At 46.5% G+C, this 114,214-nt stretch overlaps 1 protein-coding gene, 25 non-coding genes and 4 pseudogenes across 26 annotated transcripts; 28 read left to right on the top strand and 2 right to left on the bottom strand.

Annotated features, from left to right (window-relative positions):
* The first annotated feature begins 771 nt into the window (after positions 1–771).
* Positions 772–843, top strand: trnat-cgu (transfer RNA threonine (anticodon CGU)). The gene has a single exon. It is a non-coding gene; the product is annotated as a tRNA-Thr (tRNA).
* Positions 844–37,476: 36,633 nt separating this feature from the next.
* LOC138219206 (5S ribosomal RNA) lies at positions 37,477–37,585 on the top strand (annotated as a pseudogene).
* A 6,767-nt stretch (positions 37,586–44,352) lies between these two features.
* On the top strand, positions 44,353–44,471 carry LOC138244580 (5S ribosomal RNA). Its single transcript, XR_011193195.1, has one exon. It is a non-coding gene; the product is annotated as a 5S ribosomal RNA (ribosomal RNA).
* A 600-nt stretch (positions 44,472–45,071) lies between these two features.
* On the bottom strand, positions 45,072–45,236 carry LOC138243573 (U1 spliceosomal RNA). Its single transcript, XR_011192228.1, has one exon. It is a non-coding gene; the product is annotated as a U1 spliceosomal RNA (small nuclear RNA).
* A 1,482-nt stretch (positions 45,237–46,718) lies between these two features.
* LOC138219060 (5S ribosomal RNA) lies at positions 46,719–46,832 on the top strand (annotated as a pseudogene).
* Positions 46,833–47,369: 537 nt separating this feature from the next.
* On the top strand, positions 47,370–47,483 carry LOC138219086 (5S ribosomal RNA; annotated as a pseudogene).
* A 537-nt stretch (positions 47,484–48,020) lies between these two features.
* LOC138245117 (5S ribosomal RNA) lies at positions 48,021–48,139 on the top strand. Its single transcript, XR_011193731.1, has one exon. It is a non-coding gene; the product is annotated as a 5S ribosomal RNA (ribosomal RNA).
* A 537-nt stretch (positions 48,140–48,676) lies between these two features.
* On the top strand, positions 48,677–48,795 carry LOC138245116 (5S ribosomal RNA). Its single transcript, XR_011193730.1, has one exon. It is a non-coding gene; the product is annotated as a 5S ribosomal RNA (ribosomal RNA).
* Positions 48,796–49,332: 537 nt separating this feature from the next.
* On the top strand, positions 49,333–49,451 carry LOC138217204 (5S ribosomal RNA). The gene has a single exon (XR_011180916.1). It is a non-coding gene; the product is annotated as a 5S ribosomal RNA (ribosomal RNA).
* Positions 49,452–49,988: 537 nt separating this feature from the next.
* On the top strand, positions 49,989–50,107 carry LOC138244873 (5S ribosomal RNA). Its single transcript, XR_011193488.1, has one exon. It is a non-coding gene; the product is annotated as a 5S ribosomal RNA (ribosomal RNA).
* A 537-nt stretch (positions 50,108–50,644) lies between these two features.
* LOC138216285 (5S ribosomal RNA) lies at positions 50,645–50,763 on the top strand. Its single transcript, XR_011179996.1, has one exon. It is a non-coding gene; the product is annotated as a 5S ribosomal RNA (ribosomal RNA).
* Positions 50,764–51,300: 537 nt separating this feature from the next.
* LOC138216274 (5S ribosomal RNA) lies at positions 51,301–51,419 on the top strand. The gene has a single exon (XR_011179985.1). It is a non-coding gene; the product is annotated as a 5S ribosomal RNA (ribosomal RNA).
* Positions 51,420–51,956: 537 nt separating this feature from the next.
* LOC138245115 (5S ribosomal RNA) lies at positions 51,957–52,075 on the top strand. Its single transcript, XR_011193729.1, has one exon. It is a non-coding gene; the product is annotated as a 5S ribosomal RNA (ribosomal RNA).
* Positions 52,076–52,612: 537 nt separating this feature from the next.
* On the top strand, positions 52,613–52,731 carry LOC138216262 (5S ribosomal RNA). Its single transcript, XR_011179974.1, has one exon. It is a non-coding gene; the product is annotated as a 5S ribosomal RNA (ribosomal RNA).
* A 537-nt stretch (positions 52,732–53,268) lies between these two features.
* LOC138217203 (5S ribosomal RNA) lies at positions 53,269–53,387 on the top strand. The gene has a single exon (XR_011180915.1). It is a non-coding gene; the product is annotated as a 5S ribosomal RNA (ribosomal RNA).
* A 537-nt stretch (positions 53,388–53,924) lies between these two features.
* Positions 53,925–54,043, top strand: LOC138216945 (5S ribosomal RNA). The gene has a single exon (XR_011180658.1). It is a non-coding gene; the product is annotated as a 5S ribosomal RNA (ribosomal RNA).
* Positions 54,044–54,580: 537 nt separating this feature from the next.
* LOC138216251 (5S ribosomal RNA) lies at positions 54,581–54,699 on the top strand. Its single transcript, XR_011179963.1, has one exon. It is a non-coding gene; the product is annotated as a 5S ribosomal RNA (ribosomal RNA).
* Positions 54,700–55,236: 537 nt separating this feature from the next.
* Positions 55,237–55,355, top strand: LOC138218424 (5S ribosomal RNA; annotated as a pseudogene).
* Positions 55,356–55,892: 537 nt separating this feature from the next.
* Positions 55,893–56,011, top strand: LOC138217202 (5S ribosomal RNA). Its single transcript, XR_011180914.1, has one exon. It is a non-coding gene; the product is annotated as a 5S ribosomal RNA (ribosomal RNA).
* A 537-nt stretch (positions 56,012–56,548) lies between these two features.
* Positions 56,549–56,667, top strand: LOC138244872 (5S ribosomal RNA). The gene has a single exon (XR_011193487.1). It is a non-coding gene; the product is annotated as a 5S ribosomal RNA (ribosomal RNA).
* A 537-nt stretch (positions 56,668–57,204) lies between these two features.
* LOC138244858 (5S ribosomal RNA) lies at positions 57,205–57,323 on the top strand. The gene has a single exon (XR_011193473.1). It is a non-coding gene; the product is annotated as a 5S ribosomal RNA (ribosomal RNA).
* A 537-nt stretch (positions 57,324–57,860) lies between these two features.
* On the top strand, positions 57,861–57,979 carry LOC138216789 (5S ribosomal RNA). The gene has a single exon (XR_011180501.1). It is a non-coding gene; the product is annotated as a 5S ribosomal RNA (ribosomal RNA).
* A 537-nt stretch (positions 57,980–58,516) lies between these two features.
* On the top strand, positions 58,517–58,635 carry LOC138216788 (5S ribosomal RNA). The gene has a single exon (XR_011180500.1). It is a non-coding gene; the product is annotated as a 5S ribosomal RNA (ribosomal RNA).
* A 19,700-nt stretch (positions 58,636–78,335) lies between these two features.
* On the top strand, positions 78,336–78,408 carry trnaf-gaa (transfer RNA phenylalanine (anticodon GAA)). The gene has a single exon. It is a non-coding gene; the product is annotated as a tRNA-Phe (tRNA).
* An 863-nt stretch (positions 78,409–79,271) lies between these two features.
* trnae-uuc (transfer RNA glutamic acid (anticodon UUC)) lies at positions 79,272–79,343 on the top strand. The gene has a single exon. It is a non-coding gene; the product is annotated as a tRNA-Glu (tRNA).
* A 447-nt stretch (positions 79,344–79,790) lies between these two features.
* On the top strand, positions 79,791–79,863 carry trnav-cac (transfer RNA valine (anticodon CAC)). Its single transcript has one exon. It is a non-coding gene; the product is annotated as a tRNA-Val (tRNA).
* A 1,727-nt stretch (positions 79,864–81,590) lies between these two features.
* trnaf-gaa (transfer RNA phenylalanine (anticodon GAA)) lies at positions 81,591–81,663 on the top strand. The gene has a single exon. It is a non-coding gene; the product is annotated as a tRNA-Phe (tRNA).
* A 6,882-nt stretch (positions 81,664–88,545) lies between these two features.
* LOC138243728 (U7 small nuclear RNA) lies at positions 88,546–88,603 on the top strand. The gene has a single exon (XR_011192346.1). It is a non-coding gene; the product is annotated as a U7 small nuclear RNA (small nuclear RNA).
* Positions 88,604–93,787: 5,184 nt separating this feature from the next.
* Positions 93,788–95,977, bottom strand: LOC138242807 (zinc finger protein 180-like). The gene is made up of 2 exons (XM_069198361.1): positions 95,750–95,977; positions 93,788–95,622 (listed from the first exon to the last, which is right to left on the bottom strand). The coding sequence occupies exon 2, from the start codon at positions 95,612–95,614 to the stop codon at positions 94,643–94,645; it is 972 nt and encodes a 323-aa protein (XP_069054462.1). The 5' UTR covers positions 95,615–95,622; positions 95,750–95,977; the 3' UTR covers positions 93,788–94,642.
* A 5,994-nt stretch (positions 95,978–101,971) lies between these two features.
* trnan-guu (transfer RNA asparagine (anticodon GUU)) lies at positions 101,972–102,045 on the top strand. Its single transcript has one exon. It is a non-coding gene; the product is annotated as a tRNA-Asn (tRNA).
* The last annotated feature ends 12,169 nt before the right edge of the window (positions 102,046–114,214 follow it).

Below are 114,214 nucleotides of genomic sequence, written 5' to 3'. Positions count from 1 at the left end.
GGACATTTTGAGCCGTAGAAACATTTTATCATTCTGTACTTTCCTGTGCGGTCAGGCCAGTTCCACTTTAACTGCGCCCGACAACGGAGGTCGTTTTGAAAACAACGAGAGTAAAGGGACACTGCACGTCTGCAGAACATCACGTCCGAGTTTAAGGACAGCAAGAGACTGGAAGCTAGGGAGATTCGGGTCTGTGTTTTTATTATAGGTTCAAGAAAATCTGAATACCTTTTCAAGAAGTATTTCAGAATCCCAGTCAAATCCAGTACAAATGCCGCATAGATCTGCATTGTACAATTAGTATACTGTTTGTCCATTGAATCAAACATGCCTTATGAAGCATTTCTAAAACAGGAGAGATCGGGAGAGAATGCGTCTTCCTGTAAAAATAAAATGACTTCAAGGGCACTATAAGCAACATTTATGAGGTGCTCTACAGGAAAAACTATAGCCAGAGATGCCAAAGAGGTCGAGATTTCACCACATAAGAGAAAGCATCTCAGAAAATGAAGTTGCGGTCGTTTCCACGCGTTATAAAACCACTAGGTCAAACAACAAGAGCTGAAGAGCCGCTGTTGAGAGTAACACGGCCGAGCGCTCTAAGGAGCTGGCTTAAACCTCCAGTCTCTTCAGGAGCATCTGTTGGAGTCGCACTGCTACAGCGCATCTCCTTGTTAAGTATCCCTTTTATTGTTGTTGCTGCCTCCAGGCGATGTAAACCAGGTTCAGAAAAAAATAATTTGAACAACATTATTCTCCTGTTTATTTGAAGGCGCGGTGGCCAAGTGGTAAGGCGTCGTTTTCGTAAACCGAAGATCGTGGGTTCAATCCCCACCCGCACCTGTTTCGTTTGTCTCCGCTTACCTTTAGTTTCAAAGTCTTCAAAAAAAATGTAGGAGTCTCAATAGTAAGAGAGCATAACTGTCGCCAGTGATTAGTATTCATGCTTATCCTGCCTTGTTTTTTAGTCGACAAAGCTTGTCTCTCTTCACACCCATCTTCCAAATGATCGCCTCAGCATTGGGAAGGAACCTACGCTTGGTACAGTCCCCGACTCCATGGTCTGATCACAAACAGATCGGGTGAGCTGTCAGTCCAGGTTGGAAGTAACGTTCGAAAGCACTAAAAATCTGACTTAGGAACGAGAAGACCATGTTTTTTTATACGAGTAAACGATAAAATAATATACTGCCTGCAAGACTATGTCAAGTTCAAGTTCAAATTCAAGTTAAAAGTTCAAGTTCAAGTTTATAGTCATTATACTCATACGCAGGTATATGGAATAACGAAATGGTATTTAGCTAGCTCTCGGACATAAGTAGTACAAAGAAAAAAACACAACAACAATACAATTGTATAACAAAAGAAAGAGACAACAGCCGATGTGCAAAAAACAACAACAGGCAGTGTGCAAAACAACAAAAAGGTAACAGGTTATGTGCAAAAACATGCATCAAAAGAATGAAATAAAGGGATAGAAATGATGGGGAGTGAGCTTTTGACATGTATGGTAGAGGTAGATTTTCAATGTGTGTTTGGGTTTTTGGTAAGAAAGAAGGCACTGTGAGGTTCAGATCCTAGGTGAGAGGTGAGGAGAGAGTGAGAGAGGCTGGGAGTTTAATAGTTTGATAGTGCGGGGGTAAAAACTGTTTCTGAGTCTGGTAGTCCGGACCCGAATGCTCCGGTACCGTTTTCCATGTCATGCTTAACGCCACAAATTGTGTTCGTCCATTCGTATCAATTGTTCTAAAGTTACGGAAAATCGCATACGACTGGTGCAATCAGCACACATTTTTTCAGGATAGTCAAGCAGTTTAAAACAGCAAATTCCCAGTTTCGTGTCTTTTAAGCTTTGTTTCGCTCTCCAAATAGAGGCATCTCTAATCCCACTCCCGAAAATTAGGCGTTTTACCCTGTCTTTTTTACCTGCCTTTACACTGTTTCAGTCTTCTTGTGTTCGCTTGACAATCACAGTACGAGGAAAACGGAGAAACTGCTTCGCAAGAACATAACGGACAGAAAAAAGCTTTGTAAACACGTGAATGTGATTAGTAGCAGTAAGGTACCTGTATGTATTCAAATGTTTAAGGCTGATTTATAAAAGCAGCAGAAGAAAGGTGCAGCACAATGCAATTTGTGAGAATACGCGGGTTTTTATGCTGCTTGGACTTCTTTCAAGCCTATGAAGTGACCCCCGTTTTATTTTCATTTTCAAACTTCAGAACCGAATAACAAAGAGGTTTCATGTGTGACAGCATTCCGTTGCAAATACCGTTTCCACGATGTATTCAGCGACGGGAACGAAATATTTTAGTGCTGGCTCAAATGCGAAGAATTTCAGAAAAACCTGGAAAAGCAACGCTTGCAGTAAATGACAAATTTAAAGCGTGTAGTCAGCATGAACAGAACAACGCAATGCTCTGTAAAAACGATCTGAAGCCGCAATTACTCTTTTATCTCGGGCAGTTCATTCCGGTACGATGTTTCTGCAGAATAAATGAAATGCCGAACTCCAAATATGTTGTTGCCATTATTGTTACTCCTGCTTCTGTAGTTTTAAGCTTTAATCAGTGGTATGTAATGTTGTAAAGGGGCTGGACTACTTTGTTCAGTCCAAATTACATTATCTGAATTTATGCTTTTTTAATATAAGCATTAACAACACAATGCGTGTTCAAAAACCCTTACTTATTAACTTAAGAAGCGGCAGTGTTTTGACATAGTGTGGTATTCGAATAGTAAATGCTGAAGTGTTTAATACTTGCTTGTGAGCCTTAGATAAATTGCCTGCTGCAATTTCAGCAAGCGGAGTTCTGCTCAGCTGCCTGTAGTATACATTGCTGATTCCTTTTGTGAGGGCACGGGCAATCTTTCAACGATAAGGCTGGCGTGCCTGTCGAAATTTTGTTTCCCTTTCACTGTGTTGTATTTGCCCTACTCCTACAACATCAATTGTGATGTCATCATTGCCCATTGGTTTGTGTCTTGTTGTCATTATGTATTTTACATTACAGGAACTGTAATGTAAAAGGTACTGAAGGTAGGAACTGAAAGTACAGACTGCTTTAATCATTAGAATTCTCTTTCCTGATGTATTGGTATTTGAAGGCTATTGACAGCAAGGATTTATCTTCCTGAACTTGCTATATAAGATATGGGTCCATGGTTATCTTAGTTTAGATGTACCTTTAAGAAGTGGTAATTTTCTCCATTGTTCAGCCTTTAGACATACTTTGAAAGTTTTAGGCACAGACATAATCTTTCTTAATCCCCTTTTATCCTGAGGTGATGTCCCAGACGAGCTTGCCCCCTGGGAATATTCACTGTGTTCTTCAGGCTTTTTTCTGATTCTACACAGATTTTGTCTCCCTCTAACATGTCACCACTGTCTGTGCTGCCTGTGCATATTAGCATATCTTTTAATGAACTTCTGAGCTCTGTGTCGCCTTCCAAACTACATCCCTCACATTGACTTGAAATATTGACTATAGATTGTGTACTGTCATCTGGTTTGGAATCCCTACCAATACTCACCCCCTTCTGCGCACTAAGCACTTGGGTTCTTACTTTTTATCTATCTTCATGCCAAATCACTGATAACCATTTCCTGTTGCTGGAGCAATCCTCTCCAAGGACTCTGTTTGACAGTGTTGACCACATATTGTCATGCCACCTAATTTCTTTTTTCTATCTTAGAAAACTTCAGAAATTCTTTGATCACATTCCCTACTCCTCCAACCCTTGACCACACTTCTGGCCTCCTACACCTCTGTCCTTCTTTAACATATGGCATTGCCAACAATCTGTAAAATAGGAAACACAGCTGAATGAAGTGGAAACATAAGTGAAATTCAACTCCCACTGGATGTTAATAGTGTAGGAGTGCGACAGATGTACAAGTCCATTAAATGTTTTTATTTCTGTGCTTAATTTTACGGGCCCTATATTTTGATATAGCATCAATCACAAAACAGCATTCTGTCACTGTCACAACCACCGGGGATCAACTCACAAAAGAACTAACCAGTACCAGCAGCGGGTTAATAATAACATGTGTTAATCCATCAGCACACGCTCTGCAGCACTTTTTTAACCATCCAAACCCGCTTCCCGCTGCTCGGTATTGAGTCTTCTCTTTGAGAGCTCTACCTTGCGTTTACTCTGAATCTCGCTTACTGGTTACTGAACTCCCTTTTGCCTCTCGACCTTGGACCTCACCTGACGTTCTGGATTGTTTGACTGTCTCAATAACTACTGGCTCCTGCATCTGCACAGGATCTGCATACCTTTTCACTGAGGATTCCTGATAGTCACCACGTAAACAAAACTAGAAAAGAACTATGTGTTTCTTAAACTTACCCCCAAATTTAAAAAAAGTCAACATATCTGGGTTGTGTGTGCAAGATTTTTAAAAACTGCAAAGTTTGTGTAGGTATGATTGTAAAAAATCAAATCATAACTGAAGAAGGCTCCATGGTCTAAACATTGTGTTTTCTTTCTTCTTTTTTCAGCATGGAATAAACCTATTACGTGTTCCTTGGAGATTACCATTTGCCAATAAGATATGATCACTGTATTGACCATATACAATTTCTTGCATTAGGAATTCCTATTTTGCATACCTCAGCTTGCTCTCCATGAACACACAGACAGGGAGTGAAGCTGGGGGTCAGAGCGCAGGGTCAGCCATTTATACGGCACCCCTGGAGCAGTTGGGGTTAAGGGCCTTGTTCAGAAGCCCAACGGAGTAGGACTCCTCTGCCGACCGTGGGATGTAAACCAGCAACCTTCCAGGCACAGTTGCAGATCCTTAGCCACAGAGCCACCGCTCCACCTAATGTGCCAATTCTTTAAAAAGTCCAAAAAAATGCAAATTTATTTTTAAAAATAGCTGTTGTAAATAACATCAGTGGCTATTGAAGAGTACATACAAAACAGAGACAAGTTAATAAACTTGGAATGACTACTTACAGCTCTGGAAAGACCGAAGATAGTGTTTCCGGTTGTTAAGGATCAAGTAATAGATTTATTCCATGCTGAAAAAAAGAGAGAAAACGTTTCAGCCGTGGAGCCTTCTTCAGGTGTGAGAGAGACAAGGCAGTAGGCAAAGGTAAAATAGTGGGAGAACAAAGGCTGGGAGGGAGGAGTGGTGAGAGGGAGGAGCAGGGGACAGAATGAGAGGCCGAATAAGAGATGTGAAGTCAGAATAGGTGTTGAGAGGTGTGAAATGAAACTACCAATGAATGGAGAAAATTTAGTAGAACAGTCTGTCGTTTAGAGAAGGGGGAGGTGTGATCCTAGCTGCAGGATAAGTTTGGTTTCGGTAGTCTTTCTAATGTATGAGTTTAGAAAACCATTTTTGAGAAAACAGATGGAGAGATTGTAGTGGTCGTGGCCATCAGAGGTGAAATGAGAAACAATGGGCTTGGAGAGATCTTTAATCTTCACAGCCCTGACATGTTCTCTGAAGCGGTCTCCAAGTCTCCTTCATGTTTCTCCAATGTAGAGAGAAACTGGGTATTTACTACAAGAGATACAGTAAATAAGGTTGCTGGAGGTACAAGATGCCATCTGGGTGATCCAGAATTGTCCTGAGGGGCCTTGAATGAGTGTGGTGTTGGATGTGTACTTGCATGTGATACAGTGAGCTCTGTTGCAAGGGAAAGTAGCTGGTGTGGATGGTTGCTGAGGGTGGTCAAGGGAGCTGTGAACAAGAAGGTTGCGCAGATTAGGTGATCAGCGATATGAGATGATGGGGCGGTCAGAAAAGAGGGCCCCAATGGAGGGATCATCGTGTAGGATGGAAAAGTTGTCGTTTACAGTCCTGGGGATAGGAAGTGTGTTAGGGTGGTACCAAAGGAATGCAGTTGTTACTGCAGGAGTTCCTGATTCGGTTGATGGTCCGAGGGGTGTTTTTGGCTCGGACAAGGGCCCCGTCAATAACATTGCTGGGGTATCCTCTGTTGATCAAAAGGGAGTACATTTTGAGGGCTTGGTTCTCAAAGTCAATGTCGTCCCTGCATAGTCATTGTAGCCGAAGGAACTGTGAAAAAGGGAGAGAGTTTTTAGTATGTTTGGGGTGAAATTAGTTATACAAGAGATAGCTGTGTGAATCCATGGGTTTGCAATAAACTGAAGTGGAGAGTCTGGGGTAGTTGATGTCTAGATCGGAAGAGTAGTGGAATATATGTTAACCGTATATTTGAGGGACGGGTGGAAGTTGGTGAAATGGTGCAGGAAGCACTTAAGCTGATCGTCGGAGCATATGGCGGCACCGACGCAGTCATCAATATATCGCTTGTAGAGGTCAGGGACATAGCCAGTGTAGGAAGCGAATAAGCATTCTTCTACCCAGCCAACAAAGAGATTGGCATAGCTGGGTCCCATTCTGGTGCCCATGGCAACTCCACTCACCTGTTGTTAAAAAAGATTGAAGGAGAATGCGTTCAGTATGAGAACCAATGTTTCTGGTTATTGTCCTTTAATTGATCTGCCACCAAAACATTAATCCTCAACAGTCAAACAAGTCCATGTGATGAAAACCCTTATGCTCTTTAATGTTTTTTTATGGATTGTGCATCTGTACTAATTCCCCCCCCCCCACTCATCAGCTTTTGGATGACAGATTCTGACCACTGTATAAGATCAGAAGCAGTTGAAGAAAAGGGCTCTTTTCTGCTTATTTAACACACTCCTAATGCAAACACATTATGAGTACAATGGAAAGGTTGCACCCAATGGGATCAAGCAATGTAAAACATATGTTCAGGGGACAGGAAAGTTGTTTTAAGTTGTTTTATTGTTTTAGAGATGAATGGTATTCATGAAACAAATAATATTGCAAAAAACTTTGCCAAAAGTCACAACCCATTTAACATTCATCAGACATTCATCAGACAGGTTGAATCAGTTGGATATCTCTTAGATTCAAAATGCACTCAACGGCTGTATAATGCAAGCTCAAGAGTCAAAAGAACAGTAGTGAACTACAATCTTACAATAATAAACAGCCATTTGATCTTGTGAATGATCTATCATACACCCTTGAAATGATGTTACAGATTTGGAAGTTTGTCCAGCTTGTAACTCCTTTCTAACTCCATGAGACACACAGACAGGGAGAGAAGCTGGGGGTCAGAGCGCAGGGTCAGCCACTGTGCTCTTGTGCCAAACAGGTCATACAAAGACTGCCATTCCTTATATCTTTCCCTGAACCTCTGCGTCACTTCCTCACCTTCCAAAAGCAAAATATCGAGCTTCCACACACCCTTCCCCACAGTAACAGCTGTTGGAATAGATAGTTAGGCCTGTGGTCTTGCAAGTAAAATCACGTATCAAAACAAAATGTGTGAGGCTTGGGTCCCATGAGACTAGTGCCATGTGAAACCTGCCCTCCCCTGACTATGAAGTTTGAAGCCATCTTTCAGTTTAAAATCTTTACATAATGTTTGCAATAATATTGATGATTTATCAAATTGGACCCGTCTCTAGCCCCTCATTCTGCCTTCTCTTTCTAAAAGAGAATTCAAATCCCATCCCAATCAATTTACTCAGTTCCTGAATTAGGACATATCTGTCATGTGAGCAACTCAGACAATATATATTTAAGAGTTTAAATTAGACATTCATGAAACCCAGATACACCACCAGTGCTCTCCCTGGTTTCATTACAAGGTGTTGACGTACCTCTATCATCTTATTTTTAATTAGAACAGCTATACCATCAGATTTATTTTCTTTGGACCCACTCCAGATTGATGGGCCCAATGTCCACAGTTCTTCCGTATCCTTATAGCAGTTTTTAAAGGGTAACCCCCACTCCTGTAACAACACAATATCAGCATTTACCTTCCTCACAAATGATAGTATAGTCCTTGCCCTTAACTTAGAGCGAATGCTTCTCACATTTATTGACACAATATTAAGAGCCATACTTAAAGTAGGACCAGGGGAGACTAAAAGCTCTGGCTACAATCATTCAGTAGGTGACACCTACTATACAGCCCCCCCCCCCCCCCCCCTTTTGCTTTAATTGTCTCCTCCTCTACCACCCCCACAATCCATAGGATATTTCACCACCTGCCCTCCTTGAGTCTTTGGTTCTAAAGCTTGGTCAGTAAGATCACATATATTGGAGACATCTAAACCCATGGGAGAACCTACCTGAGGACTTGGAAAATGATCTTCCCTCACTCTTCTGCTCTGAGTTCAATCATTTTCTAAATCCATTGTCTCTTTTAGACTGCACCCTCTGTTCTGTACATTTCATTTGAGCACTTTCAGTCTCCACAGGTGGCAGGCTATTGGAAGAGCATTGGTCTTCCCAGTTTTGTTCTATTTGCAAAGGAATTTGGACAGTCTTTAAACACATGACCTTCACACTCACAGAGATTACATTTCCTCACGCTTGTACATTCAGTATATACATGTCCAATTTCCTTGCACTTACCACACACCACCTTTGTACAGGCATCCACAAAGTGACCCATCTCCCCACATCTCCTGCACGGTTTTGGCTGCCCTTGGTAGAACACAAGGCCTGTATTTTCACCTAATCCAATCAAAGAAGGAATGTGTTTAAATCCACCATAACCATTTTTTGTCTTCATGCAATGAAACAGGTACTCTCCATGCACAGTTCCAGATGCCATCATCATCCAAGACTTTCTGAAGCTCACCTTTCACTAAACAATACTTAGACAACCATGTCACAACATCTTCCTTCATCACCATCTCATTAAACATGCAAACAATCACAGTCCTATTAATTAATAATAATTGCTTACACTTATATAGCGCTTTCTGGACACTCCACTCAAAGCGCTTTACAGGTAATGGGGACTCCCCTCCACCACCACCAATGTGCAGCATCCACCTGGATGATGCGTTGGCAGCCATAGTGCACCAGAACGCTCACCACACATCAGCTATCAGTGGGGAGGAGAGCAGAGTAATGTAGCCAATTCATAGAGGGGGATTATTAGGAGGCCATGATTGGTAAGGGCCAATGGGAAATTTGGTCAGGATGCCGGGGTTATACCCCTACTCTTTTCAAGAAACGCCGTGGGATTTTTAATGACCACAGAGAGTCAGGACCTCGGTTTTACATCTCATCCGAAGGACGGCGCTTGTTTACAGTATAGTGTCCCCGTCACTATACTGGGGCATTAGGACCCACACAGACCACAGGGTGAGCGCCCCCTGCTGGCCCCACTAACACCTCTTCCAGCAGCAACCTTGGTTTTTCCCAGGAGGTCTCCCATCCAGGTACTGACCAGGCTCACACCACATTAGAAAGATCCATCAGCTTCTGCCATTCAAACATTCTAATCAGGCCCACATCTTTTTTTCTCCTCTATTTTCATCCAAAATTGTTCCAGTAACTTTGCCGATTGAAACTAATGTCAAAACCAATTCCCTTCAGCAAAGTGATTAAGCATTTGACATCTAATGCCTTAATCCTTTCTGTAACACCTTCCTTGAGAAGTCCAACCGTGAAATATCACCCGAGTGAGCCGAAACCTCACCACCCTTATACACCAAACGTGCGCAAAAGTAACGGCGCATGCCGACTCTACAGGCCGCCATGGCCGTTACAAATGTGTCAAAAGCAAACTAAACCTAAACCGAAACCTCTTCTGTGCACCAAAGCCCCCGAAACCCTATTCCCTTAATCTTACACTTATACAAAAACTCCACTCCCGACTTCTGGGTTTAACCCTTTACATCTCCAACACTGGTTAGAGACTCAGTGTGTCCCAGGCTCAGCAGTTATATAGGACAGGACTCAGCGAGCTGCAGGTGAAACTCGTTGTTCTGCGCTCCCCGTGCGGAATGCGTATCTCCTCCCTCCAGACTCATCAAACTCCCTTTACTGTCTTCATACAGTACATCCCTCTTAAATCCTAGAAACACAGAAACTCTGGGGCGTTTCTGTGAGTCAGTACTGGGTTTCTCTGTTCGAGGTTACAAGCAGAAACAATAAAAGCGCTGAAAGCAGGAAGTTATTTCTGCTCGTAGGCATAAACATATACAAATAAATTTTCTGATTCCTAAAACCTAATAAAATCCATGTAAGTCTCCTTTTCGTCCCCAATGCACATAACTGAATATAAACCAGTCACGTTCAGCTACTTTTCTGATGTATATGAATACACTAGTTCTGGCGCAGCTGTTACAACAAAGATACTTAAGAACTTTTTTTTCATACGAGCTCTTGCCGTTTTTAAATTGAATATTTTTTTCATTTAAGTAAATCACACGAAACACCAGCAACACTCATCGTAAGCATCTGACCAATCACTTTCCTGAATTTTAAACCCATTTAGTATTTATTTTAACTTGTTTTATTTTTTTTTAATTTTACACACCTGTTTTAAGTATTCATGCCATTTTTAGCATATTGTAGTTTTACAGATTTTTTTCAAACATTTTATTTTTTAAATCATATCAACCCATTGTAACTTCCCATTGATAATTCCTGAGCTATATAACTGTGTATTATTTCTTTTTACCTTGTTTTAATTTTTTCATTATTTAATAGAGCTTTTTAATATATTGTGAGCATTTTAGTGTCATTTTAAAATAGGACTATCAATGCTCCTGACTTTTAAAACTGTATTTATTCTGACATTATTCTCTCCACCTGCAGATGAGGGATTTATTTGATTTTAAATTTGTTGATTCTAGGGGAAAATGTACATTCATTTCCTTGTATGTATCACCAGTGGGAAACTTTTTTTGGATGAATTGTATTTTTGGATGAATTGCAATTATTACTTCAAGGCCTTCAGACTGATATAGAAATGACGAGAGATTTAAATGACACATTTGACAAATCAGACAGGAACAGCATAACATCTAAAATGGCAGAACCCTCTAAAGTACTGAAAAATTTCAGGCACATTCATAATAAATAAAATTAATTTAATTTGAAGCATAAAATTTGCTTTTATTTTTTACCTCACCTCACCTAATGTTATTGCATTAACGAGGCTGAAGTTGGCTTCTTCGCGTTTTTCGTTCCATCTTAAATGCTGCTGTTGTGATGTTATGCCGCCTTTCGCCTGTAGATGGCTCTCTACAGTCATTTTTAAAAATACTTATCCGGATGTATTACTGAACATATCCTCAGTAAAGGGGAATATGTAAGTAGAGACTGTCCAAATTGCATTTTTGTATGAAACACATTTCAGAAACACAACTCACAATAAAACAATCTGGCATGTTATACAACGAGTAAAAAAGACAAAGGCAAAACAGAAGTTCACTGGCACTTTCTGGATATTTTCCACGACCTTGGCTTCTGATCATAAAAAGTCTCAAACTCTTGCATTTTGCAAGAAATTTTAATATAGCAGTTTTAAATGGGACATTTAGAACATGGCATATGAGAATATATGGTTAACTGAGGATGAGCAGGGCGTGATCGCACTTTCTGCTTATTGCTGTGAACCTACCTCCTGGTTATAAAAATGTCTAAAAATTCTGACACAGATGTGTGAGAGACAATGGAAAAGACTATCAAAATCCTGAACTTCAGGACATTTTACTGTACCATTTTAAAAATATGACCCTCTGAACATGGCATGTGAGAAAATGGCATGTGAGAATGCATTGGGAAAAGGTGAATGCAATTTCTGCTGATTACAAAATCGTCTCACAATTCTGACACTGAGGTGTGAGACACAATGTAACAGGCACTCATAATTGTGAAGTACAAGAGATTTTACTGTTACGTTTTTTTTAATAATGACCCTCTGAACACAGCATGTGGGGATTTATAGTCAACAAAATAGCAGAGATTCTGCCAATTTGCTTTGTCACTCCTTCCTCGTTACCAATACATCTTAATATACCGACACTAAGGTAAATATCGGAGTCAACCGATACTGATCAGGTTCTGCTGCTGCTGAGCCCTCACCCTTCACCATAAGGTCCAATTCCCCAAGCCTGCTGACCACATATGTCCATCCCTTCTCGTCAAAACTCGTATTTTCACAGGGTAACCTTCAGAAATCGCAGTACAGAATGAAAAAAAAACTCGATCTCAGCCGCTGTTGGTGATTAAATAAATGTCCGGAAATTTTACGGAGTGTATCACTTTCATAGAGACCGAGAAGTCTCCACGACCAGTCTTGTACCGCAATGAAATACAGAGCCCGTAGGGGGCAGTAGGCTCGCAAATATAGCTCACTGTGTATATAATGAAGAAGCAGAGATTAGTTCCTCATCTGCATGTTGCAGAGCCTTATGCTACTCGTACCAGCAACTGGGGTTTGATCCCTGCACGGGCGATTAGTTGAAAGACCATTTAGCCAGCTGGCTTTTTTTTATCTCACTAAATTGAGATCTTGAAACCAAAATATTTAGAAATATGGAGCACAACCATTGTTCCCCAAGAAGGAAAGCTGTTTTGTACTGACGTCACTCCTTTTTATTTAACCCAGATTGTGAAGACAACTCCCTCCTATCAACGAAAAATGTTACTCAAAAGTTGGAAAGCACACTCTGAACCCATCTGTATATTTGATTCCCGCGATCCATTCAAAGCTGCTTAGTGTTTCGCAAGCAAATCATTTCAGGGAAGAAACTCAGTTTAGTGAACTACTTTTGTATTTTCACTCATTGAATTTGATATTTGTACTCTCTTTGCATTCTCAGCAATAATATTTCAAAATTACAGTTCGGATTTATTGGAAAACTTCACAAGCATTATTAGGTTAGGACTTTAAAATTGTATTTTAATATCTTGGTATATTTACATTCATTTTGATATAGATATAACCATAAATGTTGTTAAGCATATTGTACTTTTGTCGTACTTTTTAAAACATTTTAGCTGAGGATGCACGGCGACTATTATACCTTGTATAGTTTTTTTCTCGAGTTCTACCATGGATATTTTATACGATCCATTCTTTTCATGCTCTTTTGAATTTTCCTTCACTTATAGAAAAAGTTCAATGTTGTTCTTGTCGCTGTGCTCCACATCTATTGACTTGTAAATAGCACCGCCCTATCGCCTGTCTAATGGTGCCATTTTGAAAAAATCATAAAAAATAAAGAAAGGGGCCACAGCCACAGCAAGGTTGTCTAAGGTTAGGGGCCCTGCCTGGTGTGTAAAACACTTGGTTTCAGCAGTGTGGCTGTTGTACTTGAAATGCTATTGAGCCACGAAGAAGACCCACCTATCCCAGTGTATTACCTGTAGTGTTATCTTCAGAAAATCATTTAAAAAATAAAGAAAGGTTCCACAGCCCAAAACAAAGCTGGGAAAAGTCAGAGGACCTGCTTAGTGTGCAAAACACTTACTTGCAGCATTGTGGGTGCTGTGGTTTAAATGCTATTGGTTTGTGAACAGAATACCCCTATCCCAGTGCATTGTGCCACATTAAATAAAAGCACGAGAAAAAGTGATTCAGAACACAAAGCTGTGTCAGTGTTCTGTGTAAAAAGTCAGTTTGAACATCATGGGAGCTGTTTTTAATAAGCTGCTGAGTAAAGAATATTTTAATCTTCCTGCTGTCAGTAGTATTGTGAATATAGTTGACCCTTACCTGAATGAAAACAGGGCGTAAAGGAAGGGTTTCAGAAATCAAACAAAGCTTTATTCCCGTGCTTACAGTCTGGGTAATTGGAGACCGCGCTGTTCTGCTTCCTATGGTCATATACGGGTTTTTCGCATGAAGCCGTATTGAACAGTATTTCTCGCTTTGTGAACGTGTGCACACAGCGGTCCCCCGGGTTCCAGTTCGTGCGTAATTACGCATCGATGAAAAACCGGAGGTTTAAAAAAAGATAATTAGCTCACTGATAGTTTGATGTAAAGGCTGTAGAAATATCCACAAGTCGTGGTCTTTAAAATGCATTTGGTTTGACGGTGTTCTGTGCTTCCATTGCAAAGATATGGACAAAACAATATTCGAGCGTGGTAAAAAAAATGTTATAAAAACGACAAAGTGAATGCTATTCAGGGGCCAATGCTATTCGATGTGAATTGAATGCTATTCAACTCGCCAATGCTATTCAGGGGTGGAAAAGGGTGGAGCCGTGTGTGTCTCGGTAACTCGCCATGATCGTATAGTGGTCAGTATTTTGCGTTGTGGCAACAACCTCGTTTTGAATCCGGGTCACTGCAGAATAGGGGCATCTGCTTTTACTACATGCACGAATGAAGGCAAAAAAAGCCAATCGATGTGAACAAACTGCGCTTTACAGAGGAGTACTGCCTGACTGGATCGTTGATGAACAACAGAAGCCACTCCGACCTCTTCTCTATTTTCTTCAATGACTTACAAAGGATCTTCTTCACATTCACCCATGCAGGGGAAGCCAATTACACCAAAGCAAACAGGAAAGTGCATTTCAAGCAGAGACCAGGAGGGACCTGTTTACACCGAGAGTGGTCATAGTATGGAACAATGCGCCCAGCCCTGTTGCTGGAGTCAATTCTTGATGAGATCTTGGGCTCACTAAGAGGCCCCCGCTGGATGCTAATCTTTCTGTTGTTCTTGCAGGTGTTGCGCTGCTTTTGAGCCAACAGTTCGTCTTGGTCTGTCAGCACAGCCCCAATTGCAAATGATTGGCTCCAGGTACAGAAGGAACGTGCGTTTGGTGCATGAAGGCACCGGAAACACATTGGGAACAAATGACCGGTGGCTCAAGACATCTGTGAAGTGCAGGAGCGTGCAAGAAGAGGCTGTTTTCACCCGGTCTCGAACCTGGGACCTTTCGGATGTTAGGCGCACGTGATAACCACTACACTACGGAAACCTGTAAGGGTTGCTGCTGGTGTATCGATTGCGTTTCGGGCTGAGAAAGGGACGTGTCATTTTAGGCAGGGGGCGATGGAGAGAGGAACAAAGGGAGCGATGAAACAAAATGCCGAAACCCGGGATCGATCCAGGGACCTTTAGAACATACTCTCACGAATCGTTAGAATACGTGCGTTTGATCATCGATTGCGTAACAACCACATCCGTTCGACTTGAGCCATCAAGCTCATAGTTTTCAAATCTTGAAAGCGGTCAGTGAGCACATCATAGTCTGCAGTACGCCCCGTAACTTGCGTACTTCAACAGAAAGAAGAGCAGACAGCTCCATAAATATGCGAGGCGCAGAGCGTGCAAGGCGAGCCGCACACGTTTCGGTGGCTGAGAGAGGGCAACTTTTGCTTCTGCATTTCCCAAGTTAGGACGCATGACAACAAGCGATCGCAGTGCTCATTTACGACATAGTGGTGATGAGTTTTCAGTACGTGTTCTTTTGAACGAGCAATGAGGTTGCCGCCTCAGACAGCTGACTGCACGCTCTCATTGTGCCACGTGATGAGTATTCACCAGGCTCGTTCAGTCATTAGTCACATTCCATCGTTTGCCATAAGCAGACGCTGCAAGGTGATGTGGATATCAGTTCCCAGTCTTGTGTACGAGGACAAAAAGAGCACACAAGGGCTCATCTGGGAGTTGAACCTGGGACCTCCCGCACCCTAAGCAAGAATCATACCCCTAAACCAATGAGCCATGGCAGCACTTTCCATTTCAATCTGTCAGCGAGCTTGAGGACAGGGGAGAGGCGTCATTCGCTTGTCCAGTCAGACCTTCATCAATAAGTCAAGAAAGCCGCAATTACACGACTGCCTTGCAGACGAAGGGCAGTGAACTGTGCCCGGTAAGAGGGGAACAAGTGGCACTAGGTGACGCCGAGGCATAACCCCCATGAGGGGGGTTAGCTTGCATGGTACAGTGCTCGCTTTGCATGCAAGAGGTAGCTGGATCAATTCCCGCATCCTCCAGGTGTGTGCTTAGAGCTTGATGTGCCGAAAGGTGTCCTTTAGCCTGTGGTCACGCCTTGTGTGGAGAGCGTCGTGCAGCTGTCAGGCGTTTCGCAGCCACGCCCCCTTTTCATCTTCTCTCTGCCTTAAGCGTCTCCGCCACTCTCTCTTGACATTTCATGTCAGCATGTCAGAAGTCCGAGTGACGTTTTTAATGGCTGAGTGAGGGCACGATGCTGAAGCAGAGAGGCCACTTCAGCCAGAGAGACTTGTGCTAGGTGAGATCTGAAAGACGGACTCGCAACAGAAACAGACCAAAAAAGTATCGGTGAGATCAAAAGGCAAATGCAACATCCAGCAGAGGGCGTATAAAGATTAGGGAACGGGCGACTGAAATCCATGTGAGGCAAACTTTCCGGTGTATGTACTGCAGCTGGGCTTGTTGGCGTAAATGGTAGTGCGTCAGTCTCATCATCTGAAGGTCCTGAGTTTGATCCTCACACGGGGCAGGGCTGCTTCCTCTCTTGCTCTTTTCAAACACTTGCGGCAACTGTTCGCTCATAACCACGTCTGGAATGTGTGACCTTTCCAAGGGGAAAAGCAACGCCACATCCCTTTTCTAAAGAACATTCACATTCAGAAATAAGTCAAGAAATTTGCCATTACTTTCGCTCGCACTGCTGTCAGCCTGCCCATGTTGCCAAAGAAAGATTCACTCAGCGTCAACATGACAGAACAGCCATCACTTCAAAACAATGTTCCACACTCCATAAGCAAAAACTTCAGTGTTTGCAGTCACCCGATATGCCGATAGGCAAAGGAGCGCAAAACACGAAGCGTCAAAAGACAAGATGAGTTGATGGAAAGAGCGTTGAATTGATGAGCACAAAAGTTCAGCTCGTACAATAGGCAACGAAGGTCCGGGCATCGTCATCACACTTGAAAGGACTGCCTTGCAGACTAAGGGCAGTGGGAGGTTGTTGTTGTGAGATGGAGGCATTGGGATGGTGGGCCGAGATCTATTCTTCTTAAGGAATTCTTCATCATGAAAGATCGGTCCACAGGTTATCTAAAGAACTCAGGGAATCATGCGCTACTGAAGGGAGTGAAGTGTTCTAACACATGACATGCCCCCTTGATCTCGCATGCACAATTCTGCTGCAACATGCACAGCTACTGTCCACACCAGGCAGTGGGGCTTCAGCAGAATTTGCTACGCCAACTGCAATTACATATCCAGCTGCACACATATAGATGGCCCCTCTGTCCTTTTCAGGATTTCAAAAAAAAAGCATAGCGTGGTTTTCCTGCCACCTGATTGACCTCATCTCCCTCAGAATGTGCCCCGCCACATTCATTGCTGAAGCAGGACGGAGGCTAACGGACATGTCAGAACAGTGAGGTTCAACAATCTCTCCAAAATATTGTGGTTGTAGTGGAAGAAATATGGTTTAAATTGTACCTTGGTATTTCAAACTCTCTCTAGAATGTTATCCATTTCTATTTTATTTTGACAGGAACTGTTAAAAGGCTAATGACACTATATGAAAAGAGAGGAAAGAAAACACAACGTTTCAGCTGTTGAGCCTTCTTCAGGTGTGAGGGCTCCACGGCTGAAATGTTGTGTTTTCTTTCTTCTCTTTTAAGCATGGAATAGAGCTATTACTTGTTCCTTTGAAGCCTACACATGCTGACGCAGCTCCCCACCTGAACTGGTAATGTACTAGATGCCTGGTAGTTTGTGGTACTTTGTTATTGTCTTATATTTGCTCAAACTGGATATTTGTGATTGCATATTTTTGTGTATTTTCATATGTCAATATTTAATTCACTGACATTCCTGTATGCTTGTAAGGAAGGCAGATTGGATTTGACACAGGACGCCTGCTCATATATGTTGATCTTTGTTGGGCTGGAAAAACAATGATAAAAAGTGAATGAGATCTCTCCAACATTTCCCTTCTCTTGGCCATGGTTACACTGCCCTTTCTTTCCGTCTTTTGTCCTTCTACGAAGATTCCAGGGCTCTTTTTCCACCATAATATCAGAAGCCAAAAATAACCATCTAATGTGTAAACAGCATTTGTAATGTTGGTAGCTGGAAGAGGTTAAGTATGTTTGCAAGACCTAGTTGATTACACCACAGACTTACTTTGTTGCTGTCCGGTTTTCTTTTCTATTTTAAAGGCTGTGCTGGACTGTACCACTATCATAGTAGATTTTTTTCAGGACACATCACAGTTCCATGGTAGGATTTATCAATAGTAGAATTCCATAGGACATTATTTATCAACATCTAACATTACCCAGTGTGAGACTCTGCCAGTAAACCTCAGAGCATTGAGTTCTCCACTGGTGAAGATGGCTTTCTGAAGTCATGAAATCCACTGCTGGGATGCCTGAGAGACAGTGATTGAATCCTGGCTGGAATTAGACTCTCTGTTAGTGTTGATCTGTGGGAATTATGTGGTAAAAAGGGAAGACTCCTTTACTTTAGTCACTTTGAAAGTTCAAATGTACAGATCTTCAGAAACCCCAGTCTGAAGGATGAAGCAGGTTCTGCTCAAGGAGTTGCCTACGTTTTGCTCCATTCAATCCAAGCAGATAGTCCAACATTTGCCTTCTCTTGGCCATGATTACACTGCCCTTTCTTTCATCTTTGTCCTTCTACAAAGATTCCAGGACTCTTAATCCACCATAATATCAGAAGCCAAAATTAACCTTCTAACATGTACAAATCATTTGCAATGAAAGGAGGTGGAAGGGTTTAGAATGTTTGTAAGACTTGGTTGATTACCACACATAGACATACTTTGTTTTCAATTTTTTTTCTCTTTGAAAGGCTATAGGAGGGGCGGGATGGACTGTACCACTATCATAGAAGATGTTTTTCTTCTAAGGACACTTCTGTAGCGGCAAGGCTTATTTAAAATACGGGAATTAAGTTTGCTGCTCCCTTGCCAGTCCCTCTCTCCCTCATCTCAGTGGAGCTGGATACAGAGAGGCCATTCCATCTAGTTCACATTTAAGGTGTTTTTCTAGCTGATAGAGTTTCCTGATAAGGAACAGCTCCCAAGGCTGAGATTCACCAGGCACCCTAATAAATGGTCATCTCTGGCGCCTTACTGTCTGGGAGATTCTATGGGGCTCATCCCAAGGTTTACAACCCTAAGGTCAAAGTGCATTGTTACTCATCCTCCACCTCAATCAGGCAATCAGGAACTGGTAGGGCAGGGTAACCCAACGTGGGTCTTGAATGCCCGTGGAACTTAAAACCAATGAACTACCGTAGTTCCTCCAGATAAAACACAACGCCCAGAAGAGGCCCCTCCAGGACGTTCTCAGACTCAGCTCGGACAATCACGTGATGGCCAGTGTGTCCGAGTGCCGGGACTTTACTTTGTTCTAAGAGTCGAGAACGGAGGTTGCCCGCACATAACAAAAGGATCGGCCCGAGGTTAGCCCAGCAGCAAGCCTCATGAACCGCCGGTACTCCACCGCCAAAGCTCGGCTGATCAATGAGTGAACTATGGCCAGAACAGTCGACAGCTGAATCTCAGGATTCAGAACTGGTCTTCTTCCCATCTAAAGAGTGTGACTTGCTTGGACCCTCAGTCACTTTCCATATGCACAAGCTCTGCTAGTTTCAACCAACATTAACTAGCCGGTCTTCAAAGAGCATCAGCAGCGCATCTCAGCAGGAATTTCTCCCTCTTCTCCTTCTCGCCAGCCGCACTGGCCACTGCCTGGCACCGAGCCAGAGAGTGCCGATTGGACACAGTAACAGCCTGCCACTGCTTCTTTGTGTCCGCGGGAGATCTGAATCCACATAGATTGGATGAGTATTAAACATTCTGCATTACAGCTCGAGAATTCAATTGTTACCTCAACCACCATTGATATCAATCTAATACCTATGAGTGATGTACTTGCTTTTGAGTATCTAGTGTAGAAGTTGTAATCCCAGTTCATTTACGAAACAGTCTAAAAGAATGGTATACTGAATGTATGTCCCTCTTGGTTTGGAACTCTTCGTGATTTAATATATACCTTTTGTATTCTGCTAACCCACACTCTTAAGATCTGTTATGTTTATATGCACATTTTACGTATTAATAAGTGTATTAGTATCTGTGTGTGTGCGTTGCTGAGTTATCCCGCAAGGTCGGTTTTCTAATAGCCATCAAAGAATCATTTTGTGACTTACTACTACAATTAATAATTGTCCCAGTAAATACACAAAACCCTACACATTCATGGAAACCAATATTTACCTGCTAATCCAGAATGCAGCAGAGAACAGTTGGACAGAAGGTTAGTATTTGTCGATACTGCATCACAGAGGTCAGTCTCTTCCCCCTTGTTATGTAGGCTGACTTGTTCACAATGAACTGTCCTCCAGCGACAGTCAGCTGCAATCACTGAGTCAGACATGGTGTTGATGCACTTTTGCTGATTTGGTTACCATGCTTTCCTTTTAAACAAAAGATCCTGAGTTCAAATCCCAGCAGTGCCTTTCTTCCTGTCTTGTCTTACAAAATGTATCACTATGGATGATTACGTGCAGCTTGATTTTGTTTAATGCAAGTTTTCATTTTCTTTCTGGAACAACTTTCTTTTCATGAAATTCATACAGCTTGTGTATGATGAAATACAAATCTTGCCTTGTATATTGCAGGCTTGCAAATGGAGAAAAGGGACACACATGAGTCTCTGTTAATTGAAAGGTTAGTGGTTTGAGCCCTCCCAGAAATACACTTCTCATTATTGCAATGTAAACCTCATCTCTACTTATTTGGATTTCTTAGCAAAACCTTAACCCACTTGAAATTTGCAGGAAATGTGAATGTTATTGTTAAACAATGAAGTACATAAGTCAATATCACTGGGAATGGCCAATAATGACCAACATTCAAGGACATCATATTCAGCCATGGACTTTGATCTTCAAACGGCTGGCAGAAGAATTCATGTATGCTCTTGTTGCACCCTTAGTTAGAATATTTAAAATTACGACACAGATTTGTTGGAGAACTTGACAAGCAAAAAAGACAGTTGGACAGCATGATTATGTTAGGACTGTACATTTGTTTTTTTTAATACTTTTGTATATTTATCTTAATTTTAATATACATGCAACCATAAATGCTGTTCTGTGTAAATTAATTTTGTTGTATTTGATCATATTTTAGCTGAGGGCACAAGGGGGTCTATTATACCTTGCGAAACTTCCAAGACAACTATAACAGAGGCTCATATTTTAAGAAAATTGCTTTAAAAGAAAACCAAAATGTGTATGATATCATCCCTCAATATTGACGTTCAAATGAAGGATTTAAAGAAGCAACAGCGATAGGAGAGCACATTGATTTTGGACCAATGCTTGCATCTGAACAATCCTTCCTCCTGGAAAGAAGAAAAAACAGGTATGTTTTGAGTCTCATGATGCTCTTCTGGATAAAAAAAACAGTGCAAATTTGTTTTGGATGTATTTTGGATAACATTATAACAGTCATCGAAGAGAAATTTGATCAGTTGAATGCAGTTGAAACTTTCAACATTTTATATGATGACAGGACATACATTTAGGACTCAGTACCGATAACACTGCTGCTATTGATGGAGTAGAAATAAGTGATGTATTGGCAGTTTTATCTGAGGCAAGAAGTACTAGAACACCTCCTATAAAAATGTTAGGATTCAGAGCAAGAAATATTTTTCCACTTCACCCAATGGTATTGCATTAACGAGGCTGAAGATGGGTTCTTATTCGCCAGCTTCTTCTTCTGCCTTAAATGCTGCTGCTGTGATGTTATGCCGCCTTTCGCCTGTAGATGGCTCTCTACAGTAATTTTTAAAAGTACTAATCGGGATGGATTACTATACTTATTCTCAGTAAAGGGGAATATGTAAGTTGTGACTATCCAAATAGCATTTTTGTGTGAAACACATTTCAGAAAATTGTAAACCAATTTTCAAAACTCACAATAACACAAACACAATAAGTAAAAAAAACAAAGGCAAAACATAAGTTCACAGGCACTTTCTGCATATTTACCACAACCTTGCCTTCTGATCATAAAAAGTCTTAAAATCTTGCATTTTACAAGAAATTTTAATATAAATGGGACATTTAGAACATGGCATATGATAATATATAGTTAACCGAGGATGAGCAAAGGGTGATGGCACTTTCTGTTTATTGCTATAAACCTACCCCCTGGTTATAAAAACATCTCAAAATTCTGACACTGAGGTGTGAGACACAATGTAACAGGCTCTCTTAATCCTGAAGTACAAGAAATTGTACTGTACCATTTTTTTAAATATGACCCTGTGAACATGGCATGTCTCTCCTTCCTCATTACCAAAACATCTCAATATTCCAACACTATGTATATTTGTAATTACAACACTTCACTGTTGCATTTCTGAGTTTTGACATTGTGAACATGGCATGTTAAAGTATATAGAATATCTAGATCAGAACAGGCTAAATGCAATTCATAGTGATTTATCATTTTCTATTTTTTCAGTGATTATGACACTTCGGTATGAGGTAAAATATGCTTCAATGACAGAATAAATAATCATGGAAAAAATACCCACAGTGGACATTCATAGTTGTGATTATAGGAATGTTAAATATCAGGTGAGTAGCTGCGTCAGCATGCGTATGTCACGAACAGTTCTTTCCGGGCCCTATGCGGACGACGCAATCCAGAATAGTGAAGACACAAGGGGAAAAATATCATGCAGGAGTCGGTCAGGAGACAGGGGGGCGTGTCCATGCAGTGCTAGTGTCCGGGGGGAGTGAATCCAGGGCGAACAATCCAAGGGTAAATCCAGAGGAGGAATCCAAGACGAGAGGTTTAGTCCAAGACCAGGGGATCCATCCGTAGTTAAAACCAGAACCGGGACCGGGTCGGGACCGGCGGGGCAGGGAATCAGGACCAGGAAACTAAAACCATAACGGAGCCAGACGCAGCAGGACCCCGGGCTCTCACGACACGGAAATCAATGAGAAGCCAGGAGTGAGGTCAGCGTCTGGCTTTTAAGGGGGAACGGGAATAGGGAACAGGTGCAGACAATGGGAAGGAACGAGGAAGGGCTGGAGCTCCCTTAAGAGGAGGGGTTAGCGATCGTGACAGTACGCCCCTCCTTTCCAGGGCGGCTCCGAAGCCCTAAACAAAACAAAAATAAAAAGGATGGAGTCCAGGTACCAATACGCCGTCCGCGGGGCCCGGGTGTTGGCTTCTCATTCTGTCACGAACAGTTCTTTCCGGGCCCTATGCGGACGACGCAATCCAGAATAGTGAAGACACAAGGGGAAAAATATCATGCAGGAGTCGGTCGGGAGACAGGGGGGCGTGTCCATGCAGTGCTAGTGTCCGGGGGGAGTGAATCCAGGGCGAACAATCCAAGGGTAAATCCAGAGGAGGAATCCAAGACGAGAGGTTTAGTCCAAGACCAGGGGATCCATCCGTAGTTAAAACCAGAACCGGGTCGGGACCGGCGGGGCAGGGAATCAGGACCAGGAAACTAAAACCATAACGGAGCCAGATGCAGCAGGACCCCGGGCTCTCACGACACGGAAATCAATGAGAAGCCAGGAGTGAGGTCAGCGTCTGGCTTTTAAGGGGGAACGGGAATAGGGAACAGGTGCAGACAATGGGAAGGAACGAGGAAGGGCTGGAGCTCCCTTAAGAGGAGGGGTTAGCGATCGTGACAGGAGCCTGATTGACAAGCCAGGCAGGAGTCAGATCTACAATTTTCTGATCCGCATGATTCTGAACACTTGATTCAGGACCCTTTATAGCTTTCTCTGTTTAAGCTAAAAATAAAAAGGTTCAGTGCGTAACAAAGAATCACCAATAAATTGAATGTGGAAGTTAAGTCCTGTTCTATCTTTCCTGCTTTAGAGAGCAAACTTACCCAGATCTGCAATATTTTAAAATATTTAACATTGTTGAATTGGAAATAACTAAATTAAATTATCGATTTCCAGTTATATACTTGAACGAGACAGAAAAAATAACAATTATGACCTACATATTAACACATTGATCAGAATAATTGAAAAGTTTTGATTCTGAATCCCTGCAGTTAATGTTAATTAGAAAAAACAACAGTGCTGAAACCTGAGCATAAATTCAGCTGCTCTCCAGGTTTGTTCCACATGGTTTTTCGTTGAAATTGAGCTCAGAGCTGGAGATGATCTCTAGATAGAACCGTGTTAACTAGTCCACAGCTGTGTGCTCCTTTCGAAACTTTGTTGCAATTGACCCAATGTGTGGTTCTATAGCTCTCAGGTGCAGTTCACTTACACAGAGGACATTTATTACTGAGGAGCCAACACGAGTCAAGCAGGAGATGAACCTACAATCTTCTGATATGCGTTATCCATTGCGTTACTGCCCTTCCTCTCACATTGCTGAACTGCACCAGAGTGAGCTCAGCGCAGTAGTACCATCCATAGTATATGGGGTGGTGTGGTGGGTAGGGATCTGTGCCTGTGGCTGGAAAGTTGCCAGTTCGTGTCTCGTGGCCAGCAGAGAAATCCTCTTAATGTTAGATGCAAGACAATCAGATGTCAGGAGAATCTTAAAGCTACTGACGCAGGAGTAGCAGTAACCGCAATGAGGTGGGTAAAGTTTGGCATTTCTCATTTTCTTCTACACAGCCACCGTGTCAGAATGCACTGCTCGGGATATGAAGGGAATTAAGGCTTCAGATTGTTTTTACTGAGCTCTGCATTGTTTTATTCATGCTGCCTACATGCTTTGAATTGCTGACATTGTCTTTTTAATACAAATCATCACACTGCTCTACATAGACCTGTCTTCGGGATCCTTACGATTGCTGAGAAACAAAGCTTCTGCATTCCGAGGATACTGATTCTTTCACCGTAAATCCCCAATTCTTCAACAAGAATCAGTGAAAACCAAACATTTATACACACTTGTATCCTAGCATGAAAGCAATATGATGGAAGCATTTGAGAATCTCCTTCACAGCACAGATGAGAATTTCGATTTCTTCCCCATTGCAGAGCATGTATGGGCACTCCCTCAGTACCCTAGTTTGTAAAACCCCGACTTAAAGGTCGAAGCACTTTTTAATATTCTGGAGTCTCTCATTTGATAGCCAGAAATAAACAAATTTATGTCAGAACTTGAAAAGCTTTCTAAAATTGTTCGGTGCTTCTTATTAAAAGAAATGACAAGAGCAGTCTAAACAGCTCCAGGCTATTAACTGCTTAATATAGTGATCAGCAGTGTGATAACCAGTTTATAAGGCTGAAAATGATCCTGGAAGCACAGCAAACTTCTAACTGCTGCTACTGTTTTGGGTTTTACAACCCAAAACATGTCCTCTGTGTAAGTGAACTGCACCTGAGAACTATTGAACCACACATTGAGTCAATTGCAACAAAGTTTCGAAAGGAGCACACAGCTGCAGACTAGTTAACACGGTTCTATCTAGAGATCATCTCCAGCTCTGAGCTCAATTGCAACGAAAAACCATGTGGAACAAACCTGGAGAGCAGCTGAATTTATGCTCAGGTTTCAGCACTTGTTTTTCTAATTAACACTAACTGCAGGGGTTCAGAATCAAAGCTTTTCAATTATTCTGGTCAGTATGTTAATCTGTAGGATATGAAGTATGTGGTTATATGTAATATCATAATCATTTTTTGTCTGTCCAAGTATATAACTGGATATTGTCGATAATTTAGTTATTTCCAATTAATTATTCCATATATTTTAAAATATTGCAGATCTGGGTAAGTTTGCTCACAAAAGCAAGAAACTTAGAACGGGACTTATACGAAGAGACTTTGTTTATGTTTTTTTTCTTATTCTACATTGACCCGATGGTGTGCTTAAGTCTTCCATAAAACGTCCATAGAAGAGAAGGGTTTTGCTGCATCAACTTCTGGGTTATGGGCCCAGCACGCGTCAGATGCGCCACTCTGCTGTGTGATGAGAGTGTCAACACAACTATTCTTTCTATGCCTTCTAAAAGTATACCTGAGATGAAAAGTTGCAATGGTAAAAGATGTCATATTAAGCACTTGGTGTTCTTTAGTACAGATCTTCACACTGTGCTCTACATAGACATGCCTTCAAGATCGCTGAGAAACAGAGCTCCTGCTTTCCGACACTACTGATTCTTTAATCTTAAATCACCAATTCTTCAACAAGAATCAGCTCATCGAAACCCAAACACATATTCACATTGGTGTCCTAGTCTAATAACATTATGATGTAAGCATTAAAGAATCTGTGTGGTCTCGTGCTATTTTTCTTACCGTAAGAACCATAAAATTGTTTCCCAACTTGTCGGGATCGCAGAGAGTAAATTCAGATTAATCCATTGGGATTGTACTGGATTTGATTGAGATTTTGAAATGTTCCTTGCAAAGTTATTCAATTTTGCTTGAACTTTTAATAAAAAGGTGATCTGAAATGTCTTAGCTTAAAATCTCTAATGTTGCTGTCACTAAACTTGGACGTGATGTCCCAAAGTTGTGCAGTGTGATTTTATTCTTCAAGAATTCTCACTGTGTGGGCCTTTACTGTGACATGAGATTTATTTTACATTATCTACATGGATTATGTATGAGTACATATGATTATGATTAAATATAGTGAAATATAAACATATCAAATGCAGATGAACATTACAGCAAGAAATCATGTTAAAATCTCATAGTAAACCAAGGTTTGAGTTTTACAACTTCAAGCACATAAATTTCATTACAAAAAAGAGCAGGGTGAAGACATTAAACACAAAACAGACACATTAAAATACAGAATCAGGTATTTAAATTGCCACCTGGGCAGAAATGTTACTGGGTGTTAACAGGTGAGAACAGTCCTGTGACTCATCATTCATTCTGACAATGGAGCAGCAGGAGGTGAAACTCTGGACAGAAACTGCAGACAATGGAGCAGCAGGAGGTGAGACTGCAGACAAGGTGAGAAAGAGAGTGAATGAGACAGGAGCAGGTAAAGGTTTATTCCATAGTGAAAAGAAAAGAGACACAATGTTTTGGCTTTGGTGCCTCCTTCATGTATGAGGGGCAGCTGATAAATCAAACAAAAGAACAAAAGACGGTAGTGGAGAGGAGACGAGCAGGAGAGAAAGAGCATCAGCACTCAGGTGGTGTGAAGTCAATGAGACAGCTGGAGAGCTGTTCTCACACTGACAATACCAGCTAACAGCTCTGACCTCTCAGTCACTCTGCTCCTCTGGACAACTGAGACAATGACAGTTTACAACTCCTCTGTCTGTCAGAATGCTGCTGGTTTGTCAGAGAGCTGCAAAATGTTAAATTTGGATAAAAAATGCTTCATTCAAATCAGTCTTTTAGGGACCTTTTTTTCTTATTCCATCAACATTGCAGTCTTTTTTTCTGAAAAAAAAATGAAACAAAGGATTACTATAAATTATAATAAAACCAACCTTTACTATGAATAGAGATATAAAACTATCTATTGTAATCAGAAATATAATTTGTCTAATTAATTAAATCCCATAAAGCCCATAAAACTAATGGATGCACAGAACATGTAGTATGGTGTACTTAGGTTATCAGAAGGCTTTTGACCTACTTTCCATTTCACATTTTCTGTTTAAAAAATATTTTCAATACCTGATCTCTTGGATGTCTTGGAGATATCCAACCAATTGGCAACAGGAATTGTCCACATTACCGTCTATTAGCAGACATTGTTTAGATACTGTATGAATCCATTACATTCAAAGTTTGATCTCTTTATTTCAATACACGTTTAAGTACTGTTATTTATTTCAATACAGGCGAAGGATCTGGAAATATATGAAAATACAACATATATATTTGTATGTGTACATATATGTGTATATTTTACGCACATATATTTGTAAACAATGCTACATTATTTTTCATTGTATATTCAACAAGATCCAACATACTGAAAGTCCTTCACGTGAAGTGCATAGCAACAATCACTATGAAGTGCGTCATGTGGCAGGATGTAGGAGTGATCGCCAGTTCCTGCTTCAGGTGTGAATTAAAACCCTTGCAATAATATAGACCCGTAGGGGCGTAGGAGTTTTAGTGTTTGTCATTTCAGTATCAGCACAGCAATCTCTCTGTATTTGTGATCAACTTTGGTTAAATATGGCAATTTTACTGTTCAATCTGGAAACTGAACTTCGCTCTTTCATGGAGGTTTTGCTCAAATCGATCGTGTATGAAGTTTCACATGTGTTCCGAAACAGGATGTCTGACTCTGAGGATGAGATTGAAAACAAACTCCGCAGCGTCTCCCAGACTCTGGCGAGACGGTCTGTGTTTAAAATCACACAGTGTATGGAAGAAAGTGTCGGGAGTGAAATGGCGCAGCTGAAGAAGGAAAACGAGAGCCTGAAGGTGAGATTGCAGCTGTGGGAGAAGGAGTCGGGAGCAGGAGGAGATCAGGGAGGGACAGATCGTGTTGGACACCCGCTTCCCTGTGAAGTCACTGCAGAAATAAAAGAAGAATTGAACACGAAACTGGAGCTGTCTGGTCAGTGTGGTGACTTGTATGTAGTCAGAGTGTCTGTGTTTAAAACCAGTATCTTTAACTTTCTCACTGGTGAGAATATAGTGGAGAGATACAGAGTGAAGTCGGAAAGTCTTGTGTGATGTAGCAACGGGATTCTTTACTGGAAACTGAACTGTTGGCCGGTTATAAAAATAACTCGTTCATATTCAGCATTTGTTTCTCTAAATCAGTGTGTAATCCGACGTTATTATGATATATATATATATCACGGTATATAATACTGTATTTGTATTATAATATAATTCTTTCACCGAATCAGTGTACAATCCGACGTCATTCGGGAAAATACAAATGTTGTATTTGTATTATAATTATTGTGTTATATCTTTAGATTTTATATTAATATAGATAGGTTTAAACATTCCAGTCCACCAGGGTCTGTCTGTACTAACTCCTTTGGACTATTATGTCAGTCACTTTGTCTGTATTGACCCTTCTCACTCTCAGTGTAGTTTTCATATACTGCAATGTCCAGTCAGTGTGTCTGTATTAACCCCCCCCCCCTCTCTCTCTCTCTCTCTCTCTCTCTCTCTCTCTCTCTCTCTCTCTCTCTCTCTCTCTCTCTCTCTCTCTCTCTCTCTCTCTCTCTCTCTCTCTCTCTCTCTCTCTCTCTCTGTGCAGTGTTCATGTACTGGAGTGTCCAGTCAGTGTGTCTGTATGAACCCCCCTCTCTCTCAGTGCAGTGTTCATGTACTGGAGTGTCCAGTCAGTGTGTCTGTATGAACCCCTCTCTCTCTCAGTGCAGTGTTCATGTACTGGAGTGACCAGTCAGTGTGTGTGTACAAACCCCTCTCTCTCTCAGTACAGTACTGAACTGTTGTTTTCTAATTATGGTGCTGAAAACATCTTTATTTCAGAAACGGGGCTTAGAACACATAATTTAGACTGACTCCATATCATTCAATGACTCAGATAAAAAAAAATGATGAGCTACTGTATTTACATAATCATTACGGAAAAACGTTCGTATCTTACTTGTTTCGTTTTTTTTTAATTTTTGGAACATCTTCCTTATTTTTAACATTCTTGGCCAAACGTGTTTCCAGTGATTTAGGATTTACATACGCAAATAAAATCTGGAAATAACCGTGAAATTGTAAACAGGATAAAAATGGTCGATCAGTCGATGGCTGTATGCATTCTTATGTTTTCCAGCGGTCAGGGGTTTGAGGTGCAGGAGCAAGTGAATATTGGATTGTCTCTGGTGAGGTGCAGTGTATTGGGGTGTTTGAAGTTTGGGGATTCTTCTGTGTTGATTGATCTTGGAGGAGAAGGAGTGTTGTGGATTTGGAAGGAATTAAAAGTACAAACTCTGTTCCCTGGGTTTTTCTCATGGTGTTTTTGTGCTGAATGTCTGGCCAGTGTTGTCTGCTCTTACTGTTGAGTACCAGCACTGCAAGGTCCACTGTTCTCTTCCTGACCTCTTTGGATTAAGCACAAAGCAGAAGGTGTATGAGTCTTCTAGAGATACAGTCATTTCCTCTCAGTTGAATTCACTGCTCTACCCAGTACAGTGGTACAGTAGAGCCGGAGCCTATCCCAGCATGCAAGTGGCACAGTGTGGGATACACCATGGACGGGATACCAGTTTATCACAGAAAATTGGTGACACCAGCTGTTACGAATAGGGGGTTTTGAAATTAGAGGAACAACCTGAAATGGCCCAGAGGGTGAATCAACAATTAAACGAAATGACTATAACCCCTATATAACTGAGCAATAATAAGATTGAGAAGCACTTGTGTTCTTTGTGCTGACACAGAAAGAGGCAGAAGTAAGACACTGGGCTAACAAATATTTATTAACAGTGACAATACACACACTAATCTACACACACAATAAACATACAGCATGCAAGTTACCCAATCTATAAAGAAGGTGTTGCTAAGTATTCAGCTCTTAAATAACTCCTACAAAGACCTAAAGAAGAGATCAACTGCCTTGCTGCCTGTAAATGTTTGTAAATGTTACCTGCAGTTAAATCTCTCTTCAAAGCTTAACCCTGATGTTACCAGATTAATGGCAATTTATCTGCTTATTCTCAGAATCCACCCACTAATCAGGAGAAGGTGTTTCTAACCAATTCACCTCAATGTTATTTTACTAAATTTGATATTTGTGGGTTATTTTAGAATCTATGCTCTCTGCTTTCTAAAGAATCAGGTTCAGATCATTTGTGTGTTTGGGTCTTTGCTTTTGTTGGGGGTCTTGCCTTTTTATTGTCGTGTCCAGACTGGGTCCGACCTGTATCCTGCAGTTGCAAGGAGCAACATAAGCAATCTCACCATCTCACCCTGCCACTCAAACAGATCTGACTATCAGATGGCCAGTTTTTCAATGAGCATCTCAATCTAGATCTCAATCTGTTTAATCAAACTCCTTATTGCCCTTTCTGAAACCTCACTGTACCCGAACACTGTACCTAATTCTGCTGCCTCCTCCTACTGTGTAGCTTTTTTTCCCTCTGTAAAGAGCTTTGAAAAGCCCCTTTTAAAGGTGCTATATAGAATAAAGTTTTTTATTTATTATTATGATTCAATCCGCTGTTGTTAATAAGTGTCACTCACTCGTGTTAGCGTTATCTTCAGTAAAGTGTATTCAGAACAACCCTTTTCCCCTCTTATCATATCAAGTAATGAATTAGTGGAAAATCATCCCCGATCTCATTTTCTCCCACTGGTTATCTCTGTGCCTTTTTGCCTTTTTTCCCCTCTTTGGTTTTTTTTTTCTGAATCACCATCTTACCTCTTTCTGATCCACCTGGGAGCCTCTCTGTAATTAAACAGTTCTGTATCAGACTGTCTCCCTCTGAATTCACTTTCTAAACCATTCACTGCTTCTAGAGTTCAACCATAAACAGCACACTGGGGACTGTGCTTGGGCTTTGACCAATCAACATGCTGTTTTCACATTTAAACCTTGACGTGGTTATTAAGAATTTGCTGGTCGATGCTGATTGTTGCTGTCAATAGAGGTGTATGATACCAACAAATGTAATGCGTGCTTAGAAAAGTTGTTAATTCTGAGTGTTACTTTTCTGTGTACTTGTTTGCAGTGTTAATTTAGTTTCCAGTTTTTGATTTAGTCATAGTCTTAGTCAAGTCAAGTGTCTGTCATAGTCACCTTCTAGTCATCCATTTTTAATTTAGGAACAAGTAATAGGTTTATTTCATGCTGAACAAAAGAAGAAAGAAAACACAACATTTCGGCTGTGGAGCCTTCTTCAGGTGTGGGACTTAGAGCTTAGAGTGTAGACTTAGAGTGTCTGTATTAATCCTTCTCTCTGGTTGCAGTGTTAATGTGCTGTATTATCCAGTCGCAGTGCCTGTGTTAAGCCCTCTCTCAATGCAGTGTTAATGTGTCTGTATTCACCCTTCTCTGTCAGTGCAGACTTTATGTCCTGTAGTGTCCAGTCAGTGTCTGTATTAACCCCTCTCTCCGTGCAGTGGTAATATGATCTAAGTTTCAGTTTGTCCATGTCTGTATAAGCCCCCTGTCTCAGTCTAGTGTTAATGTACTGTAGTGTCCAGTCAATCAATGTGTCTGTATTCACCTCTCTCTCTCAGTACAGTGTTAATGTCCTGTAGTGTCCAGTCAGTGTCAGTATTAACCCCCCTCTCTCAGTGCAGTGTTAAAGTACTGTAGTGTCCAGGCAGTATGTATCTATTAACCCCTCTCTAAGAGCAATGTTAATGTGCTGTAGTGTCCAGTCAGTATGTATCTATTAACCCCTCTTTCTCAGTGCAGTGTTAATGTACTGTTATGTCCAGTCAGTGTGTCTGTATTAATCCCTCTCTCAGTGCAGTGTTAATGTGCTGTAGTGTCCAGTCAGTGTGTCTGTATTAACCCCTCTCTCTCTCTCAGTGCACTGTTAATGTAAATGTAATGTAATTGTGATATTATTACAGTAGACTTACTTTTTACATGGTAGTTATGTTTCTGACAGAGCTAAATCAGAACACGCCCTTATACCCACTTATTCCACTATGTTAAAACAACCCAAATTGATTGTGAGTGTACTAGTATACATGTGTGTAGTTTAAGGCTTTTAAGATCACATGGCCTCAGCTTTCACTACTGAAGAAAGAGACAAGATGTAAAAAGGGTTAATAACTTAAGTCAGTTCTGCCTGAAAATTAGACTTCTAAGCAACAGGGGTTTATGGCAGGAAAGGGGGTTAACTGATAAGGATTCCAGATGCGAGCAAGGAACCCCCTGGGGGCATAATCTTAAACTGACCATTTGGCCAGGGTCTCTTAACTGGCCAAATACCATGACCCCCCCCCCCCCCCCTTACCATAACACCGATTGACGTCCGAAGCAGCAAGGAAGGACTATATAACCTAAAAGTTTGTACCGGCACATGGAACAATACTTCGGTTTTGTTGTTTCTTGCGGGAAACAAGACTTCGGCTTTATTGTTCCTTGCATGCAATAAACTAATCTGTTTTACTTCATCTCGGGATCCAGAACCTTATTCTTTCTGTTACAACACTACTATGCTGATGATACTCAAACATACATCCATACCAAACCTGACGCTGATGTGGCTGTCTCTATTCTATTAATTTGCATCCCCGATATAAAAACTTGGGTGACTCAAAATTTCCTTCCTTTAACTGTGACAAGACTGAAGTCATGCTTATTGGCACCACCCATCAACTTTGTACAACCAATGTGTAACCCTATCTGTAGATGGTCTTGTACTTGAGCTTCAGTCTAAATTGAAAAACTTGGGGATGATATTTGACGTTCGACCCACATGTGCAGCATGTTGTCAGAACATCTTTCATTCACCTCATAAATATTGCTCGACTATGCCCTGTGTTATCACTAACTTTGACTGAAAATTTTTGTCTTCTCCCAAATTGACTACTGTAACGCTCTACTCTCTGGGGTTTCTAAATCCACATTGAACAAACTGCAGTATGTCTAAAATTCAGCAGCCAGAATCCTGACCAGGTCTAGTACAAATGATCACATTACTCCTATCCCGGAGTCCTTGCACTGACTTCCTGTCAAGTTTCATATCGGCTTAAAAATCCTCCTGCTCACCTATAAGACTCTCCATGTCTTGTCTTGGCTTGGCTTGACACCTCCATGCTGGTCTGATATTATCACCCTACTCCCTACCTTGCAATCTTCGCTCTTCTAATTCTGTTCTCCTATCTGTCCCCCAAGGCTGTCTACATTGTATGGGTGACAGGGCCTTCTAATTTTATGCCCCAAGCTCTGGAACTCTCTCCCCAAGGATATCAGAGAGTCACCTTCTCTAAACTCCAAATCCAGACTCAAAAACATTTTCTTCAGAAGAGCCTTTATTTAACTGTTCTGTACCCCTCTGTTCCTACTTTACTTAGTACCACTGTCTACTGTCTCCTCTAACTGTGTATTCTCGTCATGCTAAGTTTGTGTATTTTTTGTTGTTGGCATTCTGTAAAATGCTTTGAGAAGCCACCTCTAAAGGTATAAAACTATAAAATAAAGTTTATTCTTATAAAGGTCTTGTCTTGTGTTTACAGATTCAGAGGCCAGTGCTCTTATTGAAGCTGGGGAAAGGGCTCCTCTTGAACTGCAGCACAGTGTGGAGATGCACAGGCTGATGCAGGAAACAGAGGTCACTGCCGCAGAAGGGAAAGAGGCACTGGACTCTGTGCCCATGATGAAGACAGAGCCTGAGAGTGAGACACCTGGGCTCTTAGTATGTGATGATTTTACAGAGAATATTAATAATCTGGACACAATCAATATTACACAAGGCTGTAATGAACTGGGCTGCATCTCTATACAAGAGCACAGTGAAAAACTGGATGTTTTAAATCTTACAGAGCAGGACATGGAGCCCAAGTTGATTGACCCTGCAGAGCAGCAGACTGATGTACCTGGTGAAGAGAACAGTACTGAGTCACAGCACACTGAGAAGAGTCAGTACAGGGAGGAGCAACAGCAGCTCCTACAGGGCTTGATAATAATTAGGCCTTGTTCTGTTCAAGTGGAGAGACTGTCATTGCAGAGTCTCAAACAATCATATGATCCCTTAGTATCTGATGACTTTACACACAGGTTTAATAATCTGGTTACTGAGAAAATCGTTGAAAGTTTTAATGAACTGGAGAGTATGTCTGTTCTTGGGCAAAGAGAGGATCAACTGAATGAACTGGACGGTTTTAGCCTCAGAGAGCTGGAGAAGGAGCCCCAGATGATTCACAGTGCTGTGCAGCACACTGAGGGACATAATGATGAAAACAAATCTCAGTTTCATCACACAGAGCAAGGCCATTCCATGGAGCATTTGCAGAATAAGAGACCCCAGCACGATCAGGGGATGAAGAAGAATCACTCAAGGCCTTGCTCAGATGGAGTGGACAAACTGCCATTATGGCACAGGGAGAAGCAGCGTTTCTGTCAGTCTAGCATTTCAAAACCCTATCAGCACCTTCACACAGGAGAGAGACCGTTCAGCTGTAGTCAGTGTGGGAAGAGTTTTAGTCAGTCAAGCCACTTAAAAACCCACCAGCGCATTCACACAGGAGAGAGACCTTTCAGCTGTAGTCAGTGTGGGAAGAGTTTTAGTCACTCGCACCTCTTAAAACGACATCAGCACATTCACACAGGAGAGAGACCATTCAGCTGCAGTGAGTGTGGGAAGAGTTTTAGTCAGTCAAGTAACTTAATTACCCACCAGCGCATTCACACAGGAGAGAGACCGTTCAGCTGCAGTCAGTGTGGGAAGAGTTTTAGTAAGTCAAGTCACTTAAAAACCCACCAGCGCATTCACACAGGAGAGAGACCGTTCAGCTGCAATCAGTGTGGGAAGAGTTTTAGTAAGTCAAGTCACTTAAAAACCCACCAGCGCATTCACACAGGAGAGAGACCGTTCAGCTGCAATCAGTGTGGGAAGAGTTTTAGTCAGTCAAGTAGCTTAAAAACCCACCAGCGCATTCACACAGGAGAGAGACCGTTCAGCTGCAATCAGTGTGGGAAGAGTTTTAGTCTGAAAAGCCACTTACAGTCACACCAGCGCATTCACACAGGAGAGAGACCTTTCAGCTGTAGTCAATGTGGGAAGAGTTTTAGTCACTCAAGTAGCTTAATAGTCCACCAGCGCATTCACACAGGACAGAGACCGTTGTAGCTTGAGTTTGCTGCTCCTTTGCCAGTCTCTCTCTCCCTCGTCTCAAGTGGTGCTGGACACAGAGAGGCCATTCCATTTGGTTCACATTTAAGGTGTTTTTCTAGCTGATAGAGTGTTCTGATAAGGAACAATTCCCAAAGCTGAGACACATCAACCACCCTAATTAATGGTCATCTCTGGTGCCTCATTGTCTGGGAGATTCCAAGGGAGAGTCTCATCCCAAGTGGTTTACACCCAAGGATGAGTGCATGGTTACTCATCCTCACACTGGGCACCAATAAATGTAGGCATCCTCTCACGAGGCACCAATAAATGTAGGGGTTTGTGCATTTACTGGGCCAATTGTTAATTGTTGCAGTAAGTCACAAAATGATTCTCGAATGCCCATGGAGCTTTCAACCAATGAGCGACCATAGTACCTCCAGGTAAAACTCCAGCTCCTCCTGGACATCCTCAGACTCAGCTCAGACAGTCACGTAAACGCCAATGTGTCCGAGTGTCAGGACTTTTCCTTGTTCTAAGAGTCAAGAACGGAGGTTGCCCGCCCATAACCAAAGGATCCACCCGAGGTTAGCCCAGCAGCAAGCCTCGTGAACCCACCGCGAACGCTCACCTGATCAACGAGTGAACTACGGTCGGAGCTGTGGACAGCTGAATATCAGTATTCAGGACTAGCGCTACATCAGGAACGAACCGGTCTTCTTCCTGTCTAAAGAGTGCGACTTGCTCGGATCTGTAGTCACTTTTCTGTGTGCAATCTCTCCTTTGTTTCAGCCAACACTAACTAGCCGGTCTTCAGAGAGCATCAGCAGCGCACAGCAGCAGAAATCTCTCTTCTTCTTCTTCTCTCAAGTCGAACCAGCACTGCCTGGCACCGGCTGAGCCAGAGAGGGCCAGAGAGCACCGATTGGACGCAGCAACAGCCTGCTACTGCTTCTTTGCGTCTGCGGGAGATCTGAACCCCCACAGAGCAGACGAGTATTCAACATTCTGCATTACAGCTCGAGAATTCAATTGTTACCTCAACCTGAGTTGATATCAATTTAATTCCTATGAGTCATGTACTTGCTTTTGAGTATCTAATGTACAAGTTGTAACAAAGTTCATTTACAAAACGGTCTAAATGAATGATATATGGAATGTATGTCCATCTTGGTTTGTAACTCTTTGTGATTGAATACATACCTTTTGTATTCTGCTAACCCTCACTATAAGATCTATGCACATTTTATGTAATAATAAATGTACTCTCGTGTATTAGTATCCATGTGTATGTGCGTTGCTGAGTTATCCTGCTGGGTCGGTCTTCTAATAACCATCAAAGAATCATTTTGTGACTTACTGCTACAATTAATAATTGTCCTGGTAAATGCACAAGACACCTACATTTATTGGTGCCTCGTGAGAGGATGCCTTTTAAGTTCCTCCAGTCAGGACAGTAGGCTCTACTGTACACAGAGAGGGGTGGGGGTGTGGATTAAGCCGATACCCTGGCTTCTCTCCAGACACAGCTGTGTGAGCTCCTCAAGTCAGGACAGGAGGCTCTGCTGTACACAGAGGGGGGTGGTAGGAGGGAACAAGCTGATACCCTGGCTTCTTTCCAGACGCAGCTGGATGGGCTCCTCTATTCAGGACAGGAGGCTCTACTGTACACAGAGAAGTACCGGGGTGTGGATCAAGCTGGTACTTTGGCATCTCTTCAGACACAGCTGGATGAGGTCCTCCAGTCAGGACAGGAGGTTCTACTGTAAACAGAGAGGGGCGGGAGAAGGGAACAAGCTGATACCTGTTTGTCCTTATCCAGTGCAGGACAAGCCAACACAAGGGAGCACATTTGTGAACATCCAGCCACGCATTGATTTCGAAAGAAGCTCCTTTCCAAAGAATTGCAAATGAACGATCCCGCTCAGGGGACACGGAACCCCCGCCAAACAGCTTCAAGTAGCGTGTCAGGTGCCATTGCTTTAGCTTATGGCCACACCACCCTGAACATGTCTGATCTTAGAAGCTAAGCAGGGTCAGGTCTGATTAGTACTTGGATGGGAGACCACCTGGGAATACCAGGTGCTGTAAGCTCTTGCTCTCTCAGCCAGCAGAGGTCGCCATTGGTGCCGTAGGCTTTGGGAGGAAACCCTGAAGTATGGACATTTAACACTTACAAGAAAAGTGATCTATAGCCTCATTTTTGAGATGTTTTGTGTGTGACTCATACATATAAAAAAAAAGTTTGTAAAACGAATATCGAAGCTGCCTCTAAATCTGCAAATGAAGATCAGTCAATAAACCACTTGTTTATGTATAACTATACATATATTCACTTATTACTGATTTCATTAATTGAGCACGGATGCAATAGAGGTACAGCCATTCACTGTTTGACATGTCTGTACTGGTACAGAACCTATCAATCAGAAAACGGGTGAAACTGTCTTTAGAATTAGCATACAGTACCGAGGCCCCCCATGACCAAATAAAGGCTAATCTCGATAATCATCCTAAATAATGCAAACTACAGCAAAAAGACTCACTTTGAAAAGGGAATGAATGTCCGGAAGGAGTAGTGTAACCAGCTTGAATTGCTTCTCTGGACCTATAAGTAAAAGAAACAGAGAACTAGTAGCGTCATCGATTCCTTTCAAACTGGGACCCTTTAGCAAGCACATGATTCGTGGTGTCGTAAATCTTCTGTATCTGATGTTGGACCAAGCACATCAGGGGAGAGTGCGAACGCAGTCCCCCACAACCACAAGCATCTTGAGATACTGTCCTATGCCCTCTATTTCCCACAGATTTTCTGCTTTCGTGCAAACACGTCAGGAGGAAGTTTGTCAGGAGAGATGCCGTATATAACGAAAGCAGCGGTCAGGGAAAATTGGGGCGAGAGAACTTGCAACCAGTGTTCAAACTGGGCCCAGAAGGTCTTAGCAAAAAAGCAGGACCACAGGAGATGGGTCACAGTCTCCTCCTCACCGCAGCCCACCCAAACGCAGCGAGGGCTGGGGGTGAGGCCCTACGGTACAAGAAAGTTCGCACCGGTAAGCACTGGTGGATGACATTTCAGGCTACGTCTCTGTGAATGTTGCACAGAAACTTAGAGAAGTGTTTCCACACCTTCCTTGTTTGGGCTGATGTTAAAATGCTCACATGGGTCTGCCTATTCTTCTGGGGTGCAATGAAATCTTCCAGTTTTTGGACGCTGACATCTCGGAGGGGAATATGGCCAATTGGGTGAGATCTTACAAAACTTTTAACTGTCCCATAAATTGCAGGGCATGTGTCAGAGAGTGTGACATCCAGCTTGGGTCTGACACCCCACACTCTGAACACCTCCCTACCTACCCAGAGCCTGGCAAAATAAGTCCAGGTACTCTCCAGGCGCTGTTGCAAAGCCTCTCAGCACAGAGGCCAGGAAAATGCACAGCAGCTTCATAGCAATATCTGGGACTGACTTCCCCCCTGAGAGTAGCGGCCTGTACATTATTTCTCTTCTGAGTCTTTCCTGCTTCCCACCCCATAGAAATTGAAACATCAATCTCCTCAGCACCGCCGCAACACGGTGTGGGATTGGGAAGGTAGAAGCCAGAAAATTCAAGACAGGCAAGAGCTCGGTTTTGATGACCAGCACCTTCCCTGTCATGGTGAGGTCTCGGTCCTTCCATTGCATCAGTTTTTTGTTTAAGATTGGCAATTTGTTCTGCCAATTTACTGTTCCCATCTCTTCTCCAAAATACACCTTAATTCTGTTCTCTTGCAGGCTGAGATCATGTCCTTCTTTTGGCTCCCTCCAGTTCTGATAAAAAATCTCACTCTTAGATTTGTTAATTTTTGCAGAGGAAGCCAAAGAGAAACGATCACAGCACTGCAGAGCTCTGCTAATTGAGGCATTGTCAGAGAGGATCAGGGTGACGTCATCCATGTATAGAGATGTGTTTACCTCTCCTCCCCCACTTCCAGGCACTGGTATCCCATTAATGGCCTGATCCTGGCGCAAGGCACAGGCTAAGGGCTCCATAGCCAAAACGAATAACAAGGGGGATAATGGGCAGCCCTGCCTCACCCCTGAACAGACTTCAAAGGGGCGTGATCTATTGCCATTAACCATTACTCTGCTGTTGCTAACTGTGTACAGCAGGTTAATCCACTTTCTCATGATGGGGCCAAACTTCATGTGCTCAAGTACCGATATTAAGTACTGCCGGTTTAGGCGGTCAAAGGCCTTTTCTAGGTCTACACCTAAAATGCACAGAGGGAGGGAGCGATCCTCTGAGTACAGACAGACATCCCTCAACAAGACCAGGTTGTCGCTCATCAGGCGTCCTGCTATCCCACAAGTCTGTTCTTTCCCTACCAGTGAGGCCACTACATTTTGTAGGCGCAGGAAAAGGGCTTTGGACAGGATCTTAGTGTCCACGCCTAACAGGCTGAGGGGTCTCCAGTTCTTTATGTCATTCTTTGCTCCTTTCTTAAACAAGAGAGAGATAGTGCCTTCTCTTAAGGAGTCAGGCAGCAATTCTGTCTTATAGCTTTCCTCGAATAGGAGCAGTAGCGGATCCTGAAGCAGATCCCAAAAGGTGCAATAAAATTCTTAAGGGAGCCCGTCAGCACCCGGAGTTTTTCCCTTCTGTAAGCTCTCCATAGCCTGTCTCAGCTCTTCTACTGTCAAAACCCTCTCAAGTACTTCCCTATCTTCTTCACTCAAAACGTTTTCTAGCTTTGAGGTAAAAAAATGAATTTCTTCATCCTTTACCTCTGTAGTGCTGTACAGTCTTGAGTAGAAGGCCTCGGTGCAGGAGAGGATAGCACTCGGCTCTGTTCTCTCTCGTCCCTCCTCATCAACTACACTTTCCATGACAGACTTGGAGCCTACCACTTTCCTGAAAAAGAAGCGAGTACACTTCTCATTTTCTTCCAAGAACTGCACTCTGCTTCTTAACAGCACTCCTCGACTACTTTCTTCGGCTATGCTCCGGATGTCCTTTTTTAAAAGGGTGATATCCTCAAGCACATCGAAGCCACTGTGCAGCATCGTGTAGAGACGCTGCAGCTGCCTGTTTCCTGGCTAGCACTCCTCTCCGTCTGGCAGCAGGCTTCCTTCCCTCAGCCATGAAAAAGGCCCTTGTCTTCACCTTCACCTCCTCCCACCACTCTCCTACTGACCCATACAGAAACTGCAAGGACAGCCACTTTGATGGTTTCTCCTTGTAGCGGGATACTACCCCCTCGTTCTCTAGCAGCTTTGTGTTGAGTTTCCAGAGGCCTGGGCCAAAGACAGTCCCGCCCTGGAGTTCCACTCTACACCCTAAAGCCTGATGATCTGAGAAGAAGACAGGCTGAAGAGTGACCCCAACAACTTTCACTCTCTCCGAGACAAAGCAATAGTCAATTCTGGAACTGATATTCCTCCCTGACCATGTATATCCTGCTGTTGTGGGATATATAGATCTATATGTGTCAGAGAGTTTAAAGTCTAGAACTAAGTTTTGCAGGGCCAGTGAGCTGGAATCCAATTTTATCGGAAAGCTAGACTGCCTATCTGTGTGCTCTAAGATACAATTAAAATCCCCTCCCACTATCACGTCTGTGCTACATAACAATAGGGGAGAGAGTGCCTTGAGTAGCTCCACCCTTCCTCCCACGTCAGTAGGACAATACACATTGATTAGATGCAGGTTAATGGTCCCCCATTCAACATCCACACACAGCAACCTGCCATCTATGACCCTCTGAATACTTTTCAATTTGAATGCCCATCCTTTGAAAAGAATGGCCATGCCAGAGGCTCTGTTGTTATTGTCCCCTGTCCAAACAGAAGGCCCTTTATCCCACCTATCTTCAAAGCTTTTGAACCTCTCTTGATAGGCTAATGCACACTCCTGCAACATGAACACATCCCCCTCTCTCTGCTGGAGGTAATCAAAGACAGACTGGCATTTAACTCTGTCATTGATACCTCTGGTGTTAAGAGAAATTATGTTTAGAGCCATATTACATAAGAAGGTGGAACCAGTCTTTACAAAACACATTTCTCTTCTGTCTCACCTGTTACCTTCTCTTTTTCTTTTTCTTCTTACCAATTTCCTGCCAGCCATCCTCTGAATGAGCCTTCATCAGGGCGGCAGCAGTAGAAGCGTTCACGGAGTCCATTTCAAGGAAGGGGGTAGAGGGAGGGGTGGAGGGGTTCCAGCTGTCCCCATCGCCATGCTCTCCTTCCTCCTCGCTCGGGGAGAAAACAGAGTCATTTTTCCTTTTCCTCAAGTCCAGCTCCTGGGAGCACTGAGGGGAAAGGGGTGCAGCCGATGCACCAGTCTCCTCTTCCCCCTCACCCACCAGCTGTTGCAGATCCTCCGTGATGGACTGGATGGAGGAGAGGAGGGCATCTGTAGCACTTGCAGAGTCTGAGAATAGCAGCTCTGCTGAATCCTGGGTATCCTCGCTGGACCCGCTCCACCGGGGGGCCCCACACTGGCCCTCGTTCTGAGGAGCAGGAGTGGGGGAGGGGTCCTCGCTGTTCTCGGGGGTTTTCAAACCCTCGTTCTTGTCTGGTGCAGTCTGCGGTTGTAGGGGCGTAGTGCTTTTCTCTTCCACCGGCCCTGGAGCCACAGCAGGACTGATCCTGGCTGGAGGCTGAAAGCCTTTGTCCAACAAGGGTTCTTTGTTTGACTTGTTGTTTGCTTTGGCTTTTCGGGCCGGTTTGGCTGAAACAAGCACTGCCTCATCCTTTCTCATTTTGAGTTTATTGGCGTAGGCGTGAGGGCAGTTCTTAAAAACGTGTCCTTCCGAGCCACATAAATTGCACTTTGGCAGCATTGAACTGTCAGAGGCTAAATGTCCCTGTTTGCCACAGGTCTTGCAGCATTTCACAGTGCAGGACGATGCCAGGAGTCCCACAGCACCACAGCGCCGACACACCTTTGGTTGTCCCACATAAAAAACATAGCCATTGCAGGCGCCCAGCCGGATTGTAGAGGGCAGGTGCCTTAAGCCTCCATTTACATTGTCCGGTAGCAAGCGAACCTCGAATTTCCTTGCTCCTGTTTTTATACCGTCAACATCTCTAACCTCAGTTCCATGGTGGACGGTGCAGTACTGGTTAAGCCAGGTGTGAATGTCCTCCGTCTTTGCCAGTTCCGAGAACATAATAACATGCACCGTTTTCCTCTCTCTCTGTGTCAGAGGCTGCAAGTTGATCTTCTCAAGGGCAGGAACTTTCCCTCTTTTTACCTCAAACACATCCACACATTGTTCAAACAGAGAATAGGTAGCAAAAACAATCTCAAATGCTTTCTGACCTGGGAGAGCGAAGATGAAATCCAAGTGCCGAGGTTCCTTCTGCAACACTTTTCTGCTGAACTGCATACGGTCCATGAAGAGGTCATCCAAAAGCTCAAAACGCACAGCATTCTTGCGGGATCCAAAGGTTGCCATTTCGAAAACTGAAAAACAAACACTGCTTCCACAAAACAAGAAAACAATCCAACTACTCCACCTACAGGCTGATCAAGGTACCACCCCTGCCAGGTAAGTATGAGCTGTACAAGCCCCTGCAAGCGGCCCGCACCCACAGCACAAAGCGCGCAGCCTACGCCTGCTCCTCCCCCCGCACACCACCGCCTCCTGCTGGGCCCACTCTTTCGCACACTCACACGCCACACTAACACTCAAAAGGGTGGGCAAAATGAGAAAACGAGCGCGCCGTTTCCTACACATCTGCAGACCTCCTTGAATGTCTGGCGCTGGGCATGCCCCGCTCTCCTCCACCTTATCTTATCACGTGTGACCACCGACAATGGCCACAATGCCGGGGAATGGCACCTGTAAAGTGTTAATTGGGGCACAGGAACAGCCCGTCTCGTCTCGGGGGCCGGCTTCAAAGACAATACAGCAAACACAGCGGGGCGGGGGAATTCAGGTACATTCAGCTCCGGCGGGAATGAGTCATTTGTTGGTCTTTTCAAGTGCTGGGAGCCGAGTAATCCTTCGCTTGTATCGTTTCTCCCCGGTGACTAGATCACTAGATCTGACTGGGACCAGTAGGGAGCGCTCACCCTGCGGTCTGTGTGGCTTTCTTATGCCCCAGCATCCTGATGGCGACACTCTGCTGCACAAACAGGCGCCGTCCTTCGGGGGAGGCATAAAACCGAGGTTCTGACCCTCCTTGGCCATTAAGAAATCCGAGGGCGTCTCTCAAAAAGAGACTCCGGGGGTGTCTCTCTGGTGTTAGTGTTCCCCTTTACCAATCAGTCGGGGTCTCCTCCTAATCCCCGTCTCATATGTAACAATCAATGACGAGGCCCCCCTGTCCCGCGATATTGTATTTGTCTCCTGGCCGCTGGCTGGCGCCGTGAGATTTAGTACTCGCGCAAGAGACCGGGGGCAGAGCGCGAACGCGGTTCCCCGCCCCCCACAAAGTGTGCGCTCCAGGTTCCCTCTCGGGGCTCTGCAACACAGCGGAAAGGCAGCGAGAAGGAGCCTCTTGCTCTGACGCCGCAAGGCCACAAGAGGGCGGAGGCGCCGCGCGCCCGGCCGATGTGTTGGACTGGTGCGCTTTATGTGCTGAAATAAACATGCGACAGCCCAGAAATGTTTTCAGAGTGCTGTGCACTGGAGGTTTTTGTCTTGTGAAGACTTGCCTTGTGCTCCTCCGTGCAGTTTGTTTGTTCTCCTCCAGTACGGGACAAGCCAACACAAGGGAGCACATTCGCCAACATCCAGGTACATAATGCGATTTGGAAAGAGGCTCCTTTCCAAAGAGTTGCACACGAACGATCCTTCAGTCCCGCTCGGGGGGCACAGAGCCCCAGCCACACACAGCTTCAAGTAGCGAGTTAGGCGCCAAGGCTTTTGCTTGCGGCCACACCACCCTGAATGTGCCCAATCTCTTCTGATCTTGGAAGCTAAGCAGGGTTGGGCCTGAATAGTACTTGGATGGGAGACTTCCTGGGAATACCAGGTGCTGCAAGCTTTTGCTCTCTCGGCCAGCAGGGGTCGCCGTTGGTGCCGTAGGATTTGGGAAGAAAACCTGGAGGATGGAAAGGTGATCTATAGCCTCATCTCTAGAGATGTTTTGTTGCTATGGCATGTGTGTGACCCATATAAAAAAAAAACCCGTTTGTAAAACGAATATCGAAGCTGCCTCTAAATCTGCAAATGAAGAAGAGTCGATAAACCACTTGTTTATCGTATAACTATACATATATTCATTTATTACTGATTTCATTCATTGAGCACAGATACAATAGAGGTACAGCAATTCACTGTTTGACATGTCTGCACTGGTACAGAACCTAGCAATCAGAAAAGGGGTGAAACTGTCTTTAGAATTAGCATACAGTACCGAGGCCCCCATGACCAAATAAATTGGCCTTAATAATGCAGACTACAGCAAAACGACTGACTTTGAAAAGGGAATGAATGTCCGGAAGGAGTAGTGTAACCAGCTTGAAATGCTTCTCCGGACCTCTAACTAAAAGAAACTGGGAACCAGCAGTGGCTTTCGAACTGGGATCCTATCGCAGCACGTGGTGTCATAACTCTTCCGTATCCGATATTGGACCAAGCACATCAGGGGAGAGCGCGAACGCAGTCCCCCACTACCAGAAATTATGCAGTCGAGATTCCCACATTTGGGGAATTCACAGGGGTCAGCACAGCCGGAGTGCAATGGCCGAGCCTCGCCCTGGGTGAATCGATTTTTTAAGAACTTTATTTTCTTTTCACAAAAAAATACAGGACATCACAAATTAGAAAGCTTTACATTAATATACATACTTAAAACAGTATATATGATCACATCTCATTACATTTTGACACGGTACCAGTTACATAGCAACAATTTCTTTTTTTCTGGTGTAAATCACATTCTTTACTTAAACATGATAATGTTTTTCACAGTTTCTTGAGATATTGACCTATGCTCTCTATTTCCCACAGATTTTCTGCTTCCTCCCTCCTTTCTCTCCACAGATCTCTGAGGTAATAGTTCTCTTGGGTGATGAACAGGGCCAGGCTACCTGCTGCCTTGACTGGGACCTCGATGCCTTTGAACAGCCCCATGTTCCTCACTCTCCACAGGGCGTCTTTCCCACTGTTCACCACGGCCCAGATCCTGTCAAACAAGTCAGGAGGAAGTTTGACAGGAGAGATGCCGTTGTAGCGGCAATGCTTGTTAATAAGACAGAATTAAGCGGTGGTATGCTGTCCTAAATGAGGCCCCATCTCACCTTCCATCTCTGTGGTGCAGCCACAGAGAAAGTATTCATGCAGGCTGATTTAAGATGTTTTCTTTTGATAAGGGACAGCTCCCAGATGGGGATGCACTTAGCTAAGCCTGGCTATCATGATCAATGGTCATCCATTGGCGCCTATCTGTCTAGGGAGTGCCAAATGGACATCTGGACTGCATTCCAAAGTGTTAAGAGTAAGTGACTCATATCTCACGCAGGGCGTGGTAATACCACGTGGGTCTCGAATGCCCGCCAAACTCTCAACCAATCAGCACACACCTGTGTCTTGGTCAAAAAGTGAGCGCAAGCTCAGATCGGGGCTCTCCTTGGCCATTGTCGCACATCCTCAGAGACAATCATGTGACAACTGCTGTTGTCTGCAAAGGGACTTGAACTTTGTTATAAGCGCAAGGCCGAGGATCCCGTACGTACTCAGAATTCAGAAAGCTTTTAAGCGCAGGAGGCGCCCTATCCCCGCTCGCTCGCTCACTCCCCTGTTCACACGTGCAGTGCGGCTTGTCCGTCTGTTTATTTGTCAGCTTTGGCGAGACACGGGTGCTTGTGTATTAGCGTGAGCGTTTTTTATTCTGATCAGGAACAGTTTTACAAGTCCGCAAAGGAACGAGGAAAGGTTTATCGCCAGCTGAAAAGAGACACAGCGCTTCGGCTGTGGAGACTTGTTCGGCTGGCGTTCGGAGAGTCGCGTTTTTCAGAATTGTATTGAGATCGTTTTCCACAGAGCTCAGATGTCAAAGCACAGCAGCAGCTCTCCACAGCGATCCTCTATAGCGCCCTTTCTCCCGCAGCTCCGTCCTCATTGGAAGGAAGCAAGAGTGAAAGGCTGAAGTGAAATAGAGCGGGGACGAAGGCAGTGAAGAGAGAGAACGTGGGAAGAAGAGAAAAACGCAAGGGAAAAAAAGCAGCGTCGTAAAAGAGGTGACGGAGCTGTCCTCTCAATAAGAAGGGTGCCAGCGAGCCTTGCTCTCGCTTACGGCCACACCCCCTTGAGCACGCCTGATCTCGTCTGATCTCGGAAGCTAAACAGGGATGGGCCTGGTTAGTACTTGGAGACCGCCTGGGAATACCAGGTGCTGCAAGCTTTTAAGCGCAGGAGGCGCCCTATCCCCGCTCGCTCGCTCATTCCCCTGTTCACACGTGCAGTGCGGCTTGTCCGTCTGTTTATTTGTCAGCTTTGGCGAGAGACGGGTGCTTGTGTATTAGCGTGAGCGTTTTTTATTCTGATCAGGAACAGTTTTACAAGTCCGCAAAGGATCGAGGAAAGGTTTGTCGCCAGCTGAAAAGAGACACAGCACTTCGGCTGTGGAGACTTGTTCGGCTGGCGTTCGGAGAGTCGCGTTTTTCAGAATTGTATTGAGATCGTTTTCCACAGAGCTCAGATGTCAAAGCACAGCAGCAGCTCTCCACAGCGATCCTCTATAGCGCCCTTTCTCCCGCAGCTCCGTCCTCATTGGAAGGAAGCAAGAGTGAAAGGCTGAAGTGAAATAGAGCGGGGACGAAGGCAATGAAGAGAGAGAACGTGGGAAGAAGAGAAAAACGCAAGGGAAAAAAAGCAGCGTCGTAAAAGAGGTGACGGAGCTGTCCTCTCAATAAGAAGGGTGCCAGCGAGCCTCGCTCTCGCTTACGGCCACACCCCCTTGAGCACGCCTGATCTCGTCTGATCTCGGAAGCTAAACAGGGATGGGCCTGGTTAGTACTTGGAGACCGCCTGGGAATACCAGGTGCTGTAACCTTTTAAGCGCAGGAGGCGCCCTATCCCCGCTCGCTCGCTCAGTCCCCTGTTCACACGTGCAGTGCGGCTTGTCCGTCTGTTTATTTGTCAGCTTTGGCGAGACACGGGTGCTTGTGTATTAGCGTGAGCGTTTTTTATTCTGATCAGGAAGAGTTTTACGAGTCCGCAAAGGATCGAGGAAAGGTTTATCGCCAGCTGAAAAGAGACACAGCGCTTCGGCTGTGGAGACTTGTTCGGCTGGCGTTCGGAGAGTCGCGTTTTTCAGAATTGTATTGAGATCGTTTTCCACAGAGCTCAGATGTCAAAGCACAGCAGCAGCTCTCCACAGCGATCCTCTATAGCGCCCTTTCTCCCGCAGCTCCGTCCTCATTGGAAGGAAGCAAGAGTGAAAGGCTGAAGTGAAATAGAGCGAGGACGAAGGCAGTGAAGAGAGAGAACGTGGGAAGAAGAGAAAAACGCAAGGGAAAAAAAGCAGCGTCGTAAAAGAGGTGACGGAGCTGTCCTCTCAATAAGAAGGGTGCCAGCGAGCCTTGCTCTCGCTTATGGCCACACCCCCTTGAGCACGCCTGATCTCGTCTGATCTCGGAAGCTAAACAGGGATGGGCCTGGTTAGTACTTGGATGGGAGACCGCCTGGGAATACCAGGTGCTGTAAGCTTTTAAGTGCAGGAGGCGCCCTATCCCCGCTCGCTCGCTCATTCCCCTGTTCACACGTGCAGTGCGGCTTGTCCGTCTGTTTATTTGTCAGCTTTGGCGAGACACGGGTGCTTGTGTATTAGCGTGAGCGTCTTTTATTCTGATCAGGAACAGTTTTACAAGTCCGCAAAGGATCGAGGAAAGGTTTATCGCCAGCTGAAAAGAGACACAGCGCTTCGGCTGTGGAGACTTGTTCGGCTGGTGTTCGGAGAGTCGCGTTTTTCAGAATTGTATTGAGATCGTTTTCCACAGAGCTCAGATGTCAAAGCACAGCAGCAGCTCTCCACAGCGATCCTCTATAGCGCCCTTTCTCCCGCAGCTCCGTCCTCATTGGAAGGAAGCAAGAGTGAAAGGCTGAAGTGAAATAGAGCGGGGACGAAGGCAGTGAAGAGAGAGAACGTGGGAAGAAGAGAAAAACGCAAGGGAAAAAAAGCAGCGTCGTAAAAGAGGTGATGGAGCTGTCCTCTCAATAAGAAGGGTGCCAGCGAGCCTTGTTCTCGCTTATGGCCACACCCCCTTGAGCACGCCTGATCTCGTCTGATCTCGGAAGCTAAACAGGGATGGGCCTGGTTAGTACTTGGATGGGAGACCGCCTGGGAATACCAGGTGCTGTAAGCTTCTAAGCGCAGGAGGCGCCCTATCCCCGCTCCCTCGCTCATTCCCCTGTTCACACGTGCAGTGCGGCTTGTCCGTCTGTTTATTTGTCAGCTTTGGCGAGACACGGGTGCTTGTGTATTAGCGTGAGCGTTTTTTATTCTGATCAGGAACAGTTTTACAAGTCCGCAAAGGATCGAGGAAAGGTTTATCGCCAGCTGAAAAGAGACACAGAGCTTCGGCTGTGGAGACTTGTTCGGCTGGCGTTCGGAGAGTCGCGTTTTTCAGAATTGTATTGAGATCGTTTTCCACAGAGCTCAGATGTCAAAGCACAGCAGCAGCTCTCCACAGCGATCCTCTATAGCGCCCTTTCTCCCGCTGCTCCGTCCTCATTGGAAGGAAGCAAGAGTGAAAGGCTGAAGTGAAATAGAGCGGGGACGAAGGCAGTGAAGAGAGAGAACGTGGGAAGAAGAGAAAAACGCAAGGGAAAAAAAGCAGCGTCGTAAAAGAGGTGACGGAGCTGTCCTCTCAATAAGAAGGGTGCCAGCGAGCCTTGCTCTTGCTTACGGCCACACCCCCTTGAGCACGCCTGATCTCGTCTGATCTCGGAAGCTAAACAGGGATGGGCCTGGTTAGTACTTGGGTGGGAGACCGCCTGGGAATACCAGGTGCTGTAACCTTTTAAGCGCAGGAGGCGCCCTATCCCCGCTCGCTCGCTCATTCCCCTGTTCACACGTGCAGTGCGACTTGTCCGTCTGTTTATTTGTCAGCTTTGGCGAGACACGGGTGCTTGTGTATTAGCGTGAGTGTTTTTAATTCTGATCAGGAACAGTTTTACAAGTCCGCAAAGGATCGAGGAAAGGTTTATCGCCAGCTGAAAAGAGACACAGCGCTTCGGCTGTGGAGACTTGTTCGGCTGGCGTTCGGAGAGTCGCGTTTTTCAGAATTGTATTGAGATCGTTTTCCACAGAGCTCAGATGTCAAAGCACAGCAGCAGCTCTCCACAGCGATCCTCTATAGCGCCCTTTCTCCCGCAGCTCCGTCCTCATTGGAAGGAAGCAAAAGTGAAAGGCTGAAGTGAAATAGAGCGGGGACGAAGGCAGTGAAGAGAGAGAACGTGGGAAGAAGAGAAAAACGCAAGGGAAAAAAAGCAGCGTCATAAAAGAGGTGACGGAGCTGTCCTCTCAATAAGAAGGGTGCCAGCGAGCCTTGCTCTCGCTTACGGCCACACCCCCTTCAGCACACCTGATCTCATCTGATCTCGGAAGCTAAACAGGGATGGGCCTGGTTAGTACTTGGATGGGAGACCGCCTGGGAATACCAGGTGCTGTAAGCTTTTAAGAGCAGGAGGCGCCCTATCCCCGCTCCCTCGCTCATTCCCCTGTTCACACGTGCAGTGCGGCTTGTCCGTCTGTTTATTTGTCAGCTTTGGCGAGACACGGGTGCTTGTGTATTAGCGTGAGCGTTTTTTATTCTGATCAGGAACAGTTTTACAAGTCCGCAAAGGATCGAGGAAAGGTTTATCGCCAGCTGAAAAGAGACACAGCGCTTCGGCTGTGGAGACTTGTTCGGCTGGCGTTCGGAGAGTCGCGTTTTTCAGAATTGTATTGAGATCGTTTTCCACAGAGCTCAGATGTCAAAGCATAGCAGCAGCTCTCCACAGCGATCCTCTATAGCGCCCTTTCTCCCGCAGCTCCGTCCTCATTGGAAGGAAGCAAGAGTGAAAGGCTGAAGTGAAATAGAGCGAGGACGAAGGCAGTGAAGAGAGAGAACGTGGGAAGAAGAGAAAAACGCAAGGGAAAAAAAGCAGCGTCGTAAAAGAGGTGACGGAGCTGTCCTCTCAATAAGAAGGGTGCCAGCGAGCCTTGCTCTCGCTTACGGCCACACCCCCTTGAGCACGCCTGATCTCATCTGATCTCGGAAGCTAAACAGGGATGGGCCTGGTTAGTACTTGGATGGGAGACCGCCTGGGAATACCAGGTGCTGTAAGCTTTTAAGCGCAGGAGGCGCCCTATCCCCGCTCCCTCGCTCATTCCCCTGTTCACAGGTGCAGTGCGGCTTGTCCGTCTGTTTTTTTGTCAGCTTTGGCGAGACACGGGTGCTTGTGTATTAGCGTGAGCGTTTTTTATTCTGATCAGGAACAGTTTTACAAGTCCGCAAAGGATCGAGGAAAGGTTTATCGCCAGCCGAAAAGAGACACAGCGCTTCGTCTGCGGAGACTTGTTCGGCTGGCGTTCGGAGAGTCGCGTTTTTCAGAATTGTATTGAGATCGTTTTCCACAGAGCTCAGATGTCAAAGCACAGCAGCAGCTCTCCACAGCGAACCTCTATAGCGCCCTTTCTCCCGCTGCTCCGTCCTCATTGGAAGGAAGCAAGAGTGAAAGGCTGAAGTGAAATAGAGCGGGGACGAAGGCAGTGAAGAGAGAGAACGTGGGAAGAAGAGAAAAACGCAAGGGAAAAAAAGCAGCGTCGTAAAAGAGGTGACGGAGCTGTCCTCTCAATAAGAAGGGTGCCAGCGAGCCTTGCTCTCGCTTACGGCCACACCCCCTTGAGCACGCCTGATCTCATCTGATCTCGGAAGCTAAACAGGGATGGGCCTGGTTAGTACTTGGATGGGAGACCGCCTGGGAATACCAGGTGCTGTAAGCTTTTAAGTGCAGGAGGCGCCCTATCCCCGCTCGCTCGCTCATTCCCCTGTTCACACGTGCAGTGCGGCTTGTCCGTCTGTTTATTTGTCAGCTTTGGCGAGACACGGGTGCTTGTGTATTAGCGTGAGCGTCTTTTATTCTGATCAGGAACAGTTTTACAAGTCCGCAAAGGATCGAGGAAAGGTTTATCGCCAGCTGAAAAGAGACACAGCGCTTCGGCTGTGGAGACTTGTTCGGCTGGTGTTCGGAGAGTCGCGTTTTTCAGAATTGTATTGAGATCGTTTTCCACAGAGCTCAGATGTCAAAGCACAGCAGCAGCTCTCCACAGCGATCCTCTATAGCGCCCTTTCTCCCGCAGCTCCGTCCTCATTGGAAGGAAGCAAGAGTGAAAGGCTGAAGTGAAATAGAGCGGGGACGAAGGCAGTGAAGAGAGAGAACGTGGGAAGAAGAGAAAAACGCAAGGGAAAAAAAGCAGCGTCGTAAAAGAGGTGACGGAGCTGTCCTCTCAATAAGAAGGGTGCCAGCGAGCCTTGTTCTCGCTTATGGCCACACCCCCTTGAGCACGCCTGATCTCGTCTGATCTCGGAAGCTAAACAGGGATGGGCCTGGTTAGTACTTGGATGGGAGACCGCCTGGGAATACCAGGTGCTGTAAGCTTTTAAGCGCAGGAGGCGCCCTATCCCCGCTCGCTCGCTCATTCCCCTGTTCACACGTGCAGTGCGGCTTGTCCGTCTGTTTATTTGTCAGCTTTGGCGAGACACGGGTGCTTGTGTATTAGCGTGAGCGTTTTTTATTCTGATCAGGAACAGTTTTACAAGTCCGCAAAGGATCGAGGAAAGGTTTATCGCCAGCTGAAAAGAGACACAGCGGTTCGGCTGTGGAGACTTGTTCGGCTGGCGTTCGGAGAGTCACGTTTTTCAGAATTGTATTGAGATCGTTTTCCACAGAGCTCAGATGTCAAAGCACAGCAGCAGCTCTCCACAGCGATCCTCTATAGCGCCCTTTCTCCTGCAGCTCCGTCCTCATTGGAAGGAAGCAAGAGTGAAAGGCTGAAGTGAAATAGAGCGGGGACGAAGGCAGTGAAGAGAGAGAACGTGGGAAGAAGAGAAAAACGCAAGGGAAAAAAAGCAGCGTCGTAAAAGAGGTGACGGAGCTGTCCTCTCAATAAGAAGGGTGCCAGCGAGCCTTGCTCTCGCTTACGGCCACACCCCCTTGAGCACGCCTGATCTCATCTGATCTCGGAAGCTAAACAGGGATGGGCCTGGTTAGTACTTGGATGGGAGACCGCCTGGGAATACCAGGTGCTGTAAGCTTCTAAGCGCAGGAGGCGCCCTATCCCCGCTCCCTCGCTCATTCCCCTGTTCACACGTGCAGTGCGGCTTGTCCGTCTGTTTATTTGTCAGCTTTGGCGAGACACGGGTGCTTGTGTATTAGCGTGAGCGTTTTTTATTCTGATCAGGAACAGTTTTACAAGTCCGCAAAGGATCGAGGAAAGGTTTATCGCCAGCTGAAAAGAGACACAGAGCTTCGGCTGTGGAGACTTGTTCGGCTGGCGTTCGGAGAGTCGCGTTTTTCAGAATTGTATTGAGATCGTTTTCCACAGAGCTCAGATGTCAAAGCACAGCAGCAGCTCTCCACAGCGATCCTCTATAGCGCCCTTTCTCCCGCTGCTCCGTCCTCATTGGAAGGAAGCAAGAGTGAAAGGCTGAAGTGAAATAGAGCGGGGACGAAGGCAGTGAAGAGAGAGAACGTGGGAAGAAGAGAAAAACGCAAGGGAAAAAAAGCAGCGTCGTAAAAGAGGTGACGGAGCTGTCCTCTCAATAAGAAGGGTGCCAGCGAGCCTTGCTCTTGCTTACGGCCACACCCCCTTGAGCACGCCTGATCTCGTCTGATCTCGGAAGCTAAACAGGGATGGGCCTGGTTAGTACTTGGGTGGGAGACCGCCTGGGAATACCAGGTGCTGTAACCTTTTAAGCGCAGGAGGCGCCCTATCCCCGCTCGCTCGCTCATTCCCCTGTTCACACGTGCAGTGCGGCTTGTCCGTCTGTTTATTTGTCAGCTTTGGCGAGACACGGGTGCTTGTGTATTAGCGTGAGTGTTTTTAATTCTGATCAGGAACAGTTTTACAAGTCCGCAAAGGATCGAGGAAAGGTTTATCGCCAGCTGAAAAGAGACACAGCGCTTCGGCTGTGGAGACTTGTTCGGCTGGCGTTCGGAGAGTCGCGTTTTTCAGAATTGTATTGAGATCGTTTTCCACAGAGCTCAGATGTCAAAGCACAGCAGCAGCTCTCCACAGCGATCCTCTGTAGCGCCCTTTCTCCCGCAGCTCCGTCCTCATTGGAAGGAAGCAAAAGTGAAAGGCTGAAGTGAAATAGAGCGGGGACAAAGGCAGTGAAGAGAGAGAACGTGGGAAGAAGAGAAAAACGCAAGGGAAAAAAAGCAGCGTCATAAAAGAGGTGACGGAGCTGTCCTCTCAATAAGAAGGGTGCCAGCGAGCCTTGCTCTCGCTTACGGCCACACCCCCTTCAGCACACCTGATCTCATCTGATCTCGGAAGCTAAACAGGGATGGGCCTGGTTAGTACTTGGATGGGAGACCGCCTCGGAATACCAGGTGCTGTAAGCTTTTAAGAGCAGGAGGCGCCCTATCCCCGCTCCCTCGCTCATTCCCCTGTTCACACGTGCAGTGCGGCTTGTCCGTCTGTTTATTTGTCAGCTTTGGCGAGACACGGGTGCTTGTGTATTAGCGTGAGCGTTTTTTATTCTGATCAGGAACAGTTTTACAAGTCCGCAAAGGATCGAGGAAAGGTTTATCGCCAGCTGAAAAGAGACACAGCGCTTCGGCTGTGGAGACTTGTTCGGCTGGCGTTCGGAGAGTCGCGTTTTTCAGAATTGTATTGAGATCGTTTTCCACAGAGCTCAGATGTCAAAGCATAGCAGCAGCTCTCCACAGCGATCCTCTATAGCGCCCTTTCTCCCGCAGCTCCGTCCTCATTGGAAGGAAGCAAGAGTGAAAGGCTGAAGTGAAATAGAGCGAGGACGAAGGCAGTGAAGAGAGAGAACGTGGGAAGAAGAGAAAAACGCAAGGGAAAAAAAGCAGCGTCGTAAAAGAGGTGACGGAGCTGTCCTCTCAATAAGAAGGGTGCCAGCGAGCCTTGCTCTCGCTTACGGCCACACCCCCTTGAGCACGCCTGATCTCATCTGATCTCGGAAGCTAAACAGGGATGGGCCTGGTTAGTACTTGGATGGGAGACCGCCTGGGAATACCAGGTGCTGTAAGCTTTTAAGCGCAGGAGGCGCCCTATCCCCGCTCCCTCGCTCATTCCCCTGTTCACAGGTGCAGTGCGGCTTGTCCGTCTGTTTTTTTGTCAGCTTTGGCGAGACACGGGTGCTTGTGTATTAGCGTGAGCGTTTTTTATTCTGATCAGGAACAGTTTTACAAGTCCGCAAAGGATCGAGGAAAGGTTTATCGCCAGCCGAAAAGAGACACAGCGCTTCGTCTGCGGAGACTTGTTCGGCTGGCGTTCGGAGAGTCGCGTTTTTCAGAATTGTATTGAGATCGTTTTCCACAGAGCTCAGATGTCAAAGCACAGCAGCAGCTCTCCACAGCGAACCTCTATAGCGCCCTTTCTCCCGCTGCTCCGTCCTCATTGGAAGGAAGCAAGAGTGAAAGGCTGAAGTGAAATAGAGCGGGGACGAAGGCAGTGAAGAGAGAGAACGTGGGAAGAAGAGAAAAACGCAAGGGAAAAAAAGCAGCGTCGTAAAAGAGGTGACGGAGCTGTCCTCTCAATAAGAAGGGTGCCAGCGAGCCTTGCTCTCGCTTACGGCCACACCCCCTTGAGCACGCCTGATCTTGTCTGATCTCGGAAGCTAAACAGGGATGGGTCTGGTTAGTACTTGGATGGGAGACCGCCGGGGAATACCAGGTGCTGTAAGCTTTTAAGCGCAGGAGGCGCCTTTTCCCCGCTCCCTCGCTCATTCCCCTGTTCACACGTGCAGTGCGGCTTGTCCGTCTGTTTATTTGTCAGCTTTGGCGAGACACGGGTGCTTGTGTATTAGCGTGAGCGTTTTTTATTCTGATCAGGAACAGTTTTACAAGTCCGCAAAGGATCGAGGAAAGGTTTATCGCCAGCTGAAAAGAGACACAGCGGTTCGGCTGTGGAGACTTGTTCGGCTGGCGTTCGGAGAGTCGCGTTTTTCAGAATTGTATTGAGATCGTTTTCCACAGAGCTCAGATGTCAAAGCACAGCAACAGCTCTCCACAGCGATCCTCTATAGCGCCCTTTCTCCCGCTGCTCCGTCCTCATTGGAAGGAAGCAAGAGTGAAAGGCTGAAGTGAAATAGAGCGGGGACGAAGGCAGTGAAGAGAGAGAACGTGGGAAGAAGAGAAAAACGCAAGGGAAAAAAAGCAGCGTCGTAAAAGAGGTGACGGAGCTGTCCTCTCAATAAGAAGGGTGCCAGCGAGCCTTGCTCTTGCTTACGGCCACACCCCCTTGAGCACGCCTGATCTCGTCTGATCTCGGAAGCTAAACAGGGATGGGCCTGGTTAGTACTTGGGTGGGAGACCGCCTGGGAATACCAGGTGCTGTAACCTTTTAAGCGCAGGAGGCGCCCTATCCCCGCTCGCTCGCTCATTCCCCTGTTCACACGTGCAGTGTGGCTTGTCCGTCTGTTTATTTGTCAGCTTTGGCGAGACACGGGTGCTTGTGTATTAGCGTGAGTGTTTTTAATTCTGATCAGGAACAGTTTTACAAGTCCGCAAAGGATCGAGGAAAGGTTTATCGCCAGCTGAAAAGAGACACAGCGCTTCGGCTGTGGAGACTTGTTCGGCTGGCGTTCGGAGAGTCGCGTTTTTCAGAATTGTATTGAGATCGTTTTCCACAGAGCTCAGATGTCAAAGCACAGCAGCAGCTCTCCACAGCGATCCTCTATAGCGCCCTTTCTCCCGCAGCTCCGTCCTCATTGGAAGGAAGCAAAAGTGAAAGGCTGAAGTGAAATAGAGCGGGGACGAAGGCAGTGAAGAGAGAGAACGTGGGAAGAAGAGAAAAACGCAAGGGAAAAAAAGCAGCGTCATAAAAGAGGTGACGGAGCTGTCCTCTCAATAAGAAGGGTGCCAGCGAGCCTTGCTCTCGCTTACGGCCACACCCCCTTCAGCACACCTGATCTCATCTGATCTCGGAAGCTAAACAGGGATGGGCCTGGTTAGTACTTGGATGGGAGACCGCCTGGGAATACCAGGTGCTGTAAGCTTTTAAGAGCAGGAGGCGCCCTATCCCCGCTCCCTCGCTCATTCCCCTGTTCACACGTGCAGTGCGGCTTGTCCGTCTGTTTATTTGTCAGCTTTGGCGAGACACGGGTGCTTGTGTATTAGCGTGAGCGTTTTTTATTCTGATCTGGAACAGTTTTACAAGTCCGCAAAGGATCGAGGAAAGGTTTATCGCCAGCTGAAAAGAGACACAGCGCTTCGGCTGTGGAGACTTGTTCGGCTGGCGTTCGGAGAGTCGCGTTTTTCAGAATTGTATTGAGATCGTTTTCCACAGAGCTCAGATGTCAAAGCATAGCAGCAGCTCTCCACAGCGATCCTCTATAGCGCCCTTTCTCCCGCAGCTCCGTCCTCATTGGAAGGAAGCAAGAGTGAAAGGCTGAAGTGAAATAGAGCGAGGACGAAGGCAGTGAAGAGAGAGAACGTGGGAAGAAGAGAAAAACGCAAGGGAAAAAAAGCAGCGTCGTAAAAGAGGTGACGGAGCTGTCCTCTCAATAAGAAGGGTGCCAGCGAGCCTTGCTCTCGCTTACGGCCACACCCCCTTGAGCATGCCTGATCTCATCTGATCTCGGAAGCTAAACAGGGATGGGCCTGGTTAGTACTTGGATGGGAGACCGCCTGGGAATACCAGGTGCTGTAAGCTTTTAAGCGCAGGAGGCGCCCTATCCCCGCTCCCTCGCTCATTCCCCTGTTCACAGGTGCAGTGCGGCTTGTCCGTCTGTTTTTTTGTCAGCTTTGGCGAGACACGGGTGCTTGTGTATTAGCGTGAGCGTCTTTTATTCTGATCAGGAACAGTTTTACAAGTCCGCAAAGGATCGAGGAAAGGTTTATCGCCAGCCGAAAAGAGACACAGCGCTTCGTCTGCGGAGACTTGTTCGGCTGGCGTTCGGAGAGTCGCGTTTTTCAGAATTGTATTGAGATCGTTTTCCACAGAGCTCAGATGTCAAAGCACAGCAGCAGCTCTCCACAGCGAACCTCTATAGCGCCCTTTCTCCCGCTGCTCCGTCCTCATTGGAAGGAAGCAAGAGTGAAAGGCTGAAGTGAAATAGAGCGGGGACGAAGGCAGTGAAGAGAGAGAACGTGGGAAGAAGAGAAAAACGCAAGGGAAAAAAAGCAGCGTCGTAAAAGAGGTGACGGAGCTGTCCTCTCAATAAGAAGGGTGCCAGCGAGCCTTGCTCTCGCTTACGGCCACACCCCCTTGAGCACGCCTGACCTCGTCTGATCTCGGAAGCTAAACAGGGATGGGCCTGGTTAGTACTTGGATGGGAGACCGCCTGGGAATACCAGGTGCTGTAAGCTTTTAAGCGCAGGAGGCGCCCTATCCCCGCTCGCTCGCTCATTCCCCTGTTCACACGTGCAGTGCGGCTTGTCCGTCTGTTTATTTGTCAGCTTTGGCGAGACACGGGTGCTTGTGTATTAGCGTGAGCGTCTTTTATTCTGATCAGGAACAGTTTTACAAGTCCGCAAAGGATCGAGGAAAGGTTTATCGCCAGCTGAAAAGAGACACAGCGCTTCGGCTGTGGAGACTTGTTCGGCTGGTGTTCGGAGAGTCGCGTTTTTCAGAATTGTATTGAGATCGTTTTCCACAGAGCTCAGATGTCAAAGCACAGCAGCAGCTCTCCACAGCGATCCTCTATAGCGCCCTTTCTCCCGCTGCTCCGTCCTCATTGGAAGGAAGCAAAAGTGAAAGGCTGAAGTGAAATAGAGCGGGGACGAAGGCAGTGAAGAGAGAGAACGTGGGAAGAAGAGAAAAACGCAAGGGAAAAAAAGCAGCGTCATAAAAGAGGTGACGGAGCTGTCCTCTCAATAAGAAGGGTGCCAGCGAGCCTTGCTCTCGCTTACGGCCACACCCCCTTGAGCACGCCTGACCTCGTCTGATCTCGGAAGCTAAACAGGGATGGGCCTGGTTAGTACTTGGATGGGAGACCGCCTGGGAATACCAGGTGCTGTAAGCTTTTAAGCGCAGGAGACGCCCTATCCCCGCTCGCTCGCTCATTCCCCTGTTCACACGTGCAGTGCGGCTTGTCCGTCTGTTTATTTGTCAGCTTTGGCGAGACACGGGTGCTTGTGTATTAGCGTGAGCGTTTTTTATTCTGATCATGAACAGTTTAACAAGTCCGCAAAGGATCGAGGAAAGGTTTATCGCCAGCTGAAAAGAGACACAGCGCTTCGGCTGTGGAGACTTTATTAATAAGGCCCCTCAGTAGTTGAGATCTCTGTTATTCCCATCTAGAAACATGCAATCAGCATGTTATTGCTGAAGCAATAGTCACAACATTATTCCACACCTGGGTGAGATGCGGGTTATGATGACAGTCATGCTTTCTACACCTTATACTGAGCTCAGAAATGGACCAAGCGGACATCTCACGAGCAGATCCCTCCGCGTATAAGAAAGGCAACTTGTCTCAGCAAAAATACCACGGATTCACATCCAAAATATGATAAAAAGGCAAAAACCCCACACTTGGAATGCAAACGTACCCTAAAAAGGAAACACGGTTTTAAAACGAACTTGATTTTCCCCTGGAGAAACCTTTTTATGGACACACATCGCATCTATTACACATGTAGAACTAAATATAAAGATAAAACTTAATATAAGAAGTCATGACATATCACACATGACGAAGTCTGGTCCAGAATAAACAGTTTACACTGACCCACCTTTATTTACCCTGGTCACTCACTTCTATTAACTGTTTAACTGGGTAACAAATTAATATTTGTTTCAATTTGGGATCTACACCTGGGAGCCCTGAAATGTTGGCCAGAGGGGAGAAGCTGATATTCAGACGTGAGAATATATTAAAAAAAAGGATCTGATGTTGTTTTTCACCTGTCTAATCAAAGCTTGTTCAAAAATTATCTGATTATAGGACACACGAGTTTATAATCATACTCATTCCACTTTTTAACCCCGTATATATGCACAATATGAAACGTATATACACTAAATCTCACGTGTGACTCCCATAATATACATTTCTTTACGAAAATTAGGAACACTTACTACAATTATCAACCCCCCCATGACGAGGCAATATTTCATACCTTTGTTTCTTTGTGGGTTCAAAGTTCTGTCCTGTCGTTTCACACGTAATGTTTTGGTAGTTATCTCAATGTTCCTTTGCAATTATCTCCAAGATCATCATCAACTTTTTGTAAAACGCTATGCACAACTGATATTTAAAGAAAGTCCTGTACCAAAACGTCTTCGTAGGGAAAGACAACTTTTTTTTCCTTACGTTAGTCGCTACACGGTTACTCAAAAAATCCATTCACCGCCTTTAAAAAAAAGTTTCGTTTTTTATTGTGGTTCACTGACATTTCTGTCACAATTCTGAGGGACCCCAAATAAAATTCACTTGCCGGTATAAAGACGCCGGCGAGGATAAGACAGGTATCGAGCCACCTGCGTATCTAGCGGACGTTTAAAATAAAAAAAATGGCGTGTAATGTTGCGAAGGGCTACTGTTTTTTTTATAGTTTGTCGATTGTAAGGGACGTGGGCCGCGACAGAAATACTGGACGGGGTGGGAAAAGCTTGATTGATGGTTTGTTGTACCGCAACGGTCACAATTGACTCACCAGCAAAGATGCCGCCGAGGCCACATCGACTCCCTCCCGCCCTGCCTCGCACCGAAGCTCGAGCTGCGGAGCGCGACGCCGAACCGCCGGTCCACGGTCGCGGGCGCCGGACATAGACGTCATAAACCCTTCCGAGACGCAGGAATTATAGATCACTGTAGTTTCTTCTGGACCCGGGTTAGGGACAGTGTGCCCTCCGTGAGAGTCTTCTGAGGAAGCCAGTGTCTCATGGGTGTCCAGGCTTGGTACCATCTGTCCATCACAGGACACACAGACACACACACTCACTCACACACCCTGGACAGGACACCAGTCCATCACAGGACATACACACACCCTAGATAGGACACCAGTCCATCACAGGACACACACACACTCACACACCCTGGACAGGACACCAGTCCCTCACAGGACACACACACACAACCTGGATAGGACACCAGTCCCTCACAGGACACTCAGACACACACACTCACACAACCTGGACAGGAACCAGTCCATCACATGACAAACACACACACACTCACACACCCTGGACAGGACAGCACTCCATCACAGGACACACACACACCAGGGCCAGTTTTCCCAGAAGCCAATTAGCCCAAAAGCCTGTCTTTGGACCCGAAGAACACAGGGAGAACATGCAGACTCCACACAGACAGTCCCCACCCCCCCGGTCCAGACCCGAGCCCGGAGCCCCCCCGCGCTGAACCCCTCCGTACAGACGTCCGCACACAGCTCCGTTGTTCCCGATTCCCGAGGTGATCTGTTAAAAGAAGCCGGTGTGTTGCCTCCAGGTGACATTTCCTACTGGAGTCAGGACAGGAGGCTCTTCTGTACACAGAAGGGGGTGGGGGTGGGGAACAAGCCGCCCAGCCCTGTGGTTGAAGCCGATACCCCGGCTTCTCTCCAGACACAGCTGGGTGAGCTCCTCCAGTCAGTACAGGGGGCTCTACTGTACACAGAGGGTGGCGGGGGTGTGGAACAACTCCTTTGTTCGGGGCCTTGGGGCATTCTTGTTGTGAAAGGCGCTATATAAAAACTGAATTGAAATTGAATCTTACAGGTTTGGGTTTTTCGGAGATCTTGTCAGAGATCTTGTCTGACATGCCCGTTTCAAAAACGTAACGACACTCCTCACGTCCGAGCGCCGCCGGTCTGTGACGTAACGTATCCTTACACAACCATGACGGTTTCATCATGGACAGCACGAAAGCCCGAAAAGTGGTTGACGTTTTAATTTGGCAACGCCACGATGGATCCCAGTTTTTTTTTTTATTTTGGGGGCCAAAGAGGACAAAAAAGGAAACGTCTGGAGGTGGATCGATGGTCATCTCTGCGGTTGTTCTGATGTTCTGGAAAAAACAAAACAAAAAAAAAACGGCTCGCTTGCCCGGTCGTGTAGTGTTTCCACACCCCACGCAAATCAACTTCTCTTCGCCCCCTGGGGCTCGTCGCCCGCCGCACCCCTCTCACGTGATAGGGGCTTCCCCCGGCTGTGACGTACTTACCCCACCCCCTTCGGCCAACGTCATACCGAAGGTCGCGCTTCGGGCCGCGGCGATGTTGACGGACTGTCTTGTAGCGTGAGAAGGGTTTAAATTTCAACTTAAGGAGTTGGCCATCGTTATATTTCGCGAGGTATCATACGGGGGGAAAATGAACATTTATATTTATCAACCTACTAGTAATACTGGGTGGATGTCACGTTCCCCAAAGTTCAGTGCCTCTCTCTAATAAAGTAGAAACGCGACATTAAAAAAAAGAACTCCTATTCCCATTTGTTATGACCCCATCGTGTTTTTCCCGGTGTGCGCTTATCTTTCGGAGACCGTTTCTCTCTGGTGTTGTTTTGCTGTTGGAATAAATGCCGAGGTGACCCTTCTGTGTGGAGTCTGCGTGTTCTCTCCAGCGGGTCGTTTCCTCCACCGCAGGGGCTGGTCGAACCGGGGTCTCCCAATCGTCACAGAAGTGTGTGTCGTTTTGGGTGGTGGTGGGGGGGTGCATCGGGGATACTGCGCCCCGAGGGGGTGACCTCTCACCTTACTCCGGACAAAGGGAGAAGACCTGTACCTTCACGAGTCCGGGTTGTGAAAACTTCTTCTGGCAGTTCAAAACATTTCGAAGGGACTACAGCGCTACCCTGTTTTCCATTTGTATCGTGTATTATTAGACAGTCATAAGTATCTGTACTGATCACAGAGTCCCCCTCTCACTGCCAGGACTGAAGACCAGTGCAGCACGAATAATAATAATAATTAATAAGTCTGGACTCTCCACTCAGAGCTCCTCCCAGGTCAGGGGGATCCCCTCCAGCCCCCCCAGTGTGCAGCCCCTACCTGGATGATGCTCCAGTCCGCTCAGCACACAGCAGCTCTCAGTGGGGAGGAGAGCAGAGGGATGGAGCCAGTTCAGAGAGGGGGGTGATAAGGAGGCCATGATGGGTCAAGACCAGGGGGGGAATCAGGCCAGGACACTGGGGTAACACCCCTACTCTTCTCCAGAAACACCCCGGGATTGTTAACGAGCACAGAGAGTCAGGACCTCGGTTTTACGTCTCATCCGAAGGACGGCGCCTGTTTACAGTCCAGTGTCCCCCGTCACTATACTGGGGTATCAGGACCCACACAGACTGCAGGGTGAGAGCGCCCCCTGCTGGCCCCACTCACACCTCTCCCAGCAGCAACCTTGGGGGGGGGGGAGGGAAAAAACCAAAAGCTAAACAGATTTTTTTTTTTTTTAAATTTATTGATGCTTAACAAAAGGTCATCAGTCCAGTCTGGGGCCCCTCAGCTTCAGTTCAGACCAGTCTGGGGCCCCCCAGCTTCAGTACAGTCTGGGGCCCCTCAGCTTCAGTCCAGTGCAGTCTGGGGTCCCTCAGCTTCAGTCCAGACTGGGGTCCTTCAGCATCGGTCCAGCACAGTCTGGGGTCCCTCAGCTTCGGTCCAGCACAGACTGGGGTCCCTCAGCTTCGGTCCAGTCTGAGGTCCCTCAGCTTCGGTCCAGCACAGACTGGGGTCCCTCAGCTTCGGTCCAGAGTGGGGTCCCTAAGCTTCGGTCCGGCACAGTCTGGTGTCCCTCAGCTTCGGTACAGCACAGCCTGAGGTCCCTCAGCTTTGGTCCAGTCCAGTCTTGGGCCTCTCAGCTCCAGTCTAGTCCAGTCTGGGGCCCCTCAGCTCCAGTCCAGTCCAGTCTGGTGTCCCTCAGCTCCAGTGCTGTCCAGTCTGGGGTCCCTCAGCTTCAGACCAGCACAGTCTTGGGTCCCTCAGCTTCGGCCCAGCACAGACTGGGGTCCCTCAGCTTCGGTCCAGCATAGACTGGGGTCCCTCAGCTTCGGTCCAGCACAGTCTGGGGTCCCTCAGCGTCGGTCCAGCACAGTCTGGTGTCCCTCAGCTCCTGTCCAGTCCAGTCTGGGGTCCCTCAGCTTCGGTCCAGCACAGTCTGGGGTCCCTCAGCTTCGGTCCAGTCTGATGTCTCTCAGCTCCGGTCCAGTCCAATTCAGTCCAGTCCAGTCCAGTCCAGATCTTAGCAGGCACAGAACCAGGAAAGGAACCTGGAAAGATATTGTTATTGCAGGTGTGAGGGACACAGACACAGACGTCACCATGACATCAAACAGCAAGAGGAGACTCCTCCTTGAATCACAGACACGACCGGGCGGCGCCCCCCTGTCTGCTCACCTACACCTCCTCTTCCTCTTCTTGTCCTTCCCGGCAGCCTGCTTCTCCTCTCCCTCGCTCTTCCTCTCCTGAGCTACGGTCTCCGCCGCCTCCATCGGCTCGTCCTGATCTTCTGTCTCCACTGACACGCAGCTCAGGGACTTTAAAAAGACGCATCGGCGCTTCTGAAGCAGAGACAGGAGAGTCACGTTAAGAGTCGGACTGGACACTCCAGTACATGAACACTGCACTGAGAGAGAGAGGGGTTCACACAGACACACTGACTGGACACTCCAGTACATGAACACTGCACTGAGAGAGAGAGGGGTTCATACACACACACTGACTAGACACTCCAGGACATGAACACTGCACTGAGAGAGAGAGGGGTTCATACAGACACACTGACTGGACACTCCAGTACATTAACACTGCACTGAGAGAGAGAGGGGTTCATACAGACACACTGACTGGACACTCCAGGACATGAACACTGCACTGAGAGAGAGAGGGGTTCATACAGACACACTGACTGGACACTCCAGGACATGAACACTGCACTGAGAGAGATAGAGGGGTTCATACAGACACATGACTGGACACTCCAGGACATGAACACTGCACTGAGAGAGAGAGGGGTTCATACAGACACACTGACTGGACACTCCAGTACATGAACACAGCACTGAGAGAGAGAGGGGTTCATACAGACACACTGACTGGACACTGACTTGACACTGGACAGGAGTAAAGAGAGGATCAGAGCATTACCCACCTTCTTTTTCTTCTGTCTCACAGGAGGTGGTGATTGGACCTCCTCCAGCTGGAGTCCGTGGAGGGAGAGAGGGGGCAGGAGAGGGACAGCACAGGGAGAGAAAGAGAGAGACAGGTAAGTCAAGTGTCCCAAGAGCACAGAGACTCTGCTGAGATCACACTCGCAGTGAGTGAGCCTGGGTGTAGCCCACTAATACTGACCCACTGGACACCACAGGACAGAGAGGAGGAGGAGGAGAGAGACACACTGCCTGGACACCACAGGACAGAGAGGAGGAGAGAGACACACTGAGGACAGAGAGGAGGAGTAGAGAGACACTGACAGACAGGGCTGAAAGAGAGAGAGACAGAGAGGCAGGGACAGGCAGACAGCAGGCCGAGAGAGACACTGACAGACAGGGCTGAAAGAGAGAGAGACACTGAGACCCAGGGACAGACAAGACGGCAAAACTCCACCACAGACAGGACAGGGGGCAGGGTGGGACCAGCACTGACCTCCTTACTCTCTCCTGCCGGAAGAGCTGTCTCCACCTCCTCTTCCTCCTGCAAGTCAAGAGACAGGCTGAGAGAGTGACGGGCTGGCGGGACATCGGCGAACAGAGCTGAAGGCAAAGAGCAGAGGAGACAGGCCCAGCTGGGACAACGCAGGACAGACAGAGAGACAGACAGGGAGACACACGGAGAGACACAGGGAGAGAGACCCAGCTGGGACAACGCAGGACAGACAGAGAGCAGGGAGACACACGGAGAGACACAGGGAGACAGGCCCAGCTGGGACAACGCAGGACAGACAGAGAGCAGGGAGACACACGGAGAGACACAGGGAGACAGGCCCAGCTGGGACAACGCAGGACAGACAGAGAGCAGGGAGACATGGAGAGACTCAGACAGAAGGACAGAAAGACAGAAAGAGAGAAGTACAGACGGACAAAAAGACAGAGAAAAGGACAGATGGACTGATGGACAGAAAGGCAGAGAAAAGGACAGAAAGACAGATGGACAGATGGACAGAGAAAAGAACAGAAGGACAGAGGGACAGATGGACAGAGGGACAGATGGACTGAAGGATAGACGGACAGACTCTGCCCCACTTGCCTCGTCAGACATCTCAGCCTCTCTCCTTGCCCTCCGCACTGGGGAGCCCCAGGCGGGGCGTGGCGGGGCCGGGCGGGCGATGGGGGGCAGGACGGGCGGGGGCAGGGGCAGGGGCACCGCCCCGGGCAGCAGGGGGGGCTCGCGGGGCATGGTGGGGATGAAGGGGGGGCGTCGGGGCGGGGCGGGCAGGGGCCTGAGGGGGCCGGAGGGGGGGGCTCTTGGGCGAGGGGGGGGGGCACCGAGCCGAACGAGCTGGGCGAGCCCGAGCGGGACGAGCCGGGCGACACCGGGAGCTCCAGCTGCAGCTCGGCCGCCCTCTCCAGCTTCTGGACGAGCTCGGGAAACACGAAGACACCACGGGATTCTGTCCAGCGGGGAGAGAGGGAGACACAAAGCAGGGGGGATGAGGACCAGAGACTACGCCTGGACAGGTGAGTGTGTACAGTGTGTCCAGTAAGAGTCTGGACAGGTGAGTGTGTACAGTGTGTCCAGTAAGAGTCTGGACAGGTGAGTGTGTCCAGTGTGTCCAGTGAGAGTGTGGACAGGTGAGTGTGTACAGTGAGAGTCTGGACAGGTGAGTGTGGACAGTGTGTCCAATAAGAGCCCAGACAGGTGAGTGTGGACAGTGTGTCCAGTGAGAGTCTGGACAGGTGGGTGTGTACAGTGTGTCCAATAAGAGCCCAGACAGGTGAGTGTGGACAGTGTGTCCAGTGAGAGTCTGGACAGGTGGTTGTGTACAGTGTGTCCAGTAAGAGTCTGGACAGGTGGGTGTGTACAGTGTGTCCAGTAAGAGTCCGGACAGGCGAGTGTGTCCAGTGTGTCCAGTAAGAGTCCAGACAGGCGAGTGTGTCCAGTGTGTCCAGAAAGAGTGTGGACAGGTGTGTCCAACAGTAAGAAGCTGTCTTACCCTGTAACCTAGCTCAGGGGTGTTAGGGGGTGCTCTGTCTCCTCCCCAGATCTCACCTTCAGCTCTGGTGAAATGACGGACCACTAGGAGATGCTGGAAACGAGGACACAAGACAGAGGTTAGGTCCACAGAGCTCACTCAATCACTACAGCAAGCAGAGACCTCTCGGCCATCAGGACTGTGGGGGTCAGAGTGGGGAGCTGTAGGGTATCGGGAGTTTAGGGGCCAGAGTGGGGAGCTGTAGGGTATCGGGAGTTTAGGGGTCAGAGTGGGGAGCTGTAGGGTATCGGGAGTTTAGGGGTCAGAGTGGGGAGCTGTAGGGTATCGGGAGTTTAGGGGTCAGAGTGGGGAGCTGTAGGGTATCGGGAGTTTAGGGGTCAGAGTGGGGAGCTGTAGGGTATCGGGAGTTTAGGGGTCAGTGTGGGGAGCTGTAGGGTATCGGGAGTTTAGAGGTCAGTGGGGAGCTGTAGGGTATCGGGAGTTTAGGGGTCAGAGTGGGGAGCTGTAGGGTATCGGGAGTTTAGGGGTCAGAGTGGGGAGCTGTAGGGTATCGGGGGTTTAGGGGTCAGTGTGGGGAGCTGTAGGGTATCGGGAGTTTAGGGGTCAGTGGGGGGAGCTGTAGGGTATCGGGAGTTTAGGGGTCAGTGTGGGGAGCTGTAGGGTATCGGGAGTTTAGGGGTCAGTGGTGGGAGCTGTAGGGTATCAGGAGTTTAGGGGTCAGTGGGGGGAGCTGTAGGGTAGATGTGGGGCACCGGGCCCACCACAGGGCGGCCGGTCCAGTCTCGCGGAAGGCGACCGGGTCAGACTTACGGAAAAGCACCGGGACTTGGGCCGGGACCTCTCCCGCTGCCAGTCTGGGTTCGGCCTGACCGGTGTGACCTGTGAAGACGCCAAACAGCCCATCTCCGAGACAGCTCTGACCAAATAGCCCAGCCCAGTCGTGTCGAGACTAGGGGCCTTGGGCAGTCTCTACAGTGTGTCCAGTGAGAGTGTGGACAGGTGAGTCTCTACAGTGTGTCCAGTGAGAGTGTGGACAGGTGAGTCTTACCAGTGTGTCCAGTAAGAGTCTGGACAGGTGAGTCTCTACAATGTGTCCAGTGAGAGTCTGGACAGGTGAGTCTGACCAGTGTGTCCAGTAAGAGTCTGGACAGGTGAGTGTGTACAGTGTGTCCAGTGAGAGTCTGGACAGGTGAGTCTCTACAGTGTGTCCAGTGAGAGTCCGGACAGGTGAGTCTCTACAGTGTGTCCAGTGAGAGTGTGGACAGGTGAGTGTGTACAGTGTGTCCAGTGAGAGTCCGTAAAGGTGAGTCTCTACAGTGTGTCCAGGAAGAGTCTGGACAGGTGAGTGTGTACAGTGTGTCCAGTAAGAGTCTGGACAGGTGAGTCTCTATAGTGTGTCCAGTGAGAGTCTGGACAGGTGAGTGTGTACAGTGTGTCCAGTAAGAGTCTGGACAGGTGAGTCTCTACAGTGTGTCCAGGAAGAGTGTAGGACGTCCAGAGGCAATCTGTGCTCTCAGAAGGCCATAATGGACCTGCAGCTTGGTTTTCCTCGGACCCGCGACCCTGTCTCTTGAGCCGAGGCGTGTCCTCAGTCAAGATCACCACTGGAAGTGTCTCTCCTCGTCTGGAGGTGTTACCTTGAGACCTGGTCTGTCAAGCGCTTTGCGCTGCTATGTGTGTGAAAGGTGCTCTATCAGTGAAGTTTATTATTATTATTATAATACAGCGAGCGCTGCTGGGGGCGGAGAGGCCAGTCGGAGGAGGGCTGGACGCTGGACGCTGGACGGCGGGCGGGAGGGGTGGACTTACGACGCCTCGCCGGGCCCGGGTCCTGCTGCGACCGCGCACGGCCGTGCTGCATCTCTGTCGGTCCATCGCCCTGCCGAGACAAGCAGAGTCACAGAGGGGAGGGGAGGGGGCGGAGCCACACAGCTGGGCGGCTTGTTCCCCACCCCCGCCCCCCTCTGTGTATAGTAGAGCCTCCTGTCCTGACTGGAGGAGCTCACCCAGCTGTGTCTGGAGAGAAGCCAGGGTATCGGCTTCAACCACAGGGCTGGGCAGCTTGTTCCCCACCCCCACCACTCTCTGTGTAGAGGTGCACCTCCTCTCAATATCTTTTTACAGCACGATCACACCCATAAGAGTGGAGTAACGGGAAAAAAAAAACAACTTATTTCTCAACTTATTTTGTTATTTCTCGACAGCGGCATTTTTAACTGACTTGCCGATTTCACGGGGATACTTCAGAGTGAATCTGAAGCTGGAACTATTATTTGATTGAAGTCGAAGTAACCCACGAATCTTTTTTGGAAGAAACACGTGTTTAGAAAGCGCTATATAGTCCTTTCCTCCTCCTCTCTCTTCACTCCTCTGAGCTCACGGGGCTCCGGCGCCGCCCCCCGCTAGATTCCGCCGCTCTGTGACGTCAGGCGGCTCATTGTGACGCCCCCGTGATGTCGCCTCCGACGCGCTCACGGCTCGGCCGCGAAACAAAAATGGCCGACATTTTTCGCGGTTGTTTTTTTTTAGGTGGACATTTTATTTTTCCAACTCTCAGCGGCCAGCCGGGTGTCCCTGTACGACCCCGGTAGTCGCCACATCGGACAGGCAGAGGAAACGGGTCCAGGTGTTTCCGGCCCAAGCGTTACAAAAGCTGCACTTGAATTTAAAAACAAAATCACGTCGAAGGGCGCATTCAGCACCCCCACGTCCAACACGGGTTTCCGTTAGGTATGGTTCAGTGAAATTAGCACCCCCCCTACCCCCAAGTCAAAGAAAGACCAACCTCCACCCCCCTTTAGCGGCCAAGGGCGGAAATTTCGGGCCACGCCATGTCCAAAAATCACGGGTTCCCACCTCCCCGTCCTGCGGGGAAAAGAGACGGCATTTTCTTTTCCGAGCGCTGCGTGGGACCTCACGACCCCCCCCAAAAAAACGGGCTTCGGAGACGAGGAAAACCAGGCATGTCGACCTCTCTACAACACCACCCGGCCGTTTCTGTTTCAGAACCCCTGAATCTCGGGGTTGCTTCTTGAACCCCGAAAACGACCTTTTTTCTCTCTCTCGTTTTCTTGGTGTCTGGGACGTTCACGAACTCCGCCGCGTCGGTGCGATTCCCAGCGGGACTTGAACATAACCCCCCCCCCGTGGAGCCACAGCGCCCCCGTGTGGCCGAGAGGACCACCACCCGCAGGGCTGAGCTTTTACTGCCGTGTCCCGCTTTCACTCTGGCGATGAAGGAGGGAATCAAGGAGGAGAATTAATATTGTGATCCACCAGTCCATCACAGGACGCACACACACCCTGGACAGGACACCAGTCCTTCACAGGATACAAGTCCATCACAGTACACACACACACCCTGGACAGGACACCAGTCCATCACAGGACACACACACACTCACAAACCCTGGACAGGACAGCAGTCCATCACAGGACACACACACACTCACACACCCTGGACAGGACAGCAGTCCATCACAGGACACACACACTCACACACCCTGGACAGGACACCAGTCCATCACAGGATGTTCAGTGCCTCTCTCTAATAAAGTAGAAACAAGATATTAAACTCCGTTCAAAACGGGAGAAATCACCAGGACACAATACACCTTGCTCCGGACGATGGGAGAAGACCTGTACCTTCACGAGTCCGGGTTGTGAAAACTTCTTCTGGCAGTTCAAAACGTTTCGAAGGGACTACAGCGCTACCCTGTTTTCCATTTCTATCGTGTATTATTATACAGTCATAAGTATCTGTACTGATCACAGAGTCCCCCTCTCACTGCCAGAACTGAAGCCCAGTGCAGCACGAATAATAATAATAATTAATAAGTCTGGACTCTCCACTCAGAGCTCCTCCCAGGTCAGGGGGATCCCCTCCAGCCCCCCCAGTGTGCAGCCCCTACCTGGATGATGCTCCAGTCTGCTCAGCACACAGCAGCTCTCAGTGGGGAGGAGAGCAGAGGGATGGAGCCAGTTCAGAGAGGGGGGTGATTAGGAGGCCATGATGGGTCAAGACCAGGGGGGGAATCAGGCCAGGATACTGGGGTAACACCCCTACTCTTCTCCAGAAACACCCCGGGATTGTTAACGAGCACAGAGAGTCAGGACCTTGGTTTGACGTCTCATCCGAAGGACGGCGCCTGTTTACAGTCCAGTGTCCCCCGTCCCTATACTGGGGCATCAGGACCCACACAGACCGCAGAGTGAGAGCGCCCCCTGCTGGCCCCACTCACACCTCTCCCAGCAGCAACTTTGGGGGGGGGGGGGAGGGAAAAAACCAAAAGCTAAACAGATTTTTTTTAAAATTTTTTATTGATGCTTAACAAAAGAACAAAAATTACAAGCTTCAGTCCAGACCGGGGTCTGGGGTCCCTCAGCTTCAGTCCAGTCCAGAATGGGGCCCCTCAGCTTCAGTCCAGTCCAGTCTGGGGCCCCTCAGCTCCAGTCCAACCTGGTGTCCCTCAGCTCCAGTGCAGTCCAGACTGGGGTCCCTCAGCTTCGGTCCAGCACCGTCTGGTGTCCCTCAGCTTCGGCCCAGCACAGACTGGGGTCCCTCAGCTTCGGTCCAGCACAGTCTGGGGTCCCTCAGCTTCAGTCCAGTCTGGTGTCTCTCAGCTCCAGTCCAGTCCAGTCTGGGGCCCCTCAGCTCCAGTCCAGTCCAGTCTGGTGTTTCTCAGCTCCGGTGCAGTCCAGTCTGGTGTCTCTCAGCTCCGGTCCAGTCCAGTCTGGTGTCCCTAGGCTCCAGTCCAGTCCAGTCTGGTGTCCCTCAGCTCCTGTCCAGTCCAGTCTGGGGCCCCTCAGCTTCAGTGCAGTCCAGTCTGGCGTCCCTCAGCTCCAGTCCAGTCCAGTCTAGTCCAGTCCAGATCTTAGCTGGCACAGAACCAGGAAAGGAACCTGGAAAGAATATTGTTATTGCAGGTGTGAGGGACACAGACACAGACGTCACCATGACATCAAACAGCAAGAGGAGACTCCTCCTTGAATCACAGACACGACCGGGCGGCGCCCCCCTGTCTGCTCACCTGCACCTCCTCTTCCTCTTCTTGTCCTTCCCGGCAGCCTGCTCCTCCTCTCCCTCGCTCTTCCTCTCTTGACCCACGGTCTCCGCCGCCTCCATTGGCTCGTCCTGATCTTCTGTCTCCACTGACACGCAGCTCAGGGAGTTTAAAAAGACGCACCAGCGCTTCTGAAGCAGAGACAGGAGAGTCACGTTAAGAGTCGGACTGGACACTCCCGTACATGAACACTGCACTGAGAGAGAGAGGGGTTCATACAGACACACTGACTGGACACTGACTGGACACTGGACAGCAGTAAAGAGAGGATCAGAGCATTACCCACCTTATTTTTCTTCTGTCTCACAGGAGGTGGTGATTGGACCTCCTCCAGCTGGAGTCCGAGGAGGGAGAGAGGGGGCAGGAGAGGGACAGCACAGGGAGAGAAAGAGAGAGACAGGTGAGTCAAGTGTCCCAAGAGTACAGAGACTCTGCTGAAATCACACTCGCAGTGAGTGACACCGACACTAACCAGCCTCAGGACAGCACTGCTAGAGCACCACAACCCAGACTCAAGCACATCACAGCACAGATCAAACAGCAATATCTCACACACTGGGACACACACACACAAACACAACATAAACTGGAATGCTACAGAACCTTAAACAGACAATACACACTAGCTGAATATTTGACCAAAATAAAAAATAACAAACAGAAACAGACCCTGACGAAGTACAGGCTCAGTGACCACAACCTGGCCATAGAAACTGGGCGACACAGGCAGACCTGGCTGCCCAGAGAGGACAGGCTGTGCTCCCACTGCCAGCGGGGAGAAATAGAGACAGAGGTGCACTTCCTACTGCACTGTGACAGATACTCTGGGATTAGAGAAACATTCTTCCCGAAATTCAGGAATCTAATCCCAGAGTTCCCACACCTGCCAGAATCACAACAGGTCCCAATCCTACTGGGAGAGGGAGGAGGGAACTCAGTTGATCTGGCAGCCCAGTATGTGATCTCCTGTCACAGCCTGAGCAACAGTGAGTCTGTCTCCCAATAATGCTCCAGCCGCCTACAGTATATGTCAATATTTTATAATATGTCTTTGTTGTAAATGTCTGTAACATGTCTGCTTTACGCAGAGAGTGGCGGGGGTTGGATGTCAAGGCCTGACGATACCGCATTACGCAGAGAGTGGAGGGGTGGGATGTCAGGGCCTGACGACACTGCTTTATGCAGAGAATGGAGGGGTGGGTGTCAGGGCCATACGACACTTCTTTATTCAGAGAGTGGAGGGGGTGGGATGTCAGGGCTAGATGACACTGCTTTACACAGAGAGTGGAGAGGTGGGTGTCAAGGCTATACGACAGTGCTTTCCGCAGAGAGTGGTGGGGGTGTGATGTCAGGGCCATACGACAGTGCCTTACACAGAGAGTGGTGGGGGTGGGATGTCAGGGCCATATGACACTGCTTTACACAGAGAGTGACGGGGGTGGGATGTCAGGGCTTGACGACACTGCTTTATGCAGAGAGTGGAGGGGTGGGTGTCAGGGCTATACGACAGTGCTTTCGGCAGAGAGTGGTGGGGGTGTGATGTCAGGGCCATACGACACTTCTTTACGCAGGGAGTGGCAGGGGTGGGATGTCAGGGCCTGACGATACTACTTTACACAGTTAGTGGTGGGGGTGGGATGTCAGGGCCATACGACACTTCTTTACGCAGAGAGTGGCAGGGTTTGACGACACTGCTTTATGCAAAAAATGGAGGGGTGGGTGTCAGGGCTATATGACAGTGCTTTCCGCAGAGAGTGGTGGGGGTGGGATATCAGGGCCTGACAACACAGCTTAACGCAGAGTGTGGAGGGGAGGGTGTCAGGGTTATACGGCAGTGCTTTATGCAGAGAGTGGCGGGGGAGGGATGTCAGGGCTTGACAACACTGCTTTATGTAGAGAGTGGAGGGGAGGGTTTCAGGGCCATAAGACACTGCTTTATGCAGAGAGTGGAGGGATTGGTGTCAGGGCCATATGACACTACTTTACACAGAGAGTGGCGGGAGTGGGATGTCAGGCCCTGACGATACTACTTTACGTAGACAGTGGCGGGGGTGGGATGTCAGGGCCTGACGACACTGCTTTATTCAAAGAGTGGAGGGGTGGGTGTCAGGGCTATACGACAGTGCTTAATGCAGAGAGTGGAGGGTTGGGTGTCAGGGCTATACGACAGTGCTTTCCGCAGAGACTGGTGGGGGTTCCGCAGAGATCTAGACAAAGGGGGCAACTCTTAGTCGTATGAGCTTAGTCACACATCGCAGCGATTAAAAAAACAAAACAAACATATTATGTCTGTTACTAACGACTTTTTTTTCCTACATTGAAAGTCTCTTTCCCGGGTGATTTTCTAGCGCGACTGGGGCTCTTCATTTCTCCTCGGTGTCTCATCGCGGGCGGATTTGAAACAGACCACAGAAGGTGGTCACACACTATATTATTATTGAGAGACAGGCTCACTGTCTGTACCTCAGGCTGGGACAGTAGATCACACTGTATTATTATTATTGAGAGACAGGCTTACTCTCTGTTCCTCAAGCTGAGACAGGACATCACATACTGTATTATTATTGATTGACAGGCTCACTGTTCCTCAGGCTGGGACAGGAGATCACACACTGTATTATTATTATTGAGAGACAAGCTCACTGTCTGTTCCTCAGGCTGGGACAGAGGATCACACACTGTATTATTATTATTTAGAGACAGGCTCACTGTCTGTTCCTCAGAGTTGGACAGGAGATCCCACACTGAATTATTATTATAGAGAGACAGGCTCACTGTATGTTCCCCAGGCTGGGTCAGGAGCTCACACAGTATTATTATAATTATTGAGAGACAGTCTCACTGTCTGTTCCTCAGTCTGGGACAGGAGATCACACACTGTATTATTATTATTGAGAGACAGGCTCACTGTCTGTTCCCCAGGCTGGGACAGGAGATCCCACACTGTATTATTATAATTATTTAGAGACAGACTTACTGTCTTTTCCTCGGTCTGGGACAGATGGTCACACACTGTATTATTATTGAGACAGGCTCACTGTCTGTTCCTCAATCTGGGACAGTAGATCACATTGTATTATTATTATTAATATTATTGAGAGTCTGGCACACTGTTCCCCAGGCTGGGACAGGAGATACCACACTGTATTATTATTATTTTGAGACAGGCTCACTGTTTGTTCCTCAGGCTGGGACAGGAGATCACACACTGTATTATAATTATTGAGAGAGAGGCTCACTGTCTGTTCATCAGACTGGGACAGGAGATCCCACACTGAATTATTATTATTGAGAGACAGGCTTACTCTCTGTTCCTCAGGCGGAGACAGGACATCACATACTGTATTATTATTGATTGACAGGCTTATTGTTCCTCAGGCTGGGACAGGAGATCAGACACTGTATTATTATTATAGTGAGACAGGCTCACTGTATATTCCCCAGGCTGGGACAGGAGGTCATACATTATATTATTATTATAGAGAGACAGGCTCACTGTATGTTCCACAAGCTGAGACAGGAATTCACACTGTATTATTATTATTGAGAGACAGACTCACTGTCATTTCCTCAGTCTGGGACAGTTGGTCACATACTGTATTATTATTATTGAGAGACAGGCTCACTGTTCCTCATGCTGGGACAGTAGATCACACTGTATTATTATTACTGAGAGTCTGGCTCACTGTTCCCCAGGCTGGGACAGGAGATCACACACTGTATTATTATTATTGACAGATAGGCTGAAGGTCTGTTCCTCAGAATGGGACAGGAGATCACACATTGTATTATTATTATTGAGAGACAGGCTCACTGTCTGTTCCTCAGGCTGGGACAGAGGATCACACACTGTATTATTATTGAGAGACAGGCTCACTCTCTGTTCCTCAGGCTGGGACAGGAGATCACACATTGGCTTGTTATTGAGAGGCAGGCTCACTGTCTGTTCCTCAGGCTGGGACAGGAGATCACACGCTGTATTATTATTATTGAGAGACAGGCTCATTGTCTGTTTCTCAGGCTGGGACAGGAGATCACACACTGAATTACTATTATTGACAGATAGGCTCACTCTGTCTTCGCTTGGGCTTGAACAGGAGATCACACACTGGATTATTATTATTGAGAGAGGCTCACAGTCTGTTCCTCAGGCTGGGACAGGAAATCACACACTCTATTATTATTATTGAGAGACAGGCACACTGTCTGTTCCTCAGGCTAGGGTAGGATATCACACACTGTATTATTAGTATTGAGAGAAAGCCTCAGTGTTCCCCAGGCTGGGACAGGAGTTCAAACTGTATTATTATTATTATTATTGAGAGACAAGCTCACTGTTCCTCAGGCTGGGACAGGAAATGACACACTGTATTATTATTATTGAGAGACAAGCTCACTGTTCCCCAGGCTGGGACAGGAGGTCATACTCTGTATTATTATTATTGAGAGACAGGCTCACTGTCTGTTCCTCAGGCTGGGACAGGAGATCACACGCTGTATTATTATTATTGAGAGACAGGCTCATTGTCTGTTTCTCAGGCTGGGACAGGAGATCACACACTGAATTACTATTATTGACAGATAGGCTCACTCTGTCTTCGCTTGGGCTTGAACAGGAGATCACACACTGGATTATTATTATTGAGAGAGGCTCACAGTCTGTTCCTCAGGCTGGGACAGGAAATCACACACTCTATTATTATTATTGAGAGACAGGCACACTGTCTGTTCCTCAGGCTAGGGTAGGATATCACACACTGTATTATTAGTATTGAGAGAAAGCCTCAGTGTTCCCCAGGCTGGGACAGGAGTTCAAACTGTATTATTATTATTATTATTGAGAGACAAGCTCACTGTTCCTCAGGCTGGGACAGGAAATGACACACTGTATTATTATTATTGAGAGACAAGCTCACTGTTCCCCAGGCTGGGACAGGAGGTCATACTCTGTATTATTATTATTGAGAGACAGGCTCACTGTCTGTTCCTCAGGCTGGGACAGGAGATCACAAACTGTATTATTGTTATAGAGAGACCTGCTCTTTCCTGACTGTTCCTTAGGCTGGGACAGCAGATCATAATCTGCTTTATTATTATTGAGAGACTGGCTCATTCTTGTCTGTTCCTCAGGTTGGGAAAGGAGATCACACACTGTATTATTATTATTGAGAGACGGGCTCACTGTCTGTTCCTCTGACTGGGGCAGGAAATGACACACTGTATAATTAGTATTGAGAGACAGGCTCAGTGTTCCCCAGGCTGAGACAGGAGATAACACTGTATTATTATTATTGAGTATCTGGTTCACTGTTCCCCAGGCTGGGACAGGAAATCACACACTGTATTATTATTATTGAGAGACAGACTCACTGTCTGTTCCTCAGGCTGGGGCAGGATATCACACACTGTATTATTAGTATTGAGAGACAGCCTCAGTGTTTGCCAGGCTTGGACAGGAGATCACACACTGTATTATTATTATTGAGATACAGACTCACTGTCTGTTCCTCCTGCTGGGACTGGAGATCACACACTGTTCTATTATTACTGAGGGACATGCTCACTGTTTGTCCTTCAGACTGGGACAGGACATTCCACACTAGGTTATCATTATTGAGAGACAGGCTCGCTGTCTATTCCTCAGGCTAGTACAGGAGATCACGCACTGTATTATTATTATTTAGATACAGGCTCACTGTGTGTTCCTCAGGCTGGGACAGTAGATCACACTGTATTATAATTATTGAGAGGCTGACTCACTGTTTCCCAGGCTGGGACAGGAGATCACACACTGTATTATTATTGAGAGACAGGCTCACTGTCTGTTCCTCTGGCTGGGGCAGGGAATCACACACTGTATTATTAGTATTATTAAGAGACAGGCTCGCTGTCTACTCCACAGGCTGGGACAGGATATCACACACTGTTGAAGTGTTCTCTCACGAGGCACCAGTTCTGTAGGGGTTTGGGCATTAACTGGGACAATTATTTTTGTGGCAGTAAATCACAAAATTGATTCTTTTTATGGTCTTAGAATCCAACCATGCGACATAACTCAAACAACGCACACACAGGTACAAATACACAAGGATACATTTGTTAATATATAGAATATGCATGCAAACCTAACAGATCTTATCGTATGGGTTATCAGAATACAAAAGATATAAATTCATTCAGTTACAAAGAGTTACACATATCAAGAGGACATAAGTTCGGTATATCATTCATTTAGACCATTAGACCATTTCGTAATTGAACTTGTTTACAACTTCTACATGAGATACTCAAAACAAGTACATAACCCTTAGGAATTAAATTGATATCAACTGGTTGGGAGCAGTAATGCAATAAGGATGAATACTCACTGCCGGGGCATCCCTTTTCTCACTGTTTCCGTAGTACAGCGGTTATCACGTTTGCCTCACACGCGGAAAAATCCCCGGTTCGAACCCGGACGGGAACAGCCTCTTTTTGCACGCTCCTGTACTTCACAGAGGTCTTGAGTGAGCGCTCATGCCGCAACACAGGAAGGCTGGACCAGGTGGCTTTGGGCTTTGCGCACCGCCGAAATAGCTCAGTTGGGAGAGCGTTAGACTGAAGATCTAAAGGTCCCTGGTTTGATCCCGGGTTTCGGCAATTTGTTTCATCACGCCCTTTGTTCCTCTCTCCAGCGCCCCCTGCCTAAAGTGACGCGTCCCTTTCTCAGCCCGAAACGCAAGCGAGACACCAGCAGCGGTCCCTGCAGGTTTCCGTAGTGTAGCGGCTATCACGTTCGCCTAACACGTGCAAGGTCCCCGGTTCGAGACCGGGTGGAAACAGCCTTGTTTTGCACGCTCCTGTACTTCACAGAGGTCTTGAGCGACCGGTCATTTGTTCCCAATGTGTTTCCGGTGCCTTCATGCACTCTTGTACCAAACGCACGTTCCTTCTGTACGCGGAGCCGATCATTTGCAATTGGGCTGTGCCGACAGACCAGGACGAGCTCGGTCGGCTCAAAAGCAGCGCAGGACCTGCAAGAACAACAGAAAGATTAGCATCCAGCGGGGGCCTCTTAGTGAGCCCAAGATCTCATCAAGAATCGGCTCCAGCAACAGGGCTGGGCGCATTGTTCCATTCTCCAACAACTCTCGGTGTAAACAAGTCCCTCCTGGTCTCTGCTTGAATTGCACTTTCCTGCATTTGCTTTGGTGTAACTGGCTTCCCCTGCATGGGCGAATGTGAAGAAGATCCTTAGTAAGTCATTGAAGAAAACCGAGAAGAGGTCGAGTGGCCTCTGTCGTTCATCAACAATCCAGTCAGGCAGTACTCCTCTGTAAAGCGCCGTTCGTTCACATCGATTGGCTTTTTTTTGCCTTCATTTGTGCATGTAGTAAAAGCAGACGCCCCTATTCTACCAACTCGTATACATCGACCCTTCGACACTCTGAGTGACACCTCTTGCGTTTTCTCATATTTATGTAGTTTGCTTGCATGATGCCCGGAACAGCGGGGTTGTGCGCTCCCATATGGTCTAGTGGTTAGGATTCCTGGTTTTCACCCAGGTGGCCTGGGTTCAACTCCCGGTATGGGAACGTGTCAGTTTTGAATCCTGCTTTCCAAAAGATCACCACCGTGTACGAAGGAGCCGCATTAAAACTACTCGAACGTGCAAAACGTGCGAGAAGAGGGGGCGCTTATTTCCAGCCGAAACTTCTCGCGTGTGAGACGAGCTGATCATCGCTGCAGGAGGTGGGAAGGTTACTCTGGTAGACAGGGCTGACCTTCGGCAATAAGTTTTATACAAGATGATATTTGCACTTTCTGGAGAGGCGATTTTCTCCACTTCAGTAGCCCGATTTCGTCGATTGCGTGGAGAGGGCTGTAGAATGTGGCGCCTCCTTTCCTGCTCCGTCCATGACAGGCGTGCTGGTCTCTGGAGAGAGAGCACGGTCCATCAGCGCACTCCAATAAAGGCACTGGAAGCAGCTGAATCGCATTGACGAAGCTCAGTGCTGGGCCGCTGGGCACTTCTTACCACCGTTTCCGTAGTGTAGTGGTTATCACGTTCGCCTCACACGCGAAAGGTCCCTGGTTCGAAACCGGGCGGAAACAGACTTCTTTTGTCGCCACGCACAAAAGGGGATTGGGGATTCGCCTAGCACTGTGATCGAACAGACCCACTCACCTCTTAGTGTGGCGGGATCTGCACAGTGCATGTCACAGCGCATCCTGCTTTCACTTCAATGCGCGTCCTGATGTACCCCGGTCTTCTGCGTGACAGGTGGGGACAGGTGACAGGTCCGCGTGACAGGTCCTATACTAACGAGGAAGACATCGCTCTCTCCAACCCCCGGTATCGTGTCCCGACCCACCGTGCTGGAAGGCGACGTGTGCTGTGATTCCTTTACGGAGCAGAAATGACAACCGAGGAGCCGAGAGATCATTTCAGCATTTCGCGTCTGAACGGAAAACACAAACGACCAACTCGGAATGACTTGCCTTTGACGCTTATCAAAGCGTTCTTTGTGCATCGAACAGACCCACTCACCTCTTAGTGTGGCGGGATCTGCACAGTGCATGTCGCAGCGCTTCCTGCTTTCACTTCAATGTGCTTCCTGATGTCGAGTCGTGTGCCGTGCGGAGGCTCTGAAAGCGAGAGCAATGAAAAGGTGCACGACGCTGTGAAAGAAAACAGAGAAGTGAAAGGCAGTCCTTTCTCTAAGGAGGTGAAAGAAAAGCTACTCCCCGTCGGGGAATCGAACCCCGGTCTCCCGTGTGACAGGCGGGGATACTTGCCACTATACTAACGAGGAAGACGTCGCACGCCCCGACCCCCGGCATCGTGTCCCGACCCAGCGTGCTGGAAGGCGACGCGTGCTGTGATTCCTCTACGGAGCAGAAATGACAACCGAGGAGCCGAGAGAACATTTCAGCATTTCGCGTCTGAACGGAAAACACAAACGACCAACTCGGAATGACTTGCCTTCGAGGCTTTTCAAAGTCTTCTTTGTGGACGACGACTGCACCGCCTAGCAGATACAAATGGGTTGTACAACTTTGAACTAGCAAATGGAAGAGGGCTAAGCCCCCTCTCTTTTAGCCCAGGTTCGATCTGTCTCCCAGAATCACCAGGGCGCACGCACACACACACACCCGTGCCGTTGAAGTGCTCTGCTTCATTTCTAAGGGCAACTCAACATTCACTCCTACCCCGAGTGCAGAAAAGACAGCGTCCGCAGCAACAACAGCTCAGGTCTCTGCACAGGAGCTAAGCTGCCCCCATCTCCCCTGCTCTGCGGCTCCTGCGGAGTGGAGTCCAGCCTGGAGCCGTGTTTGCAGGCGGCAGCTCCCCGCGCTATGTCTGTGCGTCGTGTCCAAGAGCTCCTGGGAGGAAGAGAGAGCCCTCCCACTCGGGGGCTTTTCCATGGTCTGTGTGAGGAGGGGCGGGTGTGTCCAGTAGCTTATCGAGCGGAAGCCTGGGGCGGCGGAGAGCTGTGATTGTGCAGACCTTGAGGTGTCACCTCTTTGTCTGCTTTCCCGCCCCCCCTCCGCCCGAGCTCTGCTCCAAAGTAGCCCGGCAACCCCTCACACCTGCACGTGTCACAACCTAAGGTGTGGTCATGAGACACCCATGGGGTGTCGTTCCTTTCTTGCTAATTGTTTCCTGCCCGTCACAGGCAGGAGTCCATGCGAGGAAGATGCGCTGGACAGAGCTCAGAGGGCGCACCTGGGTGGCTTTCCTTCTGAGTGACGTTCCTGCAACACTCTCCCGCTCCTCTTGGTGCGCTCATGCCGCAACACAGGAAGGCTGGAGCAGGTGGCTGTGGGCTCCGCGCACCGCCGAAATAGCTCAGTTGGGAGAGCGTTAGACTGAAGATCTAAAGGTCCCTGGTTCGATCCCGGGTTTCGGCATTTTGTTTCATCACGCCCTTTGTTCCTCTCTCCAGCGCCCCCTGCCTAAAGTGACGCGTCCCTTTCTCAGCCCGAAACGCAAGCGAGACACCAGCAGCGGTCCCTGCAGGTTTCCGTAGTGTAGCAGCTATCACGTTCGCCTAACGTGCGCAAAGTCCCCGGTTCGAGACCGGGTGGAAACAGCCTTGTTTTGCACGCTCCTGTACTTCACAGAGGTCTTGAGCGACCGGTCATTTGTTCCCAATGTGTTTCCGGTGCCTTCATGCACTCTTGTACCAAACGCACGTTCCTTCTGTACGCGGAGCCGATCATTTGCAATTGGGCTGTGCCGACAGACCAGGACGAGCTCTGTCGGCTCAAAAGCAGCGCAGGACCTGCAAGAACAACAGAAAGATTAGCATCCAGCGGGGGCCTCTTAGTGAGCCCAAGATCTCATCAAGAATCGGCTCCAGCAACAGGGCTGGGCGCATTGTTCCATTCTCCGACCACTCTCAGTGTAAACAAGTCCCTCCTGGTCTCTGCTTGAAATGCACTTTCCTTCGTTTGCTTTGGTGTAACTGGCTTCCCCTGCATGGGCGAATGTGAAGAAGATCCTTAGTAAGTCACTGAAGAAAACCGAGAAGAGGTCGGAGTGGCCTCTGTCGTTCATCAACGATCCAGTCAGGCAGTACTCCTCTGTAAAGCGCCGTTCGTTCACATCGATTGGCTTTTTTTTGCCTTCATTCATGCAAGTAGTAAAAGCAGACGCCCCTCTAGGGAGCCTGTCAGTACCCGGAGTTTTCCCCTTCTGTAAGCTCCAAATAGCCTCTCAGCTCTTCTACTGTCAAATCCTCCTCAAGTACTTCCCTATCTTCTTCACTCAAAATGTTTTCTAGCTTTGAGGTAAAAAAATGAATTTCTTCATCCTTTACCTCTGTAGAGCTGTACAGTCTTGTGTAGAAGTGTCACGCCCTATGCAGCCAGAGGGCGGTCCTTCCCTGTCCTGTCCCTTGTTTCTGGTCTGCTGTCTTTCCTGTCCCTCTCTTTCCCTTTGGCTAAATATTTCCGGGTCTTGCACTCTGTCCTCGCTCAGCACTGACGTTTGGATGTCCTGAGACCTGCCTAGCACCAGGGCGCCCCACATCCGCTCCCTGAGGGCACAGGTTTCTATACGGCATTCCTGAACTATTTGCACTAATGAGCCCGGGCCTTTTTCCCGTCTCGCCGCTACGCATATGGGTCTTTTTCCGCCCTCCTGCTACCTACGGTTAGGTCCCTTGGACGTCCGTGACAAGAAGGCCTCAATGCAGGAGAGGATAGCACTCAGCTCTGTACTCTCTCTTCCCTCCTCATCAACTACACTTTCCATGACAGACTTGGAGCCTACCACTTTCCTGAAAAAGAAGCGAGTACACTTCTCATTTTCTTCCAAGAACTGCACTCAGCTTCTTAACAGCACTCCTCGACTACTTTCTTCCGCTATGCTCCAGACATCCTTTTTTAAAAGGGTGATATCCTCGAGCACATCGAAGCCACTGTGCAGCATCGTGTAGAGACGCTGCAGCTGCCTCTGTTTCCTGGCTAACACTCCTCTCCGTCTGGCAGCCTTCCTTCCCTCAGCCATGAAAAAGACCCTCGTCCTCACCTTCACCTCCTCCCACCATCCTCCTACTGACCCATACAGACACTGCAAGGACAGCCACTGTGATAGTTTCTCCTTGTAGCAGGATACTACCCCGTCATTCTCTAGCAGCTTTGTGTTGAGTTTCCAGAGGCCTGGGCCAAAGAAAGTCCCGCCCTGGAGTTCCACTCTACACCCTAAAGCTTGATGATCTGAGAAGAAGACAGGCTGAAGAGTGACCCCAACAACTTTCACTCTCTCTGAGGCAAAGCAATAGTCAGTTCTGGAGCTGCTATTCCTCCCTGACCATGTATATCCTGCTGTTGTGGGATATATACATCTATATGTGTCTGAGAGTTTTAAGTCTTGAACTAAGTTTTGCAGGGCCAGTGAGCTGGAATCCAATTTTATCGGCCTTTTGGCTAAGATCAAGTTCAAGTGGCATGCCCGCAGTTCCTGTCTTTCCAAAGTTCTAGAAGGCGATCGAAGATCCTGAAGAGTGCTTGAGCTGGTATCGCCCTAGGTTGAGCCTAGGGGGTTAAGGCCAAGCAGCAGCTGAGCTGGGTGGGATCCGGCAGCAACGTTCTCTCTCTCTGCTCTCTCCTCTCCCCTCCCCCTTTCTCTTGCTCCGCCTCCTTGGCCTCTTGGCTGGGAGTAGGTACTCGTGGCCTGCCCGCAGTGCTTGCTTTCTTCCTCGAGACTCGGAAGCTCTATCCGCTTCTTCTCTCTCTCTCTGCCTCCTTGGCCTCTTGGCGGGGAGTAGGTACTCGTGGCCTGCCCGCAGTTCTTAGTTTCTTCCTGGAGACTCGGAAGCATTATCCGCTCCCTCTCTCTCTCTCCTCCTGCGCCTGCACCTAGCTGGGCTTTGCCCACAAGGACAAAGGCCAGGGCTCCCTCGCTGCTCCTTTAGCAGCTAAACCCTCCTCTCCACAGGACCTTGCTCTCTCTCTTTCTCTCCTTTTTTCTTTTTTCTCCTTTCCAGATGGCAGACAAGAAGACACTGATCCGGTTCCACTGGACCAAGAAAACAGAGACGATGCCAACTGTGAAATCCTTTTTCATTACCTTCCTGAGAGGGATCCTGCAGTTGGTGGCCGGAGATCTCTACTGCCTGCAAGACAACAAGGCAGAGAGATACATGGAGGCCTACATGGCCACGGACGCCTCATATGAAAAGGCAACGAAAATGATCAGAGAAAAAGGTAAGCACCCCGGTTTCTCTGATTTCAGGCCGGAGCCTATGAGGAAGACAAACCAGAGGACCATCACAGTCCTCACATACAACCCCTATGAACCAATGGAACTGGTAACAGCGTACCTAGGGAGGTATGTAACTGTGGTGGGCAAACCGACGGAGATCAGGGACAGTTGCGGCGTCTGGTATGGCAAACGCCAGTACCGAGTCCTCCTGAAAGGACCCAGAGGGCGTCGACGGTTTCCAGCACCCCCCGGCCCGCTTCAACATCGGAGCCGACAGGGGGTACCTTTACTACCCCAGGATGCCACAAGGAGAACACGTGTGACATCGTCAGATGTCACAACTGTAACAAAGAGGGGCACCTCCTTCACCAATGCAAGGTAAGCAAACCTTCATTTGCGCAGGTGGTGGAAGCCGGCGGGCAGAAACCGGTCTCAAGACAAAGGGAGAGAGGTGAGAACAAAGAACCCGCACCTCCCCCGCAGAGAACCGAAACTGCCGAGGCCACACCCCCAGCTGCACCAGTGCCACAAGATGGCTGCCAGGACGACGGACAAAATGGCCGACCGGAGAAAGGGCCCTAATAACTCCCAGCAAGAAGGGAAAGAGAAAGCGGGAGAAGAGATGCAGGGCGGATCCACCTTCGGAAGGACAAAAGAAAAGAGTGGTAAGGGAGAACCGTTTCCTCGTCCTAGAGGAAACGGAACTTTCTTCCCCCGAGGCCCAGTAACAACCGGAGGAGGCAGCCCAGGAAATGGAAACCCTCCCCCCCAAGGCCCAAAGACGACAGGAAGTGACAGCCCAGGAAACAGAACCCCCCTCCCCCGAGTCCCACGGACAACAGGAGGAGGCAGCCCAGGAAGAGGTAACCCCCTCCCCCGAGGCCCAGGGACAACAGGAAGAGGCAGCCCAGGATGTCGGAACCCCCTCCCCCGAGGCCCAGGAACAACAGGAAGAGGCAGCCCAGGAAGTGGAGCCCCCTTCCCCCGAGGCCCAGGAGCAACTGGAGGTCCCCGAAACTCCTGGAGAAAGGGAAGAAAAAACCCTTCCCAAAGCGGTGGCGGAGAGTATCCTCGAGGAAGACGAGGATTACTTTGAAGCCGCCCTGGAGCCGGGACTGATGGTAGGGCTGGACCTGTCCAGCATGTTTACCTTTCAGTCCCCAGCGAGACCTGGAGGGAGCCCAGCATATTCCCCCCAGGACCCAGACAAGAGGAGCTACATCTAGGCTAAACAGTGCCCAGATGTAGACTCCCAAGTTTTTCACTGTAAGCACAAAGAGAGGAGGTTCAACTTTCACTTGTTTAATCATGATTGTGAAACTTACCTTTCTAACAACTAAGGTGAGAGGGCTAATAGACCCGTTGAAAAGACGGGGAGTTTTTCATGATCTGGCCTCTCAGTTTGTTTCTTACAGGAGGTCCACCTGAAGGATGAAAGCGACAAGCTGACATTCACCAGGGAATGGATGAAGGGAGAATCATGCTGGAGTGTAGGAGGGGTCCACTCTTCCGGAGTGGGAATCCTCCTCGGAAACCCAGAGATGACGCTGGTTTCCTCCTTCCCGGTGGTGCAGGGCCGGATCCTGGTCGCACACATCGACTGGAGGGGGCAGAAGTTGAGAGCAATTAACGTCTATGCTCCAACAGAACCCTCTATCCTGAAGGAAGTGTTTGCTGACCTGGCCAGCTGCTGCACCACCAACAGACAGGTGGTGCTTGGCGGGGACTTCAACGTCGACCGGGAGAAGGGGAGCGACGCTAGCTCGGCAGAGCTGGAATCGCTACTTAAGCAGTTCTCCCTAGTAGACGGCTTCAGACGGTGTCGCCCTAACGACGCCGGAACAACCTGGAAAAACTCCCGGGGAGTGTGCAGCCGCCTGGACTACATCTTCCTGCACACGACCTGCTCCCTGGAGTCGGCGACGGTGTCCCCGGCGTGGTATTCCGACCACGAGCGCTTGACGGTGGTGGCTAACACCAGCCTGCCGGCATTTGGTCGTGGGTACTGGAAGCTGAACCGGGAGATACTGGAGGAAGACGACTTCAGGGCACTGTTCCGGAAAGACTACGCGAGCTGGGGCGATCTGAGAGACGGCTACAGCTCCGTGGTGGAATGGTGGGAGTCAGTGAAAGACAGGACCCGAACCCTGGCGCAGACGTACTGCAGACGGAAGGCGGCCAGGGAGAGGAAGGAAGCTGCACGACTCCAGAGACAACTAGAGGAGGAGTACAGCTCGGCTAACGGGGGAGGAGCCTTCAATTCAGCCCGGGCACGGGACCTGAAGGAGAGGCTCCGCAAACTCAATCAGGTCCGAGGAGCCCAGAAAAAGAGGGTGATCCACGGCCTGAGACGGGGAGATGGAGAGGAAGTGCTGGACGAGAGCGACAAGGTAGAAGCGGCCACCGCTTTCTACACGGAGCTCTTTTCAGAAAAGCAGACGGAGGTGGAGGCAGGCGATGCTTTTCTGGAGGAGCTGAAGGCACGAGTACCTGAGGAGGTGAGGGAGGACTTGGAGGGTCCGATCGCGGCCGAGGAGCTGAAGGCGGCGCTCTTGTCCATGGAGAATGGCAAGGTGCCAGGGCCGGACGGAATCCCCAAGGAATTCTACACCTGCTTCTGGGACACCCTGGCGGCAGATCTGGTGGAAGTGGCGCAGGAGATTTTCCGCTGGGTGAAACTCGGAGACACCATGAGGGAGGGCATCATCTCCCTGCTCTTCAAGAGCCCTTAGCAGAGACGGTGTGACGGGACCCTGGAGATACCGGGAGGCGCGGGGGAAACCCAGAAGATCTCCCAGTACGCCGACGACACGACGCTGTTCCTGAGGTCGGACAGGGGGTTGAGGAGGGCCCTGCAGGTCATGGAGCAATACTCCAGAGCCTCGGGGTCGAAACTCAACCGCCAAAAGAGCAAACTGAAGTTCTTCGGGCCCTGGAAGTACAGGACGACGGCGCCGGAGGGTCTCGTGCTCTGCACGGAGCCCCTCAAAATACTGGGGGTTTCCTTCCAGAGCCAGGACAACGAGACCAACAACTAGACCAAGAGGATCGCCAAGGTGAACGCGAAGCTGGGTCTGTGGAAAACGCGGTCGCTGTCCTACACAGGGAAAGTGATGGTGTTGAAAGCAGACATCCTGCCGGCTTTGGTTTACCTGGCGGTGGTGTACACGCTGCCGGCCAGACTCAGACGAGCGCTGCAAGGGATGATCTTCGGCTTCGTCTGGGACGGCAAGTATGAGTACATCACGGATGTGTCAGCCGGTCGAGGAAGGGGGTCGAGATGTCCCACATTTCCCCATGAAACTCGACTGCATCTTCTACTGCAACCTCTGTCGGGCGCTGCGGGAGCCCATCAGACCTCAGGAGGAGGACGAAGCGCCTAGTCGCCAAATGGGGTTTCCCCACGGCGAGGGAGCGCTGGAAAGGACTTTGGGCCCTATACAGGGATTAAAGGACAATAGCAAGTGCTAGGTTTGGAGGGACTCTGTTAATTGCGCAAATTCGCCCCCACTTGCAAAGATTGATAACGGACAATCAATCTCCGTTCCGCCGTTGTTTTTTATTACATGGAGTGTTAATATGTGTGAGATGTTCCTTTTGAGATGTTTTTTTTGCGGAATAAAGTATATTTTGTAGAACAAAAAAAATCTTATGCCAAGGTTTACAAGTTATCTGTTGAACTACATTCTAATAGGTGTGGTCACATTCCAGGTCATTTGTTTACGTTTTTGTTTCTGGAGCAACTGTTAGATGAAATGTGCTAATATGTAACCTAACTCCAGTGTGAATAACTAGAAGAGGGGAGCAGCTCCATTCCAGACCAAGGGAGCTTTGAGATTGGCTGGGCCAGATCTCTCATTTGCATATCTGATTTGGAAATACAACACTAAACCCCCTTCTTGCATGGATTTAACTTGCACTCAAGAGTCCCCTACTGTGTATTGCTACTTATTTTTTATGATAAGTGGTGATTACCAGTTGACAGGTTTTATTTGTTGAATTATAAATGTTTCTGTATTATCACCCTGAATGGCCTGTACTCACGGTTTGGTAGGGTATGTGTTTTCATTTCTTTGACCAAATGGAATTTTTGCTCTTTTAGTATTTGTCTAGAAGGCTTTCTGAAGTCAGGAAGCCCATTTATTTGGTGAAAAAAGATTCTGTATTAATATTAATATTTCTCATATAACATAAATAGGGTCTTCTATGAATAAAAAGATCTTGCACTTGGACATCTTAATAAAGCTGTGTGCTTCCATACAATCGAGCAGTTTTGATTCCTAATATTTGACCTTAGGTGTGGGAATGGGTCTTTTTTGCCATTTGATTTCCAATTGATCAGCACAGTATAGAAAATAGACCCATAAAGTAACCTCAGCAGTGACAAATGTGCAAAAAGTGATCACTTGTTTTCGCCCGCTTTCAAACTGAAACCCTTTGGTGTGTTAAGAGAATGTGATAACCACTGCACTGCGCAAGGTGGGAATGGGTGACTTGCAGAGAGTGTTGAACTTCAAGAAACGACTTCCCTCAGGAATATATTACCACATTCTGAAGAGGAGATTTTCTCCATTTCTGTAGTCTGACTTCCTCTTTTGCTAGAGAGCTGTAGAATGTGGAGTCACCTATCCAGCTCTGGGAGCAGTGTGTTACTGCCGGATGAGCACAGTAAATTAATACAGCAGAATAAACACACTGTGAGTATTTGAAGGGAATTAACAATCTTTTACGTCTCGCCATGTTCAATGCTGCTGTCATTTCTGTAATATTGTGATTATCACGTTCATCACACATGCGCAAGATCCCCTGTTTGAAATTGGACAGAAACAGGTGTCTTTTTATCTTCTCACATTTTGCACTCCCGCCAGTGTTTTATGGATCTTGTTTTGTTTTATTGCAAGAATTCGAATTTCCTGTGTCATTCATGATCACATCAAACAGCCAGCAGATCATGTCACCTTTCAGATAGTCATTCTTCTGCTTCCTAAATTTCCTAGAGACAGGTCTTTTCAGCAGAACTGACAAACGTGGCAAAGCAACCTGATAAGACCAGGTCCTAGAAGTCACTACCCAGTCAGTTACTACTGCCAAAATGCAAGCCCTTCCTCCAGCCTGAAGACGTTGATCCTACATTACTCATGAAGAAGATGTATCTACCAAACCTCAGAGAGCTGAGCTGGATCACTACCCTTCTGAATGACATTGCAGTAACACTCTACCACTCCTCTTCGTGCACTCATGCTGGAACTTTGGGAGGCTACTGCAGACAGCAGAGGTTGGATCGTACACAGAGGTTGAAATAGCTCAGCTGAGAAAGCCTTAGACTGATGCTCTAAAGGTCCCTGGTTCAATCTGGGGTTTTGGCATTTTGTTTCGTTGCGCCATTTGCTCCTCTCTGCAATACCCTGTGTCCAAAGTCACACTTCCCTTTCTCAGCCTGAATCCCAAACTAGAGTCTTTGTGTCCTTGAGTCCCTCTTTTACCGAAAAGTGATGAAGTACAGAAATAACTTAACATGTTTTGCACTCCTTATGGTGTTTTATGGTGGGACCTGTATTTCTCTATGAATTTCCTTAGTGACAGCCCATTTGTTTTCAATATATTTCTGGTGACGTTATTACAGCCGTCTCCCCTGGTGGCTTGTTTTCATATCCCACTTCTGACAATGACTTTTCTTATGTCACTTTGATAGGAGTACAATTGGAAAAAAAACTAAAATGTGTGTAGTTGTTTCCATATCAAACCTGTCTTCCATTTTATACAGTATTCCACAGGAGTGAATCAATTCCTTGTTTAATTTTGCAAATTACCCTACTGTCAAAAAATCAAAATTCCCATGTAGCCAAGGAGTTGCTGAAAAGCAACTTCACTTTGATGTTTTGTGTTGTTATAACTAATTCATCTCCTTTAAAAAAAATAGATTTCTGTAGAAGAAAGGTGTCTCACACTACAGTTTAAATTGTAAACAGGTCATAGAAAAAGCTCCTTAGCTCCCTGTCGGGAATCAAACCCCACTCTCCTGTATGACAGGCAGGGATTCTCACCATGGTTAAATTGCAACCGTAATAATATTGACAACATTAATAAATGCATATATAATTGAAATTGAAAACACATCTAACACAGCATCTTTTCTGGTTATATACCACAATGCATTGCTGATATTTGTTGTTTGCCATTTAGGTTAAATACTGTCATGTTTTTCTCAGCAATCGTCTTTTGATGCGTAAGTATAAATAATGATAATACTATTTGAATACATACAGGTCTTAATATTATTTTGATTAAAATAGGAACAAGTTATAGGTTTATTCCATGCTGAAAAAAAGAAGAAAGAGAACACAATGTTTCGGCCGTGGAGCCTTCTTCAGGTGTGAGAGAGACAGGGCAGTAGGCAAAGGTAAAGTAGCGGGAGAACAAAGGTTGGGAGGGAGGAGGAGTGAGAGGCGGGAGCAGGGGACAGAAAGAGAGGCCAATCAAGAGGTGTGAAGTCAGAATGGGTGCAGAGAGGTGTGAAATGAAACTTCCAATGAATGGAGAAAATTTAAAAGAACAGTAGTCTGTCGTTAAGGGAAGGGAGAATGTGTGATCCTAGCTGCAGAATAATTTTAGTTTCTGTGGTCTTTCTGATGTATGAGTTCGGAAAACTGTCTTTGAGAACACAGACGGAGAGATTAGAGTGGTCGTGGCCGTCAGAGGTGAAATGAGAAACAATGGGCTTGGAGAGATCTTTAATCTTCACAGCCCTGACGTGTTCTCTGAAGCGGTCTCCGAGTCTCCTTCCTGTTTCTCCAATGTAGATGGCTGGGCATTTACTGCAAGAGATACAGTAAATAAGGTTGCTGGAGATACAAGATGCTGTCTGGGTGATCCGGAATTGTCCTGAAGGGCCTTGAATGAGTGTGGTGGTGGCTGTGTACTTGCAACTAATACAGCGAGCTCTGTTGCAACGGAAAGTGCCTGGTGTGGATGGTTGTTGAGGGCGGTCAAGGGAGCTGTGAACAAGGAGGTTACGCAGATTAGGTGGTCAGCGGATATGAGATGATAGGGCGATCAGAAAAGAGGGCCCCAATGGAGGGATCATCCTGTAGGATGGAAAAGTTGTGGTTAATGGTCCTGGGGATAGGAAGTGTGTTAGGGTGGTAAGGAAGCACCAGAGGAATGCGGTTGTTACGGCGAGAGTTCCTGATCAGGTTGATGGTCTGGGGGTGTTTTTGGCTCGGGCAAGGGCCCTGTCAATCACACTGCTGGGGTATCCTCTGTTGATAAAAAATGAGTACATTTCGAGGGCTTTGAGTGGACAGTTGGTAGACAAGTGGATGTCTACGGGGGTAGTTGATAGACAAGTGGATGTCTAGAAACGGAAGAGTGGTGGAAGATATGTTAACCGTATATTTGAGGGACGGGTGGAAGTTGGTGAAATGGTGCAGGAAGAACTCAAGCTGATCGTTGGAGCATGTGGCGGCACCAACGCAGTCATCAATATATTGTTTGTAGAAGTCAGGGACATAGCCAGTGTAGGAAGCGAAGAAGCGTTCTTCTACCCAGCCGACAAAAATGTTGGCATAGCTGGGTCCCATTCTGGTGCCCATGGCAACTCCACTGACCTTTTGGTAAAAAAGATTATTGAAAGAGAATGCGTTCAGTGTGAGGACCAATTCTGCAAGGCGTACCATGGTGTGGGTGGGTGGATCAAGCACTGTGCGTTTGTCCAGCGTGTGCTTGAGGGCTGTAAGGCCGTCATTATGGGGAATGACGGTGTACAGAGATGTGATATCCATGGTAAAAATGTGGCATTCGGTACCCTGAAATTGGAAACCATTGAAAAGTTGGAGCGCGTGGTTGGTGTCTTTGATGTATGAGGGAAGATCTTCAACCAGCGGTCTCATGAGGCTGTCGAGAAAGGCTGAGATGTAAGTAGTTGGACAGTTACATGCTGATACGATGGGCCGTCCAGGGGTGTCCGGTTTGTGGATTTTGGGGAGGAGGTAAAATTGAGATACCTGTGGATGTTCCATGATGAGCCGGTTCACCTCCTGGGGGAGCTCGTTACCGCTGATAAGAAGGGAAATGGTGGATACCACTTCCTTTTGGTAGTCAGTGGTAGGGTCCTGTTGGAGACGGAGGTAGGCAGAAGTGTCAGTTAGTTGTCTAGAGGCTTCAAAGACATATAGATCCTTATGCCACACCACAACAGCACCTCCTTTGTCCGCTGGTTTGATGACGATATCAACCCTGTTGCGGAGAGACTGGAGCGCCTGATTTTCTCCTTGGGTGAGGTTAGACCTATGTTTACTGGGTATAGAGAGTGCCTTGGGAGCTTGATTAGTGCATTGGTTGATGAAATAATCAACTGGTGGAAAACGGCCAGAGGAGGGAGTCCAACAGCTCTGTTTGGGATTAATGTTGTTAATGACATCAATAACCGGGTTGTTATCAGCTGCCTGTGAAGAGGAATTGTCGGCAAAATGTGCTCTGAGACGGATCCTGCGGTAAAAGTGGTTAAGGTCGACATTGGTCTGGGGGATGTCCAGCTTCCTTGGAACTGGTACAAAACTGAGCCCTTTGCTGAGGAGGGATCGCTCATCCTAATGTAATCGCTCATATAATCGCTCATCCTAACATGTAAATCTTTATACATGTTATTATACACATAAAGTAAACTGCATGACTAGAACCAATTCTGTTCTAATCAACCATAAGTAAGAGTAATTATAGTCAACATTTAGTTGACTAGACTAAATCAAAAGTGGGTGACTACAAAGTAACTAATAGACATTTTAGGAACAAGTACAGGTTTGTTCCATGCTGAAAAGAGAAGAAAACGCAAAGTGTCAGCTGAGGAACCTTTAACAGATGTCACATGCTGACGCAGTTACCTACTTCAACTAATAGACATTTCAGTTGACTTGACTAAGACTATGATTAAATCAAAAACTAAAGTGGTGACTAAAGCGGTGTATTTTTAAGTCACCTGACTGGATAAAACCCTTTCCACACTGACTGCAGCTGGAAGGTCCCTCTCTGGTGTGATTAGGTGCAGTGGCTCTGTAGCTAAGGATGTATATCTGTGGGTGGAAAGTTGCTGGTTCAAATCCCACAGCTGGCAGAGAAATCCTATGCTGGTGGGCCCCTGAGCAAGGCCCTTAACCACAACTACACCAGAGATGCTGACCCCTAGCTTCTCTTCCTATCTGTGGGCCTCATAGTGAGAGTGTTGTGAGAAGACAAAATCCTAATGTGAGAAAGTGATCTTATCTTATGCGCTGGTGGTGTCTTAAGGTGATTCAGTCACTAAAACTCTTCCCACGCTGACTGCAACAATTTATTTTCAAAGTTTATTTATCAAATGCACAACAACAGAGCATGCAGCAGTAGTTGCTGGCAATGAAATGTCTTTTCTGCAAGCTCACAAAAATCACAAGAATCACAGAAATCACAAAAACACAAAAATCACAAAATTGAGATTATGAAAATAAGGTTACATAATAACAGATGTAATAGAAATTGAATAAAACTCAATATGAGTAGAGCTGCTATGTGTCCATGGTATATGCAATATATACAAGTAGTGCGGTTATGCCGAATACAGTGAAAACTGTGTGTCCATGTAGCCATTACAGGTGATTTGCTAAAGGAGCTGGAGGTTGGCTATTTAGCAGTCTGATTGCCTGGAGGTAGAAGCTGTTCCGTAGTCTGTTGGACTTGGACCGAATACTTTGGTACCGTTAACCAGATGGTAGGAGGGAAAATAGTTTGTGACTGCGATGACTGCGGTCCTTGAGAACGGACCTGGCCTTCTTCAGACATCTAGCTGAGTAGATATCCTGGATGTTTTGTAGCTCACAGCCGGTGATGAGCTGTGCTGACTTCACCACCCTCTGCAGTACTTTGCGATCCCGGGCAGAGCAGTTCCCATACCAGGCAGTGATGCAACCAGTCAGGATGCTCTCAACAGTGCACCTGTAGACGTTGGCCTGGATATGTGATGGCATGCCAAACCTCTTTAGCCTACGGAGAAAGAATAGGCGCTGCCGTGCTGTTTTGACCATGGTTTTAGTGTGGTGGGTCCAGGTTAAGTCCTCTGAGATGTTAACTCCCAGGATCTTGAAACTGCTGACCCTCTCCACTGCAGTTCCACTGATGTAGATAGGTGTGTGATCTCCTCCCTAGTGTTTTCTATTGTCTCTCTCCTGTGTGAATGCGCTGATGGGCTCTTAAGTTACTTGAAAGACTAAAACATTTCCCACACTGACTGCAGCTGAACGGTCTCTCTCCTGTGTGAACAAGCTGGTGCCTTTTTAAGTCATGTGATTGACTAAAACTCTTCCCACACTGACTGCAGCTGAATGGTTTCTCTCCTGTGTGAGTGCTCTGGTGGGCTCTTAAGTTACTTGATTTACTAAAACTCTTCCCACACTGACTGCAGCTGAACAGTCTCTCTCCAGTGTGAGTGCGATTGTGGGCTAATAAGGCAGTTGAGACTCTAAAACTCTTCCCACACTGACTGCAACTGAATGGTCTCTCTCCTGTGTGAATACGCTGGTGTCTTTTTAAGTAGTGTGACTGACTAAAATGCTTCCCACACTGACAGCAGCTGAATAATTTCTCTCCTGTGTGAATGCCCTGGTGGACTATTAAGGTTCTTGACTGACTAAAACTCTTCCCACACTGACTGCAGCTGAATGGTCTCTCTCCTGTGTGAATGCGCTGGTGGACTATTAAGGCACTTGAGTCTCTAAAACTCTTCCCACACTGATTGCAGCTGAATGGTCTCTCTCCTGTGTGAATACCCTGGTGTCTTTTTAAGTTGTGTGACTGACTAAAACTCTTCCCACACTGACGGCAAGTGAAAGATTTCTCTCCTGTGCGAAGGTTTTTTGAAATGCTAGACTGACAAAAACGCTGCTCATCCCTGTGTTGTAATGGCAGTTTGTCCACTCCATCTGAGCAAGGTTTTGAGTGATTCTTCCTCATTGTCTGATCATGCTGGGGTTTCTTATTCTGCAAATCCTTCATGGAATGATTTTGCTCTCTGTTCTGAAACTGAGATTTGTTTTCTCCATCGTGTCCTTCAGTGTGCAGCTCAGCAGTCTGAATCACCTGGGGCTCCTTCTTCAGCTCTGCGGGGTCAATCAACTGGGGCTCCATGTCCTTATCTGTAAGATTAAACTCACTCAGTTCTTCTTTGAGCTCTTGTACAGAGACACAGTAAAGTTCATTACAACCTTGTGACATATTGTTCGTGTCCTGATTATTAATCTTCTCTGTAAAAGCATCACATACTAAGAGTCCAGGTGTCCCACTCTCAGGCTCCGTCTTCATCATGGGCACAGAGTCCAGATCCTCCACACTCTGTCTGCTCTCTGTGTGCTGCTCACTGAGTGTCTCTTTCCCTTCTGCAGCAGTGATCTCTGTCTCCTGCATCAGACTGGAGCTCCACTCCTCCTCCTCACTGTGCTGCTGTTCAAGAGGTGCCCTTTCCCCAGCATCAGGGAGAACACTGGCCTCTGAGCCTGAAAACACAGGACAAGAAGACAAGCCCTTTATTATAATAATAATAATAATAATAATAATAATAAACTTTATTATACAGATGCAGCCATTCAAAATGCACGGTACCGACAGGCACTCATGGTGCATTAGTCGGTAGTGAAAAGATTTAATAATTTAATCTCTTTACTGTGCACATTTTAATCCGCTTAGTATTGAATATTTATAGGAAATTTTACCGCTAAAGGGAAATTTTAGTAGCTGAGCATAAAAAGAAGAGGAGCAGAAGAAGGTATATAGATAGATAGAAGGTCATAAATGATATTAATTTAGGAGCATACAGTAGGCTAGTCAAACGTTCTGAGGTCAAATTCTTCCAGGACGACGGCATCGAAAATTTTTGGAGCGCCCTCTCTTTAAAGCCCTTGCCAAATATGAAGACAGTACGTACAGTTATAATTCAAACTGAATTAAAAACTACACATCCCAGTTACCATGGTGGTGCATGTGATCATTGCGTTTAACCAATGAAGGGTGAAAAATCAGTCACATGACTTTGGGGCTGAGTTTCGAAAGCTTAATCTATCAGCAACAAAGCGAAATCTATACGATAGGCTACCTCAAACTGTCAGTTACATGGCTGTGTACATCGCTTAAGCCACTCCTATTTGGCATTTTAGTTATGGAGACAGGAAGACGCACCCCCCCTCCCCCTCCCTCTGAGTGCCTGACTTGTCGCCATCTTTAACCGTTCCGTTTCCGAATCACAGTAGGTACACGTACAAAAATTAGGTCATCCCAGATACAATACATATAGATTTTTGTGGTAAGAGGGAGCAAAACATCAGTATTTACCGCTAGTAATTAGTGTGAGATTTATAGTTGAAATCTGAGCCTAAATATTAAGTTAAAATCTCGACAAAGCAATGTAGGAAATACGCACACAGAAACACACAGAGAAAATAAATCCTTTCTGACATCTAAAATCAGTTTCGATCAAGGTCTCCAAAATGAACAAGAAAACATTTTCAGAGAGCAATTACGGTATGTTTATTTAGAATAAGTGATTTATGAGCAATCTAATTTCTTATTCGTTTAAAACAGTGAAATGTCAGCTGCAAAAGATCGCACCAGAGACAGCACTATCTCTGCCACTCACAGACGTTCAGGAAAGGGTGAATGAAGTAATGTCAAGTACAATACTCCGGTGATCAATAATAACAGTTGAAGGACAAGAAACAAAAGATAGTGAAAACTGAAGCTTTTTAAGGCTAAAACTAAAATTCGTCCTACAAATTAAGGCAAATATAAATTCAGGACGTTAAAGTGCTAGAGGTGTAAAAAATACAAAAATGCACAAGAGCAAAAAGTTTTAGAAATGGAGCAGGTGTTACTTTGAAATAAGCAAACAGAAAAAAGCCATGACTATACATAGTGCAGAAGAGGGATGCAGGAACACTTGCTTAGATATACAAAAAAATCACAAAAAGTGTATATTACAAAAGAACATGCAAACATGTTCATGAACATGTACGTCCATTTCCCTTTGGGATCAATAAAGTCTTATCCATCTCTACACATGAAACAGAGTGAGGAATCAGAAACTTAGCATGCATAAAAAACAGCAATTCTGTCAGGCGTTCTTGTCCATGGAGAATGGCAAGGTGCAAGGTGCCGGGGCCGGACGGACTCCCCAAGGAATTCTACACCTGCTTCTGGGACACCCTGGCGGCAGATCTGGTGGAAGTGGCGCAGGAGATCTTCCGCCGGGGGAAACTCGGAGACACCATGAGGGAGGGCGTCATCTCCCTGCTCTTCAAGGGAGGAGACGCCGCCGACCTCAAAAACTGGAGGCCGATCACGATGCTCTGCGTGGACGTAAAGATCCTGTCCAAGCTCCTGACCGGCAGACTGAGAACCGCCCTCCCCCACATCATCCACAGCGACCAGACGTGTGGGGTGGAGGGGCGATCCGTCAGCTGGAACCTCCAGCTGACCAGAGACGCCATCGCCTGGGCCGAGGACCGGAACGTGCCCATGATGGTGGTCAGCCTGGACCAGGAGAAAGCCTTCAACAGAGTGAACCACAGCTATCTGTTCAGGGTGCTGGAACGCTTCGGTTTCAGAGAGAGTTTCAGCCGCCGGATTCAGATTCTGTACTCTGACGTGGGCAGCAGAGTGAACGTGAACGGAAACCTGGGGGATTTCATTCCCCAGGAATCCAGAGTACGACAGGGCTGCCCCCTTTCACCCCTTCTCTATGTTCTCTTCACAGAGCCCTTAGCAGAGGCGGTGAAACGGGACCCTGTCATCGACGGCCTGGAGATACCGGGAGGCACGGGGGAAACCCTGAAGATCTACCAGTACGCCGACGACACGACGCTGTTCCTGAGGTCGGACAGGGGGTTGAGGAGGGCCCTGCAGGTCATGGAGCAATACTCCAGAGCCTCGGGGTCGAAGCTCAACCGCCGAAAGAGCAAACTGAAGTTCTTCGGGCCCTGGAAGCACAGGACGACGGCACCGGACGGTCTCGAGCTCTGCATGGAGCCCCTCAGAATACTGGGGGTTTCCTTCCAGAGCCGGGACAACGAGACCAACAACTGGACCGAGAGGATCGCCAGGGTGGCTTCGTCTGGGGCGGCAGGTACGAGTTCATCACGAGAAACCGGATGTGTCAGCCGGTCGAGGAAGGGGGTCGAGATGTCCCACATTTCCCCCTGAAACTCGACTGCATCTTTTACTGCAACCTCTGCCGGGCGCTGCGGGAGCCCATCGGCCACAAGTACCAGTACTTTGTCAGGCTGTGGCTCTCCATCCCGATGAGGCACTTGGTCCAGTGGTCAAACACTGGGCCCAAGGCAGAGAGGCTACCAAAGTTCTACACCCACGCTGTCAAGTGGAGCTCTGTACAAAGAGGTGAGGGGGCATCTGGTCACTGACGAAAGGCTGCAAGTTCCCAGACAAGTCTGGGAAAGGATGCAGCCTAAAGAACTGGACAACGAACTGAAGGACCTCAACTGGATGGCCGTACACAAGAGACTGGCTACCAGAGAGGTCCTCTACAGACACTTGCTTACCAGGAACCCGCATTGCCCCCGGGACACGTGTTTCGTCGAGGAGACTCAGGAGCACGTGTTCTGGAGCTGCCCCTTCGCCAAGGCGGTGTGGGGCAGAATGGACAGCACCATGCAACTCCTGGGGACGGGTTGCGGTGCTCAGTTACCAGTATATTCTGCTGGGGCTGGCACCTACCGGACTGGACAGAGGGACGCAGTTCCTGATATGGCTTCTGCTGACCCTCACAAAAAAAGGCCTGTGGGACGCAAGGAACAATCTCATCCGGCACAACATCGAGTGGGGAGCGAGAGAGCTGGAGGAGAGGATCCTGGCGGACCTCAGGAGAAGGATGAAGCGCGACGTTGCTAAATGGGGTTTCCCCACGGCAAAGGAGCGCTGGAAAGGCCTATGGACCCTGTACAGGGATTAATGGTTTACAGCAAACGGTAGGGTTTGGAGGGACTCTCATAATAGCGCAAATCCGCCCACCCTTGCAAAGATTGATAACGGACAATCACCGCCGTTCCGCCGTTGTTTTAATTATGTGAAGTGATGATGTGTGAGATGTTTTCTTTTTGAGATGTGTTTTTTTCAGAATAAAGTATATTTTATAAGAAAAAAAATATGCGAGCTTACTGCCTCCTACGGGCTCTGTATTTGTTAGCGATACAAGACCGGCCGTGGAGAAATGAAGTGAGGAGGGTGTGTACATTAAAAGGCTCATAGCGTCCCTGGAAGGGCTCAAACCACCACCCTTTTTGTTAACAACTGAGCCACAAAGACGCATGTACAGCTTAACACTTCCCGGTCTCAGTGAAAGTGATACACTCCGTAAAATTTCCAGAGATTCATTTATTTTAAAAGGAAAATCACTAACAGCGGCCGAGATCTACTGGAGTTTTTTTCATTCTATACTGCGATTTCTGAAGGGTACCCTGTGAAAATACGAGTTTTGACGAGAAGGGATGGACATATAAGGTCAAAAGGCTTGGGGAATTGAACTTTAAGGTGAAGACTGCGGGTTCAGTAGCAGCAGAACCTGATCAGTATCAATTGACTCCGATATACTTTGAAAATGAACTTGGGGATTTAGAGTCAGACGTGCTACCGTTGCACCATGGGGTACTTAATTTAAAAAAATAGAAAAAACAATCAGTGTTCCTGGATCTGTAATTGAGAACAACACCTACACAAGAGCTGCGCATGAAGAATAAAATGTGGTCTGGGAAGAAAAGACTCTTTGGAAGAGCTGCGCTCTTCACAGATTTTTCTTTGTGAAGCTGATTTGTCTCCTTTGGGGAATTCAAAGGCACAGACAGCCGTGACTTCATGGCCCAATGGTAGCGTGTCTGATGCCAGATCAGGAGGCTGTGTGTTCAAATCATGTCGAGGTCAGCTGTTACTTTTTCAGGTTCTGCTGGTCCTGAACACGGAATTCACACCATGCAGTTGAGTTCTATCTGTACACCACATAGATAATCTAAACAAAATAGAGCAGTACAGGACACGCAGTGTGGAGCTCACACAGGCTTACAGTCTCCAGCATTGGAGTGAAGGGGGAAAAAAAGAACTTTGTTTTTTTTTTAAGTGAAAAGGCACAGTTCACATCTGCTTAACATCACGTCCAACTTTAGAGACAGCTACATCAGATAATGGAATCCCGGAAGTTTCAGATAACTTTTTTTAATACAGGTTCAAGCAAACCTGAAAGTTAATGTGTTTCCGGACACCTTTGTTTTATTAAAAAATGTCTGAAGCCTGAAAATGTAATTTGAAAAAAAAAACCGCTATTGGACATTAGCAGCTGCTTTTAGTAACGATTTGCTATTTCATGCTGGAAAACAAAGGAAACAGACCCAACGTTTGCTTTCAGGTGCGGTTCATTACATAATATACATTATTACTGAGGAGCTTGAATAAAATTTACACGAGCCAGGTAGAAGTCGAACCTACAATCTTATGATCCGAAACCAGACGCGTTGTTTATTAAACCGCTGGCATTTCACATGACCTGAATTCCCCCATAGGGTGCTCAGCGTCGCTACTAGTTATGCACCGCTCCGTCTAAAATTTCAAAGTGAGAAACATGTGTTTTCTGATTTTTTATGAGTTTTAAAATATAATCTCTTTAAATCAGACAAGGGGTTTATGTTTCGCACTGAAATTCCGATTGACTGAGAATTCAAAGAAAGACTGTTTTCTTCCACAACACCGTATAATTATCACATCCACCAAACTCTCCAAACTCTCCAGACCTTGCTGGTTGAGCAATTGCTCCGATAAATTAGGTCACGTATCATGTTAAATCATTTCTTCTCAACAGAACATTTCCTGGTGCACGTTTTCTCCATGAAAAAAAAGACATTTTTCCCTTGCACGATTTCTCATTTTTTTTATCAAAGCGTACAGAAATAAAAAAGAAGAAGAAATAGTGTCGCAAAAGAACTCTGTCGCCCTTGGGAGATGTCAAACGCATTGGACATGAAAAATGCCGGATAAAAGCCAGTTCTCTTCGTTTCTCAGTGTCAGGGCTGCTATGTAAAAGAGGCAATTTGGTCTGAGAGCAGGCTCAGCGCTTACTGAACGCAGATGTCTCAGAGCGGTGTGTCCAAGTGGCTGTAAAAGGTGATGGGTGTCCTGTCACCGTAGCCTAGTTGGTTAAAGCGCTTCTCTATTAAACAAAAGAACCGAGATTCAAATCCCAGCCGTGTCTTTCTTCCTATCTTGCAGTACAGAACGTACCATTTCGGGCAATCACAAAGGGCTTAATTTCGTTAAATGCATGTGTTCATTTCCTTTCTGGAAAACTTGTTTTTTTTTAAATTCACACAGCTTGCGATAAATGAAATTCAATTCTTGGTTAACAGTGCAGAAGAAATATTACCATCTGGAAAAATAAAAGGTAAGAGATTTTTTGTAACCGAAAACTTCTGATTCGAGAAAAGACCACACCAGTCAGTCTCTGTGGCGCAATCGGTTAGCGCGTTCGGCTGTTAACCGAAAGGTTGGTGGTTCGAGTCCACCCAGGGACGGGGTTCTCTTGCGATGTAAACGTTGTTTTTAGTCGATTGGATTTTTCAGCGAAACCATAACCATTTTAATATTTGCAGGAAATGCGAGTGTTTAACACGTGTCAGGGTCACCGAGAAATGTCCAATAATGCCCAACATTGCAACTCCCCAGAAAACCATATTCACCCAAAACAAATTATCGTCGAATCTTCATTTATACTCCAGTTGAATCCTCTGCTGAAATATTTTAAAAATACAATGCAGGTTTGTTTGAGACTTGACAAGCATTGTTAAGATAGCACTGTGCAGTTGGATTTTGATATTTTGACATATTTACCTTAATTTAAAACAAATACTATACAGTCTATTGTAATTTTAAAATATGTGAGCCGAGGATGCAAAAGGGTGAAAGGGAAAGGTCAGAGGGTATAGTAAAAACGAGGTTAGGATTGGTGGAGGTGGTAGGGGTGTTGATGGTTTTTCTCTGTAGAGGATGATTGAGTTTTTTATCCTTCTCTGAAGTGAGAAATTGGAAGAGTTGGGAGTTGAAGGATCTGATGAGGTTAGTTATAAAAGGAAGTTGATGTGGAGCTGTTAGCTGTAAAACTTCCTAACATCTTTGATGTTGTCATCAAAGATAAACTGCAGTAAGCAAAGATAAAGAAAATTATCTTTGTTTACTGACCTGTCTTTCTCACACCTGAAGAAGGCTCCACGGCCAACATGTTATGTTTCCTTTCTTCTCTTTTCAGCATGGAATAACCTTTTACTTGTTCATTTGCAGCCTACGCATGCTGACACAGCTACTCACCTGATATATAACATTCCTATAATCGCAACTATGAATGTCCACTGTGGGTATTTTTTCCATTATTATTTATTTTGGCATTGAAGCATATTTTATGTAATACCGAAGTCTCATAATCACTGAAAAACATTTTTTCATTTAGAAAGAATTTAAAAAATATAAATCACTATGAATTACATTTAACCTGTTCTGATCTAGGTTTTCTATATACTTTAACATGCCATGTTCAGAATGTCACAACGCAGAAATGCAACAGAAGTTTTGTAATTACAAATCTTCTCTTACCTTAGTGTCAGAATACTAAGATGTTTTGGTAACGAGTAAGGAGGGAAAAAGTAATTCAGCAGAAGGGGTGCTATTTTGTTGACTATAAATCCTCACATGCCATGTTCAGAGGGTCATATTAAAAAAAGGTACAGTAAATTTTCTTATACTTCATGATTTTCATAATTTGTTACATTGTGTCTCACACCTTTGTGTCAGAATTCTGAGATGTTTTTTTCTAAACGGGGGCCATCGCAATACAACAGAAAGAGCAATTAGCTTTTCCCTATGAATTCTCTCATACCATATTCAGAGGGTCATATTTTAAAAATGGTACAGCAACATTTCCTGAAGTTCAGGATTTTGAGAGTCTGTTACATTGTGTCTCACACCTCAGTGGCAGAATTGTGAGACGATTTTATAATCAGGAGGGAGGGTCAAAGCAATAAGCAGAAAGTGTCATCACCCTTTGCTCATCCTCCGTTAACCATATATTCTCATATACCATGTTCTAAATGTCCCATTGTAAACTGCTATAATAACATTTCTTGCAAAATGCAAGATTTTGAGACTTCACGTTTTGCCTTTGTCTTATTTACTTGTTGTCTAACATGCCAGTTTGTGTTATTGTGAGTTTTGAAAATTGGTTTTCGATTTTCTGAAATGTGTTTCATATAAAAATGCAATTTGGATAATCATTACTTACATATTCCCCTTTACTGAGGATATGTGCAGTAATCCACTCGGATTAGTATTTTTAAAAATTACTATAAAGAGCCATCTACAGGCGAAAGGCGGCATAACATCACAGCAGCAGCATTTAAGGTGGAACAAAAAACGCGAATAAGAAACTGGCGAATAAGCAGCCAACTTCAGCCTCGGTAATGCAATAGGATTGGGTGAGGTAGAAAAATATTTCTTCCTCTGAATCCAAACATTTTTGTAGGTGTTCTAGGACTTCTCGCCTCAGATAAAGCTGCCAATACATCACTTATTTCGACTCTATCAATATCAGCAGTGTTATCAGTACTGAGCCCTAAGTGTAGGTCCTGTCATCATATAAAAACTTGAATGTATCGACTGCATTCACCTGAAAAAATCTGATAAAATTGAAAAATACATCGGAAACAAATTTGCTTGTTTTTTTTCAGATCCAGAAGAGAATCATCATGAGACTCAAAACAGACCTGTTAGTAGTATAAAGCGACACCTTTCGTCAAACTTTTGACAGGTACCACGCCCCCTTTTCCAGCCAATGGTAGTCTGCGGTGGTTGGCTGTCCCGCCCCCTTGCCAGCCAATGGCGTGTTGTTATTTGTGCATGTCCCACCCCCTCAGGAGCCAATGGTGTGTCGTTGTTGGAACTCCCGCCTCCCCCCCAGCCGGTCGGTCCGGAGCCTCAGGGTCCCAAAGCCCCAAGGCAGTGCATCCCTCGCTTTAGGTGTGTGAAAGTGTGTATTGGTTTGTAAGGGGACCATGTCTGCCGTGGGGTTGAGTGCGCTCTATTATAACCCTAGGAAATCGGGTAGTTACGGCGGCACAGGGAGTCTGGTGCGGGCCGCGAGATCCCGGGGTGTGAGCGGCGCTAGCTAGCCGTGGCCGGGTGGCCGAGTGGTTGTCCGGCCAGGCTGCTTATACGCTGTACAAGCTGAGTCTCAAAAGCAGCAGGGGTGCAAGCACACACACACACACTGACTGCGTAAAGTCTCACGGAAAGAATTCGCAGGACAAACACCATGTGAAATGTGAACCGCTTTATTTCAACAGGGGGTTTTCAAACACAGAAACAGCGCAGCAGCACTTTTTACACAAGTTACAGACTCCAGTTTGCAAGTATGTGAAATGTGAACCGCTTTATTTCAAGTGGGGGTTTTCAAACACTGAAACAACGCAGCACACACGCGTTACTGGCTCCTGTTTGCATTCAACAATTAAATGTTGGTGTGGAAAATTAGTTCGGTACACGTAACCACCACCCCAACATTGCTGAGAAACTTTGCGGCATCTGAAAAAGCATTCATAAACCCCTTCCGCTCCCCGTGTCTAAAGCCATGCGAACCACACTGGGCGATCTGATCTAGCAGGGCAAAAAAATTTGCCTGCGTAATCAGCGGGATGGTGTTACCACAGGTTCTGTGCAAAAGACGCTGTATTTTGGAATACACACTGTAGAACCCCCCAGTGTTGTTTTCTGTTTGGGAGTGTTAAAAAACCTTATTTTAAAACTGCTTAGCTTTTAAAGTTAAAAGCGACTGGTCTGTGCGCGGGTCTATAGGCCGTTAACCACGCCGCTTGACCCAGTAGCGCCACCACAGCCGTAAAGGAAACCGGTGTAACAACATGTCCGTGTAACTTGTTCCGTTCACCTGCAGCCCTGTGTGTAAGGATGCACCACATGTGTGGCGTTTTTATCATAGTTATCGTAGTTTTCTGATTTTAACAGTTTAGATTTCATTGATTGTTGTGTTGAAAAGTCTTTTATTTTTAACACCGTGTAGTTTTCTGATTTTGAGATGTGGATTATTGGCGTGGTAATAAAAAATCTTTTATTTTTTCACACAGCCGCTGTATCGACGAGCGGCGAAACAAATGTGGCGGAAACGTCGGACCCTAAGGTGGTGACTGCATCGGAGACGGCTGTTAAGACCCTGACCAAAGCCAGACGTGTCAAGCCTGCGGAGAAAAATCATAACGCGCCTAAAGACTTGGTGTTGGGTGATGTGCTAGATTCAGTGCGCGGTATTACACAGTCACTATCAACGGCGATCAGTAATGAGGTGGCCAAAAAACGAGCTTTAGAGCATCTAAGAGCGGTTTTAGCCGGTGTACAGACCTTGTTTCCAAAACAGATCCAGGTTTTCATCGCTAACCTCTTAGATATAATTTCTACAGAAGATGCCGCTCTAAGCTCAGGATTTCAGACCATGATGATGATATTTCATGCTTCATTGGTGCAAAACCCCGGTGATAAATGACTAAACATGCGGTCTAAAAAGTGTTTAAAAGACCGAGCACTTGCCAACAGCAAGCGTTTGTACATAAATAAAAGAATTAAACTGGCAAAAGCATGTTTGTTGCGTCGTCAAAGATTCAGAGAGAGGCATCAGATTTCCCAAGGGCCGCCCGAACCACACAATGAGAATGCCGTGGTAGAAAATAACTTAAGGCCCGAGGTTGTTGTAGCAGAACAGGATGTCGGTAACCGAGAACCGGTTGTACTGAACGATCTGAATCAGGTTAGTGGCGGTGCAGGGGCGAATAGAGACCCCTTAGTTTTCCTGGAGCGTATACATAGTTATAACAGGTCTTATAATAATTTTAGAGCAACAGAGCACCATGAAGAATTTCGTTTTGTTAATCTCGACAGAATAACCTCGTATGTACAGGCTATAGACGCTGTGCATGGTGCAGTCCAGAGAATATTGGATGAACTTTCTCCAAACATCGGGGCAAATGATTTTGTATAGCTGCGTTTGACTGCGGGTGGTTTTAACAAGCCCTTGTTCTCACGCAGGAGACATCCCGGAGAATTAAATGCTGCCGATTTTTTAAGCCACATCTCGGACCTCTTACAGAGCCACACAGAGGTTCTCACCGATGACAGCCACCGCTTAGTGGTGACGATAGTTAGGAATATGCAGGGGGGTGCCCGCCGAAGATTTAAATCCGTTCTGTACAGCCGGGTAATTGCTCAGAAAAAAGCGCACCTTATCGACTTACATTACACGGACGGTAATCTGTGTTTCGCCGGGTGTGTGTAGGGTTTGTTGAATGAGGGTTGTACCGATGGGGAAATGTTACAGGGCGCTAAACGAATGCACAAAGAGTTGGGTTTTCCAGAGAATCGGAAAATTAGTTTGTCAGACATTACCGCTTTTGAAAAACATTTAAAGGTGGTCATTAAAATTTTGTACCACGACCAGGGTGATTGGAAATATTTTACAACGGGGCCCACACCACCAAATTTCTAAAATACTTTTTGTTCTACTGCATGAAGAGCATTTTTATGGGGTTTTAAATATTAAAGCTTTTGTGGGGGCGGCGTATTTTTGCACTAACTGCCATGCGGCGTATAGCCACAAGAACGCACATGCCTGTGTTAAAGCTTGTAAAACCTGTTTAGATCCCCACTGTTGCAAAATTGATGCCGAAATTCAGAATTGCCCGGCCTGTAAGGTCTTTTGTCGTAGCTCTCAGTGTTTGGCGAGACACTTGCGGAATGCGGCGACGGGTGTGAGTAAGTGTGAGCGCAGGGTCTTTTGTGAGAAATGTGGGGTTTATAACCTCGCAAGTCCCAAATGTAAAGAGAAACTGCTCGCGTTGTAACAACGTGATCGACACCCTAGACACACATTTGTGCTACATACCGCCTTTGGACAACCCCTAAATTTCAAACAAGTACATTTTTTTCGACTTTGAATGCAAGCAAGAAACGGGGACACACATACCAAATTACGTCCACGCCCTTCATATTGACAATAAACGAAGCTGGGAATTTTATGGTGAAACTTGTCTAAAGGATTTTGTGTGTAAATTTATTGATAGACGTTTTGAAAACCATACGTTCATATCGCACAATGGCAAGGGATATGACAATTACCTAGTAATCAGACAGTTGTTAGCTGAAAAGATGGACGTTGAACTAATTAATCAGGGTGGCAAGATAATGTGTATGACTGTAAAAAGCTCTGAACATCAGATTTGTCGATTCTTTAAACGTTCTACCTATGAAATTAAGCAAACTGCCGGCCGCCATGGGGTTCCCTGGGGCTAAGGGGAATTTTCCACACTTGATGAACACTTCAGAAAACCAAAATTATGTCGGACCGATGCCGCCGCCAGAACTTTACGGCGTTAACTACATGCTGCCGAGCGAGAAAGCCGAGTTTTTGGTTTGGTAAGAACAATGCAGGGGAAGTGTGTTTAACTTACAGAGAGTTGAAACGTTACTGCCAGTTGGATGTGGCAATTCTAAGAGAAGGCTGTATCAGGTTTCGGGACGAGGTCATGAATATGACCAGACAGACACGCGTGACTGAGTCAGGGGCCGCCTGCGTTGTGTGCATCGACCCCTTTCAGTTTGTGACCATCGCTAGTGTCTGCATGGCTATGTTCAGACTTATGTTTTTACAGGAAGAGACGATTGCGTTGCTACCCCATGAAAATTACCACCGGCAGCATAAATGATTTTCTACACCCAGCATTCAATGGCTTATGTACATCGAACACACAGAGCCCGTTAAAATCCAACACGCGTTAACCACGGCCGGTGAGTTCAAGGTTGGCCCATATTTTGTGGATGGTTATGCTGTAATTGACGGAGTGCCGACAGCCTTTGAGTTCAACGGTTGTTTTTTTCACAGTTGTAGCGTTTGTTATTGTGAAAACGATTTTAATCCGCTGACAAACACTACTTTTGGTTGGTTGTACAGAAAGACGATGGTTAAAATTAATTTTCTCAAAATGAGGTTTTAACGTGCGTGTTTCGTGGGAGCAAGAGTTCAGAGACATGCTTGTTGAAAATGGAGACTTGGGTAAATTTCTAACAGCTGCGCAGTTACCAGAGCCTCTGCAACCGCATGAGTCGCTTTTTGGGGGGAGAACAAATGCGATTTGTTTGTATTACACAGCGCAGCCCGGTGAAAAAATTCATTACTATGATTTCACCAGTCTGTATCCGTTTGTGAACAAAACTAAAAAATAAAAAATACCCACTGGGGCACCCCCGAATAATATATAACAACTTTGGAGATTTAAAACGGTATTTCGGTTTAGTGAAGGTGAAAGTTTACCCACCCAGACGTTTGTACTTTCCAGTTCTTCCAACCAAAATTGACAAAAAACTGTCAACACTGTCGTACATGTGGTGAAACAAAACAGACCACCCCCTGTGAGCACAGTGATGAAGATCGCGCCTTGACTGGTGTCTGGTGCACCCCGGAATTACAGATGGCCTTAGATCTGGGGTATAGAGTGTGTAAAATGTACGAAATTAGGCATTTCGAAAAGGCCTCACACGATCTTTTTACCGACTATATCAAACTGCATCTGAAAGGGAAACAGGGAGCTTCGGGGTTTCCAGAGTGGTGTACGGATGTTGCGAAACAACAAAGATATATCAGCGAATATTATGAAAAAGAGGGTGTCCGGCTGGACCCCGGCAACATTAAAAAGAATCCGGCCAAAAGACAGCTTTCAAAAATTGCCTTGAACAGTTTGTGGGGGGAAGTACAGACAAAGAGAATTTACCACAGACCACCATTGTGAGAAACCCCGATTAATTGTTCAGGTACTTATTTACGCCATATCATGAGCTGACCAGCGAAATCGATGCTGGACAACACATCAAGTTTGTATCAACAGGGCCCAAGTCGTATGGGTACAAGCTGTCTGGTGGGAAAGCCTGTTCACATTGAGCGTAATAATGGTGAAAATGTTAACTTTGAGAGTCTGCGGGACTTGGTTTTTGACTATGGCGTTAACCCTTATGCTGAGTGCCGGGAATTTAAACATTTCTATTCAACAGCCGATGATCGTGCGTGTTAAAAAGGATTGGCACATTGAGAGCCGGACCTTAAAGAAAACCCAAAAGGTGGTGTACGACAAGCGGGTGCTGCAAGAAAATTTGACATCATTGCCCTACGGATATTAACACGATGGATGTCAGGTTAAAACACCCTTTTTCAAGCATTTTGTCCAGACCCTCGAATTGCGGTAAAAGTTATTTTATAAAACAGCTCTTGGAGAACGGTGATACCGTTATGACTCGTAAACCCGAAAACATAGTCTGGTGTTACAGCTGCTGGCAACCTCTATCCGCTGAGTTGCTTGTGAAATTTCCATACATTCAGTTTATAGAAGGACTACCGACGTCGTTTTCCGACGACCAGCTACTGCCACCGGGTAGAGTAAATTTGATTATAGTTGATGATTTGATGGAGTCTGCGTGTGAAAATAATGAGATAGAAAAAGCTTTAACCAAATACGTACACCACCGAAACCTCAGCATCATGTATATCATCCAAAATGTGTTTTGTCAAAGCCGGAAAAGTAGAACCGTAGCGTTAGATACAAATTCCATGGTGCTGTTTAAAAACCCTAGAGATAAACTACAGATTATAACCCTGTCCCGGCAGATGTACCCTGGTAAAGCCAAATTTTATTTGGAAGCGTTCAATGACGCTACTAAAAAACCTTTCGGTTACTTGTTGGTGGATTTAAATGCCGACACCCCAGAAGACTATCGCTTGCGAACAAGTCTTTCCCCCCCAGATGTACCCACGTCTTATGTATTTAAAAAAAAAAATTAAAGTCAGTGATCTTGCAACCATAGACTCAGTAAAAAAAAAACACATTCGGTCCGTCGACATGTCTTCACGAGTTCAGTGAAACCTGACTCTTACATTTTCTGGTGAAAGCCAGCCCCAGTCAGCGGAAACCTATTCTCTGTGGGGCTTCAGGTGATCTTGTACAGGCAATAGCTAAAATCACCTTGAACACCTTGAAAGGGAACATACCGTTATCTGCTTAGCAGTTTGGGACCCTGAAGAGAAAGCATAAGCTTTTAAAGACTGTCAAAAGGGTCTTCCCAGTGGGCATTGATTCGTCGAATATACGTATATTTACGGCGAAATTACGTCTATACGTATATATACGTCGCCAAACCATCGTTGAACTCACTGTAGTCTCTCATGTTCACCAAGTCGGCCTGCCACTGCCAGTCCATTTCAGGTACCAGCGTCCTGTTTCTCTTAAAGCTCACACGCCGCCACACGTGGCGCTCACACCTGTGGAAGTCATGGCCCTCAACAGACTCCCCACGCTGCCGTAACTCCCCGCTTCCTTAGGGTTATAATAGAGCGCGCTCAACCCCGTGGCAGACATGATCGCCTTCCAACCCTCGTCACTAATATGTGCTTTTTCGAGGGGAATGCGGTGGCGGGTATTTGGACCTTGAGGCTCAGGACTGCTCAGTGGGGGAAGGCGGGACATCCGCTCCACAATGACACACCATTGGCTCGGGTGGAGGGAGGGACAGCTGACCATAACAACACACCATTGGTTGAAAAGGGGGCTGGACATCCGCCCACCACAGCCTCCCATTGGCTGAAAAAGGGGGCATGGTATCTGTCAAAAAGTTTGACGAAAGGCATCGCTTTATACTACTTACAGGTCTTACTTAATATTATTTTGATTAAAAATAGTATTTTAATAAGCAATAAATGGCACATAAAATAGTTTGAAAGAGAAGACCACATAAAATCAACTACAAATGTGGGAACTTGTAAGATTATAAATTGCATGTAGCACATTAGCAACACTACAGTAATGCTAATATAACAATAGTATAAGAAAATCCTGATCCAATTCCTTTCAAATGTTGATACAAAATGTGAATGACTTCAGAAGTGGGTATTGGGTCTCCTGATGGAGATCAGAGATGAACTGAGATGTGTGGGAAGGTGTACAGAACCGTTAGACTCCCAGTTCCACATCAAGAGGCTGAGCACAATGGATGAGTTCTGTACACACGAGTGAGTCCTTGCTGCTGGTATGATATTACTGTATATTCTCTCTGGTGTAGAAAATATTCACTAGTATTCTAGGTTACAGATGGGTCATAATTTGACAGCCTACATTTGATTAATAGGATCCATCTCTGGCATACTTTCTTATTTTTAGTTTATAATGTATAATATTACTTATCTTTTAATGCCAAAATAAAGTGTTTTACATAATGTTCTATGTTCTAAAACGTTACTACAATTTAACTTTGAAATATGGTGACTTTGTATTCTAAGACTGAGCAAATACTGCAGAAAAGTGCAGTTAATATGTAAAAATGTGTTAGTTCCATTGAGTAGTCATGGGTAATGTGTATGTCTGATTAGTTGATTGATGAAGATCCAGTAGTAAAAAAACTTCTAATATTATTTCAAATATATTATTTCCAAATAAACCAACTTTGGAGAGTAGGTGGCAGTGATGTCAGAGGGAGTGTGTTCACAGTGTTGTCAAGGTATTGCTTATTGATTTTTAAGATGTTTTTACATTACATTTTTACTTTGATCAAGTTAAAATATGCACAAAATTTAGTTTATAGATACCTATGTGCTAAGCACTGAATTTGCAAGGTGTAAAGCTGCAAAACTGTCTTTTAAAGTAGAAGGATTACAGTAGTACATTTGATCCTAAATATTTGAGTAAAAAAACATTGACTGGAAACTCACTTGAAAAACATCTAAGCTCAGTGAGAATTTGTTTTTCAGACAAATGACAAATGAACTGATGATGGAATTCAACTTCGCTGGCATAAACTGGAAAGATCAACGACAAAAGAGGGGCCTGGGAGAGAAATCTTTATAGAGTAATTAAAGGTACTCTTATTTTATGTTGTACTTTCAAACTTTGGGTACTCTTTAATTAGGACAGACTATTGGTCCATTATTATGATGCAAGCTAAACTTAATACACTGATTAAGCTTTGAGCTTAGTAAACCTTAATGGTTCTTTCTTGAGATTAATCATAATTTATTTGAGTACTAATATTATAAAATTTTCTCCTAGCTGCAGTGCTGAAGTCCCACCCAACAACAACAGAAAATGAAATAAAGGAGCACAAAATGCTTTGTTTGAAGATTGCGTACGCAAGGCAGGGGGCCTGGAAATATGGACACTGAAAATGATAAGTTGCTGGTTCTAACTGTTAGGACAATAAGAGAGGGCTTTGCAAATGGTGAACAGTAAAAATTGGTCTTAACTTCACATTGTAATCATATTTTCTTGGAAATATAGAAGTTATACGTTTCAAAATTTACATCTGAATTGAAATGTGTTTTTGACTTAAATATTAGCATGTTCAGGTAATTAGTTTGTGTTTGTCTTTACTATTTATATTGCCATGTTACAAGAATTTGTAGCTAAAGTTCACTAGTTGTGTCTTTTTATAATTAGCCTTTGTTGATTACAATATTGTATATCATGTATAATTTGAACTACATATTTTTCAGGTGTTTGATTATTCTGAAAATTAACAAATTCCTACACTAAGTCATTGGCTTGATTTATGCCTTGATTTAAAATCTCTTTGATGTATAATAGTCCTCTAAAGTTATCTGTATAATCGAACTCCAACCATTTATATATAATGAACATATAATCATAGATGTATAATTGACGTATAACAATATACGTATATTAGAATTTCATTCTAGACAAATTACGGACCACATTTATACGTCTAAGGTATTCGTTTAATAGACTTATATTCTACATCTTTTGCCCTCTGGGCCAATTGCTGTTCATGAGCTCCTAGATCCACTTGTTCCCAGTGGAACCAGCCTGGAGCAGCAGAACAGAGGTTTTGTTTCATTATATTGTCTGCCATTGTAAAACAAGTTATCCCTTAGGGATAAAAACTCTCTCTCGAGTCATGTGTATCTCCTGTATTTGCCCCATATTCCCAGGGCTCATCTCTCAGCTGAGTGATCAATAGCTGAACTCCACATTGGGGTACAACAGAGCCTGCTGTGGAATTGGGCAGGGGAGGGCCGGTTGTGCTCCTGAACTAGTCCCCTCCTCTCCTACTCTCGTATTTGAATCACAGTCTATAAACTCCAGCCCTATTGCTTTTTTATTTATTTTGTTTAAAAAACAGCTCTGGTGAGTTATGTATTTAACAATAACATTTCACAAATCTATCCAAAACAATTCTGGTACAATTCTTTTTTTACTCAAAGGTCTTTAGCTTAGTGGGCAAGACCTGGGTTCGAGCCTATACAGTGAGGCATGAACTAGGGTGGGAGTGGCAGGGGTACAAGCCCTAGAAACCAAATCCCTTACAATAAGAGAAGGGCAGACAGTTAAATGGGGATAATTTCGAAGTTGCAAATATGAGATACCATAGCACGGTTTTTTTCACTCCCTGGTGAGACGGGCTTCCATAGTTATGTGTATTCTTGATATATCAGAAGGGGGCACTCTTCTCTTTACCGCACGTAGTCCCGAATACCGTGTATGGAGTTTGCGTGAGTGAGGTCAGTAACGAGCTTGATCAGACCCAATCTACTGCTTTCATCCAAAACAGCCCTTTATTTGGGCTTCAAACACTTAACAACAT

This window comes from Lepisosteus oculatus, chromosome 14 (assembly GCF_040954835.1).
Source record: "Lepisosteus oculatus isolate fLepOcu1 chromosome 14, fLepOcu1.hap2, whole genome shotgun sequence".
NCBI lineage: Eukaryota > Metazoa > Chordata > Actinopteri > Semionotiformes > Lepisosteidae > Lepisosteus > Lepisosteus oculatus.
The sequence above is the reverse complement of the archived record's forward strand: the minus strand, read 5'-3'. Positions and strand labels throughout refer to the sequence as shown.

What these genes read in the sequence shown, in the direction of transcription:
- LOC138242807 (XM_069198361.1), bottom strand. Translation starts at nt 95,614, where the DNA reads ATGGAGCCCCAGTTGATTGACCCCGCAGAGCTGAAGAAGGAGCCCCAG.